At 39.7% G+C, this 144,179-nt stretch overlaps 1 long non-coding RNA gene and 1 other non-coding gene across 2 annotated transcripts; both read right to left on the minus strand.

Moving 5' to 3' along the window:
* Positions 1-28,539: 28,539 nt before the first annotated feature.
* Positions 28,540-28,683, minus strand: LOC132652595 (small nucleolar RNA SNORA48). The gene has a single exon (XR_009590193.1). It is a non-coding gene; the product is annotated as a small nucleolar RNA SNORA48 (small nucleolar RNA).
* A 14,416-nt stretch (positions 28,684-43,099) lies between these two features.
* On the minus strand, positions 43,100-95,678 carry LOC132652194 (uncharacterized). Its single transcript, XR_009589672.1, has 3 exons — positions 95,557-95,678; positions 94,408-94,473; positions 43,100-43,441 (listed from the first exon to the last, which is right to left on the minus strand). It is a non-coding gene; the product is annotated as an uncharacterized LOC132652194 (long non-coding RNA).
* Between the last annotated feature and the right edge of the window lie 48,501 nt (positions 95,679-144,179).

Consider the following 144,179-nt stretch of genomic DNA (forward strand, 5'->3'; position numbering starts at 1 on the left):
CTTTCCTTCTGTAAAGGTCTTTTCATGTATTGAAATGACTGAATTGGGCTGGGCTGTCTTTCCTTGGTTACCCAGTATTCTGGAGGCCCTGTGTTTCATCCTAGCACTACATAAACCAGCTATAGTGGTGAACACATGTAACCATAGTTCTCAGGAGGCAAGAGGCGGGAGAATCAGAAGTTTAATGTCATCCTCTTCTCGGGCCCCATGGGACCCTGTCTCAAAAACCAAAACCAAATAAACAAAAGTGGCTGTCTGTTTGATCCTTTCCAGAAATTGTTGTATCTGATCATAGTCACTCCCCGACCTTAATGCTCCTCATCTCCTTATCTTGCTTTGTTTTTGGCCACCCCTCCAAACTGTCTGCAAGCAGTATAGAAGCTTCACTGTTTATCTACCCAACTCCCCTGTGGTCATGCTGAGATCAGACATTACCACACGGTGATTGTTACCTCTGACTGGACATCCAGCATAGAGCCTGGCCAAAGCAGATGCTTCCCAAATTCCTTTGTGTTAGTAAACTCCACTATCATATCCATGCAATTTGTACTGTTATAAGAAGATCTCTGTTTTCCTAAGGTTTGTATTTACTGGTCTCAATCTCTTTCTATAGAGGAAACTCAACTAGACAGTATCATAACACTTTCCCAATAACTTGTCCTTTCAGCAACCTGGTGTGGTGTTTTGTTTTGTTTTTTTTTTCCCTCCCCACCCTAAGATCCCGGAGTGATGACTCGTGAGACTCAAAATATATTTACAAATACGGAGGCCATATAGCTAGGCTCTTCTCGGACTAGCTCATAACTTAAAATAACCCATTTATTCTCACCTATGTTCTGTCACATGGCTGGTTGCCTGTGCTTACATACCATGTACCTGTCCTCCTGGTCAAATCAATAATACCTGGCTCTATCCCAGAATTTTTTAGGCCTAGCAGATGCCCTACCTTCTAGTCTTCCCTTTCCTATAGGCCATATTTTTTTTTATTGGCAGGTGTTACATCCATAAAATACACAAAATATTCTCTCTACAAGCAAATTAAGGATAAATACCTTAGGCAGCACTGACCTTCTCATAAGACCCTCCCACCCATGCTTCTGTCATTAATGTTCATTTGAAATGCTCAGTTTTACCAAACCATTTTTCAGTCTGTTTTTTTTTTTTATTTATTACCTACTCCTTTTCCACCATTTATTCATGTAGAAATTTAACTTACTGTGAACTGATACATAAAATATAATTATACAAATATAATGAAGAAATAAACTCTTTTGATACATATATAGTGATTAAATCAGTTTAAATATATCTATCTCCTTAACTATGCAATATTTCCTAATAGTAAACATTTCAATGTCAGTAGTGGTTTGATAGGCATGTCCCCCCATAGACTCCAGTGTTTGTATGCTTGGCCTGTAGGGAGTGTATGGCTTTGTTAGAGTAGGTGTGACTTTACTGGAGGAAGCATGTCACTGTGGGGACAAACGTTGAGGTCTCATGTGCTCAAGCTACACCCAGTATGGCAAACAACCTTCTGCTCCCTGCAGTTACAGATGTAGACTTCTCTCTCTGTTCCTTCTCCAGCACCATGTCTGCTTGCACCTTGCAACGCTTTCCATTATGACAATAATGAACTAAACCTCTGAAACTATAAGCCAGCTCCAGTTAAGTGTTTTTCTTTATAAGGCAATGTCTTTTTCTAATCAAAACTAACTGTCTGCATTACACCCTAAAAGAGGAAGTGTGAAGATGTTTCATTTTATCCTTCCCTGCCCAAAAGCTGCTGGCCTCCTCAGAAGCCACTCTGTGATGACAGGTCCATTTCCTTCACTGTGTGTCTGGTCTCTGCCTCACTTGATCTTGATTTCCTGACTTTCTCAAACCAAATCATAGTTGCTCACATTTACTGAGATAGCTTGTCTAATTAGGGCATTGACTGACACCAATATTTGCCTTTTAGAATTCTATTTGATCTTTTACATGCAGCTCTGAGATTATGTATACATTGCTGTAAATTCTACCTCCTCTTTGCATGCCTTGTGGCTTGAGATTGGAGGCAGAGGCTAAAAAGGAGGTGTAACTTCAGCAATACGGGTTATAGAACCAATTTGGGATTTATGTCACCCAGTCAGTATCCACCCTCTTTCTTCCTTATTACAATTACAGTCCAATGTTTCCTGTCTTGGCTAAATGGGCATATGGCCCATTCAGTCACACAAACTAGACACATACAGCCCCTCTCCAGCTAATTTACCCTTTGCCCATTTACCCACAAATATTATACTGGAGTGTCCAAGTCAGTTCCTGCTCTCCACGCCCATCTTTACCCAGGGCTTCCTGCTCTGTGCTAGATCCTGAAAAATCCCAAGCTTCAGAATCTTTGCCTGCTACATGGCCCCCTCCACCACATCTCTCCTCTACTTCCATTCCATCCTCAGTGCCACACCACAGTGTACAAATATGTTGTCAGAGAAGGATCTCATAACATATTGGGAAACAATATGCTAAGGAAATGAGCTTTGGTATCCCACAGAGCTGGCCTGAATCATGACCTCATCAGGTAGCAGCTGTGTGGACTTAGGAAAATAACTTTTTCCATACCTCCATCTCATCATTCACTAAAGAGATATGTTTTTAACATCCTCACAGAGCCCTTAAGGATATGAAGTTATAGATGGGTCTTACTGACCTTGAAATGTCTAATGGAATAAGTGCATAATCAGTGGTCATCCACACTGTGCTGTTAATTTGAGTAAAACGATCTGATTCTGAGTTATGTTTTCTCTGCTTCTTCTCTTCCTGTTGTCTTTCTCTGCTCCCTACTGGCCCCTGATATAAGAGACTTCTCTCCCTGAGACTGCTCTTCTCTGTCTGATGTTTCTAACTCTGACCGTTTTCTGCCTGCCTTTTCTGCTCCCATATTTTCTCCTTCAAAAGTCTCAGTTCCTCTGAAGGACAGGATTAGGATTCGATGGTGTGACTTGTCATTCTTTATTCTCCTTTCCACTATAAGTGAAAGAGTGGAGTGCTTTAAATGGAAGAACAGAGATGATGTGTTTAATAAAAGACTGAAGTAACGTATATATGTAATATGAAGAGTACCATCGATGGTGAAGTGCGGTGGGAGGAGTGGCTCAGCAGGGAAAGTTTTGGCCTCTAAGCATGAGGTTTTGAGTTCAGATCCTCAGAACCCACATAAAGCCAAAGGCAACAGCATGGGACCATAATTCCAGTGTGCTTCTGGCTAGATGGGACGTACAATTGGAGGAACTTCTAGAAGCTCCCTCACACATAGGAACACACACACATTACATACACATCACAAACACACACAAAAGATAAACACCAACCACTGTAAAATAAAATGATCTGACCATTGCAATCCTTTCGGCTGCAATTCAGGAAAATAAAGATCTTTAAGTAAATAATCAGACATGATATAATGTTATTGTTTTTATTAATGCCCTACAGGAAATACTTTCACCTGAATCCCAGTTTCTGGGATTGTGTGGTGTCTTAGAATCTGACTCGCTAACAGATCGCTACCTGCATACATTTTGTGCCACATCTGTTCCGAATCCTACTCAGATCATTCCAAGTGCTGCACTTACTCATCTACATACTGTCGTGTCACAATGACAGTCCTCCATCAGATATCAGTAAGAGCCTTCACAGACATGAATTTTGGGTGATAGTAACATGTCAGTCTAACCATTAATGATCTTTGTACTTTGGAGGCATAATGTTATCATTTGGCATTCAGGACACATTTTACTATTTTACCAAGTCCATGTTCACAGAAATTGATGATAACTGTGAAAAAAAAATTTCATTTGTTGTCTGACATTTATTGCTGAAAACAGAACCAATTCAGTTCATACAAGTTGGTTTTTTTTCTGTCTCTGTAGCAGTGGACAGATGACTATTTTCGGAAAAACCACAGAGTAGGTACTAAATGAGACAGTTTCCTTGAGACTTAAAAGATGGTCCCACCCACCCAGTATGTAGAGGAAAGCTTTAGGCCAGTTCTGCTATGAATATTTTCTCAGGTACCATTCAAATAGAGGCCCTTTCCTCCCCTTATCTTTTCCCTCTTCACAACCTGTCTTCTCTTATTCCTTCTTGAGTGCCTACTTACCTTTCTGTTTCCTTTCTTAAATAGAAATATATGATATATATTTATATATATAAATATATAATATATATATAAATGTCTATATATCTATATCTCTATATATATGTCTCTCTCTCTATATATATATATAGACATATATACCATATAAATAAATATCCACCAAATTATTTTAAAGTTAAAATTATATCTAAGTTCTTTTAAAGCTTACTTTATCATTTCCTGTCAATTTGCTGGAAAAAACCATTACAAGGGTTTTCAAGGACTGAAATGTTATATTTTAATGGACAGGGATTCAGAATCAATTTGAAAAGTGTTAGAGCATCAACCCTCAGCTAATTGCAGCCTCCATGGCAAGCTTGGGTTTTCTGGATGGTCAGATTTACAGAGTGAGGTGAAGTGACCTAACACTGCTGACAGCACAGTGTGTCTTTCTGGGAAGGCGTCAGATCATCAGCTGCTTCAGAACAGCCCCCAGAGCTCGGCAGCATCAGTGTCTGGCGCGCCAACTGAATTTATTTACAATAATAACAGCATTAAAAATAAATAAATGTACGTTTTGTATTAAATTTTTTTCTGTTGTTTGCCTAATGCTTATCCTTAAACATTAAACGTGGCTTCCCTGAATAGATGCCTAATACCTGGCCAAATAACGAGGAAACAACAAAACTTCAGGTGGAACGTAAGTATAATTTGGGACCCAAATTTCCTCCTTCTTATCCCTTACTCTCTTTTCTTGTAGATCTCAGGTGTTCTGCCACCCAAACTCCTTCTTTCCTTCCTTCAAGTTACTCCTTACCACTTTCTAAAGTGAAGAGAATTTTGCCTATTTAAAAGGAATTGTCATGGGTATGGTGGCATATACCTTAATCCAGCACTCAGAGGAGCTGGGACCAAGGGATTTCAAGTTCTATAACATCATAGTCTGTACAGTGTGATCTTGTCTCAAGAGAAAAAGTATTTTATTTTAAAGCAGTTATATTATTTGGTGTTTTGCAGCAGAATGTGTGTGTGTGTGTGTGTACACACACACACACGCACACACACATAAATACACTGTCTCCATATCAAAAAATATCAAGGATAGAGATTAATATCAGGATAAAGAGAAGTGGTTCTACTTCAGTGGGAAGGCTTATTTTTAGATCAAAACATCCTTTAATATGGCTTTTGTTTATGTAAAAGCAGAGGCTCATTAATTCATAGTTTAGCCCTCCGCGTTTCATATTATATAATGAGGTATCATTCTAGAAACACCCAAACCAAGAGCCTTATCTAGTACAGCGTGAGAAAACACTCTTAAATTATGTTAAGATGGTGTTTTGCTGGATGATATGGAAAGGATGTAAATAGATTGTGTTCTTTTAAAATGTCTTTACCTGCAGTATTTTTTAATATTGTGATAATTTCACATAATAGAAACTAACTCAAAAAATATAAACAGCTTCTCTAAGATCACACAGTTAAGAAGAAGCAGAACTGGGATGAATTCAGAAATATCTGCTTCTAAGGATCACATTCGGCCTTATTAGGCAGTCAAGCCAAAAATAAGGAAACAGTCAGTCTTCTCTCACTTAGCAATGACTCCAGCTAAAGGCAGCTGAAACTTACATGGACTCAGCATGTTGCTTGTATACAGTTGGTCTATAGCTGACCAGCCATCGCCTACTAGGTGGATCAAGGAAGCCATTACAGAATGAGGCAGCCTATAACTTCTGATCCAATCTCCTTACACTGAGCCCTTGGTCCTTTGATTGCAAGATGCGGTTCTCTTCAGTGGTCATCCAGTCATCACACTCAACAAGAAATGATGAAGGATAAAGAGCAAAAGTCACATAACAGAGGCCTGTGGATACAGTTCCGTGATAGATTAAACATCTTGCATGGATACGTAAGACGCTGAATTCTGTCCCCAGCACTGCATAAACAGGGCATGGTATTGGGTTAACCCTTCAATCCCAGCACAGAAGAATTAGAGACAGGATGAGTGAATAGAGACCCTATCTTTACAGGAGCCCCATAAGGAGACCAACAAAGCTAAAGCATTTGGACCCAGGGGCTACTTCAGAGATTGATGCACCAGCCGAGGAGGAAGACCAGGCATGGAGATGACCTAGACCACCTGCTCAGATGTGGCTGATTGGCTGCTGAGTCTCCGTGTGGATTTCCAAGCGAGAGGAGCCGCTATCATGAACTCGGTTGACTGTTCTTTGATCACTTGCCCCTGGTAATATGGCCTTGCCAGGCCATGAAGGAAGAGGAGTCCTTATGAGTCTTAACAAGCTATGGGCAGATGGCAATGTGGGAGAACTCTCCTTTTCAGTGAACTAGGAGAAGGGGATGGGAGGAAGAGGGAGGGAAAGTGGGACTGGAGAGAGTTGAGGGAGAGGGGTTCAATTGACACATATAATGAATAAATGGTGAAAAAAATTATTCGCATAATAGTTTAACAGGCCTACTTCATCAAGAACACAACAGCTGCCCGAGTATTGTCATCCGATGAGCTCCATTTTGTCATTAGGAAAAGGGCATATCAGCTTCCTACACGGGATTCCTGAAGGATTAATGTGGACTTTAGATTAATGCTTTGAAACCACCAACAAAATTAGTGTTTCCTTAAAAGGAAAAAAAAAAAAATCTGGGTTGGTACACAGCAAATACTGAATAGAGTAAAAGAAGGCAACATGAAAACAAGACATGGGTCAGTTAAATCAAGAGATACTAATGAAGCCTGAAAATAACTGACTCTTTATTTACAATAGAAAAAAATGATTGGACAACCAAATTAAAAGGATCGTCGGGGAATTAGTCACTCAGTGACTTAAGAACACTTTGTGGTACCCATCCTATTAGTCTAACTATTTGGATGATTCAAAAGAACACCCTGCTGGTGACTGTTCTAACCCATACTGTGAGGGGACACAACCTGAAATGCAGCAGGAAAATCTGCTTACACTTGAAGAACTGTGGCCTTCAGGGTGATGAAGACATGGTCTACACAGTCAGAAATGGACCTAGCTCAAGGTACTCTGCTTAGACAATACCAGACAACTTTTAGAAAAACAGTTGTCAGAGTGCCTTGGTGACCATTCATTTGGCCCTTAAAGTTCTGGTGGAGGGGGGTGAGGCAGGAAAAGGAAACTTCCAATCGCTGAATATAGAACTTCCCTGAGGCAGTGCTTTTCGAACACCTTTGTCCTCCCCCATTCATCTTTACCACTTCCTTTTGAATACTTTTCCAAATTTTATTACTAGTACCCTGGCTGCTGTTGAGAACATTTTCTGGCTCATGCGAGGCACAATAAATCATTGCTAAATGAATTAATGCAAGATAATAATGTATTGTTTCTGTTTTCTTTCTGCTGCTGTGGTAAAACATGAAGGCCGAAAACAATTCAGCGAATGAAAAAGATTGTTTTGCACTTTCAGGTGACAATCGGCAACTGAAAAGAGTTGGGACAGAAATTCAAGCAGGAACCAAGAAATTCGGTGTCCTGGCTTGCTAGTTCAGGCGTGTGCTTACCTAGCTTTCTTATACAACCCAAGCCTGCCTGCCTAGGTATGGTACCAACCAAGGTACTACCTCAACTAACAATGCAGGCAGTCAACCAGCCATGCCCGTAAGTCAACCTGGTTTCAGCAACTTATCAATCAAGGCTTTCCTCTCAGGTGACTCTTGCTTGTGTAAAGCTGACAGTGAGAGCTGGCCAGCATATACACGTTGATTTATTAAGTTAACTTGTTAATAGAACTACTACAAATGATGATTGTTAAATAATAATTATAATCCTTCAAAATGCCAATAATGAAAGCATTGTCCACGCCAGACATTAGGAAAAAGAGGTATTTCCAACTGCCTGACGTATACTAAACACTTGTAAACATAGGCAAAAAAGCTAATTCCCGGAGTGTACTCAACTGCTCTAATGTAGGGTAGGAAATCCAAGCTTAGAATTTCTGACTTGTACAACTTAGAAGAATGATTTCCAAGTAACTGTGTGTTTATGTGCAGCCAAGGCAGAAAGCCTAAGCTTCCAGTTCCTGTACAGTCAATCTATCCATGCTCAGAATTTGAGCAGAATTCTGAGTTTGTCGACCTTACTTTGCAATGGGGTACGTTTCACATGAAAGGGTTTGTGACGATTTCTAGAGCTGAGTCATAGAGTAAAGAGAAAGTTGTCATTTGAAACTTTGGTACTGGCACTCCCACAAAACCCCATCCTCAAAGAAGTGTGCCTTCTATGATGCGTCACTTCTCGCCCTCTTCTGCCTTCCTCAAAGCTAACTGAAGTGAAGTTTTCATTACCTAAGTGGGCAGAGAGCACCCCAAAATATTTTATAGTATCAGATGTTGATGCCAAGAGAGCTGATACCGAAGCGGCTATCAAATAAGATTGTAATTTATAGTCTATGTTATAATCAATAAACAGCACAATGGCATTGCTAAATTGGCTTTCATCTTTAGTAAATAAAGCTCATTTGACACCATTGTATAACGCTACGGAGCACTTTAAGTTCAATCCTCGTGTTAGGAAAGTGTTTATAGAAATGAAAACAACCATTTTAGACAAAACACAACGAAGTACAACTATGATTTTGCACTAGGAGAGAAAAAAACAACTCATGAAAAATTCTCAGTATATAAAGAAATAAACCAATTGAAATTTAGCTGTTCTCCTGTGAATCAGAAAATAAGACAAAATTTAACTAAACCAACACTTAGCATACCATAGATCTACTGTGTTAGAAACTGAAGTTGAAAACATTAATGCAAGTCATGATGTTTTAATTTTTATATATCAATAAAAAATATGAATAAAAAATTAAAATTAAAAAGGTACTGTTTTTACATTTCAGTCTTATAAATTCTTCAATAAATTCCTCTGTTGTACCTACAAAAATAAAAAAAGAAAACATTAATGCAAAGAATTCTCATCTTGACCACATTCAATGTTATTGCAAAAGTGTGATTAAGACAGGAAACTAAATAGATGAGCCTGTTAGAGACATCTCTGAATTTTAAAGTTTATTTTGAGAAGAACTCTTCCTTTTTCTCTCTTTTTCTGTCAATGCTGGGAATTGAATATTGAGACACATATTTGAGGCAAGTGCTCTATCACTGAACAGCCCTAAGAAGAATTCTTTTAAAAGGAAAATTAGAATATATCCTTTTGGTTACCTAAAGTAATAACAACATAATAATTTCATTTCTTGTCTCTCCCCGCTATTTAATTGACTCTTTTGCCTAAAGCACATTTAAATTCAAGCCTCAATAAAGTGACAGTGGTCGTCATAAAAGATTCAAGAACATTCATTTCTCACTTCATTACTGTTAAACCACTACCTTAATCACACCTGTCTCTATTGGCTAAAACTAGCCACAGCAGGAGCCTTAACTGATAATAATAATCAGTAATAGCTCTTAACAAGATTAAGAGGTTTGAAGCACCACTGCCATGAAGCTGGGTATGCTAAGAAATCACAGAGGTTAATAAAAGGAAGAAGAAGCTCTTGTATTTCAGATGCTTTTTCTTTAAGCAATTAGTGCCAAAGCCTGTTCTTACAATGGACTAGAAATGGAGCTAAAACTTCTAAGAACTGTGAATTCAGGAGCCTATAAAAAAATGATGTTCCTCAAGAAATTGAGGGAATAAGCCTTGCTCTGAGAGTTAAAGTGGAAGATCAAAGAACACCAAAGCAAAAATATTTCTGTGTTGCCTCCAAGGGACATAAAGACCCCCAGGGCAGGTTCTGACTACAGCCACATTAAATATAAGAGCATTGTTAAATATGGACTATTTTACTCATTAGGGTTTTAGACAATTGGAGAGGGACCAAAAATTTTCCCAGGCAACCCAGCACAGCTGAATTATCCTAAGCTCCCTTTGTAGGGTTAAGAAGGTTAAAAACATGCTACCATCTGTTTCTCGGGAATTAGTCTCTAAATCATTGCTTTGCTGTGTCCTTTACATTTGTGTTAAGTTGGAGCATGATTGTTTGTTCCAACACTACCTCGATTATCGGTGATATTGCCATTGCTCAGCCCACAATAGTGCCTAAAACAGGGATCGCGTAAGATGTTTTGAGCTGAACAATGAATGCCCCTGAGCTCTAATAAGGCAGAACAATAAGCTTTGGAACATAGGATTGCAGAATGTGGGGCAGCGGCTCACTGAAAGACTCACTTGGGCAGGATCTATCATTCCCTCTCTTCTTAACTACGCTTCTGGTCCCAGGAGAATGGTTCTAACTAAAAGAGGCATTCTTTAACTAAAAGACGGGCTATTGCACAGGATGGAATTATTTATCTAAGTGCCGGAGGGTGTCTGTAATAATGGGACACAAGATGTCTATGTTGGGTTGTTCCATTAGCTCTCCCAGCCCGGGCTCCCCTGTAAGCCTTTTCAACAGTTCACTCATCATAACTCTAGGGAAGGAAAGCGTTTCCATCTCATATCTGTTCTCAGAAGATACATAAGAAACATTATTACATAGGAACTAACAAATGAGGCTGAGAAGATAGCTCAATCCATAAAATACTTACTATGCAACTGTGAGCTTGATTCCCAGTACTCATGTAAAAAGCCAGATGTGATGGCGTGGGTTTGTAATCCCAGTGCTGGGGAGGTGGAGACAAATCTATATTCAGGTTTAAGGATGCTTATTTATCCTCAGTATATCTATGCATGAGCATATTTAATAGGCATATAAAACATAGATACTATACGTATGCTATAGCACCTCTTGTCTGGATCACTGGGGCTTACTGGTCAGCCAGCCCAGCTAAACTGAGAAGACCCAAACAAGGTGTATGACTTCTGTTTGACATCAGAGTTTGACCTCTGGCTCTACACACATGTACACATACACACATATATGCACACATATGAACATGCATGTGTGCTTTAGGTTTTTCTCTCCTTTGTTGAAAGGAAGAAGCATTTCCTCATCCCAGATAGGGCACCTACCAGGGATAGAAGAAATGAGTTCACTCAAGTCCAACTTGGTGAATGTCTCAGCTTCTACAACCCTAGAGAGAAGCTTTGTGAATCTTGTTAGTTTCAGTTCTCCGGGATGTGCTGTGTTCACTTCTTGTGTCCCAGGAACCTCTCTTTCAGAGAGAATATTTCAACCTGGAAGTTATCGCTACACAACAATACACACAGAATAAAGGGTGTGCTTTTAAAAAAAGAAGTAACAAAGTGTAGGCTAAGGAGGTCTAAAGTCAAGGTCTCTGGCAGACTGCAGATTGTTGACAAGACAGTGTCATAAGAGTGAAAAGCCTGGCATAGAGCAGAGGTGCAGTGGTTATGTCAATCATGATGCATACATTCAATAAGTGTTTCATAAGTCAATTCACCATACTCAGATTTCCACATACGTGATCATTCGTTTTCAATGTACTTATAAATACACTTGGTAAGTATATAAAATACAAACAGTATGCATGCGTAGATAAAACACAGGCCTGGACTGGGCAGAAGGGGCTATATTAATGCATTAGCCTTCTCTTCGGATGGCAGACATTTATCCTTTGAACTATTTTGTATATTGTTACTAAAGACAAATATCCCAACATTCTTTGCCATTATGAAGCCAGAGCTAGACACAGAATTCAAACCTAAACCCCCAATAAGAAGAATAAACACTACTTTTTTGGGGGTCTATGGAGTTCTCATATGTCTAAAAATCCAGATATCATGTTAGGCTGTAGTCACTTCAAATGTTACCTGTATTCCTTTCACACTTTATAAAGTACTAATGGCACATTTTAATCCAGGTGCTTCAGTGTACATTTTAAAGGTGTCTTTTCTTACACTATCATAAATTTCTCTCCCTTTTATCGTCTAAAAAGCATTCTCTTGTGTCAATGCATCATTATTCACTGACTATATTCATGTTTTTTTTCCTTTTATCTGAAAAATATGTTGTTTTCTTCCTCTTTCTACTCAAAGTACTTCTTTTGCAAGGGTTGTGAAATAGTTTGTCAAGCATCACCTAGTTATATATAGCCTCTGAACACACTGAGGAACGTATACGTAGTTAGGCACATTTATATACCACTGGTGAGACAAAAGATACATTAACGAGCTTTTAACAGCACATAATTAAAAAATACACTCAGAAAGACAAATGGGATGGACATTGAAAGAAGGAGAAAACAGGAAACAGGACAGGAGCCTCTGAAAGACTCTACTCAACAGTGTATAAAAGCAGATACTGAGACTCATAACTGCACTTTAGGCAGAGTGCAGGGAATCTTATGAAAAAGTGGAAGATACTAAGGCCTGGAGAGGGTAAGAGCTCCACAAGGAGAGCAACAGAACCTAAACATCTGGGCACAGGGGTATTTTCTGAGACTGATACTCCAACCAAGGACCTTTCATGGATATAACCTAGAACCCCTGCTCAGATGTAGCCCATGGCTGCTCAGTCTCCAAGTGGGTTCCCTACTAAGGGGAACAGGAACTGTCTCTGACATGAACTCAGTGGCTGGCTCTTTGACCACCCCCCCCTAGTGGGGGAGCATCCTTGACAGGCCACAGAGGAGGACAATAGAGCGTCCTGATGAGACATGATAAGCTAGGGTCAGATGGAAGGGGAGGAAGACCTCCCCTATCAGTGGACTTGGAGAGGGGCATGGGAGCAGAAGAGAGAGAGAGGGTGGGAATGGGAGGGAATGAGGGAGGGGGCTACATCTGAGCTACAAACTGTAATTAATATAAAAATAAAATTTTAATTTAAAACTAACTAAATAAATAAGAATACAGTGTGATAAATTTGGACGCAGCATTTGCCCATAGTCAAGACACACTAAACATATTTAGCACCTTCACTTCCCTTGTTTCCTTGTGATTTCTTTCTCCTATCCTTCTTCCAGAACTCAAGGGACTCTGATAGTATCAGACAGACTTTCACTGCATTCTCCATAAGTGTGTATAAGCGAAACTGTGTTGTTGCGTTTTTTTGTTTGTTTGTTTGTTTTTTCTGGTTTCTTTTACTTGAAATTATCATCTTGGGATTCCTCGAGGCAGACTTCAGACTGTTAATTTATGGCCATCGCACAAGCACACACATTTGTTTATTCATTTACCTACTGAGCTTTTGGCTCTTTTCCCTTTGTAGCTGTCACAAAGAGCGGCTGGAACCCTCGTGTGGAAGGCTATGTGGGCAGACACCTCTACTCTTCTTCCGGTAATATCTAGAGACGGAGATACAGTCTCTGTAGTAGACACGAGTTTGACACGAAAGGATGCTGCAAGCTTTCTAGAGAGAATGTGCAGCAACGGGAATATCACCGCTTCGTTTGTGTGTCTCACAGAGTTGTACAAATGAGACAAACGTGTTATGTCTGTAGCTCCTACACAACTGTCAGACTGATTGCTAATTGCGCCCTGTTCTATACTCTTCTTGAAAATAATTATCGATTGTGCGTGATTGCGTGTGTTAGTGCAGGTGTGAGCATGCCACCGCACACGTGAGGAGGTCAGACGACAGCTTCTGGAAGTCAGTTCTCCCCTCCACCTTCTGGGATCTAGGGCTAGAGCTTAGACGATCAGGCCTTTGCCCAAGGACTGCTGCCGACTGGGCTATCAACACCAGCCCGATTCTACAGTATTTGTAAAAGAACCATCAGCATTAGAATTTCTGATCCTCCATTACTTGTGCATAGATATATTGATCCGTGTTTCAATATAATATCTTGAAATATCGCTAAACTCGTTAGCGGGAGAAGTCTCTTTGGTGCTTCCCTGGGGTGTCTGTCTCAGCAAACATGTCAGCTGCTAATAGGATGTGCTTCTTCGTGTCCAGTTTGAGTTTGTTTCCCACCCTGTGAGGATGTCAAGCCGTCCAACCTTCTTACAGATCTCAGCTCTCAACTGTTGGGGTGTGGCGGGTTTCTTCCGTTTCTAATTTGCTGAGAATTTGTATGGGAAAAGAGATGGATTTGTTCAAAAGATTTTTCTGTCAGTTACAGTAATTATACGCGTTTTCCTCTTTTATAGCCTGTTCATATTGTGAATTACACTGATCAATTTTTAAATGTTAAACCAATTTGGCATTCCTGAGATACACTCTGTTTGATCATGATGTATTATTCTTGCTAAATACAGATTGATTTTATTTGTTAAAAGTTTGCTAAAATTGTTTTGATTGTCAACTTTGCTGAGGGACATTAATTTAATTTCTTTTGTTGTAATTTGTTCAGTTCTCAGATATGAGTAATGCCAACTTTGCACAATGAGCTAGGAAATAATCTTCATTTAATGGGGACAGTTATGTAAATGTTCTTGTTTCTTTCTAAAGTGTTTGGTAGACTTCCTCAGCAAAGCCACTTAAACTGAAACTTTTCTCATGCAGCAAGTTCTAAACATGCATGATTAAGATTTTTAAAAAAGAAAATCATGTGTATGCGTATGTGGCTTTGTGCATGTAAGTTCAGTGCTGCTGGAGGCCAGAAAGAACAACAGGTTCCCTTGAGGTTATAAGTGCTTGTGAAATGACTCCATGAGTGCTGTGAACCAAAGGCTGAGCAGCGCCCTTTCGGAACAGCTGAACCATCTCTCTGCCCCAGAAATTTATTTAGTAGATATGCTCTTCAAATGATTTATTTCAAAAGGAAGGTTGATATTTGCAGGTTAGGACTATTAACTACTTCCCTTGTTTCATTTGCTTTATTAAATGTATTATTTTAAATTTTCCTAAAACCAATAAGTCCTATTGTCTTTTTATGTGCATAATTATGTTGATATCACTCCTCTTATTTATAATACAGTTATCTTTTTTTCTGTCATTTTTTTCTTTCTGATCAGCGTGACTAGTGGTTTATTAATTTATTGTAGTCTTCAACATCAGATTATGGGCTCACTAATTTTTCTCTATTATTTTCTTTTCTAGTTCATTGACTTAAATAATGATCTTCACATTTACTTCTTCTGCTTATTATGGGTCTGATCTACTTCCCTGGATTTTTGTAATAGAAGCTAAGATCATATGTTGGAAGAATTTTTAATTTTTCTAATATGAAAATTTAACATTAAACATTGTATCTATTTTAAACCAAACCCTAAAGACTCTTTTGTGGGTGCTTTTTCGTCACTTTAAGCCAAGCTGTTAGAGATAGTTATTGAAATATCAAGCTACAATTATGGAGTATATTTGCTTCATGAATATCATTCTTTGTTACCAAATGCATGAAACTTTGTGCACTTCTAATCAATTCATGTCATGATCATTATGAAATGATTTCTTACTGACCTGGTTGATTTTTGTATTATTTTTGTCTTATAGCAATATAACCACTATGATTTTCTTCAGCCTATTAATTTTCACCTTTTAGTCTTCATGTTTAATGTATTTATGAGTATCATATAGTTGAATCATGTTTTATAAGCCATGATGATGAATTCTGTCTTATAGTTGAATATGTAGCCTACTTATATTTAATAGAACTTATAGTACGGAAGTTTAGTTTACTGTCCTTTCTCTTCTCTCTTTTTCCATTTTGTTCATTGTTCATATTTCTATTTTGTGTTAAATGTTTTTGAAATTCTGTTTTATTCTTTTGTTTTTTTATTGTGGTATTTGTTGCTTTTATTCATCACATTGAAACTTATTCACCTTTTATTTATCACATCTGTCCTCAAGAGATATTACAGTGCTCCACACACATTATAATTTTCTGTGATTTCTCTCTTGTAGCAGTTGCACCATCATAAGCTGTATTACTTCTATAATGCTACAAACCCCACAGTGTATTGTTATTATTTTTATAGAAAATTAATATTGTTTTATGCTTCTTGATGTTATTTATTTGTGTATATCTTCTATGAGTTCTCTCTGATATTTCTTCTGCTTAATAAAATTTCTTTTCTTAAGTTGACTCATTATGAATTATTTTGATTTTATATTTACAAAAGTACATTGTCTTCATTTTCTGAAGAGATTTTTGCTTACTAAAGAGTTCTAGGTTGTTGGGATATTTTTCCCCTTTATACATTGAAACTGCTTCTCAACAGTCCCTTAACTTGCAACAGTGTCCTTTCTATGTCCCTGACCCCCTTACCTTTGCTCAGATTGTATGCTTTCTCACCATTTTTACTCACTTCCCTTAATCAATTTGAGTATAAAAATTTTACTGTAATTTTCTTCAACTTTCTTGTTATTAGGATTATTTGGGATGCTTGGGTCTGTTTCCATGATTTTATCAACTTTAAAAGTATTTCAGTCATTATATATTCAGTGTTTTGTGATCTTTTCCTTCAGAGAACAGTTATGCACATCTCAGGCTGGTTGAATTTGGATGACTTCCCACAGATTTCTAGAGTACTTTCCTTAGTTTTCTGTTTATTCTTCTTGTGTCTTCTTGCTGTTGCTACGGATTCCAAATAATTAATCTTTGTTTCTTCCAGTATGACATCCACTCAGAGTATTCCACTCTGAGACAGCGGGCTGGAGCAGTCAGAGCAAGCTGGCTTGTTTCCTACCTCTAAGAGAATAGGCTCCATGGTTCATTGCAAGGTTCATTCTCAACATCCTCATAACTAGTTTCATACATTCTTTTTTATTAATTAATTTACTTACTTTACATCCAGGTCAGAATTTTACCTTCCTCCTCTTCTCCCAGTTCCTCCCTTTCACCTCTCCTCTCCTCCTCTTCCCCATGTCCTTCTTTTCTTCTCAAAAAAAGAGGCAAGATTTCCTATGGGTATCAACCAGCCTTGCCATGTCAAGTAGTACTGGATCCATCTTCTTCTATTGAGGCTAGACAAGGCTGTCCAGTTAGGGGAAAGGAATCCAGAGGAAGGCAACAGAGTCAGAGACAGTTCCTGATCCTGCTGTTAGAGGTCCCACATGAGGATCAAGCTATAGTTTTATATATTATTTTATCTATGTTTCCTGCTTTTGTTTTTGTTTTAGCAATTTTAGGTAAGAGTGTCAGCATTTTCCCTGTTGATCTGTTTTGGCAGAATGTAGAAATCTGTTATTTTTTACTGCTTCTTAACCATCATCTTAACTTTTGAATATATTTTAGTCAAGTAATTGCTATTGACTGCAGTTCCTTGTCAAGAAGTGAACAGTAGACAACAACGTAACGCTCATGCTTCGGGTAAGTGAGGAATGGCTCCTGTTTTAGAAAACCTGGTGATGCCTGAAACATCCTGGTAGGAAATAAAGCAAGAAGGCCACTATTATTGTGCCAAAAATATTTAATAGTCTTTTAAAAATATTTAACAGTCTTTTAATAGTCTTTTTTAATAATTAAAAAAATATTTAATAGTCTTTTAAAAAAGGTGTGAGAGAGAAACACTGAGTGGTTAAGAGCACATACTCTTCTTCCAGAGAACCCGATTCAGGTTCCCAGGACTCCTATCATGTGGGCTCATAAATGCCTGGATCTCCAGATCCAGGGGCCGTGATATCCTCTTCTGTCCTCCACAGACACTTGCACTCACGTATACAAACCCGCCACATAGACACACAAACACACGTGTAAAAATAATGTAAATTTTAAGAAGGGGGAGGGAGTTAACTGCAAAAGCTTTTACTTGTAACGGTGAGGCATGTAAGCAGTTAAGGAATAATGACCAACGATGCCACGGTGCACAGCAACTAAATCTGCATGTTCATAAGGAGGCTGACAACAGTTACATCAGTCAGCTCTGTTGGATGCTACAGGGCTCAATCTCATTTTTGATTGCCATAAAATAAAGGGGAAATAGTGTCTTTTCCCTGTCATTTCTGTAAATAAATAGTAGCAAACCAAAGATTTCATTCAGATAATGATTTCAATTAAGAATCAACTGGTCCTACAGATTGGGAAAGAATCTTCACCAACCCTTTATCTGACAGAGGACTCATATCCAGCGTATATAAAGAACTAAAGAAGCCGAAAAGCAGGAAACCAAGTAACCCACTTAAAAAATGGGGAACAGAGCTAAACAGAGAACTCTCTGTAGAGGAATACCGAATGGCAGAGAAGCATTTAAAGAAATGCTCAACATCATTAGCCATTAGGGAAATGCAAATCAAAACTACCCTGAGATTTCACCTTACACCCATAAGATTGGCCAAGATCAAAAACTCAAGTGACAACACATGGTGGAGAGGATGTGGAGAAAGGGGAACCCTCCTCCACTGCTGGTGGGAATGTAAACTTGTATAACCATTCTGGAAATCAATCTGGCGCTTTGTCAGACAATTAGGAATAGTGCTTCCTCAAGATCCAGCCATACCACTCCTGGGCATATATCCAAAAGAGGCTCAAGTACACAAAAAGGACATTTGCTCAACCATGTTTGTAGCTGCTTTATTTGTAATAGCCAGAAGCTGGAAACAGCCCAGATGCCCCTCAACTGAAGAATAGATGCAGAAATTGTGGTACATCTACACAATGGAATATTACTCAGCAATGAAAAACAAGGAAATCAAGAAATTTGCAGGTAAATGGTGGGACCTGGAAAGGATCATCCTGAGTGAGTTGTCCCAGAAGCCAAAAGACACACATGGTATATACTCACTCATATAAACATACAACATAGGATAAACCCACTAAAATCGGTTCATCTAAGCAAACTAAGCAAAAGAGAGGACCCTAACTGAAACGCTCAATCCCCATCCAGAAAGGCAAAGAGGATGGACATCAGAAGAAGAAGAAAACAGGAAACAACCTAGGAACCTGCTACAGAGGGCCTCTGAAAGCCAGAAGAAGAAAACAGGAAACAACCTAGGAACCTGCCACAGAGGGCCTCTGAAAGCCTCTGCCCTGCAGATTATCAAAGCAGATGCTGAGCCTGATGGCCAACTGACGGGCAGAGTGAATGGAATTTTATGTAAGAACTGGGAAATAGCAAGAGCTGGAGAGGACAGGAACTCCACAAGGAGAGCAACAGAACAAGAAAGAGCAACAGAACACAGGGAACTTCCCAGAGACTCATACTCCAACCAAGGACTATTCATGGAGATAACCTAGAACCCCTGCACAGATGTAGCCTATAGCAGTTTAGTGTCCAAGTGGGTTACATAGTAATGGGAAGAGGGACTGCCTCTGACATAAACTGATTGGCCTGCTCTTTGATCACCTCCCCCTGAGGGGGGAACAGCCTTACCAGGCCACAGAAGAAGACAATGCAGCCATTCCTGATGTGATCTGATAGACTAAGATCAGAAGGAAGGAGAGGAGGACCTCCCCTATCAGTGGACTTGGGGAGGAGCATGCATGCAGAAAAGGGAGGAAGGGTGGGATCGGGAGGGGAGGAGGGAGGGGCTTATGAGGGGATACAAAATGAATAAAGTGTAATTAATAATAATAATAATAATAATAAAAACTTAAAAAAAGAATCAACTGGTAGTGTTTTCTAAAACTGAAACATGAGAATTAAAATATTAGTGTTGTATAAGGCCCAAGCTCATGTTGGCTTCAGTCAAAGAGTTATCAATAGCTGTAACATTGTACACAAACAAAGAGAGAAATGGGATTAAGCGAGAGAGATTGCAGACAAATCTTGTGTTCTCTTGTAAGTCGCACAAACTGTAACTTAGGAAACAATCATTCCCAGGTCTCAGATCTGAATCCGTTCAAGCTTCTAGAGCTGAAAACCCAAGTTATAGAAAATATAGGAGGCAAGGACATATTAACATTTGTGGATACACGGGAAGAAAGTGATGAATGTGGGTTTCTGTGTAGACCAAACATTATTTTTGCCAGTCCAGAAGCATCATGGAAGGAAAGACAGTAGAATGAATCCATACATCAGGAGATGGGAAGTTTCCAAGGACATGAACTCTCTCTCTCACTCTGCTTCATCAAATACAGCAGTGATGTCTGTAGATATCCGGTTACTTTTAACCAAGAACAGTACAAACATCTAAGAAAAGTAATTTGAACTAGCTTAGGAGTGGGTTAAAGGATGCTATGGAATTCACTTAGAAGCACTTGCGGGGGGGAAAAGACTGTCTGGACAGAGGTATGTAGGCTTGGATTTTTTCAACCTACTTTATTTGAGTTTTCTAATGTCTCTTTTTCCCTTCTCCACTCCAATCCCTTTCAACACACCACGTAGGAGAAAAAGATGGTTTGTGAGGAGAAGGAACATAGTTCTCTTTAGCTACTTCCTGCTGGTTAGGGTTATTGGGTTTCTAAACTCTTTCACCACCCTTCAAACCCCTGACCCTAGGTAGGAGAGAAAGAAGGTTAGTAGTGACAGAGGTTAAAGGCCTCTTTGGATGTAGTTCCTTAGAACAATTCTGCTCTTCGTCATCATCAGAATATTAACAGTCCAGCAAACCAGCCACAGCAAAAGCGGCAACAACTATTACCAGCAGCAGCAATCTCCCTGAAGCGTGGGTTCTCCAACACTTTCTTCTCTAGGAAAGTCTCAACGTGAAGTGTTTTCTCTCTCAGCCTCTCTGTCTCTCTCTCTGCTCTATTTATACCTTCTCAGGATCCACACCAGGGTCTTTCTCAGCTGGCAAAAACCATGCCTCCTGAACAAGGCAGATTCCTGCTGACAAGGCTCACTCACCCTCTCAGGAGGCTGCTATCAGGTATAGACAAAGTATTCCCACATCCCAAACTTGGCACTACAACAAAAACTATCCACATGACACAACCAAAACCTCTGCTACAGAGACAGTCCTCTGTCATCCAGGTCCCCTCAACCAGGAAGTCAAAAAAATCAGAGCCGAAGAAACTAACAGGAAGGAATCTTAGATGCCACAAACCTGGCCCAGTATGAACGCAATGTTCCATCTTGGTTGAGTTACCCACTCCTTCTTTTCTGAGAAGAAAGCAATAAAAATGCTATTTAAAGCCAGAGGTGGAGCTGTATATGATCTACATCTGAGCAGGGGGTCTAGGTCCTCTCTATGCATGGTCTCTGGTTGATCCATCAGTCCCACGGGGCCCAACTTTTTTTTTCTTTGTTGGTATCCATGTAGTATTCCTGTCCTCTCCAAGTCCTTCTATATCCCCCTTCTATCATATGACTCTCTGTTCTCTGTCCAAAGTTTGGCTGTAAGTCTCTGCATCGCTTCAATCCCCTGCTGGGTGGAGTCTTTTAGAGGACATCTGTGGTAGGCTGCCATTCTGTTCTCTCTTTTCTACTGCTTGCAGTGTCTATACTGTTTTCCCTTCTGAATGAGAACTAAGCATCTTCCCTAGGGTCCTCCTTGTTTAGTTTCTTCAGGTCTGTAGATTTTAGTATGTTTGTCCTATGTTATATGGCTAATATCCACTTATAAGTGAGTATATACCATATGCGTCTTTCTGCTTCTGGGTTACCTCACTTGGGATGATCTTTTCTAGTTCCATTCATTTGTCTGCAAATTTCATGATTTCCTTTTTATTAATAGCTGAGTAGCATTTCATTGTATAAATGTACCACAATTTCTGTATCCACAGTCTCTATGTGGGTTCTCTAGTAAGAGACAATCTCTGACATGAATTTAGCTGCCTGATCCTTGATCACTTCTCCCTGGTGGAGAGACCTAGCCAGCCCACAGAGGAAGAGGAGCCAGGCACTGCTGGTGGGACCTGATAGGCTAGGGTCAGAGAGTAGGGGAGGAGGACTTCCCCTATCAGTGGACCGGAGGAGAGGGACAGGGGGAGGAAGAGGGAGAAAAGGGTAGAATCGGGAGGAGATGAGGAAGGGAGCTACAACTAGACTACAAAGTAAATAAATTGTAAAACAATAATAATAAAGAAAAAGAAAAAAAAAAAGGAGGTGGAGGTGGAAAGAAAAAGGAAGATAATCCAAAGGACAAAGCTGAAAGGGCCAAAGCTCAGGACAAATGGAGTCTTCAGCTTAACTCTTTCTGACCTTGGGAGATAAACAGGACTTCAGTTCCTGGGCAAAAGCTTTCCTGCCAGGACTGGTAAGATGCTTATACAGGAATGGTTCCATTTCTTCTACACTCAGCACAAAACATTACTCTTTCTTACATCTGCTTTTTCAAATACAGAAAAGTAAGGGTAATTTTTCCATTCTACCATAATTCACCACAGTAATAGCTATATTTCATTGTAATATAGTAATATTTTCAGCTTAATGGCAGTCTCAATATTTCCTTTGTTTGTAAATATCACAATTCTGAAATGGAATGTGACATTTGGTCTTTTGACATTTTATATTCAGCCACCCAGAAAAAGACATTTACGGCATTACACACTGCATTTTGAAGCTCTCAGTAGGAAATGTGGGAAGAAATCTTATATTAATATGAGAAATTAGCCATCAGGTATATCTTAACTACAATCTTTGAAATAATAATTTTACAGTTTAAATATACATTATATTTATTTTCATTATGAACATTTTATTTTCATTTCTCTGTGATATTTTTATCTTTTAGGTGTACTATCACTCAGTTGCTGTATATTCTAAGTGACCTGGGAATTCTTAACAGAAACAGTGTGAAGTAAGTGATAGGAACATCGGTGCATGCTCCGTAATTTACACTGTAGGCGTAAATTCTTTCCCTAAGAGAAAAACAGGCAAATGCTGTCTAGTTCACTTGGGAACATTTAAATTAGGAACATTTATGTCTTAAAATAACACTTGGTGTTCTCAGGTTGGAGTCAAGTGAGCTATTCTCCCACAGCACTGCCTGTGTGTAAAGTGTCACTAGTGGATTGCCACGTGTAATTGCCCGCTTTTACTCTATTGTTGTGATAAAACACCATGACCAAAGCAACTCATAAAAGAGTTTATTTGGGTTTACAGTTCTTCAGGGCTATCATCCACGGTGGTGGAGAGGAGGCAGCAGACACAACAACTGGAGCAGGAGCCGAGGACTCACGTCTTGAACCACAAGTACAAAGAAGATAGAGTGAAACTTAACCGGCCTCTAAACTCAAAGCCCACCTCCAGGGACACGCCTTCTCCAAAACCACACCTCCCAAACCTCCCTAATCAGTACCACAAACTGGGAACCAGGAAGCCTTAGCCAACAGGAGACATCTCAGTCAAATCACCACACCAGGTGATGGGTCCCGTGTGATGGTAAGAGCCCCCTGTTTGCTGGACTGTCCAGATGGCTTCATTCCTCAAGCGCGTATCTTGGCAGCCCAGGGGCCTTAGTTCAGATCTCCATCAAACACGTAAAGGACCCAAGAGCACAAGTACAGGTCTGTAATCTCTTCTTGGAGCTAGAGACAAGGAGATCTCTGGTGCCTGCTAGCCAGCCAGACCAGCTGAACCAGTGAGTTTCAGACTCAGTGAGAAGTAGTGTCCCCAGAAGGAGGTGGAATGTTATTGAAGATGATATCCGATCTCAAACACTGGCTTTTATTTGCACATGAACATATACACACATACGCATACAAGTGGGGATATACACCAGACCCTTCACTAATATCTCCATTGATCCCAGAAGTTCATCTAGTACAATAACTCATAGTGGTATCTCCAGGACACCTATACTTTCTTTCAAAAAATGAGTCCATGCTTTCAGCGGTTGGAAAGCCATATGGGAAAGAAAGGAACAGACAGCTAGCAGCATGTTCTGCTTCCTGTCTGTAGAGTCTAAAGAATGTATATTTATCTAGAGCCCTCATGTGTCCTGAAGGCTGATGCAAACAGATGCAAGCACTGAGGAAGGCAGGGAAGTGAGCTAACAAGAGTGACAGTGAATGGTGAAGACCAGTGCGAAACTGGAGCAGAAAAATATAACCGGAGGAAGATGGTGACCTCAGAAATGGGAGAAATGGCTTCAGAAACATAGCCTCAGTTATGGTTTTCCATGAAGGAGCAACGTTATAGCAAAGTGAATGTTTAATATTCAGGAAATGAGCAGTGACTCTAGCATTTTAAGAAATGATCATGAAAGTTTACAAATAAAATAAAATGAAAAAAGAAACTTAATCCAATATAGAAATAAAACATGGATTCTCAAATAGCACATTAAGGAACAGGAAGTTTAGTTTGATTTAGTACATTTTATCCGTTCAAAACATTTATTATAGCTCTAATGATTGCCAGGCTCTGCTGTAAATATTAAGGGTACATTTGGAAAGAAGACAAATGTCTCCCTTCTCTGGAGCTGGTAGTGTAATGAGGCAAAGGCAAGTACACTTATAACTGAATACATAATTATGCTACAATTCAGTCATCAAAACACAAAGGAGTCAGAGTGCTGGAGGTGGTGTGTGAGGGAAGTTGGAGCACGCATTTCTAGGAGCTAAGAGGGCAAGGGAGGAGATGCATTGAGAAAAAGCTGGCATTTAAGCTAAGACCTGAATTACTCAAAGGATAAAAGCTAGCTAGGTCAGAAAGAAGCAATCCTAGGGGAAAGAAAGAGAGAGAGAGAGAAAGAGAGAGAGGAAGGTAGGAAGGAAAGAAAGAAAGAAAAAAAGAAAGAAAGAAAGAAAGAAAGAAAGAAAGAAAGAGACAGATAAAAAGTTGAATTCTAGACACCAAGATAAGAAAGTGCAGGCATGTCCATGGGATCCAAGGACTATTGGGTCTGCAGCCTCAGCACAAAGGTAAGAATGGTCAGATCTTATCTCTATAGGCCACACTCAGGAGCTCAGCCTTGAGACAGTGTTAAAGGGTTTTATTTTGTTACTTTAAACAAGAAAGACTGCTTTCAGAACTGCTTTAGGAAAACTGGGAAAAGAAAATGGAAAAATAAAAGCAAACAAATAAAACAACAACAAAATGGTGGAATTGACACTGTATCAGAAGAGATAGTAGAGAAAATGCATTCCATAATGTGAAGGTTCATTAAAGATTTGTGCATAAATTGGATGTCATTGGTATATGTCTTAAGCAGCTGGGTGAATGGTGAGAATCAGTTTAGGATTAGAATAAAAAAAAAACCTAGTTGAGTAGAACCACATATACCTATAAACCTAACATTTAGGAGGATAAGGTAGGAGGAACCAAAATTTGAAGCCTGTCTGGATTATAACAGTGAGAAAGAAATATGGAAATAAAAGAAGGAAAGATTAAACACAAGATTGTGTTTATAGTTGGGATTAAAGACAGAGTTAAGAAGAGACATCAGAGCTGAGATAACACTGAATTCCCTTATCTCAGGGCGAAAAAAGGCAATCAGCCTCACTGAGGACCAAGAATGGGCTCACATCTATAGTCTGAAGTAAAAAAAAAAAAAAAAAGGAGAACCCAGCGCAGAGATCCAAGAACCAGGAGAAAAAGGGGAAGTCTGTTATCAACCTTCCTCTGTTGAAAAGTTGAATGTGAAGAATTTAAACAACTAACCACATGATCCCACAAAAGACCATTACTGTTGGCCTTAAAATTGTTTGGGCCTGTGCTGTGGATAAAAGCCTGACTGGAGTGAGAGGATCTGGAAATAAGGAAGCTGAAGAAGGAGGCATGGGCGACCATTTCTAGAACAATGGTTCTAAGAACAGAGAGAAACAGGTTAGCAGACAGGGATGGAAGCCACCATATCAGTGACTGTCTTTCACTCCTCTAGCTCATTGTTTCTTTGAAGCCCTACAATATTAAGGCACACGAGCATGCCGAAAGAGTAACCCTAGTGTGCAGAGGAAAATTAGTGCTGAGGAGAGGGAAGAGATAATTGCAAAAGAAGAGACCTCAGGATACTGAGAAAAGATGACCTCAATTTCCTCAATGAAACCTTAAGTGTCTGTTTACTGTAAGTCTTAGCTAAGCCACTGAGTAAAGTGATTCTAATTTAATTGTTCTGGGCTGAGTCCTGCACATCAATAAGTTTTTAAAAGCTCCCCAGCTCCTTTTAATGTGCAGTGAGGTCTGAGAAGTAATCTCAGCAACAGTGTTCTCTGTATTTCTATCCTCGGCCTTTCTCATAGCTTTATTACGTGTATGCTTGTCTCTTGCCTGTTACCATTCAGGGCGTGGACTTTACACCTATGAAATCATATGGAATAGATTCTGTTTATTGTTAAACTTGAAAATTGCAAGGTGAAAGACCAAACCCACCATATTCCAATTAAAGCAAGCTTTATTTAACACTGTCCAGGAAGGTGGACACTGGCCAGAACCAGGATTCCCAGAGAAATGGCACTGAATTGCTTCAGTCCGGCGTCTATAAAGGCCAAATCTACTAGGCTATGTACTTCCTGCCTTCATCCAATTAAGCCAATTAAGGACAAGCGTACAACCTGATGTATTTCCTGCCTAAGTATTTCCCACCTATGTGTGTTCAAAGCACAACCTGTGCAGTTGGGGAAACCAACCTTGTTTACTGAAGAAGGAAAAAAATGCGACTTGTTATCTTACATGAACAACAGCCTCTCCCATTCCAGGAAGTTATCTGTCTTTCAGCAAGCGGAGCTGACAGGTTAATAACATCAGCCCTTGTGGTATCTTATCTATTTGGATAATGCATCATGTTTTCAAGATTCATACATGATCACAGATGATGTCTGGCTCATTCATTTCCACTTTAAAATGCCCCAGCATGGGGCCGAGAGATGACTCTCTTGGGAAAGTGATTTCTGTGCAAGCGAGCTTGAGGACCTGAGCTCTGATTTGCAGCACCCATATAAAAATAAAAATGTGTGTGGTGGCACGTGACGGTGACCACAGTGCAGGGAAGCAGAGAGGGGGCGGGGGGGCTGGGGACTTGCTGGCCAGTGGGTCTAGCTTAAATGTAGTCTCTCACAGAGTCTCAGAAATGAGATGAACCCTTCCCTCAAGGCTCCGGGGTCACTGAGGAAGAGAGAGCGGAAAGATGGTAAGGAAGTGAAGTAGTGAACTGCTGCAGCAAGACAACGCTTTCAGAACGTGACAGGGACAGTGCACAGGCAAATGTTCAGAGGCTGTGACTGTGAAAGATCAACTCAGGCAAAATTCCAGCGTGGTTGCAAGAGGGGGGGCATGAACGTCCACCTGTAGCTGAGGCGCCACTGGCGCTTGAGTTTTCTGAGGAAGCGAGTGTCAGTTTCTTCACGCCATCACATACAAAATAAAAACAAAAGTACCAGTGTTCCAGCCTATGCTAACACATAAACAATCCCCCATTATTAAATGGATATCTGGAAGCTTATTTGTTTACTTGTCTGTCTCTTTGTTTGAACTTCTTTAATTCAGCTTCTAGGAGGGTTCTGGCACGTGCTGAAGATTCACTCTGATAATTATTTCCCGGGAACCAGAAATATGAAATAGCAGAACTATCTTGGGAAAATATTGACTTTATGGGTTTGTTTTTCAGGATGGTAATTACTTTATGTTCTGCTTCATAATTGCTGCTTATCGGACTATATTCGGGGCTTGTTTTTTTGAAAAGCAAATGGCTCAAATGAGGCTGCACCCCAGTCTGTGCTTCCTCGTCATTGTTTCTTTTGCTGATTTATGTTTACAAAATTCTCCAACAATCAATACCAGTTCATAATGTGTTTGCAGTTGTCCTGATCCAGCTGTTTTATTTTAGATATTTAGTGTATCTAAACATTTTACTGAGTAAAATCCAAAGATAAATTATAAATTGTAAAAAAAAAAAAAAAAAAAAAAAGAAATCTGCCGAAAAGGTTGATCCAGTCAATGAAAAGAAAATCCATCAAGAAAAATGAGTCAATAGTGTTTCTTGCCTTGCTCAGAGAAGCCTGATAGTAAATCTCGGGTAGTGTAGATTCATGGCTGGTTACAATGCTAAGAACAAGAGACTGCTGAGTGCTCAGGCCTCAGCAGAACGTTCATTATCACCTCTTCCAGTGCTCAGGGAACGTGAAAGAGGAGGTGGAGAGAACGCACAAGCCAGGGCTGGGGAAGAGTGTGGGAAAAGAAAAGCTGTCATGTGGGCATGGCAATTGCAGCCGTGAATTCACAGCAGCTGTGGTGAAATACACAAGACTTTCACAGGAGCCGAGCCATCTACATTCAGTCACGGATAGAGAAGAGAGGCCTTAAGATCTACTCCTCCCAGGAGAGCCATGAAAAGGAAGGGCTGCCGAGGTAGAGGAAGTCCTTGTCTTCACGGATGGAGTCACGGGTGAGTTACTCCTGCTTCCAGGCTGTAGTTCCACACCAGTGCCTGCTCTGGCAGCCCGGGTTAGGCTCAGTGAGCCTTCGCCATCAGGACCCACTCCACTGTGCTGCCCAGCGCGCCCCCACATACACACAAGGCCATCTCACAGCCTCACAGCCGAGGAGGGCCAGCTCTCCCTCACTTAGGCTCTCCTGATCAGCTCACCACCATCAACCCACACACCCCACTACAGCCTTCTCTCCCGTGTGGTCCAGGCCAGCTCTCCAGAGTCCGGTGAGGGGCAGGATCAGTTCTCCTGTGCTCTTGACTTTGTGGGCAGCTTTCCAGACTGCAGGAGGGGGCAACGGGCAGATGCTCTGGAGGACAGGTCTGTGGACATCTTTTCCCTCCCACACTGTGTGGCATGGTGGAATGCAGGTCTTCTTCCTCTCAGCGCTGCTCTGCCTGGATTTGATTTGATTTGGTTTTTATGTGTCCTAGGCATAAAATAGCTTTGGCCGCCAAGCCAGGCATCAAGCAAAGATGAGCAAAAGACAGCCATCTGCTCTGTCCCTGACTGATCTAAGAACAACACCACTAACAAAGTGTCTCTTTGCCCATTGCCAGGGGGTAACAGTTTTTTTTTCTAAAAGATTAAAATGCAAATAACCTAGTGAACATTTTCCCCTTGATATACACTATTTAAAATCCATAGGGCTAAATAAACCGAATTACCCACGCATGGCTGAGTTAGTAGCAAAGTGTTCCAGCACTTTAGAGATAGATTGACAACTTAATTCAAAACGGAACGTTCAGCTGACATACACATAGACTCTGATAATAAAATTCACCGAAGTTAACACAAACACTTTGTTACTTATCATCTTTCATGGCTTCCCTGTCTAATGTTCTGACATCCGGATCTGGCTAACTAGCAAGGAAGTCCTGTTGTTCAGTGAGCAGTTTGAATTTCCAGAGTTGTCAGAGGACACAGGCGTGCTCTTTTCACGTGTAAATTAACCTCTTAAAATTCAGACTCCTGCCTGGATTTTTTGAGGTGGAGGTGGGGCTTACAATAGTAAGATATGACACCCTGACTTTTACTCACCCCAAACATCAGTGAAACGATTCAAATCATTGAATTATGAGTTTCCCAGACTCTTTATACCTTACCCTGACCCATATCTTCCTAAGATAATTACAAGCAAGGGTCATTTCTGGGGGCTGGCAGAGGTGGGGGTCTCTGTCATCAAAAGAGAAACTGAGCACTTTACTGTAACTCACAGGGTATTGAACCGAGCACATGCCTTACCTGGTTGTTCTGCTTGGTCTTTTACAGAACTTGATCAGGACTCTCGAAAGGATTAGCTGGAAGAAGCTGTGGCAAACTTTCCACATGGGAGACCCAAGAGCCCTAATGACCCACCTAAGAAAGAGCAGTCTTTGTAACAAATAATGTCACCAATTTAAGTTCACACAATACAAGACACCTTATGAAGGTGTTTTTTTTTTTTTCTTTTTTTTGTGGAGCTGTCTTCTAGACATGGCCTGATTTTGAAAAGCAACTATTTGCTTTTGAGTTTTCCTGGACACCCGGGCATCAGATTGCTGAAGGCATTTGGACCGTAACTTGGTATTTCTCTTTGGTGGGGTTGAGCTCGGGCATGACAAAGAAGAAGAGAAGGGCTCAATAACCTTCTTGTACAAAGGAAATGGTACCAGTGACATCCAGCTTCATAGCAAGTGGGGGAATCTATGTCTTTGGGGAAAGAAGTTTCTATCAAAATTAGGACGAGCTCGTATACTTGGCTAAGTAAAATGTGATGGTATCTACTGACCTACTCTGACTGTCCAATCTCCAAACCAGCTATGCAGATGTGACCATGAACATGGCCCTTGCATTTAGTGGGTAACAGACAAAGCAGGATGGATTATTCACCTAAATGACCCTTGTTACATTTTTTCCTGACTGGCTTAGTTGTCAATTGTCTGGGCATTTCACCTGTCCTTTGGAAAACTGAGTGTGACAGGTGAAGGACAGTTCTATTTGAGATTAAGAACTCTGGACATGAATCAGGATTGCTGACTGGCTTTCCAGGTCATTTGTGTAGCTCCCCATAATAAACATTTGTCTGGACTCAATCTGTTGATTAAGCTAGTCGTACCTGACTGATAGAACTGCCACTTGAACCTCATTTATACTGGACACAAATATATCCATCATCTCTGAGGAGCACAAAGAAGTTGATGGTTCTGATACAGAGATGCACATTGCATGTAAGACTTTGAACTCCTTAAAAACTTTCATGTTTTCTCTGGGTAAAAGACAACGCTGCATGGGCTATTATTATGCCTGTGTATACATGGTAGACACGGAAAGTTCAAGCCTTTTCCAGTGTTATAATTGGAGCCTTTTGTCTGTGGCTTGTCTTTGGCACACATAATACTTTTTTTTTTTTAATAAACAAGCATTTAACCTCATGAAGTCCAATTTCCAACTTTAAGAGTGAATTTTGAATGTCATTTGTTCAACCAAAACCCATAAAATAAAAACTATTGCACTGTTCAACCCAAAGCATAGATTAGCTTGTTTAATTTTGTCACACAGGTCAATATCCCTATCTCACGGATGCTGAAGACAGGAAGAGGGAAATAAAACAATTTCCTTAGGTCACCCTTTTAATAAATCACAGAGTAGGGCCTCAACATAAGTATCTGATGTGGAAGTTCATGCTTAGTCACAATGTGATTCTGAACTTACTACCACAAACACATGCTAAAGGGTCAGTTGGCATGCATCCCTCATGTAATCATGTAATGATGCTGAGTTACAGGTACCTCCTGGTACTGGTGTTGAATGAATCTCCTTTGCAGCTATGATCTCCTTGAGGACTATTTTCCTGTCTGTAACCCGTGCACCTACTATAGTACCTTTTACATGGTAGCTGTCAATTAATACCAGAAGGATGAGCAGGTGAGATTATAATCAAGTCTTTAGCCCAGAAATTCCACTTTGACCTTGAAGGGCCATAATCATTCTTTTTCAGCCTGGACATATTTGCTAATTTTTGAACACATATCAATTTTTCTGGAAATCTCTCTTACATCAAACCATTTATTACTGTAACATGGACATTCATGCATATATGATCACTGGAAGCAGGGATCTCAGATTGCTGTTTCTGAAGACAACTATCTTGCTTAAAACTTATTTAAAATGTATACCTCAAGGGTAGGAAAATTGTGCATACAAAAGATTTGAAATGAAATACTATTCTCATAATAAAAATAATTAATTCACCTTTGTTTTTTAAAGATTTGCTTTTATTTTTATGAGGATGTGAGTATGTCATTAGTATGTGGATGTCCACAGAAGACAAAAGACACTGTCAAAAAAGATGAGTGCTAGAAATGAAACTCAGATCTTCTTTGAAAATAGAGTTCCTAAATACTGAGCTAATTCTCCAACTTCTAAAAACAAATTTGTATGTTCTGTCTACCATTATAGTCAGTCATTGATATTGTATCTAGAGAATTTTAGGGTGTTCACAAACAGTATGTACTCCATCTACAAGGAAATTAAATATTTGAAATATTCGAAAGACAAAACCATACTCCACTTGGCCTTTAGATGACTCCAGAAGAAGAGTTAGTCCATTGGTTGAGTTTCAGGTTTTTTTCTTTTTTCTTAAAAAAACTTTAGTTATGTTTTTTCTTCCCTTGATAGTTTTTCTTTCCTTGTAGTTTTTAGTGAGAGGACTAAACCTAGTAGGGACTCTTAGTAATCTTGCATTCTATACCACCATATTTATTTGGATGAGAAAATTTCATACATTTCTCCAAGCATTTCAGTGATATCTACGAGTTATGTTTTTTTTAGCAATTATCATTTACAAAAACAAATACCCTTTACATATAGTAAAGATATAAAATTCCTTCTTGTTTTCTCGTGTAGCAGATGGGAACAAATACAGAGACATTATGCAAAAAGTGAGAGACCCTGGAACACTCAGCCCTAAGCAGGACTTCTGCATCAAATCCCTCCCCACATTGTTCAGGGAACTTCACAAAAGAGGAGACAGAAAGAGGGTAAGAGCCAGAGAAGATGGAGGACACCAAGAAAACAAGGCCTTCTAAATCAACACAAACAAAGCTCATATGAACTCAGAGTCTGAGGCAGCATGCATAGGGTCTGCACAGATCTGTACCAGTTCCTTTATTTATCTATCTATCTATATATATAGTGGCTTCCAGTTTAGTGTATTTCTGGGATACTTCAGTGTGAATGAATGGGTCTCTGATTCTTATGTCTTCTCTTAGACTCTTTTTCCTGTTTTTTTTTTTTTGTCCTACTTCTATGCGATAGTTTTTGTTTTATCTTATTATATCTTATTTTGTTAAATTACAATACTATCTCTTAGCAGTCTCTTCTTTTTTAATGAGAGACAGAAAGTGAGTGAATCTAGATAGGAGGGGAAATAGGGAGAAACTGGGAAAATGGAGGGGAAGGAAACCATAGTCGGGATATATTATGTGAGAAAGGGATCTATTTTCAATACAATAAAAAATAAAAATGACAAAAATAAATACAATAAAAATTCTCAGATTTGAAACCACAAAATAAATCATTTCTAATCTGTCTTTTTTGTTTAGTGTATATTATGAATTCCCCAATTCAAATTTATGTCAGTCTTGGTACAAGAACATTTTGCAGAAATTTTAGCAGAACAGCCTAACCTCCATAGCATTGTAAGTGGATTTGCTGAAATCAGCTTTGACTATTGTGCAATAAACATGATTTTATTTGCTCCTACTTCTAAATATCAAACTATATTATAACTACTTGATTTGATATAAAGTAAAGCCTTACGCTGATTTTTTAATTTCTATTCACCTTTGAGAAAACAATTTCTTCATCACAGAGATGTCAAATATATATTTCTTATAAGTATGGTTGTCATTTACTGGAAAGCACTTAGTAAATGTTTTTCAAAACATCACTCAGTTATCATCATATTTAGGCTCTTTAGAGAAAGATGTTTGAAAATTCCAGATGTTGCAATCACCATTATTACTGCTGTCGCTCAAGTTGCTATTTGTGATAGATCATATTAATTACTCTTAATGAGAATAATAAATAATAATTATTATGATGATGAAAATTAATTGCCCTTCAGTGGAGTTACATTTTATAATGTTTATGTATGGGTATGATCAGACACATGATTAAATTTTTGTCAACATGCACTACAAAATATATTCCCAGTTAGAATGTTAGATAGTTTTATAAAATCATCTCAGATGCACAGTTGTGCTTGTTTCTTTCTCTATAGCTATAATAAATATCATGACCAAAAGCAACTTGGGGAGGAAAGTGTCTCTTTCATCTTGTTGGGTATAGTCCATCATCAAAGGAAGTCAAGGCATGAGCCAGATGTAGAAACCAAAGGAGAAACTGTGCTTGTTGACTTCACCCAGGTTACATTCACTCACAGTTCCCCAGGGTAGGCACTGTTTTAAAGGTGCTGGGGCTCTCCTATATCAATTCTCAATCAAGAAATACCACACAGATGTGTGCCGTAAGCTCTACACTTCCCCACAGCTCCAGAAGTTGCCAAGGACACAGGGAGTGGATAAGTCATGAACAGGATAAGGTTTGCTCATGCTAGGGGAAACTCACAGTTTGCAGTGGGTTTATAAAAAGCTTTGGGCCCAGTGTTGACCAGATCTGACTCTCTGTAAGTCCCACGGGCATATGGAGAGATCCACAACTCATTGAGAAAAGTACAAATTCAAGAAGAAAGACCTAGCTGACATAAGACAATACCTGATCCTCAGAGGAAGACCACCGTTAGAGCTCCAGACCTAAGTACTAGTCCCACGGAGGGAAAGGACAGCTCAATTCTAATAGGACATACTCATCTCATTGAACACTGCAAGCACCACCACTGAAAGAAAACAAAAGATGATCATAAGTTTTAAATAAAAAACACAAAAGAAAAACTCAGCCAATATATTAGCTCCACATGTTCAAATAACACAACAACATAAACAACATGAAAAACCAAGATATCATGTTTTCTTTTCTCCGCAAGTCAGTAGTCCTCCATAATTACTGTACCTAATGAAAATGAATTGGAAGAACCACCAGAAAAAGAATTAGAAGGATTTTAAGTTTGTTCAAACAATCCAAAGACATGTGAAAGGAAATAAAATCTAAGAAAAATGAAAAGAGGACATAAATCAGAGATATAAAAATAGAATTGCTGAAGATAACCCGGAAGCTGAATGATGTTGGAAATAAACAAAAAACTCACAATAAACCAAACCAAAACCTCAATTGAAAGACTTATCAACAGAATGAATCATATGCAAAACAGAGAACCAGGAAAGGAAGATAAGGTTGAAGAACTGGATCATTAAAAAGATGTCAACAGTAAATTTAGCGATGAAATATGAACAGAAAACACATCCAGAAGTATAAGCACAACACAAACTAGAGTCAAGAACATATAATATTTAAAGAGGCTAGGAAGCAGTGCAAATTTTAGGGAGGTAAATGTGGATCTGGGAGGAGTGAGAGAAAGAATTGGAAATGAGTATGATCCAAATATGTTGCATGAAATTGCCAAAGAATTAAAGTATTTAAAAAAGAAAAACAAAATTCTCCACAGGGCAATATCATAGAGGAAATTCTTAAATTGAGGTTCCCTCCTCCAAGGTCTGTCAAATTAACAACAAAACTAATGAAGGCACCAATGTACCTAAAGCCAAATTCATGGGTAATGTCTGGTCATGAACATCTCTGATCAATGAGAAATTTACAAATGCTGTGTTATTCTGTACTTTTCTCCAAAAGTGTGGATGAATGACAATAAAATGGCCAGAGATTTATAGGGAGTAGTGGGAGGTGTGACTATGATCAAAATACATTGTCTGCAAGGTAATTTGAATGAAAACGGCCCCACAGGGTCATAGGACTGGTACTATTGAGAAGTGTGGTCTTGTTGGAGTAGGTGTGCCATTGTTGGAGGATGTCTGCCTATGGGGGGTGGGGGAGGGGGCTTCGAAGTTTCATGTGTTCGAGCTACTCCCACTGTGGTTCACTTGCTCTTCCTGCTGTCTGCAGATCCAGGTGTAGAACTCTCAGTGCCTTCTCCAGCACCATGACTGCCTGCATGCTGTCATGCTTCCTGCGGTGTTGATAATGGACTAAACTTCTGAACCGTAAGCCAGCCCCAATTAAATATTTTTCTTTATAAGAATTGTCATGGTTGTGGTTTCTCTTCACAGCAATAGAAATCCTAAGTAAGGCAGTACGCATGTATGAAACTCTCAAATAATTAATTAAAATACTTTACATGCTAAAAGACCAGAAAAAAAATCGTGCTTTTCAATATGCATTTTTTTGGTACGTGCCTAGACATTCTGATGTAATAGTCCTAAATGAAGTTCATTATCCACAGGTACTCCAGGTAAAAGATGACCCACACTACACTGATCAGGAAAGGCTAAAGTAGCAAACAATCGCCACAAGAAAGATCTAATATTTAGATCTACTTATCAGAGCCAGGCCATAGTGTCAGGAGCAGCCTGTCCTGGAGTCAAGGACATCAGTGGGCCTGAGGCTATAGATAGAAGTACAAGTACTACTGGACGAGGACAGGAAAAAGCCTCAAGAACTTGCCAAATCCTGCTCCTCAGTGCTTCTCCCTCTTCTACCTCAGGCCGTATGGATACAGGCTCTCTCCTCCGACATCCGCACAGACTCAAATACAGAGCTGTTCTCTCCTTCTCACCTGGCTCTGCTGGTCTCCTCTAAGATCTTCTGAAAAGATGCCAAGCAGAACCAAGAAAGATTGGAATGTGGGTAAACGTGGGGCTCCGATTATGAAGAAGCAAATGGGTCACTCTTCCTACTGCTGCCCTGCCGACTCCCGCTCTGCCTAAGTCACAGCTGTGAGTAGACAGGCTTCCAGTGTTCACTTGAAGGCATGAGCGAAGTGCGGCAGAATTTGGCAAATTCTAGCTTAGCCTCTAGCCTGTAGGCCCCTTGCCCAGGGACAAGTTTCACACACTCCTAGAGATGCTGCACGCTGCTGTTCATTGGATATAAGAAGCCACATGATTTCTCTCCTCTAGACAAGTTTGTTTGACCAACCGCACTGGGTGTGCTCGATTGCGTGTATGTCAGATGTTTATAGGCAAGGAGGAAGTCGGAAGGTGTATTTTCCCTTGATTGGACCTAGCGGAGAAATATATAACTGTCTGGGTTTGCCTAGATAAGCTGCTGCAAAATGTGCCTTGCCATCATCTTCTGTAAACCCGGAAATGGACCTGGCCCTAGTCCATCATCCCAGCCAGTCTTTAATTAAAGTTGGCTTCAAATTTGCCTCAAAAAAAATGGGGCAGTGATCTTACTTCTGACCAACAGGATTTACAAAGTCTGCAGCAGCTTTCCATGCCTAGCTCAGATGTTTCTTGATGCTTTTATGCCTTCATTATGATGTAAGTTGAGATGCTTTAATTGGAGCTAATCAACGATCCTTAGAGTGGTATTTTGTGGGGCTGCAGAGATGACTCAGTGTGTAAGTGCATTTCTTGTACCAGGAATTTCTTGTACCACCTGGTACCCTGGTGGATACCAGCATCATGTAAAAAAAAAAAAAAAAAAAAAAACAAACAAACTTGAGTATGGCTGCTTTGTGCTCTTAACCCTAGAGGTGCTGCCAGCCTGTCTAGCAAAAACATTTGGTCTGCTAGTGAGAGATTTTATCTATCTATCTATCTATCTATCTATCTATCTATCTATCTATCTATCTATCTATGTCTGTTTCCATTTCTCTTTCCATACATACACACATATAGTGTTATTATATGTCATATATAGCTGGAGAGAAAGAAAGGCACCCAGTGTCATACTTGGATCTTGCTATGGCCACACACACGTGCATATGTACCCCAAAACATACATGCACATCTACACAAACACACACAAATACCCAAACACATACACACAGAGAGAGAAAGAGAAAAAAAATCAAAGAAAAACAGAAGGAAGGTGAGATGGCCATGAACTAGAGCTTTGTTTTTCTCTAGAAGAAGGAGAGAACAGGAATCTGAGGAAGTTCTATTTTCAAACTAATTATGAGAGCTGAAAATTAAGGTTTTCTTCACTTGCAAATGCTGAGATAAATGTTAAAAGGCTCACTAAGCAAAATTTTAGAAGCAAAAATAACATCAAACCACTGAATTTTTGGCATTTTAGAAGGAACTGAAGGACTTGTTTTATATATATATATATAATAGATAAATAATAGTTATAATTATTTATCTATAATATATATTATGTATATAATCAAAAGCAGTTCAGATGCTTTCCAACATCTGATATATGCAAGGCCAGTATGGGACTTTTCTTATACTATAATCTGACCTCACCTCCTAAGTATGTTTCATTTGCTCTGCCATAGGCACTTGAGCTAGGCTAAGAAAACTAATTTTCTTCTCTGTGAATTTGGAATGGTTCTGATGGTATTTGTGTGTGTGTGTGTGTGTGTGTGTATGTGGGGGGGGGCTTGACTTCTGAAAATTGATGAATTCTTGGAAATGTAGAAACCATTTTCTGTCAAAACAGCAATAAACTAACAAATCATGTTTGCAATATGAGAGAAGGAAGAAAGTAGGTATGAAAAAGGAGCACAGACCAAGGAAGAATGTCAATGTAATTTGCATTCCTGCACTCATCTTGCCCTACAAACTGGATACAGTCCTCTATACTCAATTCTGGCCCAAACAAGTATTCCTTTCTACAATCAAAAGATTGCTGAGGGATGATACCTCACACTTGGTTAAAAAGGACCAGAGTCAGATTTGCTGGAAAGAAAAGGGAATCTGAAAGTACAGAAGAATTCCTGCTGAGCTTTCATCTCATAGCCCCAAATTTTTGTTTTTGGATCAGTGAATTCAAACAGCCAGTCTCTGAAACTCAGTCTTTAGAATCATGACAGTACTGCCCTTCTTTCCTTCTTAGAGAATGGAGAGCAGAAGCACTATTTTTAAATAAATAACATAAGTAAAACACGGGTAACGGAAATAAAAAGAATCTTCCCACACACATACATACATTTTCACTTGCCGCAATGCCCAGAGTGTCCTAAATTTCCATCTTAATAAGCAAGAATGGAGCTTTTGGGATATGATGGTAGCAATAATCAGGAAGACACTGGCCTGTCTGCAGAAGTCAGAGGGGAAGGTATTTTTTTTCTGACATTACTTCAGCTACAGAATATCTTATGTGATTAAGAATTGAATAACTAAACACTGATTTTATCTTATGTGATTAAGAATTGAATAACTAAACACTGATTTTATCACCTTACTTACAAGCTCCAAAATTCCAGACATAAAATCTAGAGTCTTGAAGTACATAAACTTAATCTCAGAAATCTATTCTTGTTAAAAATCTTTAATTTTCAATATTATTTAAATGCTAGTCTTTTCTTTTTTCCTTTTTTAAAATTTTTTAATATTAATTACAGTTTATTAACTTTATATCCCAGCTGTATCCCATTCCCTCATTCCCTCCCAATCCCATCCTCCCTTCTTCATCTCCTCCCTGCCCCTTTCCAAGTCCACTGATAGGGGAGGACCTCCTCCCCCTTCATCTGACCCTGGTTTATCAGGTATCTTCAGGACTGGCTTCAAAGTCCTCCTTTGTGGCCTAGCAGGGCTGCTCCTCCCTCAGGGGAGGGGGGGTCAAATAAGCCACCATTGAGTTTATGTCAGAAATAGTCCCCGTTCCCCTTACTAGGGTAACCCACTTGGATACTGATCTACCATGGGCTACATCCAAGCAGAGGTTCTAGGTTATATCCATTCATGATCCTTGGTTGGAGAAACAGCCTCATAAAAGACCCCTGTGCCCAGATATATTTGGTCCTTGTGGAGCTCCTGTACTCTCCAGGTCATATTAACTCCCCCTTCTTTCGTATGATTCCCTGTACTCTGCAGGAGGTTTGGTTATGAGTCTTAGTATCTGCTTTGATACACTGCTAGGTAAAGTCTTTCAGAGGCCCTCTGTGGTAGGCTCCTGTCCTGTTACTTGTTTTCTCCGTCATCCAATGTCCATCCCGTTTGTCTGTCTAAATGAGGAATGACCATTGGTAAGCAGGTCCTCTTTCTTGTTTATCTTCTTTAGGCGTATAGATTTCAGTATGTTTATCCTATCTTATAAGTCTATATAAGTGAGTATATACCATGTGTGTCTTTCTGCTTTTGGGATACCTCACTCAGGATGATCATTTCTACGTCCCACCATTTGCCTGCAAATTTCATGATTTCCTTGTTTTTAATTGCTGAGTAGTATTCCATTGTGTAAAATCACCACAGTTTCTGTATCCATTCCTCAACTGAGGGACATCTGGGTTGTTTCCAGGTTCTGGCTATTATGAATAAAGCTGCTACAAACATGGTTGAGCAAATGTTGTTGTTGTGTACTTGAGCATCTTCTAGATATATGCCTAGGAGTGGTATAGCTGAATCTTGAGGAATCACTATTCCTATTTGTCTGAGAAAGTGCCAGATTGATTTCCAAAGTGATTGTACACGTTTTCATTCCCACCAGCAAAGGAGGAGGGTTCCCCTCTCTCTACAACCTCTCCAGCATGTGTTGTCCTTTGAGTTTTTTATCTTAGCCATTCTGATGGGTGTCAGGTGAAATCTCAGGGTCGTTTTGATTTAATGCTAGTGTTTTTATTGTACTTTAGTTTAGTTAAGACAACTGAAGGAGAACCAGAGGATACAAATTGCAAAGGAAGCAGTTAATGTATCTTTACCTTCAGATGATATGATTGTATAATAAATGACACAATGATGTGCACCAAAAAAAAAAAATGTTAAAGCTGATCAATACCTTCAGGAATGATGTAGCTCACTACAAAATTAACTAAAAACAAACAAACAAACAAAAAGCAGTAGCCCCTTTTTACACAAATGATAAATGGGCTGAGAAAGAAATTAGAAAAATAACACCTTTTAAAAATAGCAACAAATAACAAAAAATACCTTGGTGTAACTCTAACTAAGCAAGTGAAAGACCTCTATGACAAGAACTACAAATCTCTGAAGTAAGAAATTGAAGAAGATATCAGAAGATCCATGTTCATGAATCCCAGTAGGTTTAACATAGTAAAAATGGCCATATTGCCAAAAGCAATCTATACATTCAATGCAATTCCCATGAAAATATCTAACACAATTCTTTATAAACCTTGAAAGAACAATATTCAACTTCATATTGAAAAAATAAAAAAAATTCAGATAGCTAAAAAAAACTTGTACAATAAATGAATTTCTAGAGCTATCGTCAGCCCTGATTTCAAGCTATACTACAGAGCAATAGTAATAAATGCCACATGTTATTAGCATAAAATTAGACAGGTTGATTAATGAAATAAAATAGAAGACCCAGAAGTAAACCTACACACCTACAGACACTTGATTTTTGACAAGGAGTCAAAGTTATACAATAAAAAAAGAAAGCATCTTCAACAAATGGTACTGGTCTAACTGGATGTTTGCATGTAAAAGAATATAAATAGATCCAAATCTATTACTCTGCACCAAAGTCAAGTCCAAGTGGATTAAAGTGCTCAACAGAGAACCAGATACCCTAAATCTAAAAGAAGACAAAGAGGAGAACAGCCTTAAATATATTAGTATAGGACACAACTTACTGAACAGAGCACCAACAGTGCATGCACTAAGATCAACAATTCATAAATGGGACCTTATGAAACCATAAACTTTCTGTAAGACAAAGATCATCATCAAAACGACAAAATGTATACCACTCCTGGGAATACACCACAAGGACACTGCTCAAGTCTGTTCAAAGCACATTTATCTGTAATACTCATAAACTGGAAACAACCTATACACTCCTCGGCTGAAGAATAGATTTTTTTTAATGTGGTATATTTACACAATGGAATAGTACTCCACTATTAAAACCAGGGATATCGTGAAGTTTGCAGGCAAATGAAAGGAACTAGAAAATATCATCCTGAGTGAGGTAACCCAAACCCCAAAAGACATGCATGGTATGTACTCACTTATAAGTAAATATTAGTCATAAAGTACAGAGTAACCATGCTACATGCAATGAGACAAAGTAACAAGGGGTGCTCAAAGGGGGACATGTGAATCTCACTGATAAAGGAAATAGAATAAACATTGTACCAGGTGGACAGGGGGAGGGAACTGAATGGAGGAGTACATGAGGATGGGGATGGGAACAGGAGGAATCAGACTGGGCGGGGACTATGGAAGAGAGTCCTGGGAGAGACAGCTGGAATAGGGGTGGATCTCTGGGAAATATCAGAAACCTAAGGCAATGGAAGTTCCCAGGAATGTAAGGCTCGTAACTAAGAGTCTTAGCAATGTGGACTATGAAGGCTGAACAGGCCATCTCCTGAACCAGGCAAGACTTCCGATGGTGTCCGATGGAGCACCTGGGACACCATTCCAGCCACAAAACCTTCAACTTACAATTTGTCCTGCCTACAAGATAGTGAAAATGAAGCAGAAAGTGAGGAAGTGGCTAACCAATGACTAGTCCAACTTGAGATCCATGCCATGAGAGGAAGCCCACGCCTGACACTGGGAATGATATTCCCCTCACTGGGTTGCCTTGTCTCGCCTCCAAGGGAGATGTGCCTTGTCTTGCTGCAATCTGATACGCCAGGGCTGATTGATATCCATGGGAGGCTTCCCCTTTCCTAAAGAGAAAAGGAGAAGGAGTTGGGGGTAGGGGAACCGAAAGAAGAGGAGGGGAGAAAACCTTAAGGGACGTAAAGTAAATCAATCAATCAATTAATTTAAAGAAAATCATAAAAGAAGGAAAAAGAAAAAAAAACCTGCACGGCTACAATATTTGCAAGATAAAAGAATTATAATCTGTAAGAGGATGTTCAGATATGTACTCTTCTCTCAAGCAGGACCAGTGTGAGTTCCTTTGCAGAAACAGAATATACACAAACAGAATAAACATATCGCTAAGGGTGTCAGGATGGTTACTGCCAGCCAATTTCTTTGAATTATGTTATTCTCCCTCTCCCTCTCTCTCTTTCCCCTCTTCTCCTTCTTCCCTCTCTTCCCCTTCCTCTCTCCTTGTCTATGCAGGCTGATCTTTTTTTCAATATTGAATATTTACTACTATTATAATGGAGAAAAGGCTTCCATAGCTGGATGCCATTGACATGCAGACATGAAAGACTACAAACACATGGATGTAGAAGTGAATGACAACGCAGGAATAAGTACAGCTGACTGCCTAGCACACTTAAAGTCTAATTATATCAATCCCATGGCTTAGGGACACTTCTAAGAAATAAGGTTTTGTTTGTTTTTTTTTTTTTCTGAGATTTTTTTTGTAACAAATATATAAGGAATCAGCCTTTCACTTTGTTGCCAGTATGTTTTATTTTTTTTTAAGCCAGTATGGTTAATTCTATTAAAAGTCCAGTAACAATATCCAGAGCATTTAGAAAAAAATGTTAAAAATAGAACTTAAAGCTGGAAGTTTAGCTTGATGGTAGAACCTGTGCCTAGCTTATGTGAAGCTAGATGTTCAATTTCTGCACATAAAAGTGAAAAAAAATCCAAAATGTACAGATTTATACTACATCAGTGTGTCCTGATGGGTATAAAATCAGTTTTGACTGATTTTTCTTTAATTTTTGAAAGGTGGATCTCAGTTGGTCCAACGGTGAAAAGCAAAGAGCTACAAATATCTAACAATGTGTTTGTCAGCCCTCTGTCCTCAACAGCTAATTACGACGCAGAGTTTAAAGAGGTGGATTTCCTAAAAGGCACCACTTCTAAAGGAACTAGAAAGATCTCTGACATTTTCTCCTCTTTCCCACTGAACCTTAATGAGATCAACTGCATGCAGTTGCTAGAAATGGAGGCAGGAGAAAGCGTAGAATGAGGTGAGGGGGTCGGGGGAGGCACGTTTCCAAGCTATACCAGTGGAGTCAAGATCAATTCCATTTTCATATCATTTTTTTAATGGCTGCTCAAGCTCCTCAAATGCACCCACACAAAAGGCTTCAGTTGATGTGTATATACTTTGAGCAGTCTCCTCTTTCAACCCTCTAGTTTAATTTCCTTCCTTCAGATAAGATGAATGGAGCCTGATGTAGGTCGTAGCGCTGAAGCACGGTTTGCAGATGGAACTCCCGGCAGGGAGAAGCGGCTAGTGTGGAGATTAGATCAGGCGGCTCTGGGTAGATGGGAGGTCAGCCAGGGCCCGCTTTGACATCCGATACAACCTTGTGATCAATCAGGCCTCTCTTCACTCTTCCAGGCTTCTGTATGACAGTGGCCCTAAGAAACAGATGTCATATGTTATGAGGGACAGAGCATTAGGTAGCGAAAAAGAGACCAGAGTCAATATTATCAACAAGTCGGCAACAGAAGGCAAAAGAAGCCTTTGCCTTTCTACCCTTGCTCTGTTCAAGTGGTCTTTCATGATGGGAAATCTAAACCTGAGGCTGCCAAGATGTCATCTGCTTCCTAACATTTTGTCCGTCCTGTACACTAAACTGTAAACTTGAAATATTCTCAATGTCTTAAGATTAAATCTTAGTCAGTCTTCACTGTGTTTACGCGTGTTTCCAAGCACAGTGAATGCTCTGTCCGGGTTGGCTTGGGTTGCCATCTGAGGAACACGCATACACACCGCGAGGGACTGGCAATGAGGAATGGGGCTGTTAATGCAGGCCCTTCCTGACAGTAGACTGGTGCAGGCTTCAGCAAATCCAAGTCCCCTCACCCAGAAGGTCAGGACAAACAAATGGCCCTGAGCGTCTCGTGCCAAACAGCTCCAGGAAGTAGCACTGGGCCCTCCTGAGGGTGAAAGCTGGGCTGCCAACCATCGGATCGTGTATGCTTTCAACGTAGGGGACATAGGAGTCGTGTCCAACGATTTCTAGGAATTCCACAGCTCTGTTCACCCCTCCGCTAATCCCTCTTTCTTGCCCATTGCCCTCCCAGCCGCATTAAAAACTCTCCTGTTCTCATAAACACACTCTCTAAAGTTTTCCCGGTGAACATTACACAGCCAGAACTGAGCTGCTCCTCCTGCACCCTGACTCATGTCGGGAGGAGAAAACTGGGATTGAGAGGGGTTGGAAGGGATCCTGGCTCTCCCTCACTCTCCCACTGGGAGCCTTCTGCTCAGGCCATGAGTACATGAACACTATGGCTACTGACCTAGAAAGTGAGATGATTTCTGAAGTCAAATTTGCGGACATGGGCTCATCATCACAAGGAAGGTGGCATTTTGATCACGCTTTGCTCTTTGTTTGTTGCGGTCAATCAGAGTCAATTGTGTGCAGATTTTGTTAGTGGTTGGGGAGAATGTTTTATGAGGCACAGTCTTGCTACACAGCTCTGGCTGGCAAGGATTCATTATGTAGTCGTTCAAGCTAGCCCAGAATTCACAGCAATTCTCCAGTCTCATGTGACTGCATAAGCTTAACAGTATTATTATTTTTATCAAATAGTAACCAGTTTTTACATATTTACTTCTAATTAATGATTCAACATTATGCCTAAACTTCAAAGAAGACTGATACATAAAACAACTAAAACTGCCAACCCCCCATTTAGATTAATTATTAAAATAATATTAGGGAATGTTGATTCGATCATTTCGCTCCATAGGAAGTGTGCAAAAATCTCACTTTGAAAAAAATCAAACATTTAGATTATTCAGAGGCGCCATCCCAAGGTGTGAGTGTGTGTGTATGTGCATATACATAGGCGCACACATTTGTTTTTCAGGCTGCACATGTGTTCACATGCATGTGTGTGGAGCCCAGAGGGTGGTTCCAAGTGTCAGTCTCTCTATTTCTTTTTTTCAAAGCAGGGTTTCTCACTGAAAGTGGCTCACTAATTTGGCCACATTGGTTAGCTTGTGTACTTCATGGCTCTTCCGGTCTCTGCCTCCCCAGTTAAGATGACAAGTACACAGCTCTCTGCTCTGACTCTAACATGAGTAGTTTGGGAATGAACTCAGGTCCTCATGCTTGCTCAGAAAGTGCTCTACTTAGGCCCAAGGTTTTTATAGTGTACGGTTTGGGTCACTTGTGGTGTTACATTCACAAATAAAATACGTCTTAAGGGACATATAGCCTACCTGAGTGCTAACTGGGGTAATTCAGTGGCCACTCTACTATAGTAACAGAACCCCCAGAGCTCATGTGGGCTTTCCATGCACTGTCTTCATGGTCTGTGTAACAGGCTTTAAGAGGAGATGGTAGAGTTTCTCAGACAAAATATTCCAGAGAGGATCAGAATATATATGAGCAGGCTAAGGATAATCAAATGCATTTGTCATGCATGTTAGTATATAATTGACATAATTTTTGCCCTGGTTTTTTGACCCCAAAGTCTTAGATGTTTGTGAGAATCTAGAGAATATTTACAGGGAAGCACTTTTTCCTGAAAATCATATTATTAAAGTGTGGCACAAATCTTTGCAATGGTAATTCTCTCTAGCAAACTTCAAGAGGATTTTATGCATAATCAAGAGACTCCACAGAATACATATTTGTTAGAACCTCTGTAATTCCATCCAGCTACTGATTACTCTCAACAGCCAAGGCTTTCTTGTGTCTTGTGCACATCAATAGAAAATGAAGAGGATTGGCAATTGAGAGTTAAGGAGGAGAGAGGAATGAAACACTTGTGCTCATATTTACTTCCCAATTAATTTTCCTTTCTGTGTGTGGGGGGGAGGCGGGGTGGGGTGCACAGGTATGCTTGTATGTGTAAAGTTTGCTTGTATGTGCTTGTGTAGGTACTCATGTATGTTTGTGTATACCTCCTGGTATTTTGTGTCTGATGATCTGTTCTTTCTTATTCTCTCTCTCTCTTTCTCTCTCTCATCTCTCCTTAGCCTGGAGCTTGTTTTTTAGGCTAGGCTAGTTGGCCAGCAAATCCCAGGATTTTTGTGGTTTTGTTTGTTTTTGTTTGTTTGCCTTTGTATCTCCACAGCTAAAGATAAAACTCATACTTGCTCACTTGGACTATCTTCTGAGCTATCTTACCAGACATAGATTTTTTTTCGTTGGTTTGTTTGAAAACTGAAAATAACTTAAAAAAATAAAAAAAAAATTAAAAAAAAAAAAAACAGATTCCAGTGTGGTAGGAAAAACTTGGCCACCACAGTGTGGCTGAATGAATAGACTCAATGTATGAGAAAAATGATTCTAAAAATTATGTAATATGTTTCCCAAAGTTAATTTTCAGAACTATGCCGTCTTTAAAAGAAGGAAATAGGAAGGATTTAATTTTGAAGAAATTAATTATAAAAATAACAAAAAAATGATGAAAAAAATCAACATTTAGTTAGAAAGTTAAACCGAGATCCTACTTCAAAATCACGTCAGTGCCAAGTAGCTTTTAAAAAGATGTGATTGCCAGGCCTGGAAAACACATCTGCAAACCCAGCACATAGGAATCTGATGCAGGAGGCTTGCCATCATGGCCAGCCTAAGCTACACAGTGAGGGCTAGTCTACCTTGAGCTTTAGAATAAAAACTCTGTTGCTGCCCACTCCCTCCACCCCCACCACCAAAAAAAAAATAAAAATAATGAACAAAAAAACAAGAGAAGAAAAAAACAAACAAACAAGAGAAGAGATGGAAGTGAAAGGAAGTGGTAGGGGGAAAAACAGATCATTACAGTATTACTGAAATAATTTCACCTCAAATTTCAGCAACTAACACGGAATCACAAGGCTTGAGAGTCTCAGAATAGACCGTGTCTCAAACCAAAACAACGAAAACCCACATAAACAAAAGATTGCCTTATTGTTCAAACAGAACTAAAACCTTTGTTAAGATCTAAGATTTGGTTACATTTTAAAACTCTGCTACCTCCTAAAGTAGCAGAGTCAGTGACAGGTGTCAGCATGACCCAGCATTTGTAAGGCACTCACTAAATGTTCCACCATATGACGGCTTCTCACATGGCCAGCCTCTGTCCCTTGACATGGTTGTCTTGGACACAGGCATCACCCAGGAGTTTCCATTCCTTTCAGCCAATGTTTCAGTCAATCTTCTGTGTGAATGTGTATGTGTGTGTTCTTGCGCTGGTCAGGTGCTCCCGATCTTGATAATCAAAGCAACTGGCTAGTTCAAGCATCTCCTGCATTTGGAACAGCATTTAAGGTCAACCACAGCTGCCACTTTTCAAGGGCAGAGGCAACAAACCACTCAGTTTTCTACTCCATGCCTGTGCACCAGAATAGCAGATCTTTGCCTAGAGAGGAAAGGGCCCAGGACTTCATTGTCAGGGCTGAACTCAAAACTCAGACCCACAGTGGTGGAGATTAGCATACCGAGCACTTTCCCAGAGATTCTGGGTTAGGTTTCCATCACCACAATAACAAGATGTTCCAGCCCACCACTTACTAAGTGTGACCTGAGGAAAGCCTCTTTAAAGTTGTAATTACAGCAGTCTAAGGTGATCACACTTGAGTGATCAAGCAGTGCTCAGTTCTTGGCACAGGGTTAATCAGGCTGCAAAATCGCATATAAACCCAGCCCGTCTGACACAGGCCAATTCTGACCTGTAACTGCCACAGCTTATAACCATTCTAAGGACATACAAAGACACAACCACACTTATAAAAGCTATCCTCATTCCCTTTCTTCTTTTTTTCTTCCTTCCTTCTGTCCTTCCTTTCTTCCTATCTTTCTTTCATCATTCTGAGACAGGGTCACATGCAGCCCAGAATGATCTTGTCTTTACTTCCTCAGGTAGAAAGGCAAATGGATACCTCGGTGTCTGATTTGGGCAGTTATGGGCATCAGACCTACAACTAGGAAATCACTCTAGCAACTGAGCTACATCTTCAATCCTCTAGCTACCATTTCGACTAAAAGAACAGAAAGACAAAAGCTTTGGGAGGCCAGTGGAGGTGTAAGAGAACAAACTGGAAGGTGGCACTCTTTGAAGAATGATTAACTCATTGAAAATGTCATCTTACGGAGCAGATGGGAATTGCTTCCTCAACGAACACTGCGTAGTAGCAATTGGAATATTACAGTATAACCTGTCCTCTAAAAACACTGAAGTTTTTTTTAATCCTTTTATGCTTGAAATATTGTCTCATCCTTTCAAAGCTGAAAACAGCAAACATTCATCTTCCAGCAGGCTCTATGCGTGGAAGCTGGCCAGCGGTTTAGCTGAGTAGTTTGGGATCTGGCTCCCTCATGAGCTATAATCAAGGTTTGGCTGGGCTGCAGTTATTTCAAGCATTGACTTGGGAGGACTTGCTCCCTTGCTTATTCTCGAAGCCTTTAACCGGCTTCTGAAAAATAGCTTTCAGGCGCTCTCCCATGGGCTTGTCATCGCCTTATGGCATGGCAGCTTACTTCCCCTAAGGTTCATCATTCAAGAGGTAGTGAGAGAGAGCTTTCCCCCCAGACAGAAACCCCAGGCTAGCAGGCAGCAAGATTAACATCTGTTACTAGTTAGATGTAGAATGTCCCCTACAAATATTGTACTGGAACACTTAGTCCTCAGAGAATGGTGGTGTTTGGGGAAGCTTCTAACCCCTTTGGACTGTGGGGACTAGCTGCGTAGATTTTGATTATTGTGCTCATTTTTAAGCTCTGTTTTATTTGGGGTATTTCTGCCTCTACCTCCTTTCCATCAACCCTTTAACCTTGGGTAAGAGAGAGATTAGTTGGGAGAGGGGGCACAGACCCCTTTACTTCTCCTGGCTGTTTAGGGTAGATGGGTTCTTTTGGGGCTATACCAGTATCTGCCAACAGCAAACACAGCAAGCTGTCTCTCTCATCTCTCTCCTCCAAGCTGCTGCTCTGCAAATTATCTCTGGTCTCTCCAAACTGCCACATCTTCTCTTTCTGGGCTCTCGTGTTTATCTGCCTCAGAGTCCTAGAGCATGACCCTGTCTGTGCTGTATGAGGCAGGTATTACCAGCTGGCAAAGACCACACCCCACAGGAGGCAATTATCAGCTATGGACAAACTAAAGCCCAAACTTTGGACTAAAATAACAATAATAAAAAAAAAAACATATTGACATAGCATAACTGAGTTTTTAAGGAAACCCAAACTTCCATTACCCTTGATGTTTATAGTTTGGCCACTTCCTATTGATACACACAGATATGGTCAGGCAGCTAGAGTTCCTAGCTTTCAATTACTCCAACTTCTCTGCCCTTCCACCATGATGGACTGCACCCTCAAACCAAGAGCCAGAATAATTTTTTCTTTCCTTTAGTTGCTTCTTGTCAAATGTTTATCCATAGAGATGAGAAAAGTAGTAAAGCATCATATCAACTGCCACGTTCTACCTGTTAGTTTTGAGGCAATAGGCTCAGCTGACACGACAGGAGGAACCGTAACAGTGTATAAATTTGAGGGAGTAAGGATCACTTGAGGGCATATCAAAGGCTGCCCATTACATCCATCTTCTGCTCACAGCAAATTGAAGGGCTCTCAAATCCAAAACCTGCTCGCTGCTCTCAGGACTGCTAAACTCTCCCCATCACAATATCAGCTTACAGTCCAAAAATCTCTTCATCGAAGATGGACCAAGTGTGGATTGAGTTCCACAAGTATAATTTTTCTATGGGCATCGTGACACATGCCTACTATCATCCTAGCACTTACAAGGCAGAGGCAGGAGGATCCGTGTTCAAGGCCAGCATCAGCCACATAGGGAGTGCAAGCACAGCCTGTACTAAATCTATTCACCCCAATTAAAGCACATAGTGTAAGCCAAAAAAAAAAAAAACCAAAAACAAACAAACAAACAAAAAAACATAATTCCACCCAAGTCGAGCGAACAAGTGAGTTAGCTGGGATTACTCACTGGAGTGCAGGTTAGGGGTTAAAGAAACTGAAAGACAGCTGCATCACAAAAACAAACAAACAAACAACTAAAAACATGGGTCACATCTCAGACCAAAACTGCATCCACTGAGCTGCCTGCACACTTGCAGACAACCCAGCGACCACAGAGAAGCCTCTCTCTTCTCCATAAGAATTGTTACTGTTCATATAAGCATGTGGAGCAGATTTGGGAACCTTCTAAGTGTGGGGACTGAGTAAGACCTATGTATTCTATACACTTTCCAGACTTCCTAGGAGTTGTTTACTAGCGAGCTTCATTTTTGTTTTTGTTTTTGTTTTTGTTTTTGTTTTTTTGACATGGTTTCTCCATATATTCCTGGCTATCCTAGAACGCTGTTTATAGACCAGCCTGGCCTTGAACTCAGATATTCGACCTCCTCTTCATTAAAGGCATGCACTGCCACATCCCAGTTGTGAGCTTCAATTTTTACATAAAAACATAATTACATCATTTCTTCCCTTCTCTTTTCTCCTTCTATCCCTTCAAAGAACACCCCTCAGTCCCTCTCAGATTCATGGCCTCTTTTCTTTTGGTTATTATTGTTATACACACATATGCATAATTATATAAATACAAACTGCCTGGTACATTTAATATTGCTTGTATAACCTTACTGTATGACTTCACAGCTAATTACTTAGTGTATCGTAGTTAGGGTTACTATTGCAATGACAAAACACCATAACCAAGGCAACTTATGAAAGAAAGCACTTCTTGGGGTGGGGGGTGGCTTGCTTACAGTTTCAGAGAGTAAATCTGTGATCATTGCAGTGGAAAGCGTGATGGCAGGCCAGTAAGCGTGGCACTGGGTCAGTAGCTAAGAGCGTACTTCTGATCTGTATCTGCAAGTTGCAGACAGGAGAAAGTGAGACCAGGCCTGATGTGGACATTTGAAACCTCAAAGCCCACCTCCAATAAGTCCATACCTCCGGATCCTTCACAAACAGTTCCACAAACTGGGGACCAAGCTTTCAAACATAGGAGGCATTCTCTTCAAACCACCACAATCACCAAGTAGGCCGCTCATCCCTGACTAATTCATCCTCTCTCTGCAGACCTTAGTTGCCTGTAATTCTTTGTCTAGAGGTAGGACGTTGTGAGGGTTTTCTCCTTCACATCAGCATATCTATTGTTGCCTTCCTTGTTCAGCTCTTATTTAAGTAGCCATATTGTTTCAGTATCTTGGGTGAAGGTTTCTTGTCATTTCAAGGAGATACAATTTTGTAACTGACTTCCTGATCCTTTGGTTCTAACAATCTTTCCACACCCTCTTCTGTTCTATTAGCCTCCCTCCAAGAGGAAATGTTTAGGTTTGGAGAAAACCAATATACAACAGATGCAGGTCTAATCTCTGAAATAATTCTTCATGCTTTCTCATGGTGGCCTCTAGACTCTTGGTTTCACTATCTTGGTCTTCTTTGCACTCTTTTCTTTTTCTCTTTCCTTTTCTAAATGCAAGTATTAAACTTCCTAGAAGCTGAAGCCTTATTGTAAACCTCTATCCAAGTGGTTAAATAATTGCACAAAATATAAAAAGAAGCTGAATGAAGCCTAATGGCTTTCCTTGGAAATCTCTTTAGCTAAATCCTCAAGCTCATTAGGCAAAACTTTTAACTTTCTTTGCTACCACAGACAAAAATGTTGCTAAATTTATTTTCTGACTGTGTGTTTCCAGTAACAGTTCACTCCTGCTGTCCACAATGCCAGCCTCCACATAGTTCAAAATTCTATGAAAACTCAGTTGAAAGCACTTCAGCCACTCACTAGAACATTTCTTACTCTGTTTGCATCTTTCATGTACTGCCCAGTTGCAAAGCAATAGGTATATGAGCTCAAAGACAAGCTGGAATTCACTGTCATGACTAGACCCATAAGAACAACCATAAAACAACAAAACAAAAGAAAACAAAACAAAAAACTACATGCTTTTATTGCTTCTAACCTTGTCAAGAGAGGGCCAACAGGAAATGTAGATAATGTTGGGTGGGCCTCAAAGTTTTAGAAATTTCTATACTTCCTGTTGGCCCTCTCCTGCCTGAAGATACAATGTCTCCATATCTTCAGCACCATGACGAACTGTATCCTCTCAAACTTTGTGACAATAGTGCCAACCTGCTTCGTGTAGGGTGCAACTTCAACATGAAAAGTGGCTAAATCAGTTGCAGTTTTAAAATAATCCTTTACACATTTCTACTATCTAAGCAACAACACAGAGTAAATAGCTGTTATCATAGGTGTTAGGCAGGTCGAAAATGAACAGGACTGGTGAGATGTCTCTATAACAGAAAGGGGAAACTGAGTGGCATCACTGAAAACAAGTTAGAAGGAAAGAACTAATTCTTGCAATTAAGTTGTCCTCCGACCTCTACACCTTGGCATTCTGAAACTCACACATGAGTGCGTGCACTCAAATGTAAAATACCATTTTTAAAATGAAAATAATCATATATTTCTTAACTTCTTGAATTGTATTCCTTATTTTGTGAAGACTGACAATAAGCATTTTATATAAATAAAGAAAGAAAGAAACAGGTACCAATGCAAATAAAAAAAATACTATGAAAAAGTGCTAGATAATGAATTTGGGGCTTTCAGGACCCCTTCTTTGAGAAAGTAATATTTACACAGAGACTTAATGCCTTGAAAACATTAGCAGTGAACAAGGAAATGGGCAAAATGCTATGTCATTGAACTGCTGAATAAATGAAACTGAGACAAACGGAATGGGAAGAAATATGCCAGTAAAGAGGCTTCTGGATGTGAGAACACTCTGTCCCTGCAAGCTTCTCCTCTCCGGCAGCTCACTTTCTCACAGATGAGTCATACCTAGGAAATATTTTTGTTTGTCACAGTTAGGACGTTTTAGCTGCAAACACTGACAAGCTCAGAAATCAAAATTATTACCACAAGGTGAGGTTGGGACCAAAGGAATGAAAGCCAAGTATATGAGCTCAGGGCTACTTGCATATCCAAGGGCCTGAGGACGTTTTGCAGGGCACAGCTATTCAAATTTTCAGTGTTGTTCTTAGTTTGAGTCATCCTCACAATGAAAATTCACGGGAGGATGTCTCTTTTTTTTTTTTTCAGGTGTCCTCAAAAATTGATATGACAAGTGTGCTCAGTTTTTTTTTTTCCCCAAAGGAAAGGTATATGTTGTTGAGACAGGGAACAGCTGTAGACTGGGCATGTGGCAGACCTGTAATCCATCACTCAGGAAGCTTCATGACAGAGGCCAGCCTGAGCGACATCACAACTCTTGTCCACACACCCCAAAAGATCAATAGATGGTGACCATTTCTATCAAAATACTGTGTGATAGTTGACAGTTTGCTCTATGTAAACAATGACTAAAATGTCCCCTTAGAGTGAAAGGATGAACAAAGAAAAAGTGTGAGATTTTGATTCTGCCACAAAGATGAGAGCCATCTTCTACACCTACTTTTCTTCCCGCTTCATTTAGTGATGAATATGGCACTGGAAACTATGAGATGAAAGGCAAAAAAATCTAAACAAGATGTTTAGAAATGTCTGTCTTTTATAGACACAGACTCAGGGCATCGGTTGTCAGTCTCAAATCTTACCAGAATCCGAAAGCCCCATGAACAGGATAAATATACAGACTTTGGAAGTGACTGACTGCACATCAAGGCTTGTGTTCTCATTTTGTCTATACCAGTCCCTTCCTGTTCTGTCTCTAACATTTGTCCTCCTATATATTTAAAAAATATTAATTCAGAAGATGATTCTTTTCTATCTTATATAAGTTATCTTTGAGTGTGTGATATTTTCACACAAAGGAGCTATTTTTTGACATTTTAAAATTGCTTTTCTTTTCTGCTGGAAAAAAAAAATAAAAGAATCTACTTACTGCCTAGTAGTGCAGAGCACTTTGCTTTAAAAAAAAAAATCCTCCGAATAGTATGGAGAAATTGAGAAGACACTAAGATAAGATTCTTCCTCCACTTTTAACATTTTTCAAATGGTATAAGGCTGCCTCTCTGGGGCTAAGGAGGGTAATAGTTACACAGATGTCTCCAGTGGCCTCTAAAGTTGCCACCTCATCCTTGCCATTCAAAGAAGGGTCAGCAAAAGAGCAGCTCACTTCAGAACCACACCTTCATCAACACTAGAGTTCAAAGGAGGAGAAATATTACCTATCAAGAACCTTTTTTCACTTTTTTTCTTTCTGTCTGTCTTTTCTTCCATTTGGGGAAATCTTTACAATGATCTATTTTTGGTTGTGCTCATACCCTCCATAGCTATGTTGGGAATGCATGGGAAATTTTTAAGTCAATAATCAACAGATTAAAATTCCCTTTTGTCTGACAACTTACTGGGTAGTCTGGGGTCAATATTTTCTTTAACAAAGAAAAAAAAAGTAGATGTTTAGTAAATGAGATTTATCTAGTTTGATGTCCAAATGGATACTATGAATGAAGAACATTCAATGTAAGTGAATATAAAAGAACGACAGAGGCATGCTCTTTAAAGTCTTTCTCTAAAATCTACATTACATATTAATGTTTTAGTAAATGATGTTAAATATTTAGTACAGAAATAGAACTCTCTATGCTAAATTTTTTTAGTGAATTTAGTCATAAAACGATACCTCCTTTTGCCAGGAATTTGCTGCATTTTCTTGGGAATCAAATTGGGAAAGCCACTTTAGTTCTTAAAAATTACAAGGATACTATTTACATCACATAAACTCTTGGGATACTAATTAGTGAGCAGTTGGTCTAGAAAATTAAAGATGTCTTCCAGAGAGCGGAATCAGAACAAAGCTGGTTTTTGTTTGTTTGTTTTGTTTTCATATTTGGGATAACTAAACTCAACTAATGAGCTGAAAGGATAAATAATTATTCTACAAGATTATTATCTATAATAGGCAATAAAAAATAAGTTGTCTAGAGATGGGATTGCAATACACCCACACAAAATAAAACAAATTTCTACAAGGCAATGAGCCTCACTAACCAGATCAGGTAATCTGGTGTTGCGTTGAAGCAATAGAAATGCTGAGGGGACAGTCTTGAGGAAGCCATGCCTAATTCCTTGTCTTTTCAGAGTCTCAGTTTTCTGTTGTGATGGATACAGAATTTAGAGTAGTATAGAATCAGGATGGAGGTTCCTTAAAAAATTAAAAATAGAACTATCATGTCCCAGCAAACCCACCCCTTGGTATACCTGAAGGACTCTTTCCTAGTTTTATTTCTGTTGTTAGGGGAGAAAGGGTCTATTTTTAGCTTACAGTTAAGACCATAGTCAATCACTGTAGGAGAGTCACAGCAGCAGAAACTTAAACTAGCCAGTCATATCACGTCCACAGTGAATAGCAGATAGAGATGGATGCATACATACCAACTTGCTCATTTGTTTGTTCTCATCTCCATTTCTCCATTCTTGCATTGCTCAAAATGTCTAGCTTAAGCAATGGTGCCACTCACAGATCTTTAATTAACTTAATTAAAGCAATCCCCCCACACAGGGCCACAGGCCACCCCAGTGTAAACAATCCCTCCCCGAGGCTGGGTCAAGCTGATAACTAGAACTAGCCATCATAGATTCTAAGTCAACATGCCACAGAAATACTTGCAGTGCTCACAATAACTGAAATATGACATTATCCTAAATGTCCACCAAAACATGAATGCATAAAGAAAATTCAGCGCATATAAAGTCCTACTCAACCATGAGAGAGATAAAAATGTCTCATGCAAAAATAACCCCAGATTTTTAAAAGATGGTTATGTTAAGTGGAATAAGTAAAACTCATAAAGACAAATGTCATGTTTCCTCTTGTTTGTGGATCCTAGATATTGCATTGATACATACAATCATAGACATATGTAGACTTTGAAAATACAAGTGAGACTCGGGTTTAAGTGGGAATAACAAGATGGGGAGGAAGGGGTGAGTAGAGAGAAAAGTATGATCAAAGTATGGCAAACACATGTATAAAAACATCTTTGTGCAACCCATAACTATATCAAGTAAAACACATGCCATTAAAAAATTAGAGCACTGTGATTCTTGCCACATGACAGCTTTCTGACTTTGGTGATTACTCTTCATTTTTACCATGGCACATCATACGCCACCTTTCCTTCTTTTATTCACTGACTACTCATGGCTGTTTTTTCTAATCCTAATTAATAACACCTTGTAATGGTTTAAATGAAAATGGTCCCCATAGATTCATAGAATCATCAGAAGTGTGGCCTTGTTGGAGTAAGTGTGGCCTTGAAGAAAGTGTGTCACAGGGGTTTTCAGAAACTCAAGCCAGAGCCAGTGAACTTTCTCTTTCTTCTGCTTGATGATCTGGAAGTAAAACTCTCAGCTCCTCCAGCACCATGTCTAACTCTGTGCTGCCATGCTTCCTGCCATGATAATAATGAAGTAAATCTCTAAATCTGTAAGCCAGCCCCAATTAAATATTTTCCTTATAAGAGTTGCTATGCTCATGGTGTCTCTTCACAGCAACAGAAACCCAAACTAAGACATATCTCCTCTGACCCCCTGCTTTAACCAACCAATGGTCAGGCTCTTTTAGACCAGGTGCCAGATCCCTTTCTATCCATTATTTCCAGAGCCCATATCTAGTCTAGTACACAGTAAAAATGCTTATAATATATATTTTATGCTTGATAAATAAATGCCGTACAGAGGAAGGAGTAGATAAATGTCTTTTTTAAAAAAAATCACAGAGAGGTGATTCTTATGAATGTTTTTGCTCCTTAAGTGAGACTTTGGAAACTCGAAGGTAGACTTCATTATCTCCAAAAACTGACTCAAACTAGTTTTATAAATCTACTTTTCATATTTATAATTTGGAGGGTCTCTAAAGATAAAATTAAGTTAAATTTTATTATTTCTGGTTAAATGTGAATTGTATTTTATTTATTTATTTATTTATTTTTGGTGACTGTACATGCTAGCAATCACAGGCTGATACACAGTAGAATTCTCCACTTGTCTAGGCGTTCCCCATGCTAACTGGAAAACCATTTTTATTTGTGAAAGAGAGGATGTATTTTCTGTCATTCTAAAAGCAGAATTCTGTTCCAAGGAAAGAGTCATGGGGCCTAAGATTCCAATTCTACTTAATGAAAGTAGAGCCTTTCACCAAGGGGACACAACCCAGCCACCTCGCCTAACATCAGCCATATACAAGAAGCCACAATGCCTGGAGTTTGTATAGAAGTTATAGCACTCAATGGGTAAATTGTTTGCTGTACAAGTATGAGGACCTGTGCTTGCTCTGCAGGGGGCCACGTGAAAAGCTGGGTATGGTGGTAAATCTTTGTAATCCCAGAGCAGAGGAGGTGAGAGTAAGAAGATCCCTAGGGCTAGACGGCCAGCCAGCTTTGCCTCCTTGATAAGTTCCAGACCAGTGAGAAACACAAAAACAAAGTGGAAGGTACCTGAGGAACAACTCCTGCGGTTGACATCTGGTTTCCACATGTACATACACATGCACCTACATGTATGTTGACACACATACACACAAAGTTTAAACTGACAAGAAGATTAAATGTTAAACCTAAAGAATTCTGAGCCACCCCTGTTCATTAAGCCAGTATCCCCAAGAAGACTTTATCTGGTGGTTTTCATCGGAAGGAAATGCAGAAGCTTACCTAATGTGCCCATGATTTCATCCCCCCACCCACTGCGTAGCCATTCCCCTTTGCCCTTATATGAAATTCTCCTTGATCCTCTTCCCTGGTGGGACTTTTCTCAAAGTCACATGACATTCTTTCCCATCTTCTTCTTCCTTGTGTTCTTTGATTACTTATCCTCCTACTGCTCTCATATCTCACTCAGGACCTGACTGTAGACCCTCTGGATCAAGCTTGATGCTGTTTCTAGCACAAATAAGGCCATTTTACATGGGTAGAGCCTATCTTCTTGATGCTAGAAGTCTCTTTCTCTTTTATGTATATATGACTCAATTTTTAAATGTTCTTTATCTATCAATAAAACTAACGAGGGACTCTATAAATGTTTCCAACACCAATCTCTTTTTATGGAGTAGTTTTGGCAGTCATAAACTCAGGATACTATTATTTAAGTTAGTTAAGATACTTTAAGATTACACAAAGTGAATTTTATCACACTATTATCACTATTGTGTCATTTTAGCTCAGACAGGTTAATTTAAGAAAAGAAAGTAATTTCAAAGGCAGTAAGCTACAATAATATAGGAAAACCTCTGCTAGCTGTAATACTCTGAAAATTAATGAAATCATCACCCCTTAAATTTTCTCTAAAACTGCAATGAAAGGAATGTCTTTTTTCCTAAATTTAGCTCCTGGCAAAAGTCATTTTTAAGAATAATAAAACTTAGCAAGACTTTTCATACATCTGAGAGTCTATCTTTTTACTAAATAAAATTGTAATCTGAGGAACTTTTATTTTGTGGCAAAAAATAAATCAATTGGAGATGTATCTCAGAACTAAAGAAGAAACTTCAAAGAATGATCCCCAGATATTTTCTGAGAATAACTCAGCCAAGATAAGAAGAAAGCTGTGGTATTACTTCAACCCTATATTCATATATTGCAAGTCAGGTATCTATGTAAGATGATGATAAATGTCAGTAGTCTAGTAGGCTACATAGATCATCAACTGAAAACCAACTTTTGGAGAATAAAGTAGTTATGATCACCATAAGTTTTTGAACATAAATGTGCTAAATTTGCATAAAATTTACATAAACCTACATAAATGATAACGGCCACTACAGGAAAAAAATGAGTATCCTCTTCCATTTTCTAAAACTCAATATACCCTGAAAATTAGAAATGTGCTCAGTAGACCTTGTTCACAGTGTTCTTTGAAGATGTTACTTCTGAATTCATATTAAAAGCTTTATTAAGTAGAATAACTACAGAATGATGCTCTGTTTGACTAATTCAAGTAAATGGTTGATCTTCACTTTAGCAAGACTGAATATGAGCTCACCTGGGAGACACCCTTCTGGGCATATGTAAGATTAGGCATTTCTATGGCAGCTTAACTGAGGAGAAAGCCACCCTGAATGTGATTGTCACCATTCCATGGGTTGGGCTACTTACTATACCAAATCAAAAAGAGAATCCATGCCTAGCGTGAGTGTCCACCTTTCCCTGCCTCCTGACTATTAATCAGCTACCTCAGCGTCCTGCCACCATGCCTTCCTTACCATTAGAAACTGTTGCCTCACAGTGTGCCCCAATAATGCCTTTATTACTCAAGTTGCTTTGTCCAGTGCTTTGCCATGTCCGAAAGAAAAGTTAACACAACCAATTTATAAAATCCTGAGTGTTGAATCTGGGCATGTAGCTCACTTGGGGAGTGTTTGTTTAGCATATACAAGGCCACAAACTTGATCCACAGCAAACACAAACTAAACAAACAAAAGTTTCAGAGTTGAAAAGCTGTCTAATGTTCCCCTCCTTTCATTAATTATGTAGAGTATGGCTGAAGTAATTGTCTTTTAGGAAAATCTCCTGTAGACTCTGATTCTACGTTTGACATGCACTGGCTTTCACATATATGTGTGCCAGTGTGTGTGTGTGTGTGTGTGTGTGTGTGTGTATTTTATATGTGTTTAAATTTTTATTTAAATTATATGTATTTGAATTTTTAATCGTCTATTTTCTTAGCTATAGAACAAAATATGGGAGAGTCCTCCATATGGTTATCTGAAAAATCATTTGAGAACTATGATAAAAGTTAAAATTCTAAGATCTACTGTGAAAGATCCCAATTTGGATGGGAGAGATAGGCCTAAAACCACTGAAGTCCGCACAATAGAAGACCCCATTACAGTTGTTCAGAACACCAGATTTAGAAGTTGTCAAACTGGAAGGCAAGGAAACTTCTCAAGGACACTGAAACAAGTCAGATCCACGTAAGGCCTCTTTCCTATTGAGCATCTTAAAATCCCCAACTTCAGGGGCTGAGATTGTGGCCTATTTGGTGGGTTACTTCTCTAGAACCCAAGAAGCTCTTGGTTCTCTCTCCAGCACAGCAGAAACCAGGCCTGGTAACACATGCCTTTACTTCCGGCCCTTGGGAGATGGCAGAAAGATTGCAATTCAATGTCATCTTCAGTCTCGTGGTGAGTTGGAGGGCAGCCTGAGGAGCACTGACTTCAGAGAAAGCAAGTGCTTGAAGAAGTTGTCAGAACTAGCTCTAGGTCAAGCGTCAGCAGAAAAGCCCGAGCTCAAATCTTAGCGGCTTGGATGAGCATCAGCTCAATGTAGAATACCTACCTAGCATGCACTTAGAAACTAAGTCTGATCTCAGACACACACTTTTTTTCACCCGATTTACGTCTAACGTCTGCTTTAAGCTCTCTCGTGTGTCTGTGAGAACATACATTCAAAACTAACATGTGAATCTGATAATTATCTTATGGAAGTTGGATACCATTTGAAATTTTATGAAGAAAATAAATAAAATTGGGAATTAATTTGTTGTAAAAGACATTACAGAAAAAATCTGTGTAAAAAAAAAAACAAACACATGGACTTAGTCAGGTGGATACAAATGTCTAGTCTGACTTAAACCAAATTCTAGCCAAGTCCTAAATGAGAGCTTTACCAAGAGCCTCATATTCCCATTTCTAGGCATAAGTTCAGAACCAAAAATATATAAATAAACAAACACATACATACATAAATGAAGCTGTGGACATGGCTGGCAGGTACAATGCTTGCTATGTGTCGTGGTTTCCTTTTCTGTTGCTGTGATAAAGTAGCCTGACAAACTTAAGGGATGAGAGTTTATTTTCATTCACAGCTCCAGGGTACAGATCATCATGGTGGGGAGCTCAAGGCAGCTGTGGGCTGGCACAGTTGGTCACATAGCAGCCACAGTCACCAAGCAACGAGAAATAAATACAAGGGAGAGCTCAGCTCCGTTTCTCTGGTTTACACATTGTAGGATCTTTTGCCTAGGAAACAACACCCATGTCAATGAACACATTCAAGAGTATGTCCCACAGGCATGTGTCTTCCTGTTCCCCAGGCTGTTCTAGATTCTGTCAAGTCGACAATCAACAATAATTATCACACTATGGAAGTGTTAGGACCTGAGTTCGGATCCCCAGAACCCACGTAAAGCCTGACCTGGTAGCTTGCTTCTGTACTGCCTATGAGTCTATGGAAAGAAGGAAGGTAGAGAAAGAAAACTTCCTGGAAACTTCTGGGCCAGCTAACATGACATATAACATACAAGTCCTGTCTTAAATAAGATGGATGGTGAAGACCAAGACTTGAGGTTATTCTCTGCTCCGAAAACATGCGTTGGAACATGTGTGTCTGCACTCACACACATACAAACTGACACACATAAAGATGTTCTTTTTGCTGGGGAAAGGTTAGGTAGCATGACTCAGTGGATAAAGGTACTTGTCACCAAGACTTATGACTTGAATTATATCCCTGAGACCCACATGGTAGAAGGAGAGAGTAGAGCTGACTCCCACAAGTTCTCCTCTGACATCCACACGCATGTGAGTACCCACCTACCTCCACAGGTTCACACATAAATAAAGTACTGCGATGAAAACATGAATACATGGATTTAAGATAAAAAGGAAAATTAAGTTTCTCAATTTAAATTTTAAAATTTAAGTAATTCTTACTTTCCTTACATATTTTATCTATCTCGGTGAACTAATTGTTACATAATATCTCTCTTCAGTCACTCATCTAAAACATAGGGCAGTCTGAAGGCGCTTTCCATGTTTTGGAGTTAAGGACCTTTCTGTCTGCTGCAGCAGATACAATGCCTTCATAAACCTGTGGCACTGGTCAATATTCTAGAGGCAGTAGAAAAATAGGTTTTCTGATATGGTATCAGCTCGGGGATGAACACAATGAGCTATGTCACTTTCGAGTTGAGTCCAGTTTTGAAACCCTAGGCAAAGCCATCACACTGCTGTCACAGGCACCAGATAATTGGGATTCACTACACAACCTACATTCTCCAAAAGATGATTGGCATCTTTACAATGTATGCTGGGTGTGAGTGGCCACATTGTCAAAACCCAGCACACACAAGCTCCAAAAGTTAATTGAAATTCAGTCGAATACACAGGTATGAAAGCAATTTTCACATACTTTAATAGCTAGTTTAAAAGTTGTGATTGAAGTATTTTATCTTGGCTCATGCTATTTGCTATTGTAGCCGTAGCTATGTGTGGCTACAGAGCACGTGGGATGTGGGTGATCTGAAATGAGGTTTCTTGTAGTTGTAAAAGAGATATCAGTATCAGACTTTGAAGATTTAGGGGCTTTTTTTAATGCAAACATATGTATTCTCTTTAGAGTTTTTAAATTGATTACATTTTAAACAATGATATTTAAGATATATAGAACTAATTTAGTGTAACAGTGAAATTCCTTTTATTTTTAAAAACTTCTAATTTGACCATTAGAAAGGAAAATGATGTATACAGTGCACATCATATTTGTATCAAACAGCTTTGCTGGTAATGAGGATCACATGCTGCTACTTACAGTTTAACTGATGCTTTTTAAACCTCATTATATATAATCTTAGTACTCGGGAAGCGAAGACAGGAGGACCTGAGGTTCAAAGCCAGTATAGGCTACATACAGAGACCTCTGCTGAAGAACAAGAAGAACAAGAACAAGAAGAACAAGAACAACAACAAGAAGAAGCAGAAGAGCTCACACTAGCACTGACACAGCTAAGCATGGTCTGTACTATTAGTGTAATGTGACCCCACAAGCTCATGTTTTTGAACAAATGGTCCCCGGGTTGTGGTGTTCTTTGGGAAGTGGGGCATAGAAGGAGGAAGGGTTTTGCCAGAGAAGGGACCTTGGAGAATAGCTCAGCCCTGTTTCTCATCCTATCTCCACTTTTAGATCTGTAAAGACATGAGCAATAACCTCTTGCTCTTGCCAAAGCAACAGCCTTTCTTGCCATTATGGCTTCCCAACTATAAGAGTGTCCTCTCGAACCTGAGACAAAAATGAAACTCTCCTCCCTCCAGCTTCATCTTGTCACAAAGGGAACAGTAGCAAGGAGTGTGAGAGGTCAGGATAAGAATGTCACCCCTACCAGGTTTTTCCAGATTAGATCCTCACTGATGCCTACAAGTCGTAGAATGTATAATTCCTGAATCGTTTTGATTTGTGTCTCAAAAGATTCCTTAATAACACACTCCTTTCCATAATCTAAAAAACTTACAAACATCCTTAAAAGAAAATTAACCCCAGCGTCCTAGAGAAGGAAGATTAAGAACCAGACATTAACTGATCTCAATTATACTTAAGACAAAAGTCAGAACTGGAACGCAGGTCTCTAAATCTCAAGCCAGAATTTTTCAGTTTCAATTTCAATTTAACTGTATTTAACAATTTTAATTTAACTGTATTTCAAGGTGAGTTTTAAATTACTGCCTTTTTTTTCCCTCACAATGAATTACCCTGTTTATGCAAAAAGTACTTCATGCAAAAGCTTAGTTTTTTTAAAAGATATTAGAATGGAGGCCAATTTGTTTAAAAAAATATGTGACTAAAGTGATGAACAATATATACATTTTTGGTCTCCTTCTATATAGTTTGATTTAAAGATTTTGTGACACAAAACGTAAAAATCATGGAATTAACCAGCAAGAGACTTGTAAGCAGAAAAGGGGAGGGAAATCGGCCTTATTAACCGGGAGAGCTCTGTGCAGAGCAGATAACAGGCAGGCTTTCTGCCCTGCAGAAACTATGTGAAATAAAAGCAGCAGTTCCCCAAGTGAGATGCAGTGATACAGACCAAGAAAACTGAGGAACGACCGATTTGAAGGAGACATTTTTATTCAGTTATTGATATTTCAGAGCTTTACTTTATTATTTACTAATGTATTTGTGTCTGTGCGCATGTACATGCGTGTCTGTATGCAGGTCCGTGTGTACATGTATGTGCGCACATGCACACGTGTACAGTTGTCTACTTATGTGCACATGCATGCACGTACCTGTGAGGCTGGAAAGGTCTTCTGACCTCCTGGAGCTGGAGGATGCAAGCAGCTCAGCGAGGGTGCTTGAAACCAAACCTCTGCAAGAGCAGTGTGCTGGCTACTTTCGCGTCGATTCGACATGAACCACAGTCATTTTGAAAGCAGGAACCTCAATTAATAAAATGGCCACCAGATAGATTAGCCTGGGGTGTAATATCTTGGTTGATGACTGATGTGGAGGGCACAATTCACTGAAGAAAGTGTCACCCTGGGCTGTTTGTCCGGGGTGCTCTAAGAAAGCAGACTGAACAAGGCACAGTGCTCAGTAAGCAAGGTTCCCGGTGACTTCTGTGACTGTTTCTGTCTCCAGCTTCCTGCTCTGATTTCCCTGGATGACTGACTGTGATGTGGAAGTGGAAGTGAAATAAAGTGAGTTGCTTTTGGCCTCTGTGTTTATCACAGCATTAGAGACCTAAGGTAATCAGAAAATACTCTTAACCACTTAACCTTCTCTCCAAAGCTCCAGGGAGATATTTTATTGAAATTCATTAATTTTACATACTTGTAACAAAGGAAGAAGAAAATCAGTTTCATTCCATAAGGACAGAAAAATGACCCCTGGCCAGGGTGTTAGTGTTAGCATGTAGGCAGCCTGCTCAGCAACCTGTGACGTCATCATTTTTCACCACTGGGCATCCATGGACCCCAATCTCTTAATTGCCCCCTCTCTCTTTCTCTCTGCCTGTCTTTCTGTCTGTCCCCCTGATTCTTTGTCTGTCTCCCTCCCCACTCTGTATTCTCCTCTACGTCTATGCTCCCTACTGTCTCTCCTTTTAAAAAATAAACTTCCCTGTGCCACAACCTTTTGTTCAGTGTAAAATTTATATCATAATGTAAGGTGCTTATGATGTTGACTTGGACTTTGGGGTTGGGGGAGTACCTAATCTCTTCTGGGTTTCAGTATGCCTTGATCCCACTGAAAAGCAAAGACTCAGGCAAGTCTTTCTGGGTCCATTATGAAAATAATATAATGTTAGCAGTTATTTTAAGAGAAATTTCATCTTATAGAAGTCTCAAGATTAAATAAAAGTAGCCATCATTTTATATAATAATTTGACTGAACTGCCCACACTTACTCCATCATGCAAATTCAGTAAGATACATCATATAAAAGTTCCTACCACATAGCCTGGTCAGATTGACGCTTGGTGGATGTTAATTATATCTGCATGTTAGATATGCTAAATGATTTGGTTTAATATTTCAGTTGCAATATACTTTCATAGTGTGTTTCTGGTCGTCTCTGTGATGGGTGTTCGTCAGTGCTGTAGAACCTGTGTGTCTTATGTGAGAGGCCAGTAGAAAACCATTTCCTCAACAAGGAAGAACTTAGGGAAGATGCTCAATCCTCATTCAGAAGGACAAATGTGATAGATTTCAGAAGCAGAGGAAGACAGGGAACAGGGCAGAAGCCTACCACAGACGGCCTCTGAAAGACACCATTGATTGAGGAATTGAAGCAGAGGCTAAGACTCATAGCCAAACTTCAGGCAGGTTACAGAAAATCTTATGAAAGAAGGGGGAGATAGAAAGACCTGGAGGGGACAGGAGCTCTACAAGGAGAGCAACCATAAAAACTGAGCACTGTGGGCCCTGAAGAGAATGATACCCCAACCAAGGACAATGCATGAAGAGGACCTAAATCCCTGGCTCAGATGTAGCCCATTAACGCAATCTCCAAGTGGGATCCCTTGTAAGGGGAGCAGGGACTGTCTCTGACAAGGACTCAGTAGCAGGCTCTTTGATCACCTCCCCCTGGGGGTGGTGCAGACTTGCCAGGCTATAGAGGAAGACAATGCAATCAGTCCAGATGAAACCTGATAGGCTAGGGTCAAATAGAAGAGGAGGAGGACTTCCTCTATCAGTGGACTGGGGGAGGGGCATAGAGGGAGAAAAGGGAGGGAGGGTGGGATTGAAAGGAGACGAGGGAGGGGGCCACAACTGGCATACAAATTGAATAAATTGTAATAAATGATAATAATAAAATACTTTTTTAAAAAAGAAAACTGTTTCCTTCCTTATAGTGCCAGAGGTGTTGACAAATGCTCATTCTTGACACTTCTCTGTAATTATTCTGGGATAACCATCTTTTTTTTTCATTTAATATTGTCTTTCTGGAACTATGAAACATAAAATTGATTAGCTTACTACATTGTAATTTTATTCCCAGTCTAGTTTTTCTAAGAAATCTCTGTGATTAGAAGTTGATGTGTTATCACAACTATTTCATAGTTTTTACAGGTGGCCTTTGGCTTACTAGAGACAGCTAGATCTTACCTGTTCTATGCATATTTAATCAGATGAACTCACCAAGGTTGAATTAGGTTCAGAGTTGGCTTTTATGTTACTCTTGTGTTTTTTCATTGTTTGTTTTGTGGTGTTACATTCTATCTCTGAGAACTGTATCTCCCAACCTCTTTTAGCTTTTATTTTGAGACAGAGTATAACTATGTGACCTGGATTGACATTGAATCTGTGATTATTCAATTCAGCCTCCTAATTGGCTGGGATTACAGGTCTGTGCCTCCCGGCCTGACTCCAAATTGTGGCTTTATCTCTATTCTTGTGCCCTGTAGTGACTGTCTATGGCAGAACTCCTGGGTCACTTCTAAAGGAGCTACTGAGTTTCTTTTAAATCATTTAAGGGAAGCCTAAGCACATTTTTTTTCCCCTGCAGTAACTTCTAGGACCAGCCACTTTAGGGCAGGCTCAATTAGCATTTTAACCACATCTAAACAACTGGATCACTTCCTTTTGAAGGGCAATTTTTAATCCCTTCCCGGCCTTTAAGGCAAACAGATTTCTAGTGCTTTTCATCCTAAGCCAAGAAAACATCCGTAAGTGGGCCCCTTGTAAAGCTTGGCTTCATTAAGTAATGTTTCCATTTGCAATTACAAACATAAAAACAATGGTACTGTTCCATCTGCCTCCAGCTAAAGAAGATCTAAATGTTGATTTCTCTCCTTCTCAGATTCCAGGCAAGGGGTATTCTGCTTCACCACAGGAGTTGCATAACTATAAGAACTATGAGTGTTCTTCTAAAGCAAAATCACTACATGGTATTTTAAAATATTTCATTCTTCCATTAGCTGAAGCTTCTAGAAACAGTTGAGACAATGCATTTTATAAATATATGTGTGTTAGAGTCACTTGAGACTATGCTTGAGATCACTATAACACCAAACCATTTTTTGTCTTTTCCTTCCACAGTACGTATTTTCCAAGCACCCAATATGACTGACTGTATTAAAGTTTTAATAAAGAAAAGATGAAAACAGATATAAGCAAAGGCAAATTAATATAAAACCATCTCCTCCTCATACTAGCAAAAAACAATTTTCATTTTGTTCATGAAGGCCAGATCATTAAAGAACCTTCTTGAGCAGGGCATGATAACTCAAAATTTTCACCAAATCATGAAATAAAAATATAGTCTCATACAAGAGGCTGGCAAAGGCAGGGCCATGGGACCCTGGATGTGGACAGGTACTCTTTTTCCCTTTGAGCCTTCTAGTGGTGTGAAGCAGCTTTGATTACTGAAAACATGAGGGAAAAATTTCTATGAAGTCAGCTCAATAAATTGGAAGACGTGTTATTACTATTAATCTTGAGGAATCATTTAAATGTGCAGAAGCCTTATTAACGTAAGAAGAAAGAACAGCTAGACAGTAGGAACACATCCTTGCAGAGCATCTAGGCACAGTTAGTCTGTCCTTTGCCATGACCACAGGTGTCTTTGTTCACCTTTACATTTCCTTCTGATTACAGCAGTTGGAAAACTGGTCTCATAATTTCATCATCATCCTGAATAATTGGTAACCAGATTGTTTCTTGGTAAACGTTATCCTTTAACATGGTGACAAATCAGTTTAATACTATCCTCCCATTCCCAGTGTCAAACGGTTCTCCGTCTCGTCTCTCTCTCTCACATATTACCACTCTGTCTCACACAACTGGGTACTCTGTCATCCTGTTTCTAAACTCGAGAAGACTCAACCCCACTGCAAGGGACAGTAGACTTTGGCTACCATGAGGGACAAATGTGTTAGCTGCATTACCATCCAGTTTAAGGGTCTGCCCTCAGAGCATGGCTTCTCCAGGTGGAACTGTGCTCTCCACAGCATGCAACATGAACTATAGCTGATATGCCAAGCTGGTTCTCATGAGCATTAAAGACCCACAGACTGCCATGGACTACATCTGAGCAAGGGTTCTAGGTTATCTCTATGCATGGTCCTTGGTTGGAGTATCAGTCTCAGAAAAGACCCTTGTGCCAAGGTTTTTTTTTTTGGTTCTGTTGTTCTCCTTGTGAAACTCCTGTCCCCTCCAGGTCTTTCCTCTCCCCCTTCTCTCATAAGATTCCCTGCATTCTGCCCAAAGTTTGGCTATGAGTCTCAGCATCTGCTTCAATGCCCTGCTGGGTAGAGTCTTTCTGAGGCCATCTGTGGTAGGCTCCTGTCCTGCTCCCTGTTTTCTCCCTCTTCCAATGTCTAACCAGTTTGCCTTTCTGAATGAGGATTGATCGTCTTACCCAGGGTCCTCCTTCTTGCTTCTTTAGGTGTACAAATGTTAGTATGTTTATCCTATATTGTATGTCTAATATACACTTATATGTGAGTTTATAGCATGTGTGTCTTTCTGCTTCTGGGATACCTGACTCAGGATGATCTTTTCTAGATCTCACCATTTGCCTGCAAACTTCATGATTTCCTTGTTTTTAATTGCTGGGTAGTGTTCTGTAAATGTACGACAACTTCTGTATCGATTCCTCCACTGAGGGACATCTAGGTTGTTTCCAGATTCTGGCTATTATGAATAGAGCTGCTACAAAAATGGTTGAGCAAATGTCCTTGTTGTACACATGGCAGCTTAATCTCCAAGTGGCTACACTAGTAAGAGGAACATGGAGCTGTCTCTGACATGAACTCAGTGGCTGACTTTTTGATCACTTCCCCCTGAGGGGGAAGCAACATTACCAGGCTACAGAGGAAGACAATGCAGCCAGTCCAGATGAGACCTGATAGGCTGGGGTCAGATGGAAGGGGACTTTCTGTGGACTGGGGGAGGAGCATGGGAGGAGAAGAGGGAGGGAGGATGGGTTTGGGAGGGGCTGAGGGAAGGGGCTACAGCTGGGATACAAAATGAATAAATTGTAATAAATAAAATAAATTAATTAAATTTTAAAAAGACCCTGGTACCTAGAATGTAAAAATTGAAGAAAATATAGGATTTGGAAATGAACAAAAGAAAACAGCATTAGAAAAGCAATGACACCAGCCTACAACAGAGGCTAAAGGGACAGTGCACATTTTACCCCCTAATTAACATGATGCATTAACAAGTGCCATTTCAATTACAGTGCAGCCTGAAGGTGTGGCTGTTATTTCTCTTAGCACCAACACCAGCTAAAGAATACTGTGTTGACAGCTTTTTTAAATTAGTTAATTCAATTTACATCTTGTTCATAGGCCCCTCCCTCTTCTCCACCCTGTCCCACTCTCCCTTCCACATGCCCTCTTTCCTGTTCCCCTTACTCAGTCACTCCAGCTCATTTATTCACATGAGGACTGAATTCATCTTCCTCCCCTGTGGCTTTATACGGAAGTCCTGTCAGGGGGAAGTGATCAAAAAGCAGGCAACCTAGTCTGTGTAAGAGATATCCCTCACTCCCCTAACTAGTGGGCCAACATGAAGCCTAAGATGCCTATTAGACTTATCTTCTTGGGGTCTGTGCATTGTAGTATGTCTACCCTGAATATGACTAAAATCCACTTATAAGTGGGTATATACCATGCATAGGTCTATGTTATTATGATCTTTTCTGGTTCCATCTATTTGCCTGCAAATTTCATGATTTGCTGTTTTTAATGGCTGAGTAGTATTCCATTTTGTAAATGTACCACAGTTTCTTTATCCATTCTTTGGTTGAGGGACATCTGGGTTGTTTCCAGATTCTGGCTATTAAAAATAAAGCTGCCTTGAACATGGTTGAGGAAGTGTCCTTGTTGTATGGTGGAGCATCTTTGGATGTATACCCAGGAGTGGTATAGCTGAGACCTGAGGTATGGCTATTCTCAATTTTCTGAGAAAGCTCCAGATTGATTTCCAATGTGGTTGTACAAGTTTACATTCCCACCAGCAATGGTGGAATGTCACCCTTTCTCCACACCCTCTGCAGCAAGTGTGGTCTCTTGAGTTTTTGATCTTAGCCATTCTGATAGGTGTAAGATGAAATCTCAGGGTCATTTTGATTTGCATTTCCCTGATGAGTAAGGACATTGAGCATTTAAGTGGTTCTCTACAATTTGAGATTCCTCTGTTGAAAATTCTCTGTTTAGCTCTGTATCCCATTTTTAAATTAGATTATTTGGTTTGTTGGTGATTAATTTCTTGAGTTCTTTATAAATTCTGGATATTAGTTCTTTGTCAGATGTAGGATTGGTGAAGATCTTTTCCCAATCTATAAACTGCCATTTCATTCTATTGATGTGTCCTTGCTTTACAGAAGTTTTTCAGCTTTAAAAGATAACATTTACTAATGTGCTGACAGTCTCAATCTCATAATTTGGTTATGCAATCCAATTTTTCCTTACAAAAAAATAAGTTCAATAAATAAATAAAAATAACGAAACCCATCTACCCTCAAAGAAGACCCTCACTTCTCTCCAGGTTTTCCTTGATGTTTGATTGCATCAGTCATTCACATTTCTGTCAAAGAATACTGCATGCTGGTCCTCAGGCTTTCCTCTGGAGTTGACAGAACACCTTAAACCTGGAGTGAGCATGGGTTTCAGGGAAGACAAATAGGTACTTGGCTCCTGTGAAGGGAAGAATGTGATGAGTGCCTCCAGCACCCAGTAGGGTGGGGTTTTGCTGAATGTTTAAATGAAGGACCAGCCAGAGGACTGGGATTTTACAGATATATAACAACACTGTCTGGTTATATTCGTATTGTCCCCCCTTCTCTGTTCCTAGCATGTACTATTGTGAATGTTATTTCATTGACCATAATTTCAATGGCCTTTGGGGGGACCCTATATATATATGAAATAATATATATGGAATACATACATATATTTCACCACCATATATGTATATATACATATACATATCTGTATACATATAAACATTGTATATATATATATATATATTGTTTTGTCTGCATGTATGTTTAAGAGAGCATCTGATCCTCTGGAAATGACAGGTGTGAGCTGCCATTTAGGAGCTGGTATTGAACCTGGGTCCTCTAGAAGCACAACCAGTGTTTTTAACTCTTAAGCTATCCCCCCTACCCTAAATAATAAATCCTTGGCCTCTGGGATTCATACTGCTTTGCTGTTGTAAATAGTATCCAATTTTTAACCTTGAAGGGGGTTGGAGGGCTAACAGACAACAGGGCATTACTTTTAGGTTTGCACTGCAAAGTCACTCTCTCTTCCCGGCAATGGGTGATCTATGGTCACGATTCCACCAGTTTGCCTTTTACTTCATTTCTGTGTGAAAATCAGACACTGCGCATCAAAGTGTATGGAAGGCGCCATGCTGCCCCAGCAGCTCAACTAATCTGCTAAGAATAATAATGCTCTTGAAGAGGAATGGACGAGAAAGGAACTCTGTATTCTCTTAGACTATCAGGGAAAAGGCTGCACCTTCCAAAGCCAGCCTCCAAAAAGGAACCTATGGAGGTGATGAAAGGGCTCTGCTTTGTGCCACTATGTGAACCCGTGGCCTGCTCCCTGTGTAAATAATTGCCTTCTCCCTGCTCACATTCCAACCCCAAGCCAGGGAGAGAGTTTTCTTGCAGGTAGCTGCAGCAGAGTGGCTGAAGCAAGTGTCTAAGGAGCCTCTAGGCTCCAAAAATAGTGAAGACTCAGAGTCTTGGTTGAAAGGTGTTTGGTGATCCAAGTTTCTAAGCTGTCAACTTCACTATCAAGGAGATAAAACAGTCTCCTGGGGGAAGCAGCCAACATTTAAATAAAACTGACCAAGCAGAAAGTTATAAATAATATTACTTTAACAGGAATTTGAGATATAGCCAAATGTTTTGGAATGTTCTCAGTCCAAACAAAGCCAGCATAGTTCTCATTTTTTCCAACCTTGTGATTGAAAGAAGAGATAAATAGAAAAGGGAAAAAATGCAGCTCACAGTTTTAAAATGTAAACTTAAGAAAAAAAAGATCAGTCCAGGCAATCATAAATGTCTGGTGGCAGGAAAAACAAAAAACAGAATTTGTTTTTAGGAAAAAAAATACACAATATCCAGGCAATAATTAGGGCAGAGAAAAAAAGAGAAGAAGAAAAGAAGAAAAAAGAAATTTAGATCTTATATCCACCACTTGCAGAGTAGGCCTGGCCTGGAAAGATGGCTCAGTGGTTAGGAGCAGCTCACTAGCTCTCCAGTGCAGGGTATCAGACACCTGCTTTTGACCCGGGAGGACACCTGCACAAGTGGACTACACACACACACACACACACACACACACACACGTCCCAGTGGGAGTGTGTCTATGCCATGTTTCATGTTTCTGAGTGTCTAAGGTAGCACTGATCTCACAAAGGCTGGAAGGAACTTTTTTGAAGTGGTGAAGTACCTAGCACTCAGAAGTGTAGAAACGTCCATCCCCCACTGCCTCTAAGCCATTCTCTCCCCAGCACACTAGAAGCTCTGTAGCATCTCCCTGTGTTACAAATATCTTCAGGGGTTAGAGAGGTGTCTCAGTTAGTAAAGAGCTCGTCACAGAAGCCCCAAGACCTGAGTTTCAGTCCCAGTACCCACATAGAAATGACAGGCATTGTGGTTCACGCCAGTCATCCAAGGACTGATGAGGCAGAAGTGGCAGGATCCCTGAGGCTCTTTGGCCAAGGAGCCTAGAATATTGGCAATCCACAGCTCTCAATGAAAACTTCTATCAAAACTCAAGGCAGAACTTAACAGTACCCAAGAATGACCTTTGGTCACTGTACCTACCACCATCACACACACACACACACACACACACACACACTCAAACACACACACACACACACACACACACACACACACACACACACACACACACAAACACCATTGTCACAAGTATTTAGGTTGAACTTGAGGCTCATACCACTGGCTGACACTTGTCTGTGCTTTGAAGGTGAATCTGTTCCAATTCTTCATATTTCCTTGTAATTACTCTTGTCATACCTGTATTTCAAGTTTCCACAGTAGTCACTTTTGTTGTTGTTGTTGAGTGAATACAGTAAATATAAGAAGTGACTTTTTCACATTTACAAAATTTTATTTAAACAAATTTTACGTGTCCTAGCAATTGAATTCCTTTTCCTCAGCCTTCAAGTTTATACAAGTGCAGTATTAGATATCTATATTACATGTTTTGGGATTTGTTTTAAATGAATTCTCCCCCTCATAAATATGTTTATTAGAAGTCTTTACATTTATTCATTTTTATTCTGTATTGTCAGGAACTTTACAAATTTTGTGATTGTGCAGATTCTGTACAATCTGTAGATTCTGCAGATTATTTTAGTATTATTTTAAAATAATGAGTATTTCTAAAATAATGACATCCCCGCTCCCCAAACTCTGCATATGAAAAGAGTATGAATTGCTGAATATAGAAAGATTGTTATAAACTCAGATTTTTCTTTTAATGTTTACAGAAGCTGTTTGTTGGTAATAATATAAGAATCGTCTGCTAATATGTTATCAATCTTCTTGGTCATTCATAAGGTAAAACAATAATGAGCTTCTGAGAGGTGCATGGCTTTGGTTATATTGAGTCAGCTTCCGTGTGGGAACTTGGACTGTTCCTGGGGTTTTCTATGCTGTATTATACCATATATACCATATTTTCTATACCTTATTAGCCAGGACAGGCTCACAGTATACTGGACAGTATACTATACAAGTATACTGTATACTATACAAGACCTCACTTGTATAGACCTCTCTTGGGTCTCCTTCCTCCCTCCCTCACTGCTTTATTCCATCAGTCTGAGCAATGCAAACACATTTCTACTTCTATGCTTCTGACCATGTCTTGAATTTTATAATGTAAAGACAAGCTATACATGTTTTTTTTTTCTGTTCTCAAGGTCTAACAAAATACACCAGATAGATGAATGTGGCAAAGAAAACATATCCTATTCACTAATGTATAACTATGGTTTGGGGTTTTTTTTATCATTGTTTGATAATTTTACATGCATGTAACATGTTTTGTTTAAATCTACCCCTAATTCCCTCCCCTCATGCCTGCTTAGCTACTTCAACTCTTGTAATAACCCTATTCTAATATGTCATTGAGTTTTGCGATTTTTATTATAATGTGGCTTGTGAAGCCCTTTGGGGGTTGAAGCTATTCGGGTACCTATGAGACTCAGGTACTTGTCTCAGTTTTCATCTCTGTTGCTCTGATAAAAGAGTCTGACAAAAGCAACGTAAGTGGGAAAAGGTTTATTTAGCTCACAATTTCAGTAATAGTTTATCAACCTGACGCTCTAGTCATACCACGCCCACAGTTGAAGGTGGAGAGCAATGGTCAAATGTCTGCATACTAGTGCTCATCTCACTTTCTCCACTGCTACATAATCCAGAATCCCCAGCCTAGGGAATGGTGCCACCCCCACAGACCTTTCCATCTCACTTTCACAATCAAGATAAATATCCATAGTTATATCACAGACATGTGCAGGGGAAGCACTCATCTAGACAATCCCTTATTGAGACTCCCCTCCAAGGTGACTGTAGATTGTATCAAACTGACAAAATTAACCACCCCAGGTACTCAAATGAGTTACACCTCCTTTAAAGGTGTGGTGGCTGTAAAAATCAGTGTGTTTTCTAGAAGTGATGATAGAAAATCCCTGTTCTACCATCTTGCTGATGCCATCCTTGTCCATGGAGTTTTATAATCCACTAACAGTTACTCAAATGGGTATGAATAATCTTTAATGACTATAACTTTGTGTATAGATAGTATAAATACTTTTATAAAAACACATATTTAAAGACTTTGTTATCTTACTTTCTCTGCTGTCATTTACTACATGCATTCTTTGGATAACTAGCTCTCTAGACTATCTGTCCATGTAATGAGATAAATTCCATCTTATGATCAAATATTTAGGTAAAACCAATTCATCAAAATTAAATGGATTTGTTTCAATGTTGAAATGTACTAATTAATAATGGGACATTTCTACAATAATATAAAATACAATCTTTTTAATTAATTTGTCATATATGACATGGTACCCTGACCACTGTTTTTGTGCTTGTTTGTTAGTTTTATCTTTTATGATTCATCTGAAGACACTGAAGTGCAGCAGATACTCCTTTAAAGAAAAAGTGTTTTACCCAACTTCCTACAGTTTAAAAGTATATCATAGAAAGCAGAGAAAGAAAGTCAAGTAGTTGACAGTTTTTAGATTGATGAGTTTATAGTTTTAAAGATGTCTAGATTACATGGGCACCTCTTTGTGGAGGCATTAAAGGTAAGACCAGCTCTATAGCTTATGCTTTCATTGTTATTTCATTCTATCTTAATTTTGTTATATAATGTAATGGAGTATTTCTTAAGTATTTAAAATTGTTTTCATTTGTTTTTTTATTATTATTACAGAAGTTAAGCCTCTAAATGTGGTGGATGCTGTATTTAAGAAAGTAATCCCTTAGATCTTGTCACAGTGATAATAATTCACACTTACACATTTTAGGCTCTACATCTCTTCTTAATTGATTTATTTATTGTTTATAAATGTTATTTTATCTATTAAAAAGATAATATTTTATTGTCTTTTTTAAAAACTAAAATTTCCTAAACAACGAAACTAAGAAATTAGAATGGTAGAATTTGAGCTTGCACAGAATATTCCATCAATCAAAGCAAACAGTCTTTCAGTCCTCAGGTATGGATATTTAACTTTTCTGAAATTCCTGTTCTTATATAATAAACGTAATAAATTCCCTCCATCACTGAAGTTTAGGGGGAAAATGTATTTGTTCTCACCTTACTAAACCTTAAAGCTTAAATTTATTTTTTTTCTTTATATTGAAATCAACTCCAATATCTAACCCTGCTTAAACCAAGGAAAACTTATATTGAAGATGCTCACAGGAGACCTTGGCTTGATTTTACAAGATAGTTAGTAGAAATGAAAACATTATTTTGGAAACATGTGTATGAATTATTTTTCTCCCTGTTTTCAATATAAGTGACATTTCCTAAAGAGATGTTTTCACAAAAAGCATAGGGGTATATGTGGTCTAAGCATCCTGGACCTAAAACAAAATGGGGATGTAGATAAAATGTTTCAGCTCACCTGACAAGTACTGGTCTCAGATATGTACTACTTACTCTTATTTGAGGAAATAACTTAAAAGGAGGAATATTTCATAAGATTCCCTGCATTCTGCCCAAAGTTTGGTTGTGAATGTCAGCATCTGCTTTGATAACCTGCTGGGTAGAGTCTTATGAAGGGCCTCTGTGGTAGGCTCCTGTCCTGTTCCCTGTTTCCTTCCTCTTCCGATGTCCATCCAGTTTGCCTTGCTGACTGAGGATTGATCATCTTACCAAGGGTCCTCCTTCTTGCTTAGTTTCTTTAGATGTACAGATTTTAGTATGTTTATCCTATATTATATTTCTAATATCCACTTATAAGTGAGTATATAGTATGTGTGTCTTTCTGCTTCTGGGATACCTCACTCAAGATGATCTTTTCTAGTTCTCACCATTTGCTTGCAAATTTCATGATTTCCTTGTTTTTAATTGCTGAAGAATCTTATGAAAAAAGGGGGAGATAGAAAGGCCTGGAGTGGTTAAGAGCTCCGCAAGGAGAGCAACAGAACCAAAAAAATCTGCGTGCAGGGTGTCTTTTCTGAGACTGATACTCCAACCAAGACTCATGCATAGAGATAACCTAGAACTCCTGCATAGATGTAGCCCATGGCAGCTCAGTGTCCAAGTGGGTACCTTAGTAAGGGGACCAGGGACTGTCTCTGACATGGACTCAGTGGCTGGCTCTTTGATTACCTCCCCCTGAGGGGGGAGCAGCCTTATCAGGCCACAAAGGAAGACATTGCAGCCACTTCTGATGAGACCTGATAGGCTATGGTCAGATGAAAGGGGAGGAGGATCTCCCCTATCAGTGGACTGGGGGAGGGGCATGGGAGGAGATGAGGGTGGGAGGATGGGATTGCAAGGGGAAGAGGGAGGGGCTACAGGTGGGATACAAAGTGAACAAACTGTAATTAATAAAATAAATATTTTTTAAAGGAGAAATACTTATTATTGAGGTTCCTTTTTTTTCTTTGTTTTTTTTTTCTTTGAAGTGAACCCTAAATGCTTTTCAGGAAAGCCCTTGGTTGACCTTGGAATGCATTTTATTATTTTATCTTTGGAGAGAGTTCTTTCACAAGTCAGAATACGCTTACAATCTTCAGTGGATGTTCTACTTAATAGATCGATGTCCTATACATGGTTGATTTCAAAGGTGGGTGGCTGTGAAGATTTAGCAGTAAGAACAATACTGAGAGTGTATGGTCCAAGTCTTATGCTTACAAGTTCTTTGCCAAGTATGTGCAAGGACATTGGCTGATATCCTTCTTTTTTGACAATACCCTTGGAATTTAATAACTGACAAGTTCTATTCTCTGTATTGTAAAGAAAGATCTAAGTTAAAACAAATTGAAATGACTTACTTTAATGTCAAGCAGATAGTTTGTGTTGATATGCTATAAAAGTATTTTTTTCTTTAAACTCTATTTCTTCAAGTGATAAGTGGTAAGATAAATAGGCAAGTATTATGCATGTTTCTTTTTCCATAATTTAACAATGATTTATTTGTATGTGTACTGACTTATTTGCTTATCGTCCTGATTTGGATAGAAGAAAAAAATTTACAGCTGTTCTTGAAACAACAATATTTCTTCTCTAATCATGAAACAATCTCACGAAAATAACAAAGTGTGGGATTTTTTTTTCTGAAGGAAACCATTTATATTCTGTTGTTTCCTTTTACCCTTGATGCTTACATCTCTGGTCCAAGTAAAAGAAGAAAAAGAACAAAGAGTTGTTATAAAAAAATTATCTAAAGGAACCCTAGGGACTCTTAGTTTTTGACTGCATCACAACTTTTACAGTCCAGAGGAGCAGAGCAAAGAAGAAAGGAGAGTCCAGAAATGCTGCAGAACACCAATTGTGAGCTAAAAATTTTATGAGTAAATTTAAATAACTTGGTATCTAAGAAAAAGAGTCCATCAGACCATAAAATAGTACTAACATCTTTTTTAATAATATAATTCAGCCAGTCTTAGCAGTAGTATCATGTAGAAAGATACACCTGTGAGAATCAGGACAACGAAGTGTCCCTGTCATTTTAGATTCCAGTGGCATGGCCTTGTTAGGATGGCACACGTGAGCACTCATGGCAGTTTCTGATTATCAGAGCAAAATAAAAAAGGTCAGCTAATTCAACAGTTCCTTTTTAATTGACATGATAGTGGGTAAAAGGCAGGCTAGTAGTAAAATGATGAAAGTCTGGATGAGACAATTTATAATTTCTCTGTATACAGATAATTTACCAACTTTGATAAACTATTCATACTTTTATAGGTCAAGAAAAAAAATTGTTGCACATAATTACTACTACAAGGTTCTATTTTTGTTGAGAAATAGAAAGATATTTTGTAGGTGAGACTAAAATAAATCAAATGACTACCCAGAATGTCTGTATTCTGCCAACTTCAACCAACTATGATTGCTTTGTGGAGGGTCTGTATTTAACAGTGCATTGGTGCGAGGGATGAGAGAAAGCCATGTGAAAAACTGTGAGCTGACTGTAAGTCAGTGAGACAGTGACAGCCCTTAGCTATCAGTACAGATGGCTATGGCAGGTCCTGCCTCTGAGACAAGACCCTAAAGAATTTGGGAGCACTGCCCATGACTGGAGGGCCATGCGCCAGTGAATGGGAAAGAACAGTGCATTAAAACTGAAGAGAGAAGGAAGAATGGGAATCAGCCAGCACCTCTGTTTTAGTCATGTGTTGCAAGATATTTGATCCCATTGTGAACCCCAAAACTGTGAACTGTAAAACCCCGAGTCTTGTTTAGTGTGGTTGAGCCCTATTGCACACCTTTAATCTGAGGGCTTTCTGTTTATTGTAAACGGATGATTGTGGTGTAGTCCAGCTATTCCCCAGCATACACCTTTAATCCAAGTTTTAATAAAGTTGACTACAGGTCAAGAGGTGGAGCAAGAAACCAGCTGACAGGGATTCAGGCGTAAGAGGGACTTTGAGTTGAGGGGTATTTAAGTCAGCATGGAGAATTAGAAGGAGCTTTAGCTCTTAGTTCTTGAGTTTTCGCTCTCTAGCTCTCCGGCTTTTAAGGCTTTGAGCTAGCAAGGCTTTGACCTTGGATCTCTTGGCCTTTTCCTCCTGGGCTGTCAGCTGAGCTGGTGAGTCTTTTGGAACTTTTTTCATCTTTTTTTGAGAAGAAAGGTCAGCTGGGTGTTTTCTCTGCCTCTTGAGCTAGCAGGTTTTCACCCCAGCATCTGGCTCCTGAGTCTTTATTGAAAAAATAGAATGGTTGAGATTTTCATCCTTTTGTAACAACACTCATGTATATATTCCTTTTGTGTCCCAGAATTCAGAGGACATGGGCTTTTTCATGTTCTGCTCCATTTAATCTTCACAGGAAACTTGTTTGTTTGATTGTTAGTTTTAAATGTTTATTTATTTATTACATATACAGTGTTCTGCCTGCATGCCAGAGGGTACCGTATCTCACTAGAGATGGTTATGAGCCATCATGTGATTGCTGGGAACTGAATTCAAGTCCTTTGAAAGAGCAGCCAGTACTCTTAACCTCTGAGACATCTCTCCAGCTCTAGAGGAAACTTGTAATGGAAATAGTTTCATCTTCTTTTCTATGAGAATAAACTGCAGCTTCTGGAAAGCTAGTGATATGTCTTTGCAGTCTCTGCATGGAAGAAGGTGAATATAAACCCAAGAGTATTAATAAACTGCTCTTCCTAAAGTCCTCAGCATTTGCCATAGCCTACCATAGCCCAGGCAGCCCCTTTCTTGGTGTTCTTCAGTTCTGAAACTCTGCAGCCTTGGACAAAACAAGGAATATCTCAAGGTCTGTTTCTTTGGCCCTTGGCTAATTTGGCAATGCTTTTCTTGTGTTCTTGAAGAGATCCTGCCTAATAGCAATGTCAGCAACCTAACAGCATATGTCAGAAAGTACTTTGCAAATTACAACATACCAAACGCCTTTTGAGGACCCTTGTCCTGCATCTAAGAATGGAAATGAAGCAATGTGATAGTCATTAACTTTGGGGTCTATATCTATGAAGTTGCATTGTAATTTTATCAATATTTCTTTGCTTCAGGGATTTATCAATCATAGCTACCAGTCTGCAGCATACTCTTTCTCTTACATTCATTAATTATGCTATAAATCAAACCAGTAAGTTGTTGATGAGTGACATCTGTGATCCTCGAGCTGGCAACAAAAAGTAATATGAGCCATAAATATAAGAGGTTAACTTTTCTTTTCTAGACATTTTGGGGATAGTACCCAGAAGCAGAAGGCTATTATGGAAAAAAACACTCATGCTTGCAGTTAATAATAAGACAATCCAGAGATCTCAGAAACTCAGGGTAGGAAGATGGCTGCTAGCTTTTCACATTCTGATTTTAAGACAGCAAGCTCTTTGGATATCTTGAGATACTAGCAGGCTAATGGAGGTGTTAGGTTAATAATTGTGTCATCAGCCGATTTCTTTCTGAGAAGCTAGTTCCTAAAGACTAGCTTTCTACTTTATGAAACTCCATACGTCACCTCTTCTGAGAGTATCAGAAAGAGAGGAATAGTGAGAGGCATGTAGCCTTGACGCTCTGAGCCAGTACTGAATGCACACATGCATGCCCGTGTGCACGCTCACACATGCACACGCACACACTCACAGTGTGGCCCACTAACGTCAGAGCTATGACCTCCTACAATGACACTCAGAAAAAGGTGAAGAGCTGAAAATACGGGGGCTGGGGAAAGACCCAGCCAGACTGAACTCACATACCAAGCAAATTTGCTACATAGCCAAAGACAGTTGAGACACTTTTCCTGTGGGTTGGAAAAGTTTGTTTCTAGAAGATTCTCATGTGGATGCATGAAGAATGTACGGTTTTGAGTTGTAAGACAGAATAAAGGTTCACTCTTGAGGCAGGACTGGCAGGGCTTGAAGGATGAGGAGACAGGGGACATTGAAGAAGCCTACATTTTATGCAGATACAGAAAATCTTAAGTATATGGATGGCAAAAAAATGAAACCTACATGCTCTAGGCAGGCCTCTGCTCAACTCTCTGTCTACAGGCTACAGTGTGCTCACATGTGGTAACCAAAGAGAGCTATAGACACGACCCAACATAAAGCTCAGAAATTACTTAAAACATGAGATTTCTCCTGAGACTGTTGGGTTTTAGTAATGCAGGTGTGTGACTGGACGGGATTCGGTGGTCCTGGTGGGGAACAAACGAAATCGGTGGAAGAAATGAGGAGATAGAAAGGAAGGGTCACTGGGTAGGAAGGGAGGGGTGTATGCTCAACACACATTTTTACCCGAAAATGGTCTCATGAAACCTAGTATAATCAAAAATTTTTTTAAAGTCAAAAAGTTTTATCCTGGAACAATCACTTTAAGTAAGAAAGAATATCACACAGTTGGGTCCTTCATCCTTGCCCATTTGACAAAGACCACCCAGCCATGCCAATTCCTCCTTCGTTATGTGTGCTCTATCCCATGTACACCTTTGGCTGCTGCTGAAACAACAAAGGGAAGTGTTTTCAGTGAGGTCCATACATCTAGAATTCAGACAAATTACAGCTTTCTTCATTACTAACCACCAGCCTTTCTGTCTTTTCCTTGGCTCTGAACCAGACCCTCCTGAGCTTGACCTCTTGACAGTGGGCATGTGACCCCCATGCCTCCTGACTGTCTCACTCTTTCATCTGTCAATATAGGTCTGAATCCTTGCCCTTCACTTTTTGAAGGTTGACTTAATAAGTAGATTCCTTTAAACTTTCTGAATTTTGGAAAATGAACGTCAGCACAAAGGCATTTTATTGACCCAGACATCTCTAACCTTCGTTTCAGCACATGGATCATGAGCTTCTGAGGTGCGCTACAGTGTCACTCAACACATTAGTAGCTGACAGTGTCATGTGACAATGTTGAAAGGTAGAAGACACCTGTACAGAAGTCCAGGAAAAGCGTTCTATTTTCCTTCACTTCTGCCTTGTCTGTCCTGGTATCAAACTGAATACACTCACCCGCTACAGAAATTCCCAGCCCTAGCCATACACTGGAACAATGTGGGCTTTTTTCAAACATCCTGATGTGTAGGCCACACCAAAGGGCAGTTAAATTTGGATCTGCACAGCCCTGTTATGTTCATGGCTCTCCAAGCATTCCTTCTTGCTGCTCCTGCTGAGTGGCATTGGTCACCAGCCACACCCCACTCCCTCCCAGTTTCCCAGTTGGTAATGACTTTGATGAATCTTTTGGCATTTTTCTTGGCACCAAAATCCTTTCTGTGTTTCACCCACTAAAACCAAAACTAGTTAGTCACAGGGACTGCAATCAGATGTCCCTGTCTCTGCAAAGTCCTCTTCTCCTGCCCATCATCCTGGACTTACTGCCCACCCCCGTTGTTTCCCTTCTGGATGATGTAGCAATGTACCTAACACATGAGATGTTGGTTTGCAGTCTAGACTGTCACACGTGTCCTCTTTCCAAGTTAGAGTTTAAGCTTCTCAAAGGTAAAGAAAGTAATCTTGTTCATTTACAGAAAGTGAAGATCTAATTAAATATTTTCAAACCAAATTAAAACTTCCAATAAAATTATATAAGAAACTATGCCCTTCCTATACATAGTGTGTATAGCTGGTGATTTCTGCCTTCTGTATAAAATGAATTCTTCACAAAAGCCATAGTAGCATTTCTTATTTATAAAAGCTATGGGATAGGATTTACTCTCCCTGGCTGTCGCTGTTCACGGGCGCCTGCCTTAAATCAGCGATAGCATCGCTGTGTAGACTATGAGGTTCTCAACCCAGGAGACCTATGATATGGGATCGTGGCTCATGATAATATTACTTCCTGCTCACACTAAAACACGTCAGTCTTCCTTTTGCAAAACTAGACTTGTGTTCCTTTGCAAAGTTCAAAGCATGTAAGTCTTCCCATAGTGTCTACAGAATAGATGATGGTGTGTTGTGTGTGTGCGTGTGTGTGTGTGTGTGTGTGTTTCTGTGTGTGCCTGTGTGTCTGTATGTAAAATTCATGCATAAAACCAAACTCTTCTAGAAGAGATAACATAAATACAATAACACCTCCTTCTGGCTTTTGGTCGTCCTCATCTTTCTTTGCTACTGTATAAACTCTAAGTCTAATTCTATTCTAATATGATTGGCTTCCTCCACTAGCACGTGCGGAGTAACTTAAAGATAAGCATGTTTTGTCCTATTTCGCAGTCCCTATCAAAGAAGAGTAAGAAAGCACTCTTTGTGTTTATAAATGAAAAATGGCACCCTGATGGCAAAAGCCCAGGGTCAGAAAGTGCCAGAGAATGCCGCTCTCTGACTGCAAGCCTCCCCTTCTGGTGCCTGCAGAGAGCAAGCATAATTTATGCCAGAGCCCCAGATGCAGTTGTCTGAACATGTTCTTGACCAGACATGAGTACCTTTAAGGAAAATTACTAGCACACAAGTGAAAACCATGTGTTATATGAGTAAACATTATTGACGTGTACAAATTTTGAATTATGAATTTCATCCAACTGTTCAAAATTTTATGAAATTCTACTTTGACTTAAAAAGCCAGAAGTCAAGTGCTTACCTTGGGTGCTGACATACTCAATGGTCAAGATATTTCAATCATATTTAAAATTTAAATTAATGCAAAGACTGGAAAGAAAAACATCATTATATGTTTATAACTATAGTTAGAAACAGATGAAAATCCACATGAAGTAAATCATGAATATTATGTGAGCTTTATATTAAAAGCAGTATTACATAGCAAACATAAGGAAGGCCATGATTCTATAATATTTTAAAAGCCCCAAACCCAGTAATAGCAACTCACAATGTTTGATGCACATAGGTTTTAAAGTGTAACCAACTGTGAGGACATGAAATTACTAACAAAAGGGAATAAATAGTTCAATGTCAAAGTCTGCTATAGCTTATATCATGTAAGGAAGAGCAAATAATTGTTCATGCTCTGGTTTTTATAGTGGTCAATGTATCCAATGTGTTATATACAGTGATCTTAAAAAGATTTTGTCTGTTGAAAGGCAGGCATCTTTATGTAAATATACCCTAAATTTTATCCTCCCTCGAGCCCTTGGCACTGTGTTGAGCACTGAAGTTAATATTGTAGTCAGCCTAAGGCAGCTGTCCCTGTGAGGGACATTCAGATAAAGTACTGAGAAAGATACCAGAGAATGAGCTGGGGTTACCATGGAGATGAGATGACTTCTAAGGAAAGGATGACAAGACGAAAAGAAAGAAGCCTCAGGTGAAAATAACCAGTGGGCATTACCCTTTCAGTGCCAAGTTTCCTCTTTCTTCTGTAAGACCTGTTATGTCCGGTATGGTAGTTCAGTTCTATCATCCACTTAGGAAGATGAGGCTGAAGGATTGCTTTGAATTCAAGATCAGCCTGGCCTACACAGTGAGTTCCAAAGTAGCACCCATATTGCTGGGCTCGCAACCATTCAAGGTGCCCTTTGTGGCCATCGTGGGCACTACGCACAAGTGGTATGCACGCCCGCACCTACATTCTTCTGTAACAGGACTGGTTTCATTCTCTTCCTGTGTCTTGTTTTGCCTACTAAATAAGAATATGTCTATAAGGGCTGGAGAGATTGCTCAGCAGTTAAGAGCACAGCTTTTCCAGAAGATCTGTGGGTGAGCCCCAGCACCCGAACGGATGCTCACACCACTTGTAACTCCAGTTCCTGGGGTAACTTGTACCATCTTCTGATTTTTTGGGGGTACCAGGCATACACATGGATCATAGGCAGAACACCCACATACATACAAATAAAAATTTTTTAAAATGTTTTTAAAAAAGAAAAGGTCAGTGTGTTTAAAAAAAGATGTCCACAGAACAAACGTCAGCCACCAGTGGCTGGGCACCTGCCTCCTCAGAGGGCTGTCAGTTTCCTTGAAAATTTACTGTAGTCGCTGTCTTCCTAGAAAGGCTGAGATCCCCAGTGCTCTTTCTTTTCTTTCCTGCTCTGTTTTGACTGTGAAAAGCCTCCTCTGTGAAGACAGGTGTAATTAGCACACCAGCTGTGATCTGTATGAAAGCTGTGTTGAGGCAGTGTTCAGTCCCATCGCCTACAGTGGGAGACTAGGAGATTAAGGCACACAGGAAATACTAGGTTTGCAGCTAAAGCAAGAGGCTGGCAAAGATGCTTCTGCTCAGCTGGGCCAGGGCAGCCAGTAAACACACTCATGTGGACCTCGCACAGGCGGCAACATGCTTCAGAGAATAAGGGCCCACCTCCAAAGCTCGCTGACAGCAGCTCTCTCACATCTCGGGCACTTGAGGAGCATTAATAAAAATCCCACTGCAACATAAGCCATTTTCATGTAACACTTTATTAATGAATCAGCAAACACATCCTTAGAGAAAGGCACTAGCGCTTGTCTTCTCGGTCTCGATTCATTTAATTTACAGAAGAAGCCGAGAAACGAGGCTGGGGCATGACTCAGCTTGGTGAGAGCGAACCTCACACTGACGGACGCCTAGGAGGCTCAGCGGCAGAGACTTGACCCACCCAGAACCTCATGATGTTTTAGGTAGGGCAGCAGTCACAATCATTCTCTTCAACGGAAGGACAGATGAAGTCTGCCATCAAATCCTCCGTGCCTGTGGCTTCTTCCCGGCTCTTGTTCTCTCAGTATGATTTCTATGTCAGTGTTCTCTCTCTCTCCACCCAGGATTTGTTGGAAACCAGGTTGTTGGCCTCCTTTATCTCGCATAGCTGCTGCTCCATGTCTCTGTTAGTTAGTCTAAGGAAGACTAACCTTTCCCTTTACATTTTAATTTCTCTAAATTTATTAACTGGTTGAAAACTGCTATCTCATCCTCTCCAGTACAATTACTCAACACTTAGAAAATTGTACACGGTACAAAATACATTAATAGCATTTAACCTTTATTCATTCACTTAGTCTTATTATCAATATTTTTATGTGTATGAGGTTTTTTGTTTGTTTGTTTGTTTGTTTTTGCTACCTGTATGTATGTGCACCATATGTTTGCCTGCTAACCTTAGAGGCCTGAAGAGGGCTTCAGATCCCCTGGGTCTGGGGTTATAATTGGGTCGATGCCTCCATGTGGATGCTGAAAACTGAATCTGGGTCCTCTGAAAGAGCACCCAGTGTTCTTAACTGATGATGCAACTTTCCAATGCCCACATTAATTTTTATTATTATTATTATTCCTTGTCCATAAGCAAGCATTTGTTTTGTAGCTATATGCTCACAGTCAAGATTTATTAAGTGTGCCTTGAATACCTACAAACAACTAAGTACTGGCTTACCTATTTTTAAAAATGCAGGTCCTTAAAAAGAACATCAAGATTATTTTTAAAACATGCAGAAGTACATTGTGTTGGGCATTTATTCAAATTTAAAGTGGATTTTTTGCTGAGCTATATTTTCACTAGTGTACAATTCTGTCAGTTTCCTGGACTTGCATGTATACAGCATTTCCAACAAAGTTGAAACAAAGCTTCAACCGCCAGTAGAGCTCATCAAGCAATCCCTACTCTCATACACCCCAAAGGCAACGTTGTTATAACCTTAGCAACCTACATTTTTTTTTTTTACATATTCTAGAATAATGCATGGATAGAATCATTTAATAGTACTCTGTGTCTTTTGTTTTCCTTGGTAGTGTCTTTGACATTCCTTCATGGCTTTCTCACAGAAGTACTTCTTTTGTGTGTGTGAGACTAATATTCTATTATGTGGATATGTCACTACTGGGTCAGCTACATTGTTGGTGGCTCATTTCTAATTATGGGGCTTCAGAAATAAAAACATTAGAGTTATCTTTACTTTTTGGTCGTCTTTACAGCTAGCCTTAGGATGAAATTGGATAAATAAGTCAGTGTGGTTTTTTATAAATATTTCCATGCTTAATTTCTATATAGATTTTTTATACTAGATTTATCAGCTTCCCTTTTACGACAATCGTGAATTTGTAGAACAATTAAAAATTCCCACATTAACTGCGCAAAGTCTTCCAGTTATTGGCTACTCTATATCTCCCTAGTTGGCTTTATCTGATATTCTTCATCAGTATTATCTTGTCAGTTTCAGTATCTAAGTTTTGTATGGCATTTGAAGTTTTACTTTTTGTTTTTACTTATATACATGTGTGTCTCTGTGTGTAAGGGAGTACATGGTACCATTCATGTGACAACAGGTGACTGTGGAGACCAGAGGCGAGGTCTCCTGGAGTTGGAGTTACAGACAGTTGTGAGCTGTAGGTGCTGGGAATTGAAAGTGGATCCTCTGGAAGAACAGTATCTACCCTTAACCACCGAGGCATGTCTTTAGCCCTTCTGGGTCATCTCTTAAGTAGGTTGTGGTCTTGATGTTAGTGTAAATGACATGATTAAAAATAATTCTCTAAATGTTGGTGGATGAAGTGTAAACATATAGCTAGTTTATGTATTAATTTGTTTATTAGCCTTTGGCAAAATTAACAACTGAAGCGGTCTGGGAATGGCATGTCTTCATGGGGATGCTTTTCAGCTTGGATGATGTTTCAGATGTAGTCAGGTTTTCTAACTTTTGCTGTTCCAAGTTGGCAACTGACATACTCTAAAGGCTTTGTCCAATTTATCTAAATTGTCATAACATTCTGGCATTACCCATCAATAGGATGTGTAGATTCTTGTATCCTTTTGGAGATTATCAATTTGCCTTCTCTTTATGGGTGTCTTCGGTGGTTCAGCCAGCAGGTTTGCATGTTTCTGAATCTTTTGAAGAAACACTTCGGTGCCTCCCATTTCCTTCTGTTAGACTCTTTACCACTTTCTTATTTTTTTCTTTTATCCTTACTATTTTCTTCTATTTCTTTCTTTAATTTTTAGCTTCTTAAATAAAATTTTTAGAGCATTAATTATATTGTACTGCCATTTTCTAATCATAATTTTGATTCTTTGTGAATCAATTGAATTTATTTTATTCCTCTTCATTTTGACTTTTATAAGTAGGTTGATTATTTGATGTTTTCTTTAACTTACAAATGTTTGGAAATTTTTTAAGTTATTGATTTGTTACTGAGTTCTAAATGTAATCCACTGTGACAAAGAACTTTTAAATTTACCCTTCACTCGACAACCCATTGGCTTTGTCTTTTGAATATACTCTTTGTTTAAGATTATGTGACTTAGGTAGAAATTTCTTGAAAATTAACAAACTTGTTTAATTAATAATCTTTAAATCATCTCATTGATGATCATGTGTCTTCACTGATAATTTTTTTTATATCTTCAGTAATTGCTAACACAGGACTAATAAAATCTTCAAGTCCAACTGTGTGTGCATTTCTTTATTTAATTTTACTTATTTCTACATCATGTATGTGAAAGGTCTGCCATTACTCTCATAAATGCTTAGGAGTCTTATGTCTTATTATGTCCTCTTGGTGACTTGACTTTTTAAATGATCCATTTTACTTCTAGCCAGATTCTCTGCTCTGAAATCTACTTTGCCAAATATCAACATAGTTATTCTTGCTTTTTTTGGAGTTATGGTTTCTGTGTTATATTATATTAGCTTGTACCTATTTAGTTTTGTGTAATACATAGAGTTGAGCCATGCTCTTATAAGCAATCTAACAAAGTTTCCATCTAATTACACCACCCATTTCCTCAACTTTAGTATAAGCTATTAGTCTTGAGTATTTATGGCTGTTCATCTCTTGCATGTGCCATTTTTATTTTTGTTGTATTTCATTCCTGCCTTCTCTTGGATTTGTTGGATATTTTGTACATACATTTATTTTTTCTAATTTATTTATGATTCTAGCACTTTCTGTGTGGATTACAGCATGCATCTTCTGCATTGTTTTACTTCTGCATTGTTACAACAATTCTTCACAAGGATATCAGAAGCAAGATGGCTTCTGTTGACATGTTACATCCTGTAGGTTCTGTTGCCATGTATTTATTCCTACCTGTGTTGTATATTATTTATATTGTTTTAAACAATAGGTGTCATTTAAAGCAGTTTAAATGAAACATGATGTATTTATTTTTTAGATTTTTTTATGTGATCTTCATTCCTTTGTTGAATCTGATTATCTCTGCTGTCATTACCAAAAGTATAAAAATACCTTCTATACTTTTAATAATACATACCTTTTATGACAAATGGTTTCAGTGCTTACTTACTGATAATAGTCTTATTATCAGTCATACATCTTTATTTTTAAGGAACATATTATTACATATAAATTCTAAGTTGATGGAACTTTAGAGACTTTGGTTCACTGTCTCTAGATTACTGTATTTTTTTTTATGAAAGTTTTATGTTTATTTTTGCTTTGATTTTCAGGAGCTAATCTATTTTACATATTGACTCTGAAGATTTTTTTCTTTATATTAGATCTTCATCAAAGTGACTGTGAATTGTCAAGGTGTAATCTTCCTCCATGTGACTGAACTGTCCAGGGTTGATCATAATCAATGTGACTATAAATTGCCAATGTGTGGTCTTCATCAATGTGATTATGAACTGTTAACACGTATTCATCAACAATAGGACTGTGAATTGTAGAAGAGTGGGTCTCATCAATATGACTGTGAGTTATCATGATTCGTTCTATGTCAGCGTGACTATGAATGGTCAAAGTGTGTGCTTTGTCAAGAGACAGCAAACTGTCAGGGTGATCGCATCAATGTGAGTATGAACTATGAGGTGTGGTCTTCATCAATGTGAATGTGAGTTATTAGGGTATGGTCTCAGCAATGTGAGTGTAAACTATTAAGTTGTACACTTCACCGATATGATTTTGAATTATGAAGATGTAGTTATCATAAGTGTAATTGTGAGTTCTCAAGGTCCAGATCTTATAAATATTACTGTGAACAGACAAAGTTTGGTTGATTGCATTAATATGACTGTGTACTGTCAAGATGGGGTCTTCAATAAAATTTTGAGTTGCCATCATGTGTTTTAGTCTCTCTACCATTTGTTGAACAACTTACATTTCTAACATTTTTACATATAATTTGATTGGTTTTGCCACTATATCTCTAATATTTTTCTTCTCTAATTTCTTTTACTTCTGTTTCTATACTCTAATCACATGTCTGTCAAAAAGTTTCTTATTATCCCCTCAGTCACTCAGTAAGTACCTCCTTCATTTTCCCACCTCTGCCTATAGTTTAAAAAGAGTTTTCATTTGTTATTTTCTGAGGTGAACCCAGAGTCATTCTTACTATTTATAGAGTGTAGTCTCTCTGAAGTCTTGGATGAACACCCAGACGTCTTTCTGATTAGACTTGAAGGTCTCCAGGCTTGGGAAATCCTCAAAATCTTAGAGCTAAACACCTCAGAAGCCACTCTCTGCTCTACCCTGCTTCAGGGAAATTTCCCTTACTTCTATACACCTTGGTAACCAACCAAATCCTAAGGCAGCCTCGGTACCTACTTCTGGAGTTCTTTATCTAAAATATTCATCTTCTCTACTCTACTACTTTATAATCTTTATAATGCCAAGGTTCATGCTCTGTTTTCTATAGCTCACAAGAGCATTGTTTTTTCTGTCCCCTACAATGAAGACTTTACTTGTACCCCATGGAAAAGCCTGAATGAATGGCATACACCCCTTTGTTCTACCTGTCAGGGGCATCATCCTGTGCCACATATTTTTAAAAGGCTAAAATACTTCTTCATATAGTTTAAGTAGTTGTGTGATTTTGGATAATAATTCTGAAATTTTTCCCATCTTAGCTAGAACTGGAAACCTAAGTCTTTACATGTATCCAAGATGAAATAATATCTTAAGCAGTAATAAACCTATAATAAAGTAGTTGTGATCATCTTGTTTAATAGCAATAGAATTCTATAAATCATCATCATTCTTAAGATGAGAAAATAGATTGAGAGGTCATTCATAATCGGTAAAGTCAAGGTTTGAGGCAAGTCTTTCTCCACATTCTACAGTGACTACACTTATCAGAGATGGTTACCTGAATTGAGCCTTCAAAGACAAATGGGCCCTGGGTTGGCCAATAACAGCACACACTGTCAGTAAAGAAAAACTATTGTAGAAGGAGGCAGATGAAAACCAGGTCAAAGTCAAGTGTCCGAGTGGAGAGAACTCAGAACTTGAGTGAGGTCCAGTAAGACTTTCAGTTGCAATAGTATGATATTTTAGCTATAGATTTATTTTCCTAATTTAATGATTGCTACTTAGTACTGTGTCCTCTATTAGAGCATTGTTTTTGCTGTTTATGGTTTCATGAGTACAGAGATCTCTGTCAATCTTATTTATACAAATAAGTAAAGAGGGTGAAAAGAAAAAGTAAAAAGGGAAAGATGAAATTTCCCTTTGTCTGTTTCCATTCATTTCTCTACTTGGAGTTCATAGTAGCATAAGGAATTTCTCCAAGCTGTCTCAAGTACTAAAATGGCTTGAGTTGCTAAAATTTTCCTTCTGAGATCACAGGAGTTGTGTTACCTCCCTCATTTATCTAAAATCTCATCTACAAAGTCTTCCTTTCAACTCCTAACATTCTTGTCTCCTGGATTACAGTCTATTTAATTGTTTTCTTGTTGTTGTTGTTACTGTTATTGTTTTATGTTGTTGTTTTATTTTTCAGTTTTGTTGTTGCAGGCTATGTCACAGACCTGCTGTCCCTGCCCTAACTTTAGAGAGGAGTTCACAGTCTTTCTCACTTCTTTCTTTCTTCCTTCCTTCCTTCCTTCCTTCCTTCCTTCCTTCCTTCCTTTCTTTCTTTCTTTCTTTCTTTCTTTCTTTCTTTCTTTCTACAGAAACTGCCTTTAAAGTTGGCTATTTATTTAGCTTCAAATTTGTGAAGTTTCACTAAACATTTACACACTATTTGGGGAGGATGTTGTTGTGAGCTGTGCTACATTTTCTTTGCATGGGTAGAATCTAATTTTGCCAACAGTAGCGGCAGCAGTAGCAGCCTCAACCTCAACAGCAGGTGTATTGGGAACTATGCCGCTGTGCCTTCCATATTTGATACACACAAAACAGCTGTGAAGTGCAGTCTATTATTATTTCTCTCACTTCACAGACTCAGAAACTAATGTTTCTCTGCAGCTGTAGCTTAGTGGAAGAGTGTTTGCCTATTGTACATGAGGTTACTGGTTCAATCCGTGGTACAGAAAAAGAAGAGAGATGGAGAGAAAGAGAAAGAGAGACAGAGAGATGAAGGGAAGGAAGGAAGAAAGGAAGGAAGGAGAATCAGGAAGGAAAAGAATGAAGAAATAACCAACAAAAAACCCTAAAATTTGAATAATTCATCCAAGAAAAACCAGCAGTAAGTAGGTTACTATATTAAACACTGAAATTAGGTATGTGTGTGTAAAGGATGTTGAAGCAGAGTTTGAGGAAATTTTTCCATTGAAAGGATGTTTCAGCATGAGGACTTGAGTAAAATCCCAAGAACCCATATGAAAAACAATGCACTTGTAACCTTAGCAAAGACAGGAGGATCCCTGGAGTTCACTGACCAGCCAACCTAGTTGAATCAGTGAGCCCCAGGTACAGTGAGAGACATGTCTTCAAAAATAAATAAGCCAGGAAGTGGTGCTGCTTGTCTTTAATCCCAGCCCTCAGGAGGTAGAGGCAGGCAGCTCTCCGTGAATTCAAGACCAGCCTGTCCTACACAGTGAGTTCCAGTGTGTAGTCCCAGGACTACACAGAGAAACCTTGTCTCGATAGATAAACACATCATACATACATACATACATACATAGAGTGGAGAATTATTCAGAAAGTCACTTACCATTTATCTTTGGCCTCTATTCATACACACATACACACACACACACACACATACACACACATACACACACACACACAGACACACACAGGAAAACTGTGTGTGAAATTTAAGTCAGAAATTTAAACTTAAAGAAGACAAAAATCCTGTCCTAAGAACACACAAAGGAAGCAAAACAACTTCCTGTGGAGGAGTCACACCCAACAAAGATCTTCAGAATCAGACAAACTCAAGGTTATAGCTAAGAGACTTTGGGAAAGCTGCTATACACTAACAGGTCGGTGACCATATTATGATTTAAAAAACTAGTGTGTCTGAAGGAATGTGTCTATGTTTCTTTTCTAGTTGCTGTGATAACATACCCCAACAAAAGCAATTTAGGGTAGATTTCATTTTATCTCACAATTCCAGATTATAGCCCTTTATAACAAGAAACTACAGGCAACAGGAACCCGAAGCAGCTAGTCATATCCACTGTCAAGAATGGAGAGAAAATGAATGCACGCATGTTTGCGCTCAGACAGCTCTCTGCTAAACACTGTCCAGGTCCTAGCCTACAAATTGGTTTCAATCTCTGCTAGGCTGGGTCTTCTCAAATCACTTAACATGATTAAGACACCGCCCCTACAAACTTGCCCACAGTCTAATCTAATCTAGGCAATTTCTGATGACCACTCACCATGTATAGCCGATTTAAATTCTTTCCTCCAGCCAGCAGGAGCCAGCCACACTCACATGTTCAGGGAACTTCGTGCAGTCCCAGGCATCCAGAACATGGGGTTTTTTAAAAAGCAAAGACCTTGTCCAGACATCTCCCACAAAAGCTACACATGTATGAGTAGGAGATGAAAGTGGGGGAGGTATTCTTCGTAGTTTGAAACAAGTACTTTCAACAGAAGCTAAGATAATCACTTAGCTGGAGTAAATTACACACACACACACACACACACACGCAGTTTTAACAAAGGCAAAGGTAAATTAGCTAGGGCATTCGGATGTTGAATTCCTAGAATAGAGTTGGATGGTTTTCAATGAGGTTCTCAATCAAAAAGATTAGATTCTGGTTTAAGCCTGGAAATGACCTCTGGAAGAATATAAGATGGAGAAGCCATTGTACTGTCTGGCCCTGTACCAGAATGACAGCAGCTACCCTCATTAACCATTGCTACTCTAATAGGTTCTTCAATCTTTACTCAAATTTAGGACTCAGATCACCACCCCCAACAACAACAACAACAAAAAGCAGCTTGAGTAATACAAGTTCACTAAAAAACAATTACCTGCTTTCAAAATGGTAACAACAAAGTGAATGGGCATCCCAAATGCTTCAGTAGATTTTCTTTCTTCTGTGACCATGGCAAAAAAAAAATAAATAAGATAAGATAAAATAAGATAAAAATAAAAATAAAGGAATCACAGTAAAATCGATGAAAATGTTGAACACATGGGGGCCAATATTGTGAAAACTTGACTTAAAAAAAAAATCCATTATCTCTGAGTTACAGAGTTACAGTTGTTACTTCAGTTTCTGAACCTTCTTCCACCAGAGTCCTGTAGATATTTGTCAAAGCCAACCCAAGTGAACAGAGAAAAATTCATGAGAAATTCGTCATTGACCGTAGGGCTGGCTCGTAGAAACAGAAGGAGCAGTGAGGGCAACCCTCAGCTCCCTGGGAGAGACTGCAGCCTGCTGATGTTCCAAAGTAGATTAGAAGAGAGAGGTATCAAAGGAATACTTTCCGTGGAGCATAGCCAGGACGAGAGAAATAACTGAGGAAGACTGGTAAGCGAACCTTATTGCATGAGTGGAGACACTGAGCCACGTCATTTGAATAATCACTAACAAAATGATCTCACTTGCGTCCACAGCATAGTGAGGTCTACACAAATTGAGCTCACGTCATAGTAAAACAGGTAATTATTATTATGACTGTGGCATAATTTTTCTTGAAACATGGGTTTTGCTAGCAGTTGCTAATGTGATGCGTTAGGACATCCTGATTTTCTAGTGGTTCGTGTTTTGACATTTCCTTGACATTGACGGAGCAGGTCAGCATGAGTAAGTGGAAGAAATCTGTGTTTGTTTCTTCAGTTTCTCTTTTTAAAGCACTGACGTGTTTTTCCATATGCCTAATTAAAGTTTGTGTAAACCAGTTTCTACTTTCACTTGCATCTTGAGAGAATCATTTTTTAAATGACCTAATTAACATAGGGACAATTAAGAACCGAGGCCAGGAAATAGTGAATGTTTCATTATTAATTAAAACTTCAAAAAGTTTCTCCTTTGAGTCGCAATTCAAGAGACAAAAATAAATCTGTCCCAGGCCTATCTGGTGTGAACTGTCATACTGTGATGGTGAACACATACATTTAAAAGTTTAAAATTACTGTTCTTAAGAGAACTAACTGCAAAACAAAAACTGTCTAACCTGTAAGCCCCACTTGTCCAAGGACAGATGAATTCCTGGAATCCTGGGAGCCGTTCTTGTAATTGCCTGGTCTTGTACAAACGTTTGTTTTCGGCTCTGTAAACAAGCTTGCGAGCGCTTAGGCTGTATGTAGGCGGGATGTGTGCCTGATTACACCCAGGCGGAAAGTACGTCAGGATTGTGCTTGCCCCTGATTGCACTAAGGCAGGTAGGTGAGTTTTGCCATCCTAAACCCCTGACTTTGTAACCTGGTATTGCATCGTGAAAGCACCCTCAGACGCAGTCCTGGTGCATGAGAATCCAGTGCCGTCTATCTGAATAAAGCCTCTTGTTTGTTAAAGATTATTAATTGTAGGACTGGTGAATCTCTGAAGGACCCAAGACCCACAGCGACACTACAAGTGCATGGGGGGTGGGGGGGATAAACTTTGACCTCCACGTTGGTGTTTGTTTCGTTGAGCACTAGTTTCTGATCATTAGAAGTGCTGTCAGCCGCATAAGCACACGAGCAACAAATATAAACAAGAAAACAGCTTTTTTTTTTCTTTTCTTTTCATAAACTCCTCTTGCTGAGGCAGGATGCGTTTGTTCCAGTTAATCTCTCTATAAAGTGAATCTTTCACATAAAAAAAAAAATCCAAAAATGATAAATAATCTGTTACCCGTTTATGAGACTGTTCAAGAAAAAGAAGAGTCTGTTTTCAGGCAGAAATGGCAACCTGAGACACGTCATTTAGAAGATGACTTAACGGGTGGTGTCTGTCTGGTAGACGGTGTGGAGGAGCTGCTGCGCAGAGACAAAGCAGCTTTTCCACGGCTATGACACCTACCTTACAGGGAACAGCCTAAGGGAGAGTGGCCTCTTCCGGGTACAGTCCGCCACGGCCGGAAGTCATTGCGGCAGGACCTGGAGGCGGCTTGTCACACTCTGTCCACAGTAAGGAAGCAGAGTGCAACGGATGCTAACCTTTAGCTACCTTTTTCCCTTTCTTATTCATTCGGATGCCCAGCCCATAGAATGGTCCCCGTCACGTGTAAACTGGGTTTCCCCTCCTTGGGATTAACCCAGTCTAGAAACTCTCTCACAGATAGGACCCAAAGGTTTGTCTTCTAAGTGATTCTAAGTCCTTACTCAGGTTGATAATTGATTGCAGCCACAAGTGTAAACCTGACTATAAAACTGGCCCCTGTCTCGGGCCATACTGTGGTTTATTCTTTACAAGAGTGACCTGCCTGACAGTCTGAATCAGCATCAAACTGAGACTCAGTAATCTACCCAGGGTCACGCACTTTAAGTATATGAGAACGAGTCAACCACGTGGCTCTCACCTCCTCAGGCTTGCTCTTGCACACCATATTGTTTGAAAGACATTTTGGCAGCAGGTAAATGGGAGAAGGCAAAGTTTCAAGTCACGGTCCCGCCCTTTAAGTTCTGTACAATCCCATATGCAACAGAGGACAATACTATCTGGGGAGCGTCATCCATAAGCAGCGTAGTTCATTCAAAGCACCCTTCAAGGCAACACCTCACATGACCAGGTATTCCTTTCACACAGGGGAGAGAGAAGCGTGGAGGCATTTCACTGTCCGCTTCTCAAAACAAGTCAAGTTGAAGAAACAGATTTGCCTGAGAATGTCATCCTGATTCTGCACAGCTGGAAACTTTACACGCCACTAAATCCCAAGGTTCAGAAAAAAAACTGAAGAGTTTTAGAGGAAGGAAACCAAAATACCTGCTGCAGGGCGGAGCACTGGGTGTCTTTGAGTTAGCTCACTGTGGGAAATGTGAAAAGCGTCTACATGAAGAATAAAAATTCCTATCTCTGGTAGCTACATCCCTTGGCTAAAGGAAAGCTAACAATCAGAACCTCTTCCCTCCCTTTAACACTAGAGGTTTGATTTGACAGATCCCTTTTTATAAGGCAGAAAATTAACTGTCCCACGGACCTTTCTCTTGGTATGCTCTTTTGTCAAGGTAGGTAATAGATTAATATTCTAGCTTCTGAGGAAATTTTTTCTAGTTTATTTTGATTATCTTATGTAAAAGTGACCTAAATTAAAATTACCTAGACCATTACTGATTTTTTCCTCTAAAATTACAGTTGTGCTATAATGTGAAAATTTTCATTGCTCTTCAACATGAAACTAAAATTACATAGTTATTAAAAAAAAGAACCTCAAATTATAATTTTTGAAAAGAAGTCTTGGGCTTCAAAGCATAATTACCTAGAGCTCATTAAAATGCAGGATTATTAACCCAAGAGCTGAAGTTGCTAGTAATAGTGGATCTTTTATAAGAGTAATTATGAGAGTCATAAATATTAAGTATTAAAGTAACGCTCCTTATTTAAAGGGAAAGTGTTCAACCTCATCTCCCAAACAATACAAAAAGAAGACCTTGTAGGCATGACCAGAATTTTTAAAAACTAAGCTTATTTGGCTTCCTTATTCAAATAAGACATAATATTCCTATAAGCTCTATGATTAAAACCTCAATGGATGAAAATTAATTAATAGGAAGAATATATAATTATGCCTTAACTGCTATTTTTTCTAAACTTTCCTGAGGGGGTTAGCAAGTATAAATAACATACTTGTATGATAAGGGTTACGTAAGAAAAATGAAGAAATGACTTCAAGGATCTAGATTTACCTAGCAGCAGAAGTAATCTCTGTGTGATTGGTAGACATAAGGGGTGCTATATTCACCTTTTTGATAATTTTCAGTAAGTTACCAGCTTTTCGAATAACTGTGTATCTCCTTTAATAATAAATACTTTTTAGAATAATATTTTGAAGTTTTCACACAATGTATTGTAATCATATTTACCCCCACACCCTTTCTTTAACTCCTTCTAGATCCATCCCTACCTATGTATCCCCACAAACTTCATGGCCTCTTTTAATTCATTGACACATTGTCTCTAATTTGTACTGCTTGTAATTCGTACACTCCTGGGTGTGGGGCCACTGACATGTCACTAACCCACCATGAGCCACACACTTAAGGAAAACTAACTCCCTTCCTCAGAGGCTGTCAACTGTGTATCACTCCTCAGTTAGGGGCAGGGACTCACGAGCCATTTCCCACTTCATACTAGACTGTTTGCTGGCTCAATTTTGTCCAGACAACCGTAGCCACTGTCAACTCATAAGTGTAGTAGTCCTGCCATATCCACAAGGCATGTTCATTCCAGTCCTCCCTCAGTTTCTGGCTCTTGCACTCTTTCCATCCCTTTTACATAATGCACTCTGAGTTTTAGGGAGGTGGCAGAATATAGAGGTTGTTTGTAGCTGAGCACTACACTGTCTTTTATTCTTTGCACTTTGACCAGTTGTGAGTTTTTGCCATTAACCACCATCCACTGCCCAAAAAATTCTCTGATGAGGTCAGAAAGCTGCACTAATCTATAGGTATAGAGACATAACTTTAAAGGTTATTTAGGGTAGCATTAGGTTCACACCTAAGTCTAGTAGACTCTCCAACCATGGGTTGGACAGATTTGCAATACCAGGCATGTGTTTCCTCCTGTGGAATGGACTTTAAGTTCAATCAGAAAGCAGTTGGTTTCCTCCATAACCTTTGTTCCCCGATGGCCCTGCTGGGTATATTTTGCCACATCACTTACTATTGTAGTTTACAGAGTTCACAGCTCAGTAAGTTTAGCTTTTCTCCTTCACAGTATGTCTAGCACTTTCCAGAACTGTAAAATGTATCCAGCAGGAAAGAATTTTCCTAGTCAGAACCAACTTGATTTCTCCATGGCTTATGACCATTGTGTGGTGTCTTAATCAATAGTGGCTTTCTATTAAGTTCTGGTTAGCAACCAAGAGGAATGGAAACAGCCTGTATTGTTTGGGGGATCTTCAACACACCCTTCAATAATACTGAAGAAGTGTTCCACACCTGGCACTGGACTTTTTTATTTGGTAACCTATAGCTTCTGAAATGAACATAATAACCTATCTAGAGCAATTCCAGTTAAGCTATTTTGTATGAATATGTATGTATGTAGATATAAGGCTTATAAAATAAATTTACATGTGGCTTTTAAAAATATCCCAGTGTTATTTATCATTCTTTAAATCTCTTCTATGCCCTACCCTTCCATCCCTCTTTAAACTCCCTTCCCATTATTCTCCTTTTCCCCTTCATATTACCTGTGTTCTACTAGCTACCCTTCCTGTAAGAGCTTTCTCCACCCACCTACCCTCCAATGATTGCTTTCTAGTTTTCTGTATTCTCCGAGTTAAACACAAAATCTAAAGGCTCAGCAATAGATCCACATGAATGAGAACATGAAATGTTTGTTTTTCTGGGTCCAAGTTTTCTTACTTAGTAAAATGTTTTCTAGACCGATCCATTTACCTGAAAATTCCGTTTTTCTTTATAGCTGAGCAAAATTCCATTGCATAGCGGTACCACCATTTTATTTTCCATTTATCAGTTGATGGACATCTAGGCTCATTCTAGCTATTGTGACTAGAGCAGCAATAAATATTGATAACCATATCTTTTCTACAATGAAATTTCATTTATCCCAGTCAAAAAGAAAACAACAGAAAAAAATGCTAGCAAAAATGTAGGGAACAGGAAACTCTCATGCACAGTGGGTGGAAGAATAAAATTGGTACAGTACTGTGGAAATCAGTGAGTCAGCTCTTCAGAAAACTAGAAATAAATCTACCATGTGATCTAGCAATACCACTCATACACATAGTCTCCAAAGGCTATTTCTTAGTACAGACCAAATATTTCTTAAAGTTAATTTACTAATTTTTGAAAGTTATAATTCTGAAAATTATAATTTCAGATATTTCTAGTTCTTTTTCATAATCATCTGTTCTTGCTTTACGTTATTATGTCAAACCTTACATCTTTCTAGTTACTGATTAGATTCATGAAATTTTGTGGTTTGTGTCTCTTTTCAATTCTCTTCTTTCTCTATTCATCCACATGTCTACATGGGAGGGTTCAAAGCACAAACAACTCACAAAGCACAGTATGGAGAGTCCAGATTTGGGAAAGTAGAGGCTAAGGAAAGATTGGTGTGCTGCTAGGTTTATTAACTGTGATCATTTGAGTAAGAATTGTCTTCCTTAGCCTTAGGCAATTCAATACTTGATCCCCATTTGGTGGTACTATTTGGGTTGGTCTTGAAGTTACAGCTTTGCTGAAGAAGGTATGTTCCTGAGGGCAGGTGCTGTTGTTAGTTTAATGATATGGTCTAATAATGCTTATTATTGGCCTATAATTATCACAGCAGTATATCTAAGCTGCCATCACAATCAATAAGGACACAGACACCTAACAAACTTTATAATAGCCTCCTGTCACCTCGGATAGGGCAGATATTATCCCTCTGAACTACCTTTACTTCTCAGTTCCATACCAGTTACTTCCCATCCACAGTTCCATAAATGCTTGTTTATTCTTGTACTGGGCTGCTTCCTCCATCCATTTCAGCCATGTGCTCCTCCTTCATGCTAAGCCATGGTCGCTCCCTGCTTTCTTTATTTTTTTTTCTCCTCTTCCTGTTTCTCTCTCCTGTGATCCTCTCCTGTCTCCAAGGCCTTCAAACCTTAGCTCTGCCTACGTTCTTCTGCCCTGCCAAGGTTTAGGCCTTTTAATCAGAGAATAAGGTATAACTGGGGAACATTCCTTCTCATCACATGGGTAGAGGAGATAGTCCAACACTCATAACAATGTCTGTGGCAGAGTGGTAACCAGATCCCAAGGCACTGATGTCAGCATTTGAATACATTTCACCAGACCAACCTTCAACAGACAGGCTCTGAAGGCATATAAATTCCTCCTAGTTCAAATTCACCATCTGCTTCTTAGTGCTCATAGTTGAGATGTGATCTCTCAGTCTCCTGATGCTGCCACCGCGATGACTGCCTGCTGCCTCATACCCCCTCACCACCATAGGCTCGTCTTATTCTGGAACTCTCCCTTCGGTTGTCTTTGTTCATGGTGTTTCATTACTGCAGCATGAAAGAAAGCAAAGCAATAGCTCCGTAGATGTTCTTCCAGGAGTTATCACCATTGAATAAGGACACAGCCTTGCCTTTGTTGCTAGAGTCCTGCACCCTACCTTCCATCCAGAGGTAACCAGTCTTACTGATGCCCCTGTTGTCAATTCCTGCTTTCAGCTTCTGTAAGCTCAAGAGGAGACTTCTGTTCTTTTTTACCTTTGTTCAGAATGCCATCTATCCTTGTGTTATGATGTCTCCCCTCTCCAGGCGGTTTTCCTCTCTGTCATGTGGCGATAGTTATTTTGAGCATAAACTACATATGTCATCATTTAGTAAACAGATGAAAATGAACAGATAAACATCTTTCCTCTTACTCCTAGATGTTTGGATGGAAGAGCTAGACCATTAACCATGTTTGGTGTGCCATCATAAAACTGAAACATGAAGAAGGAAAAAAAAGAAAACAATTCTTGAAAGTCACCACAAAAGGGCAGGGTAGCAGGAAAATTGCTTCCTAAGAGTTGACTGTGGAGGTGCATTCCTTTAATCCCAGCACTGGTGAGGCAGGAGGATCTGTGTGAGTTTGAGGCCAGCCTGGTCTATACAGTGAGATCCAGAACAGCCAGAGCTACACAGTGAGACCCCGCCTTAAGAACAAAAACAAATGAACAAACAAGACAAAACAAACAAACAAACAAACAAAAAACCCGAAACTGTGCTTACTGGTTTTGCTAAAGGTTGTGGATCTTAGCTCTCAGGCTACATGGAGACTGACCTGTTAAATCTGACGCTATAAAAAGACAACAGGGTTAAAGGTAAGCAACCAAATGATTGGATTAAATGTAAGGAAAGACAAATGGCTCTAAGTGTACGCTCTGTTTAACAATGGACGGAGCAGCAACACACACATTCTGCAGATGTGTGATGAAGACTAAGTAAATCATTATGGCAGGTCTGTACTTTTCAAAGGAATGACAGGGGCAGCTATTTTCAAAAAGACCCTTAAAATGTTACTGATATCTTTTAACTTTGGCTTGCTCAGAAATGTCTGGGAAGTTCGATGCTTTAATTCTAATGCAGTCTTTACACCTTTGAATATAGCTAATTAATATGTTTCTATTACCTTTGAATTCATTCATAATAAAGAGTAGAGAATGAAATAAAAATAATAACTAGAGAAAAGAAAAAAGCCAAAATAACTATCCTATTAGCTTATGATTTTGAAATTTCCAGATTACATCTTATATACTTGAGGTCCAAGTTCAATTTTATAGTCAACAAAATGAGATTTCCTGTTTCCATCACAGAGGGAAAGTCCCAGATTCTTAGGAGCCTTATTCATTTCTCAGTAAACTGCTTTTGACAACTTAAGAGTAAAGAAACCAGAGCCAACCCTATTAGATTTCTTTTTTAAAGCATATGGGTTAGAAAATGAAGGTGGAAAGACTTGGCACAGAAATCTCTGGTTTTGCCAAAGCCTAAAATATTTAGGAAAAACAATAGTGAAAGGAAAATGGTTATTACCCAAGTTCCAAATACGGTGAAAAAACTACGGGTGTTAACATTTCTGGAGTGACCAGTTGTTAAGTACAAGCCAGCAAAGATTTTCTAAAATAGAACAAAAAGAACGAGAAGGGCAGTGCATTTCTGCTGACTAACCTTTGCTTGGCGAGGACACAGAGAACATCAAACTCGTAAACACAAATTTGGGCAGAACAGCAGCAGGAGATATATCTGATGCTTTTATACATTACTTGTAGAAATGTTGGAAACTAGTAACTTCCTAAGGAGGCTTCTCTCAAGAAGGCCAAGTTGAGTCACATTCACTGGAGAAGCAAAGGCAAGGAGTCTCTAAAGCAAGGCTGGCCCTTGCCGAGTCGGAGCTCACACCATGGAGCAGAGCTGCTGCAGAGGCGGAACCAGAAAGTTATCAGAACCTCCAACTGGACCACACCTAAAGAGCACAGTCTACAAATCGCTGACAAACCAGAAAATACCCTCAGTTTGTCATAACAGATGCTAAAATGAGATGATGTTTTATATTTGATCATTTTCACCGTCAGACTGTTACATAATCCAGACACTGAGGGAATCAGGTTTGGGGAGGAAGATGTGGAGGGTGTTTTCTTGTATAACTTTCTTATCGTAACAGCAAGAGAAGAAGTCAACAAAATGCAATCAAGGATTTCAGTCGTTTTCCTTGAAAAATTTTATGTTAAAATAATCTTATATACATATGAATATTCACTGAAAATGTAAAATACGAAAAAAAACTTGTAATGGACATTTTGGTTCCTTTAAAAATTCAGTTATGTTACATAAATATGTTTTTGTTTTAATCCCAAGTGTGAAATTCTAGTTTGAGCTTTAGTTTATCCACAGCTGATAATTGTCTCCTGAGGGTTGTTGTCTTTCCCTGAGGGTAAGGGCCTGCCTCGTGCACCATGTGAGAGGGGGGTGGTTTAGGACTCTGAGGGAAATAAATAGGAGAGCCTGGAGAGAGAACATGTGGTGTGTGACAAGTAGCAATTTAGAGAGACACTTGGCGGTGCAGCATCTTGAAGGAGACGGACTGAGAAGACTGCTTTCAGTATTTGCTATTGACAGAGAAGTGGTAAATTGGCCCCCAAAAGTACCCATCAACCCTAAGCAGCCAGCAGAAGTAAAAGGGTCTGTGCCTCCTTTCCCCACTGACTCTCTCTCTTACCTAAGGTTAAAGAGTTGGTGGAAGGGAGGTAAATACCCCAAATAAAAAACAAGCACAACAGAAACTGTAAGTTAACAATAAAGAATTGGTTGCATATGCTGTGAAATAAACACTAAAGGTTATTAAAAGCAATGTTGTAAAATAGATTATAAAATAAGAAAACTTAACTGCTATGTGGGTGAGATCAAGCTCAGGCACTACTCTAAATGATAATCATATCAAAGTATGTGTAGGCAAGAGAACCTTTTCATGCCTCTGTTCCTCTCCTTTTGTAGAGCTGCAGAGCCCTTAGCATACCTCTTAAACCAGTGTCCCTCCAATCGCAGCCAGCCTCATAACTTTCAACACAACATTTAAGCTAAAGATTCCTCAGTGTGTATTTCTACCAAATACGTACGTGCATTTTCTGTACACTCATCTACTCAAACCTTGAACTGTACAGAAGGAGAAACCACCTCAAACTTCACAAATCCAAAACACGTTCCTGAGGTACTGATGCTACAAAAGACACTTCTTCAAAACTCTAAGTCTACTTAATCCATGCCAACTCTCTACTAACAGATATCCCGGCCTCAGAGTCATCTCTGACTCCAGAAGAGTTTTCATATCCCACGTCCTGTCCATTGTTGGCTTTTCTAGCTCCCAAATCTTAACCTCCAGTGCTGCTACCCTGAAGTTAACATGGCTCCTCTGGCTTATGGCCTATGTCCCCTGTGTTAACCATCTCCCACATTCTCTATGCTGAAAATGGCAACCAGAGTAACCAACTCCAAGAGGACAGAACACAGCCTGTTCACCACAGGCTGATGACTTTCCCTCTGCCTGCAACTGAAAGTCAAGCCATCCCAGAAAACACCACCTGAGCTGGCCAGTCCTCTACCACCACCACTTTTTTTTTTCTCTCTTCCTTATTAGTGTTGCGTCTGTGCCGAAAGTCCTACCTAAAAATGTTTACTTGTTATCACTTCCTTCTGGGATTTCCATAATATTGAGAGTGAGATGTTCCCTGAACATACAATTGAAAATGCAATCACAATCACCCTTCCTGTGTATCCCCTTTGTTATGCTTGCCCATATTCTGAGCATTTATTGCACTCAAAGATAGTATACTTGTACTTATGAATTGACTGAGCCTCATCCTCATCCCAGACAGACTGTAAGCTGCACAGAATAAGGATTTTGCCTATTTGCATACCTGTTACATTGTTGGTGCCTAAAACTCCTGGCATGCATGGGGAAGACTTCCTGAATGAATGATGAAGATGCATACAGTAATTACCACTGCATACTGGAAATTGTGATCATTTTGTTCCTTTCTTATGAACATACTGTTGTCTCAAAATACATTATTTGTGACAGCAATTTTAGGTTCACAGAAGATTTAGGGTGAAGGGAAGTTGCGGAAGGGATGGATCAGTGGTTAAGAGCCTATGTAGCTCTTGAAAAGGACCTGAGCTTACTTCCCAGAACCCATGTTAGGAGGCTGTAAAGGATCCAACACCTTTTTCTGAACTTCACAGGCACCTGCACTCACACATGCATATTCTATTACACACATACGCATGTAGTGAAACAATGAAAACATTCTACTGTCTGGATGGGCCACAGCTTACTTACCCAGAGAAGGACATCCATATTGAATTCAAGTCTGGGCTATTACAAGTACACTGGTGTTAATACTGTGTAGACTCTTTGTCAACTCACATGGAGTAAACATCAAGAATTCAGCTGCTGAATTAGATGAGATTCTATTTTGTATGAAAAAAAATAAAGGACAGGTTCTTTTGCAAGTACTTTTAACCTTTGACCTGCCTCTCTAGCTTCTGTTCATTTTCTTTGGTGAAGTATGTACTTGAGTTTTGGGACATTTCTTAATATATGCTCATTAATCTTCTTCTTATTAAATATAAGAATTCTTCACATATTTTGGAAGGCAGTCCTATAGCAGATGTCTTTTACAAATGTTTTTTTTTTTTTATCCTATCTGTAGCTTTTCTTTTTATTCTCTTGAGATTGTTTTTATGATTAGGTAAATATTTCTCATTTTAAAACAAAATGTCCAAGATCACCAGCCAAGTGCCCATTAACTCATTTCAACACATCTGTGGTATCTTACAGGTATGCCTTGTTAGTTATACCACATAAAATGTTCATAACTACAAGTGGCCTCACTCTTTACATCTGGTACTGTTTTTCTTACAAGTACAAAGAATTGCATTTAACGCTCCAGAAACCATGTTGAAAAGACAGGTTTGGTGTTTGGGCTTGTACTCTCAGCACTTGGGAGGTGGAGATAGGCAGGTCCTTTGGCTCCCTGGTCAACTAATATTGCTGAGTTCCAGGCCAATGAGACACCCTCCCTTGACAAGCAAGGTGGACAGTGCATGAGGGATAAGAGCATACACATACACATACATATACACTAGACTGATATATGATAGCTAGCTAGCTAGCTAACTAGATAGATAGATTTGTCCCTTGCCAGGGTTTTTCCCTGTAGGTAGACCTGCTCATGCTACAAGCCCAAAACAAAGACAAGGTCATAGAGGGGAAATGCTCTATTCCTAGAGAGAGCATCTGCCCTGCCTCTGGGATTTGCTCCTTGGTATACAGCCTAGTTCCCTCCTTTGCAGAGTCAGCTTGAAATGATTTCAACAATCTTGAGTGGTAAATACCACAATTGCCCCTGAGTAGCTCCTGTTGGTTTTTCCTTCATGGTTTCCCAGCATTCTATAAATAGACAAAACCATTAGAGTGCAGTGTGATGAACATTCTAGTTGGTTTGTCAGACACATCTCAGCTTCTTGAGATTAGCTTGTAAAAAGTGAAGTATATTCTAGCTTGAATAATATCATTTGACCTGAGCATACTATAGACCCCTATCTTTCTATCCTAGTTGCAGGGATTCACTTGGCCTGGCTGCCATCCATGATCATGCTGTCTATAAACATCCCTGCAAAATTACGCTCGGTGAAAATATCAGTCTGCTTACTTCTTTGCTCTCACAACTCCTTGGGACTAGGGTTCATGGAGAGGGAGAATCTTATTCTAGAACATTCTTTGTCCTGAGCAGAAATTACCCCCAGTAAATGTTCCAGTGTGGCTTGCTCTGGACCCAATCTACTCTATAGAGGCAGGTATGACTGCCTTGCTGAAAACCTCTAACCCAAAGAGACAAGCCCAGAGCTACCTCGTACCAGTGATGACTGAGAATCTTGCACGTCCATACACTCCAAACTTTCAATCCAGTGGTCTGTGACCAAGTGTTAAGAAGCCAAGGTCCCCCAAGCCAAAGCCTATTCATCCTCTCCTCAGATTTCCAGGCCTTTGAATTTCTTAGCTACATGATCTTTCCTTTCCTCTGTCTTCCACACACTGTAGTAGGAATGACTATTTTGCCCATGCTCTGGCAGGAGACTTCATTAATCTTATTCTTATTTTGATGGACAAAGACTTCTCTTGGTGATTACAAATGACCCATGCATGTTTCTTCCCCTAACTGAACATCAATTTCTGTATCTGTAAATGAAGAAAAATTGTCCTTCACAGCCAATATGAAGACAGGAAAAAACATGTGACAAACATCACACATTTAGCCACTCAGCAATATTCCAATGCCCCCCCCCCCTTTTAATTGTTTTTCACTCACCATCTGCCCTTTGCTCATACTTTCTGGGACTCTCAGGTCAATATTTCTTTCCAAAGCTCTTTCTTTGGAAGAAGATGTGATATAGAGAGAATCTGTGCATATGGTGTGTGCGAATAACGTCTCGTGAAATGGACCATTCTCATATCGTTCTAGTTTCCTTTCTGTTACTGTGATTAAAACACTCTGACAAAAGTGGCTTGAAGAGGGAAGGGGGCTTCTTTTAGCTCATAGTTCCAGGTTCCAGTCCATCATTGTGAAAGAGTTACAGCTTCAGCAACTTGAAGCAGCCTGTCACAGTCACAGTCAAACACGGAGAGAATCGAATGTGCTTATGCTTATGTGCTTGCTTGCATAAGCTAGATGTTTCCATCTGCAGACAGCTGGCTAGGGAATGGTGCAGCCATTTAACTTGATGAAGACAAAATCCCTACCAGGAGTACCCACAGGCCAACCCAACGTAAATAACCTGTGCTCCAGGTGATTCAAGGTTGTATCAGACATGTCTGATTCCTGCCTCACTGAAGGGAGCCGATAAGGCCTGGCTATGCTGTTGATCACTGAGCGCCATGTTGAGAGGGATGGAACACAGATTGGCTCACAGAACTGATATCTCACTCAGCGGGTATAAAAGAAATATTTTCCTGCATCCGTCATGAAAAGCTTGAGGTGACAGGAGCTGAGGTTCTGGGAGGCTTCCTCCCTCCACTGCACAGCAATGCCTCCTGATCCTCTTTTCCCATTTCCTTTTCCTGATTCTCCAAGTAATTTTCTATAGGTCTAGCAAGGCTGCACTACTTTTTAAGAGTGACTAGGGGGGAAAAATGAGCCAGAAAATAGAAGGAACTATCACTCTCTGTGTGTGTGTCCTTTGTCCTCTGTCTTGCTGCTTCCGAGGCGCACTGAGATCATCTAGTCAACATTTAGGCACTATCGCATCAATTGGCTTCCATTTGTAAAACTGCATTTTAAAGACTCCAAGTGTCCCTGATCATCCCCCAGAAACTTTTCTGTTTTGCCTTTTATTTTATTTTTTTTATTTTGCTAATATTTTCATTTATAATCAAGAGTGATATTTAAAAACAGGTTTTTTGTTTGGTTTCTTTTTGCCTCTACCCATTCAGTATGAATGGCACTGTCCTCTTCCACAGAGGTGCATTGTGTGGTATAATCACAGTCTTTAGGATGAACACAAGGCTTAGGTTTTACTTCTGTTCATCCGTGTTTAGGAGACAAACTGTACACTGGAGCTTAGTTGCCCACTGTGTACAGGAATGCTAAAAGCATCTTCATAGAACCGTCAGTGTTACAGTTCTTTGCAAATGATAGCCTCCATGCTCATCCATTCCTCCTGGGGCTTTGGTTTTTATTAAATTAACTCAAGAAATGAAGGTGGTGAGTACATAAAGCTGGACACGAGCGTAATCTAGGAGGAGTCTGTTGTCTTCTCCACTGCACTGTCCAGTTGGATGGAGGGACTGGGGGGTCTCAGCAGACACGTCACAATCTTAGAAACACCAGGGCTGTCACTAACGAACAACTGCAGAGAGTAAATATTTCCAACTGTCAACAAATGGAACACCAGAATGGCAGAAGGTGACTGGTGTTCAAGAGACAAATCATGATGGATCGGTTATAATTACAGCGAGAGCAATTTGAAATTTGACAAACCCCAAATGGTTTAAGGACTTGAACGCTACTGTTTAAAAGTCGGAATTTCAAATTCAGAAGCTAAGCGTCTCAGGAATCTCATAGCTAAATCTTTCTCATTGCTCAGAGCAGTGGCATGATTTACCCGGAGTCACAGGTTTGATACAATATGGCCAGAGTGTGGTGAATTTAAGCTCCTGTACCGAGCAAAGGCTGTAATACCTATAAAAAGGTTATTTTCTGTAGCATGTAATGGTCTATCCACTCTTCAGAACTTGTTCATTTAAGATTTTACTTTTAATTATCTGTACATATGTGTTGAAGTGTATGTTAGTGCATGTGGGTTATGTGCCTGAGGAGGCCTAAAGAAAGCATTGGATCCCTTGGAGTTAGAGGTAGCTGCCATCCACTCTAATTGCTCGCCAGTAAGCAAACTGCCGTCTCCTGCAATAACAGTAAGTGATCTTAATCACCAAGCCATCTCTCCAGCCCCAGCTCACGCCTTTCACAGATGAACTAACGAGAGAGGGCATACTGCAGCTGACACAGTACCCAGCCAATTATTACAGACATGGTACAGAGAGCGCATTCTTTCTCAGTTACTTCTGTTGCTCTGACAAAAGCAGCTTAGAAAAGAAGTATGTGTTTATCTCTTGGCTGAAGTTATGGTTCATTATTGGGGGAGGAAAGGGGGTTGCAGTAGGAGGGGCTTGGACCATCCTGTCACATTGCATTGGCAATCAGAAACCACAGAGTGATGCGTGTTTGTCCTCAGTCCCCTATGTTCCAGCATCCCAGCTGAATGTCATCCCCCACACAGAAGGGGGATGTCTTCCCACCTCAACTGACCTAATTGAGATAATCCCCATCAGGCACACCCTAGGTCCATGGCCTAAGATGATTCTACATCTCACCAAGTTGACAATTAAAAATAAACATAACAGAAGCCAGGCTTAACTCAGTGATGCCCCGTGCTTCCTAATATCTGAAAGGAGGTCCAGGCTAGCTTTAGGAACTAGAATACAACAGAAGTATAACTAGCAGAGATTTTTTTCATCATATCCCCACTATAGTGTAAAATCTGAATATTTCAGATGAACAAACATTCTCTCTCATGGGGCTGCTCTTAATTCTGGGCATGACCTGGATAAAGATCTAAATTTGGGGCTGGGATTAGTGCCCCACACCTTTAATCCCAGAACTAGGGAGGCAGAGGCAGAAAGATCTCTGTAAGTTCAAGGTCAGCCAGGTGTACCTAGTGAGTTCCAGGACAGCCTGGACTCTGTCTCAAAAAACAAAACAGAAGAAAGCAAGAAAGAGAAAGAAAGAAAGAAAGAAAGAAAGAAAGAAAGAAAGAAAGAAAGAAAGAAAGATCTGAAATGGATGTCCTGCTAATAAGGGCCAACTAAAAGCAAGATTTAACAATAAACATTGTTTATAATTGCCAATAAATAAGCCGATAATGCAGTATTTATTGATCCCTAGGATAGCAGTGCCAATGAGTGAGTGATAGAAAGTGCCAGCTGCTTCCTGAAGTCTCATGGGCACACTCCATTCACAGCATTAATGGTGCTTCTGGATCCAAAAACTCACCTAGCTTTCTGTACACTCCAGGATGACTTACTTGTAAGAGGATTATAATATTCTAAGACAGAAAAGACAGACATCACACTGGTTTTTGTAAACACACATGCATGCACACACACATAAAAACACATGCGGGGGTCTGTGGGGAGAGAGAGAGATTATGGGACTCCGAACTTGGTTTCTGCTATGCTGTCAAACTATAGAAAACACATTTCATATTGCTTTAAATTCAGGTTTATTTCATGACCCATCTGGCTCACCATTCACAGGGCTCCTCCTTTTAGAAGCTCAGAATTTCTGTTCTCCTGGATTTTGTGGCATTTTCATTTCTTGGAGCTCCAAAAGAGATAAAACCCAGAGCCTGACACTCTCATCCCTCCTCTATGGCACCCGGCACAGCGCTCAACAGCATCCGCCTTGCTGCCCCCCTTTAATCACGAATGACAGTATTTCAACATAACAGAAGGGCTATATGTGTGTTTTTACTGCGTTTTTATGGGGAGCCATATATTTTCTTCCTTTCCTCCCCTGATACCGTAACAATCTTTCCTAAATTAAATATGTAACAAATGGCTCATAGGACTTTACTCCCAGGCTCTTTTAAACCATCATTAAATATCTTCATGCTGCCTGACAGTTATTTCTCATCAGTGTGTGTGACCTTAGAGACTGGTGCAGACAGAAGTTTGCAGTGAAGGGAGGAGACCGGGGTCACACAGGGACAGCAGAATCTGGTCCACAGAAAGGGACAGCCAGAGCCCAACACTCACATAACAGAAAGCCTGCTCTTCAACAGGCCCATCTTTACTCCAGCTCCAGGGGCAGTAAGGAACTATGATGACATCTGATAGACAGAACAAAAAAGTAAGAGGAGTAAAAGATACGGGAGAAAGGCTAGATGAGGAAAATGAAAGAAGGAAGAGGCTGGAGGCTGGAGTGATGCTCAACAAAAAAATAAATGTAGGAGAAAGCTACACCAGAGAGAGAGGGGGGAAGGGAAGAAGACAAGGAGGGAGGGAGAGGTAGAGAAAAGAGGGAGGGAGAGAGAGAGAGAGAGAGAGAGAGAGAGAGAGAGAGAGAGAGAGCTGGGCAAGTCTTAAATTCACACTGATTTATTCATTTACTCATTTATTGATCCAAGGCAAGTTCCATATAATGATGATAAAATCTCTCAGGTTTGCAATCGCTGAGGACAGTTTTCAGAGCCCTGGTACCTGAGGCTATTCTATTCATTATACACAGGCTCCCATAACTAAGGACATAGAAGATGCAAAGAGCATCATACCAAAGTGGAAAAGGGGGTCAGGCGTGAAAAGTTCAGGGCTAAGACACACTGCAAAAAGTTCCAATCACTGGAGTTAGAGAAACATGTTCCATAGAGAAAATGAACAAATCACAGCCAGGGTATCCTGGAGGAAGCATGGGCCAAGAAAGAAATACACTTAGTGTTTCCAATAGTTGTAACCATCTCAATTCGTTGATCTTTGCATTTTCCTAAAAAGCGTTTAGCAAAATGCATCTAGATACCAGCTCCAGTTTCACCTGTTTTCTGCTCAAACGTTCAGACACTTGCTTTGATTCAGCCTTTGAAGTGTGGAGCGAGAAATCCTAAGACCTGTAAATGAGACATGCCTGTGAACCCAGCAGGCAAGCAGACCTTGCCTAGTGTACTATTTTAAAAATTTTTAAATAAAATTCACCTTGCCTCACAAGCACAAGGACCTGGGTTCAGATTTCCAGAACCTACATAAAAAGTTGGTCACTCATTTGTGGTATTCATTTGTGATCCTAGAAAAGAGAAGATGGGAGACAGAGACAAGCGGATCTCTGGGAAATTACTGTTTGCTTAGTTTACCCTCCTCGAGGAAGCTCCAGTGCACTGAGAAGCTCCTTCTCAAGCAAAAGACAGAGGGTACATGAGAAAGGACACACAGAATTGTTTTCTGACTTCTACCTGCACAAAAGAACTGCACACACACACACACACACACACACACACACACACACACACACGCACACACACGCATGCATGCACATAAGCACACATCCACACTCAAACCACCTAGACTCTTGAGCTATAGTTAACTCCAAGAGACTCCAAGATAGTACATGGTAGTACTATTTTGGCACTTTCTATTTTCTGGTGTCAACCCAGAGATGTAGATTCTTATAAAAACTAATTATAGAAGAGAAAGCTATTTTGATCAATCTTTAGTGAATAAGCTAGTTCAGCCAGTATTTCTTGGCAGTCGTGCATACCACTGCCCACAGGGTTATTTTCTGGGTTAGACTTCCCAGCAGGATCTATATTCTGTGTTCTCAGCGATGAGGGTCTGCTTATAATGAAAGGAATGAATTACCTGTAAGATTTTGGCACCTTGGTCATTTATTCAAATCCAGGACATTTGTGTCTACAAAGCAGCTTAGAATATAGAAAGCATGTTATCGTAGGTCAAGTGACAGCTTCTAATCCTGGTTTCCATGCTTCTTAGCAATATGGTTCCATAGAAAATTCTTCATTGCTCATTTCCAGTTTCCTTACCTGTGAAATGAAAGAATTGGACCAGATTATATTCAAGGAAATATCTTCATAGTAGATAAAACACGTTCTGTGCACACATGAGGAGCAAAGTTCTGATCTTCAGCACTCAGATAAAAGCCAGGCAGTCAGAGCACCCCAGCAGTAATTGCAGCACTTGGGAGGCAAAGGCAAGGACCCAGGAGCGAGCTGACAAGTTAGACTTGTTGAAATAGTAAGGTCTGGGTCAAGAGGAGACCTTACATTAGAAATTAAATTGGAAAGCTATTGAAGAAAATACCTGATACCAACCATGACCTACACACACGCATGTGCACTCACGTATACTCACAACACATGCATGTATACAAAACACAGATGCTCACAGACAAATAAGAATCATTATGAACATGCACAAGTAAATGAGTAAAAGAAAAGACCATCTCCACATACTCCCCACTCTTCTGTCTTAAATTCCCAGCCATCCCTGGAGCTGGCAATTATGCAATGCAGTGTACAGGAAGTTGTTCTTTGACATCTACATTGGTGGAATATAATGGCAGTATTTCCAGCATCACTCTGACCCTTGTCCAGTGCTGTTCTGACATCAGCACACTACAAATTTACTAAGCTACAGACTATTCCAATTCCACTTTCTCCACTTATATACCTTTTCTGTTCCAGGCTCAAATCCAAGAAGTCTAGTTGGTTGATTGATGGATGATTGATTGATGTGATTGATGGACTGATTGATCAACGTCAGTGGCAAGGACAGAATCTGAGCACTTAAGATGTGCTAGTCAAGCACTCTCCTACTAAGCCTTATCTCCAGATCTCAGAGACATGCTTTAAATTGGGTGTATGCAGGACTATTTTTATAAGTCTCAGAGTACCCAGAATTCTTCATTGGTATGATCACCAAGAAGCTAAGGCTCACGAAAGCCAAGCCACTGACAGTCTGTGTCTCTGTAACCCCGAAGCTGGGAATAACAACTGAAACAGTGGATGGTGATGGGTATATTGAGCAAAAGAATATGGACTACATGGGCCAGTTAGAGCATCCTACCTTCATCTTACAGAAAACAACACAGTCAGTCAGAGAAGGATTCTTCTGAATGTTCACCTCATCTTACTTCCTCTTGCAACTTTCATATCACATATTAGACAAGAATCAGAATTGATCTCTTCTGAATATTAGAGACGAATATCCAATCCTACTGTGCATCTGTTGCCACAGTTCTCCAAGTGAAGGCTCTCTCTGTGCTCACCCACGTGTAGCTCTTTACCATGCTCACTGAATACCGCTATTAACCCTGAACCTAGAATCAACTACTGATTCACAATCTTTCAGTCTAATTAAGTGAAATTCCTGGTAGAACTCGGCAAGCAAATGTATGTTCAGGTTTCCAAAAACAGGGAGTGGCTCACCTAAGACCAAGGAGGAAGGTCCTTGTAGGCAGCCTTGGAACATCACAATGAAGACATCAGGTTGGTTTTCTAAAATCAGCTGCATCAAAACTGGCTTCAAAAGGCGAGAGCAATAAATGGTACCACAATCCAGACAATGTTGGCTATTCTCATGCTTGAAACCTTCTAATGGGGGTCAAGTGTGCTCAGAGACCAAGCGTGTCAGCGTGATTTAGCAGCACTGTGACACTGCAATCCCCGAGTGTACTCTAGCCTCATCACTCATCATACCGTCTGTGCCAAGAGGGCTCCCATCTTGTCTAGTTAATCTGTGATGTCTGGCCCATGTTCCATGCTGTTGCCTCTGCTAGAATGGATGTCACTCATCAGCTTCCTGCTCCTTTGCTGCCATTGAGACTTGCATATTTTTTCTTTTACCTAGTTTAGCCTGGACATAAAACTGGCTTGGTTTTTTCATTTTGTTTTGGTTTGGTTTGGCTTTTTTTGTTGTCGTTTTTCTTCACTCAGTGATGAGGAAATTGAGGCTCACAATCATATCTCTCTGATTCATCACTTTATTTACAGAACATGTGCAGTACCTGACACATGAGGAGGAGTAAATAAACAGAATGCCATTTTTTCACCTGAGGAAAACAGTGCTATATAATTCTAAAACTCAAGCCATATATTTAATAAGTTTTGGCTTGGTATAAATAGAAAACCGGTTAGGTTTATAATCACTTTCCCAGCATGGTGCCCTTTCATCAATTAACTAACCAAAAACTTACACCCACCACTTTATTACCTACAAAATGCCATTCAGGAGGGAACTCCAGCATTCTGGGAACTTCCAGATGTGTTCTACTTTTGCGTTTGAAGTCATCTCCATAGGCCTTAAAGGACAGAATATGTGGTAGTCAATGCCGGGATCACAGGCATCTGGACAGTGGATGTTGTGGACTTTGAGCACCATAAGCTTGGTAACACTCAGATGAGTCTATGTAGTCCTTGCTGTAAGGAATTCCTGTGAAGTTGTTTTCCAGCAAGCTGGAATCTCAAGCATGCATAAGAGCTGAAGTTCTCCTCCCCTTCTGGTGTTTTCTGCAGGGACCAGGTGACACAGTCTCTGCATGACTTTTTGCCTCTTCTGTCTCCTTCATACAAGGAAAGGTACACATTTGGATTTCTGTCAAAATAAGTCTTAATTGATTTTAAGGTGTTTCTGACTTCCATGGCAACCTTAATCAAGTATTTTTTTCATGAATAGCCTTTTGCAATCTAATATTCTTGCTGAATGTGGGCTCTAATCCTCCTTATGTAATACTTCTGAAGATTGCTCTCTCTCTCTCTCTCTGAGCATAGCATTTCCTTCAGGCTGTTAAACACATTATTAATATATATTTAAGTATAAATACACTCCTGAAGGAAATAATATATTTAAATAGTGCAGTTCTTCAAAATAAGAACCTCCTGTGATTTTCATCATTAACAACAACAGCATACGCACACACACACTAAAAATAGATTGTGTTCTCCAGAGTAATAGCTACTTTATTATTGGCAGGATCTGTTACACGTCTGTAACCTCTTTTCAAGTCACCTTTAACAGTGTGTTTCATTAAAAAAATTATTTTTCTCTCCCAGGAAAAATTATTATTCATCTTTGGAGAGAACATCTTGTCAAGTGGTGCTGTTCAACAAAATAAGGAAAACATCTCTGCCAAAGCACAGCAAATGTGATTACCAGGCCAAGGAGAAGCCCGTAATTAGATCATTTCCATGGAAACAACCTAATTACATGTGTAAAGCAGGGAGAGCCGAGCTGCACATTGAATATGTTAATACCATTGTCTATGTTGTAATGTTTCTGCTACTTAGCTTCCCTCAAATATAAAATATAAACTATGTAGATAAATCCCAACTCTGCTAAGTGAATAAAAACTCACTCTTCATTGGATGTGCAATGCATATGAACGGAACCCTGGGATATTCGCTGTTTATAATCAACACACGCCTATACCCTTAAGTGATAAAGAATGCTTCATCGTGTATATTAGTAATAAATGTGTAGGAGCATGTGAATAGCCCAGTGGCCGTAAGTTAGCGTTCTGTAATTTTAATTTTACGTGGTACAAAAACTATTTATAAGAACAACTGACGAAAGGACAAAGTAATCTAATTTTTAAAATATGCATTCCTTATTTACACTAGAGGATAATTTTTATGTGAGCTAGTATTAGTCATTTGGAGGCCTGCTGAAGTTTTTTTTTAATGTTTCATGTGATCTGTCCCTAGGTACCCCCCTCAGTCAGAAGGGCAGTATAGAAGTTACACCAAAATGATTTCATTAATAGAAGAATGGGTTGCTTTTTTGAAATTATGAAACCTATATACATGCTCTTAAGTACCTCTTAATATCATTCCCGAGTGCTCCTGGGTGTAACTCTCTTAAACACGTTTTTGAACCGCCAACCTTGTTAACCTCAGCTCAGCCATGTGACAGCATCTCCAACCACCTCAGGCATCCACTGGTCTTCAGATTTCCCAACTGTTAAGAGTTAACTTATTTCATGGCTATAACCAAGAATCTGACAAGAAACAAGGAAGAAAAGGTTTATTTTTACTTACAGGAATTGTGGCAGGATGCTTCTTTAGACTGGCAACAGAGAGAGACTAGAAAATGGGCTAGACTATAAAACCTCAGGTCATTGGGAGAGCTGTCCCTGCACCTTGCCTGGGCTAGCCCTGGTGGAGGGAAGCAGGTAAGCCTTGGGAACACTGGGAGAGCTGGGGTCATGAGAATGGCGAAGTGCTCAGACACAGGAACCTCTGGGGACAGTTTCACATTTACATCTCCCTGGTTTCTAGAGCTACACATGGCTAGAGATGGGAGATTGCTGAGGCTTGCCTGTCTCCCTCTCATCCTCAGACATGCATGACGTCACCTTCCAGATGGTTTGTTTTTGACCATCTGTGCCAGTGACTCTAGTGATGCCCTTTTATGTTTTCATCCCTGCCTTTTCCTAACCCTCACAAGGAACTAAGGAATTCTTCTCCTGATGAGGAAAATCAGCAAAAACCAAACAAACAAACAAACAAACTAAAAAACCAAACAAACAAAACATGGTACCATGGCTATCTTCAGGGTGCAGAAGCAAAAATTTTCTGTCATAATCTCCTGTGTGCTTCCCTGAGCTTCTCTGTCTTAGAACCTGGGAACTAAACTGTAAATGACTCATGCCCATCAGAAACCCCCAAATAATTAAGAATCTTTTTAGGCAGATGAACCATGGTATGTGTAGCATGAGCAGGAAACTAGACAACCTCATAAAGACAAATAGCATCTGGACAGAGCTTAATGCAAAGAAACAGTTGGGCTCAAAAGCATGTTTTTGTTTGGTTGGTTTTTGTTTGTTGGTTGGTTTTGTTTTTTGTTGTTTGTTTAGTTTGGTTTTTTTTTTGTTTTTTTTTTTTTTTTGTCTGTGGTTTGGTATGCTATGTGAGCAACTTTCCTTCTGAGAGCTTCTAAGTTAGGTAACATCATCAAAACCCCTGCATTTTGGCTTTAGGTTACATGACCTCCCTCAGGGGTGGGGTCATGCTTAGAGACACTCTCCAGATTAATTCAGGCAGAGAAAAGAAGCCCCCAGCTGAGAAAAGGAGCCCTCCATTCTGCATTGAGCGCTGGAGAGTGGTCCAGACATGAAGGATTGCGACCTTAAACAGCAGGGTCTTCCAATAGCTCCACAGAGCCACACAGCTGCTTTCCCCATACTCTGGTACTCTTTGTTCATGAACCTGGCTCACGGTATGCTTGTATATGGACTGTTGAGCCATTTATTCTCACACCACTTTATCTCAGCCCAGTTCTCCGGTTCATCCTCACCTTGTCTATGAGGCTTCCCTTTCTTGGTGAGTTTCAGGATCATCTTATCTTCTAATCCACAACATTTGTGTCATAGCATGCCATGTGAGAGGTACAGTCTTGATTTCCTAATCACTGTCAAAGCTGTGTGAAAAGACATTCTGAAGAAGACTGACTTTTCCTTTTTTTTTTTAAGATTTATTTTATGCATATGAGCATTGTTTTCACGAACAGCTGAAGAGGGAATCACACCCCATTACAGATGGTTGAAAGCCACCATGTGGTTGCTGGGAAGTGAACTCAGAACCTCTGGAAGAAAAACCAGTGCTCTTAACTGCTGAGCCATTGCTTCAGCCCAAAGACTGACTTTTCTAAGGACTGTTTTAGCTAGGCCATGCAGGCCTTGCCTCTTATGCTAGGACAGGCTGGGTGAGGTCCTCTGAGCATTCACCCTGCCTGGGATGAATCACACCCTATCATACCATCTTTACCTATCAAAACTGTAATTGCAAGAACAAAATTGAAGCCATGTGGCCTTTTCCCTACACTACAATGAGCTGGTGGTCTTTTTTTCATAGGTTAATTTGGGTGTGACTCTCTCTCAAATGTGAAACAATGCTTGACAACTTTAGATGAAGAGCTAACATGAGCTTCTTTATAATTCTATCATCTAAGTCATACTCAGGGTCAGTGGATAGAATTATCTATAGGTTTGTGCTATTTGTGCCAAGTTTCTCCTCTTACCTTAGAAGTCCTGAGTTGGCTATGCACTGATACTATAGTCTGTGGCTTTTGAAACCCACATTAGAGAAGCATTAAGTATTTAAAACCCACCATCAAGAAATGAAGGAAGTTGATACATTCCAAAACATAAAGAGCTTAACATATTTCAGGCTGGCGCAGAGTTAGCTATACCAATCTAGGTTGCTTCTTTGAGAACTGTGCATGTTGCTCTTATTATGAGTTGAGGACTTTGAACTTGGTTCATTACTGTGTTAACCTGCCACCACTCTTAGCTGCAGATTCTTGGGATAGTCTTAGAAATATACCTGTTCCCTGTAGCTTCTAATTTGGTCATTTCTGTAGGCCAAGGGCTCAATAAACGCCTGACAGATGAATCTATTGATGCGCACACTGCAAGTGTCTGGTGAATATGGAAACTAAGTAATGCAAGGAGGAATCATGTTTCTGAGAAGTCAGCACTGCTGACAGGCTGCTGTGCTTTATTTAGTGACCTAGATATATTGAAGAACCTCTGTTATTGTCCTCCTAATGTCCATCAGACATCCAGTGCTCAACGAGGGAGGCCTCTTGGTGTAAGCCCTACAGGGTCAAGGTAGGATGTCATGCCAAAAGTCTCTTTTTTTTCCAGTCTTTATTTTCCTCTTCACCTATTCTTCTCCTAATTTTAACTTAATTTCATCACATGAGTCCTATTTTTATTTGAATTATCCCCATGATAAACATGTATTTACAAATATAGATATGAAGATATAATTTAACTATCAAATAACTCAATATTTTATTGATTAAAATCCAATTTTTGTTCAACATTTGCATATTTAGTACAGAATTTTTCTTTGCTTCATTATTACTAAATCACAGTTTTAATTACTCTATAGATTTTTAGATTCTATAGATGTTTGAAAGACACTTTTGTTAGTCTCATCATCACTATCTTCCTACTTATCCTGTGATTTTTAACAGAGAAAGAAAGACAGTGAGCAATTAGGAATATAAATGACTGTCATCAAGATTATGCTTATACTTTAAGGATAGTCACTTAGGGCTGGGGAGATAGCTCAGTTGGTAGAGTACTTATCTTTCTACCTTTTGTGAGTAGGAAATCCTGGGTTCTATCCCAACACAACACCAACCAAGTGTGATGACCCAAGTCTATAATCTCAGCACTCACTCAGAGGCCTGGTATGGAGTTCACCATTGGCTGAGCAGGATTTTGAAGACAGCTTGGTCTACATCAGATCCTTAAAAGACCAACAAGAATTGGGATACAGTGATAAAAATCTACATAGTACACTCCAGAGCGCATCAGCCACAGTAAGAACCCATTAGAAGTTAATCCTCACAACCATGAGACAGTGCTATTGTTCTTCTATACGACAGATAAGAAAACCAAGACACTGAGACACAAATTTCCCTAGATGGCAGCATGACAGAGCAACGTGGAATTCCAGGGCTGTTGGCTCCAGAGTTGTGCTCCTAACTGCTTTGCTGCCCAGCCTCAACTAGCAGCAAAATACTAGCCTCTAATTCCACCGAAAACCTTCTGTGGGGAAATGGCAAAGGAGCAGCTCATTTATGTAGCTAAGGGACATCTGAGGGCCAACGAGTTAGATTAGCTAATAGACACCTGAGGGACTGCAAGAAGGCTCAGCCGGTCATAGCACTTGCACAAGCCTGGCATCTTGAGTTCAATCCTCAGAATTCATATAAAGATGTAAAAAGAGAAATGAGGGCACAAAGTTGTCCTTGGACTTCCACGCATGCACTGTGGCTTGATTGCCCGCACCAACATTGTGTGCAATCACATATACATACACATTATACATTATACATACACATTACATATTACACATGCATATTACATATTACACATACACATTACACACATATACACACAAATACACATTACACATAGATATTATACACACATACACATCTACATTACACATTACATATGCACATTAGACACACACACATAAATATACACATTACACATGCATATCACACATAAACATTACACGTTAAGTATACACTTTATACATTACATATATGCATACACATTACACATACAAATGCACATAGCACATACACATTACACATATACACACCACCAACAGCAACAATAAAGACAAACGACTCCTTAAACTCCACTCCTTATTCCAGAATGACATCTCTCAGTCTTTTCCCCTCCTGAGCAAAGCATCAATGGGTGATACTTTAAAATAAATGGAGTACCTTGTGAGTGTTTTAAAAATCTGAATGCTGTTCAACTGAGAGACTGAGCAAAATGAGAATTTTCTTTTGCAGCCTGCTCTTATAATTCCTCCGTGGAGTATGTCAATACCGCCCGGAGCCATGCTGAGCTTTATTCACCATCTCCGTGTTTGAGCCCTGAAATGAGGTTATTGATTTATGATCAGTGTAACTCTTGCCTGACTCCTGGGTGTGACCATTCACTAATATAGGGTCTTCAGGAAAATTACCCACTACCCTTCAGCAAAACCTACATCTTATTCCTTTGTCACTCCAATATATAGTCCACAATAAAAAATAAAGACATGCTGGGTATGCATGAAATTGCATGGGTTCATATCCTAAGCATTCTGATACTTGGTACTGCACAGAACAATGCAGACATGTTCAGGCTGATGAACTACTTCACAGTTTTGACTATTTGTGTGTTGGATGCTGTATGCCAGGCGACAAAAAATATAAAAGGTCTGTCCTATACAACATTTTATTTTAAATCCCAAGAATTCTATTCCACAAGAAGCCAACCTTTTAACTACCTCTTTGTTCTTCTGTTTCTTCAGTGACTTGGAAGGCTACGAGGCTGACCCATACTTTTTGCTTTAGACTTTCATCTCCTTAAATATAAATTGATTCTTACGTATAATAGAAAATGTAAAAGATGTTCTGTGTTGCTCCAGGACTTTGGTTAAAGTGCTTCTTTTCTTCTGTTTAACCATAAAGTACCCATTATGGAGGCAGTCACAGGAGACTTGCCAATAGTTAAGTCTGAGTGAGAGGAAGGGAGAGAACTGTTGCTGATCTGTGATGAATATCCAAATACATTGAGCACTAGCTTTAGAAGAACTTGTTTGTAAAGGTGTGTGCCTTCATCTAGTGGTTTGCAGAAGTAGATGTTCCGGCTTCTGGTGGAGAAAAGATCTCTTTAGAAGTACACACGGGACTGGAAAAGGTCAGAAGATAGGCAATGATGTGCCCACGAAGGTTGTAGGGCTCCTGAAAGAGAGTGCCCTTGGGAGGTAGAAGAAGGGTTTGCTCAAGCCTAAGCCTGACAGTACAAAGAGGAGATTTGAATGTTGGTTCTTGTGCTGTGGCCAACCTTCCCACCCCCACTTGTGTCACACTTAGGAGGTATACATACCGTGGTCCCTATACTCAGAGAGACTCATGTCACTAATGATAACAGTCAAGTAACTGCCATTTCCCAGAGAACTGGGGGTCACGAGCAAGTGGACTTTGGGACGAGAGTACTGCACAGGGAGAGGCTTTAGAAGGTGGAGAGTGGCAGGCAGCAGCAGAAACTGTGGTGACAGGAGCAACTGCTGGATCTGTGAAGAACAGAGTTACCAAATGGGGTTCTCCAAAAGATGAACATAGCTGTGTAGCTAAGCACAGCTTATAGACAGCAAAATGTGCCTTCATTTATTATGAAATCCAAGTCTCACTCCAAATGTGATCCATACTCACATCCCAAAGAAAACAGTCAACATACAAAATTTCCCCAAAATAAAACAAGAATAAAATTACCAATGACCACATACCCTATGCCGACATCAGGCCGCATGCTCACAGGCCCCTCATATCTTTCTCATGACCATTCTGTAAAAAGTAAGGCAGGCGTGTATGGTCACTAATAGATAAGAAAATTGTGACTCAGAAAGGTTGAGGCATGATCATAGAGCCCTCATAATTCCAACAACAGAGCCCTGAAAATTAGACATTTCTGTGTGTTCTGCATTCACCCACTTCCAAGGCATGACAGAAACATTTTAAAGTTCATGAGCACTCCTTTACCCAGGAAGGAAAATCAGGTACCTGGCAAGTGTAAAGCCAGTTTGCCATTGCAACATAGCTGGGTAGAGATGCATTCCTCCAGCACAGGTGACTCTCTGACGAAGAGGGCATCTTCCACTCTCCTTCCCTTCCCTTCTCTCCCCTTTTGTTCCTGGACCTCCTCTTTCCAGACAAGTAACAGAGATTCTTGTGTTAACTGGCAGCTCAGTCCCAATGCATTTCCTGAGATGACAGGAAGTGAATAGGGTGGTTTACTTGCACCTTACCCTCTTTCTTTTCTCATCCTGATTTTTAAAAGTATTTCCAAAGTCGTTCCCCTTTAAAGGCTTCATTAAACAAAATGTTTAAACACAAATGAAACAAATGCAGTAAGTAGATGCACATACTGAATAAAAAGATCCATAGCAGATTTGTCTTCTTTTCTTACACACACTATCCATCAGCAGGCCTGCGGTCATGAGGAGGTGGCGTTGTAGGACCCTAGCTTTTGAGTAGACCGTGAGTTTGAGAAAAGCCATGGCTCCAGGGCCCTTCATGCAGTGCACTCTCCTGAGCTGGTAGACATGGAGAATACCTCCTAGCTGATGTTTTCTAAAAGAAAAATGGGTAATGACAGTCACCGCAGCAATTGGGTTGCCACAGAGAACTTGGCTTCCAACTACAGGAGTGAAAGGTTTATATGGGAGTTAGAGGACAGTTCACTAGTTTGTGAACTAGTTTGGTGATCATGCAGCTCTGTCTCTCAGGGTGCTTTGTGATAAATGTCAAAGGTATCATTTACATAAGCCCTAAGCCTGATGAGAGTCTGAGCAAACACCAAAGTGTTGATTCCTCAGAGCTTTGGTAAGGGCTTCCTAATTACAAGCTGCAGTACTAGGAATTAAAATGTTGCAGGCATTCTCACCACACCTATGATCTGTGATAAAGAATCCCTAAGTATCCGGAGTCTTCTTGGTACTAGAGAATGAGCTGATGTCTAAAGTTCTATGATAGTGAAAAAATAGAGGTAACTGTGGCTCTGTAACAAGAGTCAGCCCTCGATGCGAGTGGCCAGCCTACAACTTGTAAATTTTTCAGCCACTCAGGCCTATGTTTTTTAGGTCTGAAGAGCAAGAAAGTCATCAAGATAATTCATTCCAATATTCTAGAGGTTGCCAGAAAACACAGCTATCACAAAGCTTCATGCCTTTTCCATGTTCACCAAGGACCTAACACATACTGTGGCCATAACCCTAACACTCTAGGATGCCATGGCAGAAGCTCCACGACTTCATTGTCCTTCTTTAAAGTTTATCGTCACAAGATTTATTCTGACTGTTGGACTATCTGGCTTCAGGTGCAGATCATAATTCCCGAGCCTCAGGAGAAACATTGCTTGAGCCTAGGAGTTCATGTCTCCCCCGTGCAACATAGTAATACATCATCTCTTCAACAAGCAAGCAAGCAAACAAATAAACAGAAAACAGGTCTGGTCAACGACACTTCCAAATGTTTCTTTTCTTACCAAAGTGAACCTTTGACTTTTCACTTAAAACAAGCATCTTATGGCTCCTACGTGTTCGGGCCATTGTTGAGTAAAACGGGGGTGAATGAAAGACTTCAGTTATCACCCCGATAGCTTAGATAGCCGCAGATGCAACATGGTATGATTTAAATGTACAAATGTACTTAACTTGTGCAAGTTTTCATTTTGTTTCTGAAACCATGGCAAGCAAACCAACCACCTAGGAGCAAGGATTACTGAGGTTTGTTTCTGTGCTTTATAGATTTCTTGAGGACCTGTTATGCAAATGAGTAGCTCTTCACATAATAAAATACCTTTAAGATCCTGTGATGGTTAGAGATCTTCGATTCTTAAAGGAATACCATGTAAATTTTATAAGGAGATTTACTCATATTGAAGAAGCAGGGGAAAAATGTAGAGGAAACACGTGAAGCCTAAGAGGTCATATTTTTTACTGTGTCTTGGCTTTTACTTCTAGTTCACAGGGAAAAAGGAGCCAAGGAACAGCATCAAGGTCTGCAAGCTGTTCCTATTATCTGGGATTTTCATGTAAAATGCAGTCTATCTACGGGTGGCTCAAATGGAAGCCTCAAATTTCCACCTTTAAAAAGTCCAGAAGCCTTCTCTACATGTACAGTTCTGAGTGTTCCCTGTGCCTGTGAGCTGCATTATGTGCTCATAAATTATTTTATAATTGTTTAGCTGACTCTTCCGATAACCTTCTAAATTAGAACTCAGCCTCAGTAATGGATGTTTTGACCCCACTTGCCAAGGCCACAAGCAGGAAATGAGTGAAGACCTCTGGTTGGGAAAATCCTTTCTGTGTTTCTCCAGCAAATACACTGTCATCACAGTTAATTGAGATTTGAGAAATGGGTAACGAAACAGCAGTGAGTGACGGTATTTGCAAATTAGTTGAAGCCAAGCGAGTTTTTGCTTGGAGTGTTGAGACTGAAAAAAAATAAAAATAAGAAAATCAATGTTAGCCCAAGAATCTTTCTGTTTTTCCCTGCTGATTTTCCATGAATTAAAACACGCAGATTCGACTCAGTTTAGAAATGTATTTTTCATTTTCTTTTTTGACCTTTCATGGAGACGGGTCAAATTTCAGAAGAGATGTTGTAGTTGAGACAACCAAAACTTACCGTTCTGACAACAGCAGCTCACCCTGTGCCTCCACCAATCAAGCCCCCAAAGAGAGAACTTTTCAAGGCATCCTGTGAAGTGTTTCCTGGGGCAGGGGGAGTAGTGACTTCAAATTTCCTCACCCTCAATCTAATGTAATCAAAATTATCATCTATCCCCAAACTTGCCAACAGCCCACACTCAACACTCATTTTCCACTCTCAGCTCTGGTCTCAGCTCATTTCTATTGTCTTTCCATTATTAAATGCATAAAAGCAGTACAAAAGTAACAAGCTAGGCAGGAACCCTGAGCCATGAGTGTCTCCTTCTAGGTGGAATCATAGTGTACAGAGTATATTCAGCAGTCTGTATACTCTCTTCAGCAGACTTCTCTCTATCCCCAGCACAGCATGCTCCATGTAGATTTTAGGAAAATCACCATATGGCTAATGTCCATTGCTTTTCTGGCAGAGCCATTCACGGTTTTCAGATACCACTATATAATTTGGCTCAAAACTCACTTTAATGCAAACCATTTCTCCATGAGAACAGGATGGAATTCCTATTGGTCTTTTTACATTTACAGTATAGAGAAGCTGAGTACACATAATCATATACACTGTTAATTCTTATCTCTGAACCTTCTATAGTTTAGTAACTTTCAGTAAAACATTAAACTTCAACAAAATAATGGCTCTTTTTTATGCCTAATTTGCTATTAGTATCAATGGTGACAGGAGAAAGAAAGATAACCTTTGCCTTATTGTTTCTTTATATCTTTGCTTCTTATCATTTTGGGGCTTCTTTTTTATGTGATCTCTGTCTAGATTCTGAGATAGTTCTGATAGTATTTCCTTGGTTGATTTGAAGTCTAGAGTGGCTTCAAAATCACTATGAGCTGAAGATGGCTTTGAACTCTTCATCCCCCTGCCTTTCCCTTCCAAGTGCTGGATTGCACTTGTGTGCCATCATGCCCAGCTGTATAATTCCATGATCAACATTTCCATTACATTCTATTTATATTTATTTCAGTTACTACTAGGATTATTTCCAATGCTGTCATAAAGAGCTCTGTAAATGTCACTTTAACTTTCAGCATGAGTCTTTAAGAATCTGTATGCCACACTAGAGATACAGAAGACTCATTCCCAATGCTCCAAGAGATAATGGGGTTTGGGGGCAAGGAAGACAGGAATCTCAATTCTGAAGGTTGAAAGAAGTATGTTTCTTCTGAAAATGCACAGAAAGCCAGCTAGTCTTTAAACCACTGCAGTTCTTACCCTTGGAAAGACAGGGAGGGAGTAAAAGGAGAAAGAAATCTCAGATGTGTGGGCACAGTACATTACACGTTAAATACCCCAACACTTGGTCCCAATTGCTGTCAGGCTTTCTAGAGCTTCTGCATTCCCTGTTCGCTTTTCTTCTCTAATATGTTTTGTATTGATTTTTCTCTCCTAGTTTCTGCTGACTACACAGTCTGCACAGGCTTTGACCTTATAGCCAAGGTCAAGTTTGCATTTCTGGTAAAGAAAGATAGAATGAACTTTAAAAATAAATCATCTGATCAAGAAAAACAATATATCTCTCCTAAAACAGTAGAAAGTGATGCCTCCTCCTCAGGTTTCTTTCCATTCTGAGTTTGATGTTCAAAGTGACAGAATAATATAAGCTACCGGTAGCAGGAGCTCAGTTCTTCCTTAGGTGCCATTGGTATGGGAGTCTGCCTGGCATTGAGTGTTCTAAAACTGAGTAAAATACAGACATGGCAGCGCAGGGTTCCTAACAGTCAATTACACACAGGCACCGAGCTGGGAATACAGGCACACTGTGTGGCTCCAAAGAGGTTCTCATCAGCTAGTGCTGAAAACTTATTCTAGAAGTCGTAAGTTTGGATAAACTTCAAGAATGCTTGCAGAGAAGGCACTTCACTGACTGAGTTCTCCCCTCACCCACCAGGTCTCTCTTTAAACAGAAGCTAATATCATCTTGCTGTGACCGCCGTGGGCATAAACCCCGATTTCAAAGATATCCTCCTAAGAGTGTGCATGGAGAGTTCCGTTTTCCTTGCCAGTAATGCAGCAGGTCGTAGGCACATTCTAGATAGACTGAGAAGCCTCAGTAGAGCTCTGTCTTCTTCTCCTTGGTGTTATTGCCCATAATACTCATCTGTTTTTACTGCCGATCTAAAGATGAAAGAAACAAACCCAAAGGGGAGCAATGAGAAATAACTAATGAAAACAAACCACGTATTTGAGGCACAGTGTCAACGTTCTATTGGTTGGGCCTTAGCTGTGCAAGTCTTTTATTATTATTATTATTATTACTTTTGTGTTCTAAGACCCCCACCCTCTTTGTTTCTTTCATTTGTAGCCAGAAGCACACTAATTTTTTTTTCTTGGTTTCCTTCAATGACATCAACCTTCCTGACTTAAGCTTTTGAGATGCCTCTAACATTGTGTGTTTACTTGAGATGTTAACTGTGGTTTCAGTCACAAACACAGATTAAATAATCACACAGGAAGAGCATGGCGGTGATTTCTCAGTACGAAGGCACTCGTTAATTGCTTCTTGGAGGAGCTTCTTTCTAAGATGTTTCCAGCCTCAGATGGCTGAGTGAATAGAGGACAGGTTGCCTCCCTGGGACAGCTCAAGCCTCTCCAGCCCCCCTCACACCTGCTCTCCATCAGGCGGCAGACTCTCGGGCCCTGTGGCAAGTTCTGAAGGCATTAATCACGCATGGCTGTTGAAATACGCCTTATCCAAAGTAGCGTTTGTATGGGGTGAATTACAGCGTTTTTCTTGGTTGTAGGATGGTGTCGATGCTGGTTAATAAAATGATCAAATGGTCTCCAGGACTTGCTCTCAGGGAATTCTCTCTGAGCATTCCCAAAGCATGTGAGTCGGCACTTACCCATTCTGCTGTCTCTACCTGTGCTTAGCGTACGGTGTTTGAAGATGTGGCTCGGGTCTGTTTGTTTTGCTATGGTAATATTTTTTCTGTCTGCTACTTATCCATGACATAGGGAACGCTTTTAAAATATTAACTGAAATCATCAATTTCTCTCAACATTCAGTGAGATTCTGACTTTGTAAATCACAAATTTTTCTTCTTGGGCGTGTGTACATTGAGAATTGTTGTGCCTTCCTTCTGCATTGCAGCTTTGATCTCCGTGACAGCTCCCTTTGACTTCTGGTCATGATCCTGAAGTCCCCTTTGTGATACAGCGACATCAGCTTTTTCATGTTTCCATATGCATTATATCTGGTCGTGCTTTTATTTTACAGAGAAATGGAAAAATTGTTGCCTTGCTGTAGTGAACACAGTAGCAACAAAGATTATTATTTTTGTTTTGCTTTCCAGACAGGGATTCTCTATACAGCCATAGCTGTCCTGGACTTGCTTTGTAGACCAGGCTGACCTCAAACTTATAGAGGGCTGCCTCTGTCTCCCCGAGTGCTGGAATTCCAAGCACGTGCCACCCACCGTGCCTGGCTGCAACAAAGATTATTTACGCTCATCCTTCTCCTTTTGTTCTTTAGTGTCTGTATAAAAATTGAACCCAGGGTTCCATCAGTGTTTGGCAGGTACTCTACCCATAACCAGCATCTTCATCCCATTATATAGGTCTAATTTTATGTCCCTTCAGTGCAAAGCACTTCCCTTAGCAGTTTTGAGTTTTAATTCTGATCAAGACAAATTCTTTCACATTTTGCTGTGTGGAAATGCCTATCCTAAGGATATGCTTAAATATGAGCTCTGATTCTCTAAGTCTACATTTGTGCAACAATGTCTGAATTTCACCCTTATTTTCATACTTGTTTCTCCTACCTACTCAATTGGCAAACGCTTTGTAAAAACAACAAAACATTATTATTCTTACAGTTCTAAAACCTAGCACAGGTCTCACTGGGCTGATGTTGGTGTCTAAAGACCTGTGTCCTCTCTGGAATCTCCAGCAGAGGATTCATATGCTTGGCTTTTCAAGCCTCTAGATGCCACCTGCATTTTGTGGCTTTTGGGCATCTTTGGACCCAGGAACACTGTATCTTTCTGAGCTTTCTTCTGTTGATATGATACCTTCTGACCACAGTTGGGAGAAATTCTCTGTATTTAAAGATCAATGTGACTTTATTTTTTTTTCTATCTGCATAAGTCATTATACTTCCCCACATCTCAAAGGCTGTAACCTTCATCACCCCTGCAAAATCCCTTTTGTAGTGTGAGGTTCTGGAATGAGGGTATGGCCATTAGAGAGGTGTGGCTGGTGCTATTCTGCTTGCCATGACATTTAATTTTAATGTTAAGACCTCGGTCATAGACTTTCTTTCCTCTACTTCAGCCCTTTAAAAAGTGTCATCTAAATGGAATCAGGGCCCCTCTGTCAGATACATCCTTCAACACTTTAGTAAGTTTTGGCGATTTCTTTCCCTGCTTTCCACTCAATTTTCATTTTCTGGGTTCTAACTCCATACATGTTACATCAGCCAATATTGTGTCCAGTCACTGGGCCCATGAAACTTCTTGGCTTTATCTTCCTGAACAAGGGCATAAAAGTTTGCTCAGAAAAGGAGCTGAATCTTTGGGGAATTGGGTTCTCAGGCACTCTGTCCTCCCCACATTTTTTTTTAATTTCCTGGAAAAACGCAATTCATGCATTGTGTTCAGTTTGATGGCTGTTTTTGGCAAGAGGTCTGCATTGGCTCCCATCACATTGTCATAGATGAGAAGCTGCCAAGACTGTCTTGAAAGAGCAGTTCAAATGCTGGCTTTTAGGGTCAGAACAGGAAATTAACTTTTCCCTTATGTTAATATCTTTTATTTAATTCACCCCAGCTATCTTTCCCTTTTGTAATTCTCACAAAAAAAAAATGTCATACGTAAGTGTAGATACAGTGTTGACCCAAATTATAGTCATTTCATGACAGTAACAAATGAAAATTTTACATACTTCCTCTCCAATTTCACCATCAAAATTATTGCCTTCTATTTGATTCTAAGACAAAGGATATTTTTATAAAAATCTCATATAGCAAATTGTGAGACAATTGAATTCTTGACTCATCTTATCATTAATTTGTATTTTACATTGCTAATGTTACAACATGTATTTAATCTCTTTATTATTTATTTGTTTTGTTTTTTTTTCTTTTTTGGTTTTTCAAGACAGGATTTCTTTGTGTATTCTTGGCTCTCCTGGACTTAGGCTGGCCTGGAACTCACAGAGATCCACCTGTTTCTGCCTCCCTTAGCACTAGGATTACAGGTATGTATCACCATGCTAGGCTAATCTCTTACTTTAAACAAAAAGACAAGTAAAAGTAAATGCAATGCCTAGTTTTCAGAAAGGTATGGATACCATAAAAAAAACATGATAACAAATCAAGATTATGAGATTATGAAGTGGACTGATTCAATTTATCAAATACTTTTTTTCCTTTTTTTTTTTTTTTTTTTTTTGGCTAGCCAGTGTGGCTTGTGGTAGGGCAGGGCTACCAAACAGATAAATGATTGTGGTCTTGGCCTCAGCATCATAGAATGCTTAGGAGTCTGCTATTCCCAAAGCACAACGGAAGGGAGATGTTGCATGCAGATGGACCAGATTTTGTCTTAGCCTAAGAATACTCTCTAGAATTTCAAATTAGTTTGGGTACTCTTTCGATTAACCTGTCACCTAGGAACATTGGCTCAGATCTCAAAGATCAGAGTCACTGGCGGTTGTCAGTCTCCCGAAGCGGGTGCTGCGAATCAAACCCATGTCAACTGGAAAAGCAACAAGCGCTCTTACCTGCTCAGCCCGCAACTCTCCAACATTTTTTCTAAGCTCATTTAGAGAAATTCTACGATCTCTCACTACTACCCACTTCTTTCTAGAAGAAACACTCATAGAGAAATTGGAGATGAGACAAAAAGACCCTCCCCTTTGTTATCTCAACTTCAATCTTTCAACTTCTGCTCTCTTCTTAGATAAATAGACCCAGAAAATCATTCTGGCAGCATAAGTAACTTGGCAGCTCAGTGTGGGTCCATCTAAAATAAATGAGAAAGGACAAATAATTTCAAGAAGAAAATGATCTGGGAATATAGCCCAGCTGGTAAAGTACTTACCTAGCGCTGGAAAAGGCCTGGGTTCAGTCATCAGCATCATATAAACTAGGTGTGGTAGAACATGCCCAGAATCCCAGCATTTGGGAGGCATTGCAGGAAGGTCCTAAGTTCAAGGTCCTCTTTGACTACATAGTGAGTCCGAGGCACCCACTCCAAGGCTATCTGAAACCTTGTCAAGAAAAAAGAGGTCAAACCATAACTACTGTGTTACCTAGAGCTAATCACGAAGTCCAATCTGCTCCTATGACACATCACGTTTTTTTTTTTAACTTTTATTAATTACACTTTATTCATTTTGTATCCCCCCATAATCCCCTCCCTCCTCCCCTCCCGGTCCCAACCTCCCCTCCCCTTTCTGCATGCATGCCCCTCCCCAAGTCCACTGATAGGGGAGGTCCCCCTCTCCTTCTTTCTGATCTTAGTCTATCAGTTCTCATCAGAAGTGGCTGCATTGTCAGGGTTCTAGGTTATCTCCATGAATAGTCCTTGGTTGGAGTATGAGTCTCTGGGAAGTTCCCTGTGTTCAAATTTTCTTGTTTTGTTGCTCTCCTTGACACATCATGGTTTTAAAGATATCCGTAGATATGACTCAGATGAACAGTGAAGTACTGCAAAAAACATAGAAAGAGCTATCTCCATGAAGAAATAAGGAAATGGGTTCAGTGGGGCCAAGTGTGTCACCAGAAAGATAAAACATAAGAGGAGGGGAATTGGTCTTTCACAACTGATAGTCCTGCCTATCAGAGGATGTCAATCAAAGCATTATCAGTTCCTGCCATCACCAGGACAATGTGTGAAGTTAGTCTATGATCACCAACTCATGTCATGTTTTCAGTGTTTATCTCTAAATCTCTGTCAATATGGAATTTCCTCTTTCTCCAGAAACAGACTCTGAACAACAAACCTTAATTTTAATTCTTATTTAAAACAACTGAGTAGCACCGGAAGTGCTGACCCTTTGCTCATGTTATTTAGCTCTTCATGTAACTCATAGTCTAGTAAGTAAACGAAATGCATTCCCAAACTCAATTTACCAAATCAGATAAGGAATAAAAATTCTCCCGTTCCAAACAATACCAACCCAAACCCCTTAGCCACTTGGAGGATGTTTATGGACTAAGAGGAAGTGTTGTGTCTGGTGTGGGGGAGGGCTTTTTACATGATCTTATTTCAGCTCACTCTGGTGAGGCGTGCGTGTCATTTTTTCGGTCCTAGGTTTTGGTCCTAGGTTATTGTATTCCACTATCTTTTCAGTTAGACAACTTTAATTTTATAGTTTTGAATCATCCCACGGAAAACACAGTGTCATCTGTTTAGAAGCAAAGCCTGCTGGTACATTCCAAAGTTCCGAGCTTTTATAAACAAACACTGCCAGTGTTTATTTCCAAATATCTGAGTTGAACGGAGATCCGGTGGCTCTAGAAGTGTCTCCACTTGGAACCATGGGTGCGAGCTCATCGTTATCAACCAGTGCTGAGCCCCAGTGGACGATGCTTGGTACCTGCCAAACGTGAAGACAGGCTGACTCTGGAAGGAAAACCACATTGCAAAACATTTTTCCGCTCTACTAAGCCACTGCCAAAAAAAAAAAAAAAAAATCTGGAAAAGTAATTTTCTCGATGCCAGGCTAAAAGAGCCTTTACTTTTAAAACTCTGCAAATAACTTTCCAAAGGGGAAACTTGTTTTCAATGAACCTGAAAATTTATCTGCGTTTGGAGAGGACTTTTGAAGGACTGTGACTTTGCAAACTAAGTTTATATTGCTGATTTCTGCACTAGTGGCTGGTCCTTCACGGAGACAGATGGATTTCACTACGAAAATGGTTGTAATGATTTTGATTTGTAGGCCAAATAACCGAGATACTTTTGACTGAATAAAAATAGAAAAATACTATTAAATATGTACTGTTTAATGGGAATGCCTCCTCTCCCTCTCTCTATGTGTGTGTGTGTGTGTGTGTGTGTGTGTGTGTGTGTGTGAGTGTGTGTGTGTCCATGCTCCTGTACTTGTGGAGACCCAAGGACAACCTTAGACAGTGTTCCTCAAGGACCATCCACCTTGATTTTTGAGATCTGGTGTCCCTGGGACTGCATTCAGTTGCTGTGCTTACAGTTTGGCTAACTTAAGCTGGTAAGCCAGCTAGGGCTCTGCATTCCTCCACCTTCCGAGCGGTGGGATTACAAGGCTGGCACCATCACATCACGATTTTGTATTTGGATGCTGGGGAAAAAAAATGCAGGTCCTTATGACTTCTCAATAGTCACTTTACCAACTGAGTTGTTTTTGAGAAGCGCAGAAATAACTTTTTAAATCAGTAAAACCTGTGTGTCTTATTAGTAACTTTAAGAAATATTTTGACATGTGAGTATTTGTACATGGTCTCACAGGCAGGGTTGTCTTTATGAGTTTAATCAAACATGAAACAACATCCAGGAGGGATGATCTTCTATACAACATGAATTTCCTTTTGAGTAGTTCTCCAAGATGTATGTGTCATCTTTGAGGCTCAAGAGGAGACCAAGTTATATTGGCTCTCTCTCCTTTTCTTCTGCAAATACAACATTTCACAAACACATATCATCAGTTAATGTGCAACAGATCATGGGAGAGAAACCACTGCGTCATCACTGTCACCATGATTGTTCTTACTATCATGCAGACACAGACTGATGTCCAAAGAAACCAGTGAACTGCATCTCATAACCCACCAGACACAACGGGAAACCGTGGCTCTGTTTTATTGTGTGATTTGTTGTGTACAATCTAAAACAAGAGTCTGGGGTTTCTTCTTTTACACAGAGGAAACATTCCTCCTAGAACTTCTTCAAAAAGATGATGCCGGTTGGAGATAATTTCAAAATATGACAAACTCACCAACATTAAAATGCCAGAGCACCCTCATAACCTAAAATTAAGTTCTGTGCTTCCTCTGCTTTGCACAAAAATAGCAAGCCTCTGGGAAAGGTATTTATAAAGCAGACTCTCGTTGACACAGTTCAGAATACCTCATGGAGGGCCAGCCTCCCAATCCAGAGCAGAGAAATTCTCCCACAAGAAATGGAACAGGAGGGATTTCTAGGAGTTTGTAGAGAACTTGGATAACATTTCAGCACGAGAGAACAGAGAGATCAAAATCAAACCAGAAAAAAAAAATTCTGGAAACCACAACCTTATTTTATATTTTGTCCATGGGGATTATTCACACTAGATTTGTGTGTGTGTGTGTGTGTGTGTGTGTGTGTGTGCGTGTGTGTGCAAGTGTGCACTTGTGAGCACATATGTGTGTGAGGGTACTCATTGTGCACATGTGTGTGAGGATATACATGTGTGTGCATATGTGTGTGTACCTGAGTGTGAAGGTGACATGTACTCCACAGCATATATTTTTCATAAAAGTATCTATGTTTTTCATTACTAGGTCATTATTCTGGGCTTATAACAAAAGTAGGTTCACATCAAAGCATGGCTTTTCAGACACAAATTTTAAATCTTTGCATTAAATCTTTTTTTTTTCCTACTTGAATAAAATGTGTTTATTTCTCTTTCTCTCTAATTGCTACTTTGAGGCCTTTCCTTTTTGGGTGTGAGAGGTCACCTTTATGTGCCTTAAATCTTTTTTTTTAAACTTAAATAGAATGTTTCTTTCGCACTCTCTCTTTCTTTCTAATTATTTACTTTGAATCCCTTTCTTTTTGTGTGTGGAAGGTCACCCTTATGTGACCTTATGTGTTTTCCTGGGGTACTTTTCACCTTGGAAGTGACTGTTTGCCTAGAGATAGGCTCTGCCATTGACCTGAAACTCACCAATAACTCCAGGTGATCTGGCTGTGCAGCCGCGGCTCCTCCTGTCTCCACTTTCCTAGCGTGGAGTTTATGTATTTGCACCTCCGTTCACGGAGCTAAGCAGTGGGGACTGAGCTCGGGTCCTCATGCTTGCATGGTAAGCCCTTTCCTCCTGAGCCACTGTGAATGGAGCCATCCCCTAGGTAAGGGGTTCTAAACCCGGTAAGAGTGAAGACCGTGAGCTGAGAGCTAGCAAGCGCACATGAATTCATCACACGCTGTTCCTGAGTGTGGATGACAGATGACCAGTTCGTGCTGCCTTTCCTTGCTCTCAGTAATGGACTGTAACCTGGAATTGTGAGTCAAGTAAGCCCTTTCTCCCTTAAGTTACTTTTGTCAGGTTATCATAGTAACAGGAAATCAAAACCAGGCTTAGCATATTGGATGATATAATTTAAGCAGTAAGCCATTTCAATACCAAAAAAATAAAGTGGCACAGTTAAGGAAAATGTGCCAAATTTTTGGAAAACAATTTAACCTTGATCTTCATTTGACAGCATGAGACGTCTCTCTTTCTCAAGGCTGGCAGTTTAAGGGTCGTATGCTTCACATCTGTGCTTGAGTCTGCTCTGCTAGTTTCCCCGAGCAGAGAATACCAGCACAACTCTAGCCAAGTTTCAGGCTGGGGAGAAATTTTGGAAAAGGAAAAATTTAAAAATTTTATGCTCCACAGAGTCACCACAGCTGGTGAGGAATCACAGTCCTTCATTAAACCAGACAAAATCCTAATCTTACCATTAAGTGTCATTGTGGTTTAAGTTGAAAAGACTTGTGTCAGGAAAAGAAGAGACAAAATAAAATGTAGATCATGAGCAAAGAATGCTGTTGCGGCTGACAGGCCATTTCTAAGGAATTATACCATTGAGGAATGTGGGTGAGCAAAGTCTCAGAGGTCAGAAAAATATCTTGGGAGGGCTCTAAAATTAGTTAGGTGACTAATGAAAACTGGCATCTATATAGACACAGTCTCGTGAATGAAAGGCCAGCTGAGAGAATGAAAAGCCAGTAAACAAATGAGAATAAGTGGACAGCAAGTAACAGTGAGAGGAGTTCTCTCGGTTGACATCATAAACCTCTAAATAAATGTGAGAGGCCAATGACTAAGCTATTACACTGGGGCAAATGGCTTGAAAGTGAAATGTGCAAATGAGCTCAACTGGCAGGAATATTCCAGAAGGTAGGATCTGGGTGCCAGGGAGATGTCTGTATTCAGATGAGAGAGGCTGCTTCTGGGCTTTGGTTTTCAGAATGCCAAGTGAGCCCCTGTTGTCTGTGAAACCTGAAGCAGGCCCCCGTCACAAACACAAGAGGAAAGGGGTCCAGCAGAGGAGTCGAAAGGCACTCAAGCATTTGGGCTTCGTGACTTGATCAGGAATGAAATAGGCTGCAAATCCTTAGAGGCTGTAAACACCATGCAGAGTCTAAAATTACTACCCTGATACCCTTTAGGCAGAGAGATAAGAGGACACTAGAGAAAGAGCTCAGCCCACAGCTCTTTCAAAAATTGTGGGTTCTATTTTTCATTTGCACCAAAACATGACTGGAATGGATTGCTGTGTGGCTTCTAGGTCCTGCTCACATGTGACCATGTGTCTGGGGTCTTTGCCTTCTTGTCTCCCATTCCACCCCAGGCAGAATTCATTGCTGCCTGAATCCTCTTGCCAGGGCATTTAAGAACCATTATGTCCGCGCTGTAGGGAGTCAGAAAAAGATAAACTTCTTAAAACCTGGGTTTAAAACATGGAACTCTGTGACTGCCACCTACAATATTGACTAACAAATATTTCACACACACACACACAGCATTTTATGTACTAATATGGAAAAATTGTCAATATATCTATTTTAAGCAAACGGCAAGCTGGTAAGCAGTGCCTGCTTTTTACTACTTTATGTATAAAGTGGTACAAGAGACTACACATTCCAGTCACATTTCTAGTTGTTGTGGTTTTCGTGCATTAAGAGCTAACCTGGGAGGGGAAGAGGGAGACAGCAAGACACCGCCAGAGGCAAAGGTAAAATGTTTTACTAGTCACATTTTTACATTACTTTCACTTTTCGAACACTCATTCATTGTGTATCATCTCTTGCAAACATAGCTTTGAAGCAGAGGTGGTGTTTATTAACAACATTTCCACACAGGTCTTCAGCACAGAGGTTAATGAAAAAGATGTCTGATAAAGAATAAGACATACCAGTTTATAGTATGGACTTCCCAAGGTAGTGCCACTTAAAAATATTTTTTACAAAAAATGAATCTTTGGGAAGTAAAAAAAATAAAATAAAATAAAAACAAACAAAAACAAACAAACAAACACAGAATAGCAACCAAAATGACATAAAGGCTGTATACCCTGAACTTTGTGGCTAATTAAGTGGAAAAGTGTTATTATTCCCTTGTTTTTAACAAATAAACTCAATTCTAGCTCTGGACCAAGTTGTTGAAGAAACTGAGTAATGTTGTATTTTCTTACTCAAGTCCAAGTAATCAAAATTCTTTTCAAAGTCTCATTGTGTGAAGGTGGCTGTTTCGCTGGTTCTGTTAATTGCGCTTCCGAGGGTGGCCTGCCTTGAGGAGCCTCCATCTGTTGCCTTATACCCAAGGCAATTTCTCAGCATATTGTTAGAAAAGTCAATATTTTAAATAATGAGACTTGCTGTGCCCTTAAAGTCCTGCTGGATACCAAAATGGATTTATATGAAGTTCCTCTGAATGAATTAGTGATTGCTTTCCTGCCTGATTACTTTTGCTTTTGTGTGTGTGTATATGTGTGTGTAAGTATATACAGGAGAGAGAGAAAAGGCACAAAGTCTAGTTTTTAAGGAGTTATAAAGCATAAATACATGTATAAATACGTACATATGTATAATGTAAAAAGTTTATTCAGCTTATAGGTGAGTGAGCCAATGTGAAGCAATGGCAGTGCTGGTTGAACAGCCAAGTAGAGAAAAAGATGTAAGTACACGGAGGGTGGCTTTGTGTCTAAAATGAGAACTCATTAATCCAGCACATCTGACCAGTAAGCCATAATCTTTGGAGTTATCTCCAAACTGGATAGAAGCCATTTCCTTTTTCCTAATAAAATTTACAAACAAACACATCTTTACAGAACATGAGCTATTCAACACTCTAGTGATATCAGACTCTTCAGGATAAATTTAAACGGAATAATCAGGAACAAGCTATGGAGGCTTTTGTGTGATTCAACACCCATGCAATCTGAAACTCTAAGCTGTGTCTAAGAAGATGAACAAATGATTTCACCCAAAAGACTCTTTTCCAAACCCTTAAGAGTGTCACCACAGAGGAGGACTTTGCAGCCAGTCCTGAAGATACCTGATAAACCAGGGTCAGATGAAAGGGGAGGAGGTCCTCCCCTATCAGTGGACTAGGAAAGGGGCAGGGAGGAGATGAGGGAGAGAGGGTGGGATTGGGAGGGAATGAGGGAGTAGGATACAGCTGGGATACAAAGTTAATAAACTGTAACTAATTAAAAAAAAAAAAAAAGAACTGAAGGGGACAAGAACTCCAAAGGAGACCAACAGAGCCAAAAAAAAAAAAAAAAGTTACCTCAACCATTCCTCACTGTGGCCCCCCTTAGGGTCACCTACACTGTTTCCTGGACTGAAGAGGTTTGCTTTTTTTCTTTTACATAAAATTTTAGGTGCTGACCTGCTTTAACTTTCTATGAATGTTTTCATGATCAGACTAAGATCCTGGACAGAAAAGAATTTGATCTGTTTGGTACATCATATATAGTTCATAAGACAAAAGGATAAATTTCAAAAAAAATAATTCAATTCTATAAAACCTTCAGGTTCATGGAGCAAAACCGAATGGCTATGTTTTGTCACAATAGATTACTCTGAGCAAATTCTTACAAATACATTAAATAGGCAACTAAAAACAACCATATGACCCTTGAAATCAATGGGTTAAACCCAGAATAAGAAAAATTCTATGAATCTTTACTTTGAACACTGTTAATTTTTTGGCTTCATTTTCTCTTTGTTTTATTTAATATCTTGAAAAGATTTAAGTTGCAAAAACTCACATGAACAATGACTGTTCTTTTTACTGCCCGATTGGACTATAAGATATACTTTTCTTGCATAGAAAATTTGCTTTATGGAAAACAAAGGAGAAGAAGAAAGAAGGGCAAATGATTACCCAAATATTTATTTTATAATAGCCAGATGACTTGGAAAGGGGAAAGAAGGTACGTGTGAATTATGTAAAAGCCCTGCAGCTACTGTACAGAAAAGAGCTGGTCCAAAAGGAAGTGCCTCCTATACCACTCAGGATTTTCTTACCAGTCTACTAAAAGCTGATGTTCTGTTTAGAAAAATTAGTCACTAGAAAAAAGAGCACTTAACATCTTCAAAGTAATCCTTTGTATCTTTCTGTGCCTCTGGCAGGCTTTTCTTTGTTCTTTTCTCAGTTGGTCTCAAGACACCCAGAGGAGGAAAAAACTTTACTTTCCTGTCAAGATAAGGCTATTAATTATCTAGATTTAATGTTTTTTCCCAAAAGACTGAGAAAGTATTAAGCAGGGGTCAAATTCAATGGCACAGAGTCATTGCTATAAAAATAATACCAAGAACTTTCAATGCTGGACATGTTGCTAGCTCTTCAGTTTATATGAGAGTAAAGCGCCAAGATTATCTTCAGCTCTGAGTGCTGGCTGTCACAACCAAGACTTGTATCTTCTTATTTTCAGGGGTAGAAGATATGTTATTTTTAAAATTCTTGAAAAGGTCTCAACATATGACCTTGACATAAAAGCCAAAAATTTAAAAATAAGCAAATCAGAATGAAATCTGTCTGGAGAGAGAGACCACAAAGGCCCTGGGGATTCTGCCTAATTCCAGAGCAAAGGAATTTCCCTTCTCCAACTGAAAAAGGAAGGCTTGAGGGAGGGAGCTAAATACAGATTTAGACTAACTCTAGAATTTAGAATAAAATTTAGAATAGAGTCCAAAGAGCAAAGAAAACCTCCCCAAAAGACCTCCCATTCACAAAAACAGATGTTATGAAGACCTCCCTTCAGCCCTCCCTTCTCATCCAGGAGCGTAAGAACTATGAAGATCCATCAAAGAAGTGAAGAAGGCAGCTGTTAGAGAAAATCCTGAGGAACTTGAGGAAACTAGCCAGAAAGAAACATGAAAATCACAACTTTGGACCTGTAGCCAGGAAATCGTGCCAATGGAGTTGAGTCAAAACAAGAGGTACTGTCAGTGGCTCAGCCACAGGCAAAGGCCATACCACTCAAATATACATATTTGATTTGTAACTTTGAATATGAGAAAGTGTCTCAAGCCATTGGACACATGGAAAAATTAAGCAGAAGTGTCACATATATGTTGGAGATTAGATGGGCACTTTGAACTTTCAAATATTAATTTTATTATTCTTTTTCTTGTCTATGAAATCTCATTTCCTTCTCCTGTTCAATGGGCCACCACACTCTTGTGTTCAGTGAGAGATACCGCAGTTTGAGATCAAACCCCTTTCCAGACTCAACTTTTCTTCCCTTTCTTCCTTCCTCCCTCCCTTCCATTTTTTTCTTCCTTCCTTCCTCCTCTCCTCAACTTGTGTGTGTGTACAGGTAAGTGTGTGTGTGTGTGTGTGTGTGTGTGTGTGTGTGTGTGTGCAGGTAAGTGTGTGTGTGTTTTTGTGTGTGTGCACAATAGTTCCTTTGTGGCAGCCGGAAGACAACTTGTGGGGCTCCATTCTCTCCTGTCATGTGGGTGTTCTGGGAAGCAAACTCAGGTGGTCAGGTTTGGCTCTAAGAGCCACCTCACCATCCCTCTATTTTTCAAGGCAATCTTAAGAAACCAGACCTTAAGCAAAAGAGTCGTCCAAAGATTACCATCTTCTGTTTCCACAGAATCTACCTGGTGAGCCAGTATCTGAGTCAGCAGGTTAAAAATAATAATAATAAAAAGAGAAAAATAAGAATTGTCAAGATTGTGGAGTTCTACTAATGGTAGAAAAATGTGATAAATGTACACACACACACACACACACACACACACACACACACTAAAAAGATTCTCCAACCAAGAAACTTTAGTGCAATGAGTCCTGAATGATGGTTCTACATCCTCAGGCTCAAGTCCATTCACGATTTGTCAGACAAAAAAGAACACTTGCCCCCAACCACCAGCTCTTTTGTATCTTAGTCTCCTTGAGTTCCTGAAGCAGCTAAAAACAATTCTCCTTTGCACCAAGAAGCTGACACGGTGGGGACATAATTTGTAAATGAAGACAACAACATATCTATATGCTAACATTTAAGTAGCCAGCTGAGCTACAAGAGTCAACAATTTTCATATAGAAGAGAATTTAATTATTTTCTTCAAAATTGCAGTTGCAAACTAAATAAGTTGAAGACAATTTAATCTGATTATAAAAACTGACCTAGAGACAGAGCGGAAGGTGGGTAGAAAGGGAAAGAGGGAAGTAGAAGACAGTGGTTCCTTTTATTTTCAAAATAAAGTGTAATGACATAATCCTAGTTTCCATTTCTTAAGCTGTTAATAGTTTTTGTTTATTTGTGTTTTTTTTTTTGCTTTGTTTGTTTGTTTTTGCTGCCATTGATTTTTGGAAAAGACAGGAGCAAATCCAAGTAGATCTGACATTTTGTCATTGCATCATCAACACAGTCGAAGCTGGAGAACCGTTTTTTGAGGGAAAAACATAATAACACTTAAGTTAGTTTTCTTTTTTTTTTTTTTTTTCAATGCAGTTTATTCAGGAACCTTGAACAATCATCTGACCCTGGGGAAAGCCAGCCCACAGCTTAAATAGCCTCTGGGTAGCCAACCCCAGCGTGCCACGTGGGCAATGCAGATAGGTCCACATACATGGAAGCAAGCCAGATCCTCAGCCTTAGCCAAATGTGGAATTGTTCGTGATAGAGAGTTAAGTTAGTTTTCTTATTTATTTTTCTTGAGCCACACTCATGGCTATCTTGGACACAAGCAGTATGTGGCAGCAGGCTGACCACTCTCAGAGAGAGTGTAACCACACATTCCTCTGCTGAGTCAGTCTTGCTTGACCAGGAAAACCCCAGCTTGCAATGATACCTGAATAGGCCATACACTGGGTACATTCAAAGTCGGGAGAGACAGGGGTCAGTAGATCATTTACCTGGGCCCCAGGCCTTCACTTGTGATTATACTTCCCCCCCCCAAAACTAAACTTAGGAGACAGCTACAACTGTTCCTGTTGGAAGAGGACACAAAGGCTCCATGTCTGCAAAACCCTTTGGCCAAATAGAAACAGAGGCACAATTCAAACCCAGGAGGTACATGTGCATGGATGTACACATGTTCAGCTTTGCTCCAGAGCTGCTGCTTGCTTTTTCTTGTTCTTGTGCAACCTTGTTTGTGAGTGTGGGGGAATGCACATTTGGAGGACTGTGGGAGGGGTATGTGTATATGCATGTAAAGGACCGAGGTCACCAACGGGTGCTATTCCTTGTGAGCTGTTCATCTTATTTGTGAGACAGAGATTCTCTCTGCAACCTGGGCCTTACTGCCTTGGCTGTCAACAGAACTAGAGAGCCTCTTGTCTCTTTATCGAGTGCTGGGATCACCTGTGTACACACCACCGATGCTGCTTTTTATGTGGGAGCTGACTGTATACATGCGAGCCCTCATGCTGTCTAGACAAATTCTTTGCTGAATCAACTATCCCCTCAGCAGTGTGAACTGCTTCTTTCTTGTAACCGCTCGCTGCTCAAGGATTTCCGGTCAGCTTCGGCTTCTGAAGCCAGTTAATTTTAGCCCTCCTCCTCTGACAAAACATGCAAAATAATCTTCTGAAATACCAAGGCAAGATTCTCATGTGTGAGATACACATAGACTAGGTTACAACATTCCAGAAAGT

The sequence above is a fragment of the Meriones unguiculatus genome, chromosome 2 (genome assembly GCF_030254825.1).
Source record: "Meriones unguiculatus strain TT.TT164.6M chromosome 2, Bangor_MerUng_6.1, whole genome shotgun sequence".
Lineage (NCBI taxonomy): Eukaryota > Metazoa > Chordata > Mammalia > Rodentia > Muridae > Meriones > Meriones unguiculatus.